This window comes from Entelurus aequoreus, linkage group LG08, assembly GCF_033978785.1.
Source record: "Entelurus aequoreus isolate RoL-2023_Sb linkage group LG08, RoL_Eaeq_v1.1, whole genome shotgun sequence".
In the NCBI taxonomy this organism is placed as follows: Eukaryota; Metazoa; Chordata; class Actinopteri; order Syngnathiformes; family Syngnathidae; genus Entelurus; species Entelurus aequoreus.
Window position 1 is genome coordinate 68,737,169 of NC_084738.1, and position 110,000 is coordinate 68,847,168.

At 35.4% G+C, this 110,000-nt stretch overlaps 1 protein-coding gene across 1 annotated transcript; it reads left to right on the forward strand.

Annotated features, from left to right (window-relative positions):
• The first annotated feature begins 11,133 nt into the window (after window positions 1-11,133).
• On the forward strand, window positions 11,134-86,733 carry LOC133656430 (neurotrypsin-like). The gene is made up of 14 exons (XM_062057508.1): window positions 11,134-11,211; window positions 30,086-30,128; window positions 43,446-43,688; window positions 49,659-49,797; window positions 49,870-50,048; window positions 58,660-58,807; window positions 58,884-59,062; window positions 63,601-63,742; window positions 63,820-64,040; window positions 67,212-67,353; window positions 67,434-67,697; window positions 74,595-74,720; window positions 74,805-75,070; window positions 86,318-86,733. The coding sequence occupies exons 1-14, from the start codon at window positions 11,137-11,139 to the stop codon at window positions 86,731-86,733; spliced, it is 2,583 nt and encodes an 860-aa protein (XP_061913492.1). The 5' UTR covers window positions 11,134-11,136.
• The last annotated feature ends 23,267 nt before the right edge of the window (window positions 86,734-110,000 follow it).

A 110,000-nucleotide genomic window follows, 5' to 3' on the forward strand; every position in this document is an offset into this window, starting at 1 on the left:
GGTGGTGAAATCTATCAAAACTAGGGTGGTCCCAAAAAGTTTTTTTGTTTTTTTTAATTGAATGTGTCGGTTTTTAAAGTGCTCTCCCTCTGGTCAACATATGAAATAACAAGTGTGTGTAAAAATTTGAAGTGGTCCCCCTCTGGTCAACATATGTAATAACAAGTGTGTGTCAGTAATTGAAATGCGCCCCCTTTGGCCAGAATAAAATAAAATAAAAATGTATATAGAGACATACTGTAATAAATAACTTGAAGTAAATAATGATTAAAATCCAATTACAAATTAAAAAAAATAAAAAAATTTTTTTACTAAAAGCAGTCTTTTTCTCACAATGTGTTGACTTTTTTCTTATAAAATTGAGAACAATTTCTCATAACCTTTATGTTTCTGTAATATTGCAATATTTTTCTTGCAAAAGTATGATTTTTTTATGTGAAATTATGACTTTTTAATGCAAAATGGTGACATTTGTCATATAAAATTCTGACTTTTATCACAATATTGCCAATTTTTTTGTTGTTCTTGTAAAATAGTGACTTTTTTAAAAAGAAAAACTATGACTTTTTTCATAATTTTGCCAAGTAAAATTCCGATTATTGCCAAAATATTAACATTTTCTTATAAAATTGTGACGTTTGTCGAGTAAAATTAAGACTCTTTTCATAAAATTGCCAAAATTCTAAGCTTTTCTTGTAAAATTGCGACTGTTATCGAGTACAATTCCAACTTTTATCATAATATTGCACAAATGTTCAGTTTTTCTTGTAAAATTTTGACTTGCGTTGAGTAAAACGACGACTTTTATTATCATACTGCCAACATTCTAAGTTTTTCTTGTGAAATTGTGACCTTTTTCTTGTGAAATTCCACCTCATTTTTCACAACAAGCATTTTTATATTTGCATAGTATGTATATATTATTAATGTTGTAAATACACATCTTTATATGTCTAGAAAGGGTGGCCCTAAAGAGGTAGGCATTATTCAGAGAGCTCAAGAAGGTAAGAAATACAAGAATGTGTGTGTGTGTGTGTGTGTGTGTGTGTGTGTGTGTGTGTGTGTGTGTGTGTGTGTGTGTGTGTGTGTGTGTGTGTGTGAGACTATAAACTCGGTGTACCCCCTCACAGATTGCCACTCATCCCCTCCCGCAGCGAGTGCGTCTCTCTTGCTGACATTAACCATAATGACTTGCCAGAAGATACAATTTGGTGTCCCGTTTCCATAGCAACCAACCAGCGGGGATTGGATGAGGAGGACGAGCATGAAACAGGATTGGAGAAAAGAGAAGGGGGTAAAAAAAAAACGCTTCGGGCGTGAGCTTCTGTGTGCGAACTGTAATTTGTTGTCATTTTCCTATGGTCTTATTGTACGTGAACATCCATATATGGAAGATGTGATGTGCATGCATGGGAGGCCGGTGTGTGTTGCCATGACAACCAACACACCAACCTCTGTTTTTTTTTGGGCATGACATGAAAGAATGAGACAAAGCCACTGGCGGAGGCAAACACACACCATGTGTACTCCACACTCACCCCGGCCTTTTCATTAGGAACACCTGCACACTGCAGATGCATGACTTTACATTCATTTTGTTGTTACTTTTTATTTGGGTCCTAGGTATCTATTTTTGAGGAGCAGACTACAAACTGCAACCAAAATATTGCTTACTCAATTAAACCATAACTTTATCTTCTTTACAAAGGCAGATTTCGTGATATTATTGATATCAGGAGTATCGCATCAACAGTTACACCCGGGTGTCTACTTTGTTCAAAACTAGGTTAAGCCTACGAAACGACGAAAAACAGACACGCTCAAAAAAGTGTTGTAAGTAAGTCATATGTTTTTGTTTTTTTAAATGTTCAATACTTTAAATGTTTCAACAGCTTTAGACGTATCCATAGATATAACGTTTTTATGTATTTGTAATGTTTTTTTTTATGGTTTATGCTCTTTTCGTAAAAAAACCTTTTTTTATTATGGGGAAAAGTGTTATAAAGTGTTATAAGTAAGTCCTGTATACATTCATATACTGTATATATATATATATATATATATATATATATATATATATATATATATATATATATATATATATATATATATATATATATATATATATATATATATATATATATATATATATATATATATATATATATATATATATATATATATCTTTAACTTTCAATGCTTTAAAATTAGAGATGTCCGATAATATCGGCAGGCCGATATTATCGGCCGATAAATGCGTTAAAATGTAATATCGGAAATTATCGGTATCGTTTTTTTTATTATCTGTATCGTTTTTAAAAAAAAATAAATATTTTTTTATTTTTATTAAATCAACATAAAAAACACAAGATACACTTACAATTAGTGCATCAACCCAAAAAACCTCCCTCCCCCATTTACACTCATTCACACAAAAGGGTTGTTTCTTTCTGTTATCAATATTCTGTTTCCTACATTATATATCAATATATATAAATACAGTCTGCAAGGGATACAGTCCGTAAGCACACATGATTGTGCGTGCTGCTGGTCCACTAATAGTACTAACCTTTAACAGTTAATTTGACTCATTTTCATTCATTACTAGTTTCTATGTAACTGTTTTTATGTTGTTTTACTTTCTTTTTTATTCAAGAAAATGTTTTTAATTTATTTATCTTATTTTATTATTATTTTTAAAAAAGTACCTTATCTTCACCATACCTGGTTGTCCAAATTAGGCATAATAATGTGTTAATTTCACGACTGCATATATCGGTTGATATCGGTATCGGTTGATATCGGTATCGGTAATTAAAGAGTTGGACAATATCGGAATATCGGATATCGGCAAAAAGCCATTATCGGACATCCCTATTTAAAATTTCAATGCTTTAAAATGTTCAACAGCTTCAGACATATTCATAGATATAAAGTTTTAATATATTTGTAATGTTTTTTTTGTTTGTTTTTTATTATAGGGGGAAACAGAAAATATACAATATTTACAGAAACGAGTTGCAAAGTGGAATATTTTAGCTAAGGTAATTACAGCCCTAAATAGGTCAATCATTCATAACAACACTGATTTTGATGCATTATTATTTTTGGAACAATGACAGTTTTTTCCAAAAACTTACACAACCTTGGTTGAAAAAAAAGAAGTTCTATCTACATTTATATACTGTATATATATATATTGTTAAACTTTCAACTCTTTACATTTTTCAACAGCTTCTAATGTTTTTTATTTATTTTTTTACAAAAAAAACTATTTTTATTATGGGGAAAAAAAACCGCAAAATATGCAGTATTTCCAGAAACAAGTTGCAAAGTGGAATATTGTAGATAAGGTAATTACAGCTTTTAATAGGTCAATCATTCATAACAACACAGATTTTGATGCATTATTATTTTTGGAACAATGACAGTTTTTTCCAAAAACTCACACTCCTTGGTTGAAAAATGGACATGCTCAAAAAAGTGTTGTATATAATTTCTACCTAAATTTAAAGTTTTAATACATCTGTAATGTTTTTTAAAAACTTTTATGCACTTTTTGTAAAAAAAAAACAAAAATCATTTTTATAAAAGTATGGGGAAAAACAGAAGATATGCAATATTTCCAGAAACAAGTTGCAAAGTGGAATATTTTAACTAAGGTAATTACAGCCTTAAATAGGTCAATCATTCATAACAACACTGATTTTGATGCATTATTATTTTTGGTACAATGACAGTTTTTTTCAAAAACTCACACTATCACTCCTTGGTTGAAAAAAAAAAGAAGTTATCTCTACATATATATATATATATATATATATATATATATATATATATATATATATATATATATATATATATATATATATATATATATATATAGTTAAACATTCAACGCTTTACATTTTTCAACAACTTCTAATGTTTTTTTGGTTAGTTTTTGTTGTTGTTTTTTTTTTTTTACAAAAAAACCAACAATTTTTGTTATGGGGAAAAACCCAAAATATGCAATGTTTCCAGAAATGAGTTGCAAAGTGGAATATTTTAACTAAGGTAATTACAGCCTTAAATAGGTCAATCATTCATAACAACACTGATTTTGATGCATTATTATTTTTGGTACAATGACAGTTTTTTTTCAAAAACTCCCACTTTCACTCCTTGGTTGAAAAAAAAAGAAGTTATATCTACATTTATATATATATATATATATATATATATATATATATATATATATATATATATATATATATATATATATATATATATATATATATATATATATATATACTACTGTTCAAAAGTTTGGGGTCACCCAAACAATTTTGTGGAATAGCCTTCATTTCTAAGAACAAGAATAGACTGTCGCGTTTCAGATGAAAGTTCTCTTTTTCTGGCCATTTTGAGCGTTTAATTGACCCCACAAATGTGATGCTCCAGAAACTCAATCTGCTCAAAGGAAGGTCAGTTTTGTAGCTTCTGTAACGAGCTAAACTGTTTTCAGATGTGTGAACATGATTGCACAAGGGTTTTCTAATCATCAATTAGCCTTCTGAGCCAATGAGCAAACACATTGTACCATTAGAACACTGGAGTGATAGTTGCTGGAAATGGGCCTCTATACACTTATGTAGATATTGCACCAAAAACCAGACATTTGCAGCTAGAATAGTCATTTACCACATTAGCAATGTATAGAGTGTACTTCTTTAAAGTTAAGACTAGTTTAAAGTCATCTTCATTGAAAAATAAGGACATTTTAATGTGACCCCAAACTTTTGAACGGTAGTGTATTTATATATATATATATATATATATATATATATATATATATATATATATATATATATATATATATATATATATATATATATATATATATATATATATATATATATATATATATATATATACAGTTAAACTTTCAACGCTTCACATTTTTCAACAGCTTCTAACGTTTTTTTGTTTTTTTTACAAAAAAAACAATTTTTATTATGGGGAAAAACACAAAATATGCAATATTTCCAGGAATGAGTTGCAAAGTGGAATATTGTAGATAAGGTAATTACAGCTTTTAATAGGTCAAACATTCATTCATTTGGGACTCCTCCCAGTAGCTCCACCCACTCGGCAGATGACTTTATGAATTTCTTTAATAAGAAAATTGAACTCATTAGAAAGGAGATTAAAGACAACGCATCCCAGCTACAACTGGGCTCTATTGAGACAGATACCAATGTATACACGACGGATATTGCCTGACAAAATAGTCTCTCTCTTTTTGATGAAATAACATTAGAGGAACTCCTACAGCGTGTAAATGGGATAAAACAAACAACATGTTTACTTCACCCACTTCCTGGGAAACTTATCAAGGAACTGTTTGTAATATTAGGACGATCAGTGCTTTCGATACCGTCGATCACCCACATCTGCGGTCCCCTCCAAGGTTTCTCATTGTCCCATTGGGTTGAGTTTTCCCTTGCCCTGATGTGTGATCTGAGCCGAGGATGTCGTTGTGGCATGTGCAGCCCTTTGAGACACTCGTGATTTAGGGCTATATAAGTAAATGTTGATTGATTGATTGATTCATAACAACACTGATTTTGATGCATTATTATTTTTAGGGCTCAGTGTATAGCAAAGGATGTTCTCCTATTTGGAATAACTTAACAAAAACTGCTATTTTAAAGAAATACTTTTTCAAAACTACATGGCCAAATTACAGTCCTCCAACCATTAAATTGTACTTATTTGTTGAGAATGGAAAACATGAAAATGCAAAAGAAAACATCAGTTTTTAGTGAAGGCAGACTCAAGGGTGTAACGTGTGCATAACACTGTGCCAAGTAAAACAGTGTAACAGAATAAACAAACACAATAAAGATAAATAAATAGCAGAAATGAGGAGAGTAAATGTTTCATGATGGAATAAAGCAAAGCTAAGATGGCCAGAGAGAGCAAGAAGAGACAAAACAAGATTTGGGTCAAAGATAGCAAGCTGTTATCAAATAAAAGAAAGAAAAAGACAGATAGCGTTGGCAGGCAAGTCCTAAAAAAAGGAAATCATTTTCCCCCAGTAATCTTCCAGCCTGGAGCGTGTGCGGGTAAAACTAAAGCGTGTGTGAAGTGGATAAGTTGAGTTAATCTGCGACTCACGGCTTGAAGGCATGGCGGCGTGCAGGAGGAGAGATAAAGAGCAGGGAGAAGTCATCTCCGGAAAACAAAGAACTCCATCCAGTTTGCGTGTAGGCCGTACCTGAACGCAGCACGGGATCATGGTCGCCTTGCAAGACCAGCGTGATGGTGTGAAGTCACCTGGAAAGACGAGAAAAAGGACATTTTCCTGCTCCTTCACATCATCGGATGGAAATGTTTCCATGAAAACAGAAGAGGCGGAAATGCTGCTGACAAGTACGAAAAGGCTGCACTTTCATCGTTTCCCACCGCTTCAATCGGCATCAAACGTGGCGGACAACTTGTGTTTACTTCCAGAACACAAAAAAGTTCACTTATTTTATTTCTCATTTTGGTCAATAAACGTGTTGACGAATGAAAGTAAATTGAGGGACACAACAAACAGCATATCATCACTGCACCAGATGTAGTAGTGACGGGTACAAATAGGTGAGTGTGTGGCACACTCATTAGATGTATGTATTGACACCGCACTGATACTGTGTCGGTGTTTCATAATGGTCATCTGCCATCTGATGGATTAAAATTAGGGATGTCCAATAATGGCTTATTTGCTGATATCCGATATTGTCCAACTCTTAATTACCGATATCAACTGATACTGATATAAACCGATACCGATATATACAGTCGTGGAATTAACACATTATTATGCCTAATTTGGACAATCAGGTATGGTGAAGATAAGGTCCTTTTTAAAAAAAAATAAAAAAATAAGATAACTAAATTAAAAACATTTTCTTGAATTAAAAAGAAAGTAAAACAATATAAAAACAGAAACTAGTAATTAATGAAAATGAGTAAAATCAACTGTTAAAGGTTAGTACTATTTACGGACTGTATCCCTTGTAGACTGTATTGATATATATTGATATATAATGTAGGAACCAGAATATTAATAACAGAAAGAAACAACCCTTTTGTGTGAATGAGTGTAAATGGGGGAGGGAGGTTTTTTGGGGTTGGTGCACTAATTGTAAGTGTGTCTTGTGTTTTTTTATGTTGATTTAATAAAAAAATTAAAAAACCATACCAATAAAAAACAACAACGATATCGATAATTTCCGATATTACATTTATCTCTAATTAAAATAGTCAAAAAATGCCAATGGACTCAAAAAACACTCCAAAGTAAGTAAACCTACTCAGTGGCCTAGTGGTTAGAGTGGTTCTGAGTTCAAACCCCGGCCGAGTCATACCAAAGACTATAAAAATGGGACCCATTACCTCCCTGCTTGGCAATCAGCATCAAGGGTTGGAATTAGGGATGTCCGATAATGGCTTTTTGCCGATATCCGATATTCCGATATTGTCCAACTCTTTAATTACCGATACCGATATCAACCGATACATGCAGTCGTGGAATTAACACATTATTATGCCTAATTTGGACAACCATGTATGGTGAAGATAAGGTACTTTTTCAAAAAAATAAAATAAAATAAGATAACTAAATTAAAAACATTTTCTTGAATTAAAAAGAAAGTAAAACAATATAAAAACAGTTACATAGAAACTAGTAATGAATGAAAATGAGTAGAATTAACTGTTAAAGGTTAGTACTATTAGTGGAACAGCAGCACGCACAATCATGTGTGCTTACGGACTGTATCCCTTGCAGACTGTATTGATATATATTGATAGGAACCAGAATATTGATAACAGAAAGAAATGGGGGGAGGGAGGTTTTTTGGGTTGGTGCACTAATTGTAAGTGTATCTTGTGTTTTTTATGTGGATTTAAAAAACAAACAAACAAAAAAAACGATACAGATAATAAAAAAACCGATACCGATAATTTCCGATATTACATTTTAACGCATTTATTGGCCAATTATATCGGCAGGCCGATATTATCGGACATCCCTAGTTGGAATTGGGGGTTAAATCACCAAAAATGATTCCCGGGCGCGGCCACTGCTGCTGTTCACTGCTGCTGCCCACTGCTCCCCTCACCACCCAGGGGGGTGATCAAGGGTGATGGGTCAAATGCAGAGAATAATTTCGCCACACCTAGTGTGTGTGTGATAGAGATGTCCGATAATGGCTTTTTTGCCGATATCCGATATTGTCCAACTCTTAATTACCGATTCCGATATCAACCGATACCGATATATACAGTCGTGGAATTAACACATTATTGTGCCTAATTTTGTTGTGATGCCCCGCTGGATGCATTAAACAATGTAACAAGGTTTTCCAAAATAAATCAACTCAAGTTACGGGAAAAAATGCCAACATGGCACTGCCATATTTATTATTGAAGTCAATACTATACTTTGACTTTCACCAAGTGCATTATTTTATTTATTTTTTAAACATGCCTCAAAACAACAGCTACAAAAACAATGAAGGCACACAGCTTCAGTCCAGAGAATATTAGAGCATACTTGCCAACCTTGAGACCTCCGAATATTGTAGCGTTCCGGAAGAGTTAGTGCTGCAAGGGGTTCTGGGTATTTGTTCTGTTGTGTTTATGTTGTGTTACGGTGCGGATGTTCTCCCACAGTGTGGCGCATATTTGTAACCGTGTTAAAGTTGTTTATACGGCCAGCCTCAGTGTGACCTGTATGGCTGTTGACCAAGTATGCCTTGCATTCACTTGTGCGTGTGTGCGAAAATCCGTAGATATTATGTGACTTAAAGGCAGTGCCTTTAAGGGTTATTGGCGCTCTGTACTTCTCCCTACGTCCGTGTACACAGGGGTGTTTTTGTCATGTCTGTGTGATCATGTTTTGTTTTAGTCATGTTCGGTTTTGTTTTTGGACACTTTGTGCACTTTTGTTTGTTTTGTCCCCATAGCAACCCATTAGTTTTTCACCTGTCATGTCACGCACCTGTTTCACGTTTTGAGTCACGCACCTGTTTTCACTGATCATGTCACTGCTATTTAAGCCGGTCTGTTTCTGTTGTTCGTCCTGGTGACATCATCTATCCCAGGGGTCACCAACCTTTTTGAAAGCAAGAGCTACTTTTTGGGTACTGATTAATGCGAAGGGCTACCAGTTTGATACACACTTAAATAAATTGCCAGAAATAGCCAATTTGCTCAATTTACCTTTGACTCTATGTTTCTATTAATAATTAATGATGTTTACACTTAATTGAACGGTTTAAAAGAGGAGAAAACACGAAAAAAAATGACAATTAAATTTTGAAACATAGTTTATCTTCAATTTCGACTCTTTAAAATTCAAAATTCAACCGAAAAAAAGAAGAGAAAAAGTAGCTAATTCGAATCTTTTTGAAAAAATTAAAAAAATAATTTATGGAACATCATTAGTAATTTTTCCTGATTAAGATTAATTTTAGAATTTTGATGTTTTAAATAGGTTAAAATCCAATCTGCACTTTGTTAGAATATATAACAAATTGGACCAAGCTATATTTCTAACAAAGACGAATCATTATTTCTTCTAGATTTTCCAGAACAAAAATTTTAAAAGAAATTCAAAAGACTTTGAAATAAGATTTACATTTGATTCTACAGATTTTCTACATTTGCCAGAATAATTGTTTTGAATTTTAATCATTATACGTTTGAGGAAATATTTCACAAATATTCTTCGTCAAAAAAACACAAGCTAAAATGAAGAATTAAATTAAAATGTATTTATTCTTTACAATAAAAAAAAAATTACTTGAACATTGATTTAAATTGTCAGGAAAGAAGAGGAAGGAATTTAAAAGGTAAAAAGGTATATGTGTTTAAAAATCCGAAAATAATTTTTAAGGTTGTATTTTTTCTCTAAAATTGTCTTTCTGAAAGTTATAACAAGCAAAGTAAAAAAATTAATGAATTTATCTAAACAAGTGAAGACCAAGTCTTTAAAATATTTTCTTGGATTTTCAAATTCTATTTGAGTTTTGTCTCTCTTAGAATTAAAAATGTCGAGCAAAGCGAGACCAGCTTGCTAGTAAATAAATACAATTTTAAAAAAAGAGGCAGCTCACTGGTAAGTGCTGCTATTTGAGCTATTTTTAGAACAGGCCAGCGGGCTACTCATCTGGTCCTTACGGGCTACCTGGTGCCCGCGGGCACTGCGTTGGTGACCCCTGATCTATCCTATCCATCAATACTACCTCTGCTACCCATGAGATTCCTGTTTATTATAGTTCATGCTTCATGCCATGCCACAGTAAGTGTTTTTGTTTCGTGTTCATAGTTAATTGCCTTTGTGCTAGTCTTTTGTTTTCATTAGTCAAGTTTGTTCTCCGCCATTGTGCGCGCCTTTTGTTTGCTTCCTTTTTTTGTAGTTTGTTAGTGTTATAAATAAATATGTACTTACATTCACGCCTTGCCCGCGCCAACTTTCCTTTGCACCATGGGAAAACAAACCACGCCAAAGTCTAAGTATTGACAGTTTTAAAAAGCCATAAATTTTACTCTGTGAAACCGATACCGATAATTTTGAAACCGATAGCGATAATATCGAGTATTACATTTTAAAGCATTTATCGGCCGATAATATCGGCAGTCTATTATCGGACATCCCTAGTGTGTGACAATCATTAATACTTTAACTTTAACTTGAATGTTCTTCACGAGTGTATGTAAACTTTTGACCACAACTGTATTTATGACAGTTAAAAAAAGTGAGGTGTTTAAAATTTGACATGAATTTGCATACAGAGAGCAAAAAAGAGAGAAGGACATTTTTCTGCAGAGCTCAACATATTTCCTGCAAGGGTGCGCATGCATGTGCGTGTGTGCGCGCGCCCGCGTGTTCTCCATCCCATTTTTTTTTTTTTTACTGCCGCACCCTGCGCTCTACCTCCCTAAACGCCACCCTCCTCCTCCTCCTCAGCATCATCATCATCGTCATCATCCTCCTCCTCCTCCTCCAGCAGGGGGCGTGCTGGGGCGCGCGGCCACGGGAGCGAAGGAGCGGCTACGCGCTCTGACGGACACACGCAGCTGCAGGGCGGGTAAAAGATGGCTCTCAGTGGCCGGCGGCTGTTGTGCTTGATCGGGGGAGCCTGCCTCTGGCTGCCGGTGTGCTGCGGCCAGGTAAGACCACCCTCTATCCCCCTATGTTGTATTTGATACTACATGCATAGTTTGGGCACAGTGGAGTGGGGATGAGGATGAGGGGGGACGCAGGGGGAGGATGATGGTGCCTTTTCTTCCACGCGTGTGAGTGATGGATTTCATTGATGGTGTCCACAAATCAATGCAGGGAGAGTGAAGCTTTGTTGTTATGCATCTACTAGCAGAACTATGTGCTTTATGGCTAAATGCACTCCATTGTTATAGTGTCCATTGTCTTATATTATTCATATTGTCTCATTTTTTACTTAATATTATGTCCTATAGTTTTACCCATACTGGGGTATCTATTACATTGTTTATTATAAACACATGCTGCTATTTTTTTTCAAGACTTTAAAACATTTTTTGTTATCATCATGCAAACAAAATTTTTTATGTTTATATGCATTTTTGATGTCTTCATTTTAATGCATGTTGCTTATGTACATTGTTCATGTCTTTATTTTCTTCTATTTTGTGCACATACTGTTTTCTTCTAGTGGTCTGTAGTGTTCTTATGCACATTATATTTAATATATTATGCATTATATATTATATATATTATATATTATGCATATCTTATGCACAATATATAATATATATATTTTTCTATGTCTTTATTTTCTTCTATTTTGTGCACATACTGTTTTCTTCTAGTGGTATGTAGTGCTCTTATGCACATTATATTTGATATATTATGCATTATATATTATATATTATGCATATTATATTACGCATATCTTATCAATCAATCAATCAATGTTCACAATATATTTTTTCTATGTCTTTATTTTGTGCACATACTGTTTTCTTCTAGTGGTCTGTAGTGCTCTTATGCACATTATATTTTATATATTATATATTATGCATATTATATTATGCATATCTTATGCACAATATATTTTATATATTTTTTCTATGTCTTTATTTTCTTCTATTTCGTGCACACATAGTTTTCTTCTGGTGGTCTGTAGTGCTCTTATGCACATTATATTTTATATATTATGCATTATATATTTTATTACATATTATTCATATGACATTATGCATATCTTATGCACAATATATTTTATATATTTTTTCTGTGTCTTTATTTTCATCTATTTTGTGCACATACTGTTTTCTTCTAGTGGTCTGTAGTGCTCTTATGCACATTATATTTTATATATTATGCATTATATATTATATATATTACATATTATGCATATTATATTATGCATATCTTATGCACAATATATTTTATATATTTTTTCTATGTCTTTATTTTCTTCTATTTTGTGCACATACTGTTTTCTTCTAGTGGTCTGTAGTGCTCTTATGCACATTACATTTTATATATTATGCATTATATATTATATGTTATATATATTATGCATATTATATTATGCACAATACATTTTATATATTTTTTCTATTTCTTTATTTTCTTCTATTTTGTGCACATACTGTTTTCTTCTAGTGGTCTGTAGTGCTCTTATGCACATTATATTTGATATATTATGCATTATATATTATATATATTACATATTATGCATATTATATTATGCATATCTTATGCACAATATATTTTATATATTTTTTCTATGTCTTTATTTTCTTCTATTTTGTGCACATACTGTTTTCTTCTAGTGGTCTGTAGTGTTCTTGTGCACATTATATTTTATACATTATGTATTATATATTATATGTATTATATATTATGCATATTATATTCTGCATATCTTATGCACAATATATTTAATATTTTTTTTCTATGTTTTTATTTTCTTCTATTTTGTGCACATACTGTTTTCTTCTAGTGGTCTGTAATGCTGTTATGCACATTATATTTTATATATTATGCATCATATATTATATACAGTATATTATGCATATCTTATGCACAATATATTTTATATATTTTTTATATAATATATTTTCCCCAGTGTTTAAAATATTTCATCTTCACTATTGAATTAAAAGCCCCTTGAGTCAATTAAACACGCCTCTTGTCCAATTAAAGTGACACGGTAACGATCTTGAATCCGTTCAGCCTTCTTCCTCCCCTTCAGTGTGATATCATGCGAGGTGTGCGCCTATGTGCGCCCTGAGGGTGAAACCTGCACGCCGCTGCAGTCCGACACAGTCCGGCTGTCACGTTCAGCGATCCCAAAAGCTCCAAATTCTTATCGCCGGTTTTGACCTTTTGACTTTACCCTCAAAAAATGATGAAGGAACCAATTCATCATTAAAGCTGTGTTTTTCAACCTTTTTTTTGAGCCAAGGCGCATTTTTTTTTCATTGAAAAAATCCGGAGGCACACCACCAGCAGAAATCATTAAAAAATGAAACTCAGTAGACAATAAAAAGTCGATATGACTTTAAACCATAACCAAGCATGTATCAATATAGCTCTTGTCTCAAAGTAGGTGTACTGTCACCACCTGTCACATCACCCCTGTGACTTATTTTGAGTTTTTTGCTGTTTTCCTGTGTGTAGTGTTTTAGTTCTTGTCTCGCGCTCCTATTTCGGTGGCTTTTCCTGTTTTGTTGGTGTTTTCCTGTGGCAGTTTCATGTCTTCCTTTGAGCGATATTCCCCACATCTACTTTGTTTTTGCAATCAAGAATATTTAAGTTGTTGCTATCCTTCTTTGTGGGGACATTGTTGATTGTCATGTCATGTTCGGATGTACTTCGTGGATGCCGCCTTTGCTCCGCAGTAAGTCTTTGCTGTCGTCCAGCATTCTGTTTCTGTTTACTTTGCAGCCAGTTCGGTTTTAGTTTTGTTCTGCACAGAGATGTCCTGCTGATGAATGCTTTAAAATGTAATAACGGAAATTATCGGTATCGGTTTCAACCTCCCGATTTTCCCGGGAGACTCCCGAAATTCAGTGCCCCTCCCGAAAATCTCCCGGGGCAACCATTCTCCCGATTTCCACCCGGACAACATTATTGGGGGCATGCCTTAAAGGCCCTGCCATTAGCATCCTCTACAACCTGTCGTCACTTCCGCTTTTCCTCCATACAAACAGCGTGCCGGCCCTGTCACATAATATATGCGGCTTTTATACACACATAAGTAGGGATGATACTCGAAACCGGTTTTCCCGGTTGTTTGATAAGAAAAGAACCGAGTCCTCGGACTCGAATCCCTTTTTGAGAACCGGTACCCGTTATCGAGACCACTATAGTAAAGGAAAAGAGTTGATTCTTTATTCGAATCCCGTCACGACCAGAAATGCTCCGTGGGACATCACAAGAATTGACGTCACGTAGCTCAGTCATTAGGCGCAGATAGCGAAAGCAGGAAAACAATGGACGGGAAAAAGCGCTCCAAGGTGTAATAAAGTTCAAAACAAAAGCTATCATCCATCAAATAACTTTACTGAGAGATTTGAGCAGGGTACAAACACATGACGAACACTTTTACGACCAACCGGAAACAGCAACCAGGCTAGCAACGCACCTCGTTTACGGCAGCTGTCGCAACGTTCTTAAAGCAACCGCAGCACATACATTTATATACAACACATCTCCCTTTTTTAACTTTTGTTTTTCTTTCCTTGTAAACAAAACAAAATCACACTGTAGATGTGTTGTCTGTCTAATTATAAATAATGCAGACGAGGCGTGTTGGCTGAGTTCTTGACGTTTACTTTCACAGCGTGGCAACATGCAACACTTTTCGGGGCTACCGCGCATGCTCGTAACTCCCGTTGCATGCTGGGTAGTGTAGTTGTTATATTCTCTCGCTCATAACATTTTTCCCCCTATAAAGAAATAATGTTAACTCAATAAAGTGTATTTCTTTTTTTAGCTTTAACTTTTCATTTTTTAGCATTGTAACCACATTTGCAAAGAACTTTTCTCTTCATAGAATTTTCTTTCAATAAAGAAATAAAGTGCAAAAATGTCAAAGCATCATAACAAACAGTTATGTCAAATAGCAGCAGAAGTGCACTTTTTGGAGAGCTGTATTATTTTCAGTTTTGTGCCCAAGGGACTGATTTTATTTAACACTATATTATTATTTATACACCTATAGTGATCACAGAGACAGGTTGTTTTTGTGTTACTGTATATATTTGTTTTAATGAAAAATCCCACTTAATATACTTTGGGTAACAACAGTCAATATTTATTTATTTTATTCAATTTAATTTTTTTAGGTGGGTAACAGTCAATATTTATTTATTTATTCGATTTTATTTTTTTATTATATAATAAAAGTGAGCTTTTGTTAAACCAAATATTGTGTGTGTTTTTTCCATATACAACAACCTATCTGGACTCGATAAGAGAATCGATAAGGAATCGGTTCGATAAGAGGATTCGATAATAGGCTCGAACTCGATAATTCCTTATCAAACATCATCCCTACACATAAGTGAATGCAATGCATACTTGATCAACAGCCATACAGGTCACACTGAGGGTAGGCGTATAAACAACTTTAACACTGTTACAAATATGCGCCACACTGTGAACCCACACCAAACAAGAATGACAAACACATTTCGGGAGAACATCCGCACCGTAACACAACATAAACACAACACAACAAATACCCAGAACCCCTTGCAGCACTAACTCTTCCGGGACGCTACAATATACACCCCCCGCTACCCCCAACCCTGCCCACCTTAACCTCCTCATGCTCTCTCAGGGAGAGCATGTCCCAAATTCCAAGCTGCTGTATTGAGGCATGTTAAAAAAAAAAGATGCACTTTGTGACTTCAATAATAAATATGGCAGTGCCATGTTGGCATTTTTTTTTCCATAACTTGAGTTGATTTATTTTGGAAAACCTTGTTACATTGTTTAATGCATCCAGCCGGGGCATCACAACAAAATTAGGCATAATAATGTCTTAATTCCACGACTGTATATATCGGTATCGGTTGATATCGGAATCGGTAATTAAGAGTTGGACAATATCAGAATATCGGATATCGGCAAAAAAGCCATTATCGGACATCTCTAATTACTGGTTTGCAAAAAATATTTTTAACCCAAATAGGTGAAAGTACATAATATCCCACGGCACACCAGATTGTATCTCACAGTGGTTGAAAAACACTGCTTTAGTGTGACATCATGCGAGGTGTGCTCCTATGTGCGCCCTCAGGGTGAAACCTGCACGCCGCTGCAGTCCGACACAGTCCGGCTGTCACGTTCAGCGAATCCCAAAAGCTCCAGATTCTTATCGTCGGGTTTTAACCTTGTGACTTTACCCTCAGAAAAAATGATCAGAGAATCAATTAATCATTAAACAACATTCATTTTTCACGCTGTAGCTCGTGTATTACAACTCTGTGTGTGTGTGTGTGTTTAATCATTAGTGCAGAACATTGGGGGGTAAATGGGGGGTGGGTGGGTGAGCAGGAATTTAATTAGTCTTAGTGAAATAGCACACTGCAGAGGAACTCCAGCATCCCCCCCCCCCCCCCATCAATTCAGCTCGGAGAAAAACACCCCAAAATATGTTCATGCTAATGCATTGTTAGAGTGCAGGTCTAAACAGGCATCGCTCTAAAGCGGTGTTTCTTAACCATTGTTGCAGCAGTACTCACTTGTAACACACTTTTAATTTTTTAATTTAATTTTTTATTTTTATTGACATCCAGCATCAGACATTCCTATCCATTACATCATATTCACATAAATCATATATCTATTGTCTGCCCTAAATGTCAAAATATTTTTGTTTATATCCCATCCATACACCCCCCCCCAAAAAGAAAGAAACAACAAAAAAAACTAAGTAATATCTACAAATACATCGATTAAATAAACAGAAAAAAAAGAAAAAAGAAGGAAATAATAATACATTAATAATAATAATAATCAGAAATAAAATAAAATATAAACAGATACACATATATATATATATATATATATATATATATATATATATATATATATATATATATATATATATATATATATATATATATATATATATATATATATATATACATTCACACACACATACATACATATAAATATATATATACATACATACATATACACATATAGGGAGTAATATAATATAAAATGGAGAAGATAACTGCCTTTATTAATTATAAATTGGAGAAATTTACTTCATACTGGGAAAATTGGGTCAATTATGTCACGCCCCATAAACCTGACTTTAATTTTTCGAATTAGCGATTGTACTGTCAAAAAAAAGAAAAGAAAAAAAAAAGAAATAAAAAAGGGATTACTCCCTATATGTGTAATACACTTTTTCACTATGGTTATGGCTTGAGTTTATTTCCAACAATTACAACATGATTCATCACAGTTTCCAGTTTTTATTTTTAACATGTTCGAAAAGGAGCAGAAGGAAGCCGAGTTTATTTAATCCCACCCCTTTTCCATTACGTAGAAAATGCTAACACTTTTGTTCACTTCCTGTTCTCAATTTATTCACAATATATTCCGTAAATAATAACACAACAATAATAATAATAAATAGTGAAGTAAGTTGAATTTCATATAGTGAGATGGATAAGATTATCAATAAGTTCAGAATGTTTATCATGATTCTTTTTCTTTGTACTTTCTAAACACTTTTGAGTTTAAACAGTTTCTTAAACTCAATCATATTACTACATTGTTTATTTCCTTACTTAATCCATTCCATAATTTACCTCCACATACAGACAAGAACTAAAGCACTACACACAGGAAAACACCAACAAACTCAAAATAAGGAGTTTCATTTTTTTATTTTTTTTTGGTGTTTGTATGCAAAAAAAACAAAAAACAAAAAAAAATTAAAAAATACTATGTATATATATACATATATATATATATATATATATATATATATATATATATATATATATATATATATATATATATATATATATATATATATTTTTTTTTTTTTTTGCATACAAACACCAAAAAAAATAAAAAAAATATTAAATTTTATATATATATATATATATATATATATATATATATATATATATATATATATATATATATATATATATATATATATATATATATATAAAAAAAATATATATATATATATATTTTTTTTTTTAAATTTTGTAAATATTTTTTTTATTTTATTTATTTTTTTTGGTGTTTGTATGCAAAAAAAATAAAAAATAAAATAAAATAAAAATATATATATATATATATATTTTTTTATTTTTTTATTTTTTTTTGGTGTTTGTATTAAAAAAAAAAAAAAAAAAGTATATATACATATATATTCTGCTGGTGGTGTGCCTCCAGATTTTTTTAATGAAAAAAATGTGCCTTGCCTCAAAAAAGGTTGAAAAACACTGATCTATGCAACATTTTGAGCAAAGAACCACCATCACATGTTATGTAGACCACAAAGAAGTCTTTTACATTTAGAAAAAAACAAACATAATATGACTCCCTTAATGCGCCTTATAATCCAGTGCGCCTTGTGTATGAAAATAGACCTTAATAGACCCGCTCATCGGCAGTGCGCCTTATATTCCGGTGCGCCCTATGGTCCGGAAAATACGGTAATTCCTCTGCGCATTTATTTCCATTTCCATAGCAACGCACTTCCGACTTCCGGCAACAAATGTGTGTTCTCATCATGGCAGACTTGGTAGTAAACAACAAAGACAGCTCATTTTGGACAAATGAGGATTCACCACCTTATCTTTTTGAACCTGAATATACGGAGGATGAACTGTCGCTTATAGAAGCCAGCACGAAGGAAGGGTGAGACGTCGGAGCAGACGGAAACCGGGAGAGTGAGGCGAAAGTGACTTTGGCGCTGTAAACGTGGAACTTTGGCTCAAGCTATTTCGACATAAATGGAGTGCTTGCCCAAATCAACCGGAAAAAAAACGTCACCCGGCCAGCTGGACTAAACACACAACTGTCCGTCGAATAAGTCGTTATAATATCGATCATGATACACGCAGCACGTCGTGATTGTTAGTACAACTACAGTACATACGCTGTCTGGCTCGCTGTGTACAAACAAAACATGAAATGTTGGCTAATAATTTACAGATACTGTAATATGATTATTCATGTTCATAATATAATAATAATAATAATGGATTAGATTTTATATCGCACTTTTCTATTATTAGACACTCAAAGCGCTTCACAGAGAAGTGGGAACCCATCATTCATTCACACCTGGTGGTGGTAAGCAACATTTGTAGCCACAGCTGCCCTGGGGTAGACTGACGGAAGCGAGACTGCCAGTTTGCGTCCTCCGACCACCACCTATCATTCATTCACCAGTGTGAGCGGCACCGGGGGCAAGGGTGAAGTGTCCTGCCCAAGGACACAACGGCAGTGATTTGGATGTCAAGAGGCGGGGAGCGAACCTGCAGCCCTCAGGTTTCTGGCACGGCCGCTCTACCCACTACGCCAGACCTGGGCATTGTACGGCCCGCGGGCCGCATCCGGCCCTTTGCGCATCCCTGTCCGGCCCGCGTGAGGCCAATCATAAATTACAAAATAAATTTTAAAAAGTATCTATGTCGAGTGTGCAATACAACGGTGCTGCTTTTGTTTTGAAAAGCGTTATTTGTATTACTTCCGTGTGGACGTATGCGCGTGTGCGATTGTGAGTGAATTGAACGGCGCAATTACAAATTACAAAATAAAGTTTAAAAAACATCTATGTCGTGCGCGCAATACAACTGTGCTGCTTTTATTTTGAAATGTGTTATTTATGCCGTATGTCCGGGGGGAACCTGTGAGGGAAGGTGCATAGAGACAAGTGATGAGACGCTAAAAAAAGAAAAGTTGATGAGGATTGGCGTGTTTCCAACAAGAGATGGACTGCCAAGTATTTCTTTACATAAATTAATGGTAAAGCCGTGTGCTTAATGTGTGGTACACAGGTTGCTGTGTTTAAATATCATTTTAATCGCCACTACACGATGAAACACGAGGGAAAATACCGGAATGTGTCTGATGAAGCGCGCGCAAGGGAGGCTGATCTGTGATGGTAAAACTGCAAACCCAACAAGGACTTTGTGCCATATTTCACACCCCCAGAGATGCAGCTGTCAGGACAAGTTTCGTCATTTCTCACAAAAGCGCCAGAAAAAGTAAGGCATTTTCTGACGGAGAGTTTATTAAGGAGTGCTTATTGGACTTTGTTGCGCTGATAATGCCCGGAGACATGGATTGTTTTTCGCTAACTTTGGATGAGAGCTCTGATGCAGTCAATTAAAGAGACAACCACAGGTAATGACTTGTTCACAGAGGTAAATGCGTGTTGGGACAAGCTGGCAGGTGTGACAATCCAATCCACTTTATTTATATAGCACATTTAAACAACAAAATGTTTCCAAAGTGCTGCAAAATAATATTACAAACAATATTCAAATATTATCCTTAGCTCCACCAATGACTGAATAAAAAGAAAAAAAAATTACATATAAAACCAATATAAAAAACAATATCAAATAAATATGATTAAAAACTATTTTTTAACAACAGATGGTTGTCCAAATCTGATGGGGAAAAATGTTGGATAATGCAGGATAAAGTAACCATCAAAAGCAATCTGCTTTTGTATAAAGTTAAGTTAGGTTAAATTAAATTATTATTATTATTATTAATTATTATTATTATTATCATCATTATTATTTATCTTACGGTATATCAAAAATAATATTGAGCAAAATTTAATTGAAATATTGTCGTGTGGCCCTCCAGCAGTGCTCGGGTTGCTTATGCGGCCCCCGGTGAAAATTAATTGCCCACCCCTGCACTACGCCATACCGCCCCCATATACAAACATACGTACATACATACATACGTATGTATGTATGTATGTATGTATGTATGTATGTATATATGTGTATATATATATATATATATATATATATGTATGTGTATATGTATATATATATATACATATATATGTATGTGTATGTATGTGTATGTATATGTATAAATTACTAAAAATAAAATACATAATAGACAATATATATTATACGGATAAAAAACATTGTTTCTTTCTACAATAAAAACTTATTTGAAACAGGTTTTTAATATATATATTATTGGTGTTCAAAACCATCTATTTTCCAATCAATCGTAATTAATATTATTGAATTTATTATTTTTTTTATACAAAAAAATAAAAAATAATAATATATATATATATATAAACATTTTTTTTTTTTTTTGCATACAAACACCAAAAAAATAAAATAAAAATATTTATATATATATTGTATGTATAAAAAAATAAAATATAAATAAATAAATAAATATATATATATATATATATATATATATATATATATATATATATATATATATATATATATATATATATATATATATATATATATATATATGTATGTATATATAGTTTTTTTTTGGTGTTTGTATGCAAAAAATATATATATATATATACTGTGAATATATATATATATATATATATATATATATATATATATATATATATATATATATATATATATATATATATATATATATATATATATATATATATTTTTTTTTTTTATTAAAAAAAAAAATTCAATAATATTAATTGCGATTAATTGGAAAATAGATGGTTTTGAACACCAATAATATATATATTAAAAACCTTTTTCAAATAAGTTTTTATTGTAGAAAGAAACAATGTTTTCCATCCATCCATCCATCCATCTTCTTCCGCTTATCCGAGGTCGGGTCGCGGGGGCAGCAGCCTAAGCAGGGAAACCCAGACTTCCCTCTCCCCAGCCACTTCGTCCAGCTCTTCCCGGGGGATCCCGAGGCGTTCCCAGGCCAGCCGGGAGACATAGTCTTCCCAACGTGTCCTGGGTCCTCCCCGTGGCCTCCTACCGGTCGGACGTGCCCTAAACACCTCGGGTGGCATCCTGACCAGATGGCCAAACCACCTAAACTGGCTCCTCTCGATGTGGAGGAGCAGCGGCTTTACTTTGAGCTCCCCCCGGATGGCAGAGCTTCTCACCCTATCTCTAAGGGAGAGACCCGCCACCCAGCGGAAGAAACTCATTTCGGCCGCTTGTACCCGTGATCTTGTCCTTTCGGTCATAACCCAAAGCTCATGACCATAGGTGAGGATGGGAACGTAGATCGACCGGTAAATTGAGAGCTTTGCCTTCCGGCTCAGCTCCTTCTTCACCACCACGGATCGATACAGCGTCCGCATTACTGAAGACGCCGCACCGATCCGCCTGTCGATCTCACCATCCACTCTTCCCTCACTCGTGAACAAGACTCCTAGGTACTTGAACTCCTCCACTTGGGGCAGGGTCTCCTCCGCAACCCGGAGATGGCACTCCACCCTTTTCCGGGCGAGAACCATGGACTCGGACTTGGAGGTGCTGATTCTCATCCCAGTCGCTTCACACTCAGCTGCGAACCGATCCAGTGAGAGCTGAAGATCCTGGCCAGATGAAGCCATCATCATCTGCAAGATCCTGGCCAGATGAAGCCACATCATCTGCAAAAAGCAGAGACCTAATCCTGCAGCCACCAAACCAGATCCCCTCAACGCCTTGACTGCGCCTAGAAATTCTGTCCATAAAAGTTATGAACAGAATCGGTGACAAAGGGCAGCCTTGGCGGAGTCCAACCCTCACTGGAAACGTGTCTGACTTACTGCCGGCAATGCGGACCAAACTCTGGCACTGATCATACAGGGAGCGGACCGCCACAATCAGTTTTTTAATCAGTATAATATATATGGTCTATTATGTATTTTATTCTTAATAATTTATATATATATATATATATATATATATATATATATATATATATATATATATATATATATATATATATATATATATATATATATATATATGTATGTATGTTTATGTAAAAAAAAAAATTATTAAAAAAAATAAATTATAAAAAAAAAAAATTTTTTTTTATTTTTAATATATATATATATATATATACATATATATATATACATATATATATATACATATATATATATATATATATATATATATATATATATATATATATATATATATATATATATATATATATATATATATATATATATATATATATATATATATATATATATATATATATATATATTTTTTAATCGGTCCTGTGCAGCCACTCAGACAAATCAGGTTGTTGATGTAGATCAGGGGTCTCAAACATGCGGCCCGCGGGCCAATTGCGGCCCGCGAGACGTTATTGTGCGGCCCCCACCTTAATATGAACGTTTAATGTTAGTGCGGCCCGCGAGTTTTATATGAATGGCACTTGACAGCGCTGTGTGCGGAGCTGAAGCATTCTTGCCAACCCTCCCGATTTTCACCCGTCAGTTGACGACATCATTATTGAAGACACAAGGATTAGCGTCCACATTTTCTCCATACAAACAATGTGCCTGCACAGTCATATGTTATATGCGGCTTCAACAGACACACGTAAGTGACTGCAATGCATACTTAGTCAACAGTCATACATGTCACACTGAGGGTGGCCGTATAAAAAAAACTTTATCAATGTTACAAATATGCGCCACATTGTGAACCCACACCAAACAAGAATGACAAACACATTTTGGGAGAACATCCGCACCTAAACACAACATAAACACAACAGAACAAATACCCAGAATTCTATCAATCACGGTGTGGTATATGGCTCTCGAGGGCCGAACATTGATGTCACTTGCGTGATGCAAGCAGAGAAACGTTTTGCTGCTTTTCCACGAGACCCGCACGCGCTCTTCCTCCCTCCCTGCCTCCCTCGCTCGCTCTCTCGCGCGCTCTCTCTCTCTTGCTCTCTCGCTCTCTGTCACTCACTACAAAAGTGTGGTGCACTGGACCCCAGCGCTGATACTCCGACAGAGAGTCGCTGGGCGAATCGGACGTGTAACACGTTAGTCGTGATCGGGGCTAATTGTGCTACCGTAAATGTAAACTCCACAGCGAGCCAACCGGGTTGCACAATATGTGTATGTGTATATTGTTGCTGACTGGAGAAATGAAATTATTATTGTTAGAATAGAATAGAATAGAAAGTACTTTATTGATCCCTGGGGGAAATTCAGCACCACAGTTCGCTCACAATAGACAAGAATAACAATAAATAGTATAATATATATAGTATATTATATATATAATATATAAATAATATAAATATATTCTACATATACTACATATAATCTACATTTAAGTGCAGTCAAGGAACATATGCATTATACAGTCTGATGGCTGTCCGTATGAAGGACCTCCTGTGTCGTTCCGTGTTGCATTTTGGGAGTCTGAGCCTTCCACTGAACATGCTCATTCTCCCCGCAAGGTCCGAGTGTAGTGGGTGGGAGGTGTTGTCCATAATGGCTAGGAGTTTTGCTAGACTTCTCCTCTCTTGTTATTACTTATGACTTATTTATTTACTTAATTCTCATTTTGTTCATTTATATTTTGATTTTATTTTGTGTTGAAAATAAAAATAAAGACATTTAAAAATAATTTTTTTAAGAAATCTTTTCTTGCGACCCAGCCTCACCCAGACTCTGCATCCAGTGGCCCCCAGGCAAATTGAGTTTGAGACCCCTGATGTAGATGATCTATATCTGATGTACACATTTACTTATTCAATGTTTGGGTAGAATTGTTTTATTTTTTTTAAGTGATATATATGACCCCTATTTTTTTTTTTATAATTTATTTTTTTTAATAATTTTTTTTTTTACATAAACATACATACATATATATATATATATATATATATATATATATATATATATATATATATATATATATATATATATATATATATATATATATATATATATGTATATATATATATATATATATATATATGTATGTATATATATATATATATATATATATATATATATATATATATATATATATATATATATATATATATATATATATATATATATATATATATGTATGTTTATGTAAAAAAAAAAATTATTAAAAAAAATAAATTATAAAAAAAAAATATTATTTTATTTTTAATATATATATATATATATATATATATATATATATATATATATATTTATTTTTTTTAATCGGTCCTGTCCAGCCACTCAGACAAATCAGGTTGTTGATGTAGATGATCTATATCTGATGTACACATCTACTTATTCAATGTTTGGGTAGAATTTTTTTATTTTTTTTAAAGTGATATATATGACCCCTTTAGTGCGCCCTATAATCCGGTGTGCCTTTTGTATGAAAATAGACCCGCTCATCGGCAGTGCGCCTTATGGTCCGGAAAAAATGGTAACTGAATACTTTGATCCCCCATTCATCCATGTACACCTACAGTATGAATGGTGTGTGTGTGTGTGTGTGTGTGTGTGTGTGTGTGGAGCCAGCTGTGCCATCATCACAACAGATTAGCGTCCTAATTGAAGCGTGTGATTGATATGATTGCAGATATTAGCGCCTGTGTTCATGTGCCCAGGTCACATGTTCCTCGTCTGATGTTATTACGGGGGCATGGCTGCTACTGGATGTGTGTGTCAGCACTTTGAAGGAGAAACCTCTTGTATTTCTACGCCGCCGTCATCGCTTTTACCCTCGCACACGGTGTGTGTGTGTGTGTGTGTGTGTATGTGTGTACCTTTGGTGTCTTCCCCTTGTGGAGTGTGACCTGATTTCCAGAAAAGGAGACAAACAGCTGTCAAACATCCTCAGCCACCACTTTCTTGCTCACCCGCGATACACAAGTGACATCAGTTGTGGTTTTGACTCCTGAAAAACAAACATTCAGCATAAGTTCAAGTCAAAGTAAAATGATTGTCACACACACACACACACATTGGTGAGGTCACACACTGGCTCTCAGTCTCTGTTCTAATTCATCCCAAAGGTGTTCTATCGGGTTCAGGTCAGGACTCTGTGCAGGCCAGTCAAGTTCATCCACACCAGACTCTGTCATCCATGTCTTTATGGACCTTGCTTTGTGCACTGGTGCACAGTCATGTTATTAAGTTAAAGTTAAAGTAGCAATGATTGTCACACACACCAGGTGTGGTGAAATTATTCTCTGCATTTGACCCATCGCCCTTGATCACCCCCTGGGAATCATTTTACACATATTTGTTTCAGGTAAAATATGCCAGTTAGAATATGATAACAATTCCAAGTCATTACATGATAGCGAAACCGAGTCCAAACCATTCCACCCTCAACATGTTCCACCATCTTGGAAATTTAAACTACCTTTTTTCCCCAAGCTCAAAAAAATTCCAGGATTTTCCAGAATTCCTGGTTTTCCAAAGCCCTATGTCCACCCTTTTTTCTGGCGACCACTGCGTCCACATTTTTTCCCACGCATTTTAACCGTTCCACCGTCAAAACATTCCTCTTAATCAGGACAAAAAAACTAAGTTGTTTTTTGAACTGGAAAAATTCCCAAAATTCCAGGAATGACGTAATACCATTTCTCGATTCAACATACTACTTCAACATTTCTCGACCCATTTGAAAAATTCCAACGCCAACCATTTCAACTCATTCAGACCATTCAAGTTTTTTTTAGCATTTTCCAAAAAATTCCCGCTTTTCCTGAAGTTCCAACATTTTTGGGAAATTCCCATTGAAATCAATAGGACAATCTTCAAAGATCCACAACTCCCTCATTGTATCTGATTCAAACTGTTCCAACTTCCAAATATTCAGCCTGTTGGGGAATTGTGTGCTCTACTTCAAGAATTCAAAAAAAAAATTCCAGGATTTTCCAGAATTCCTGGTTTTCCAAAGCCAATTCCACCCTTTTTCCTGGCGACCACTGCGTCCGCATTTTTCCCAACGCATTTTAACCGTTCCACCGTCAAAACATTCCTCTTAATCGGGACAAAAAAACAGTTGATTTTTTAACTGGAAAAATTCCCGCTTTTCCCAAAATTCCAGGAATTACGTAATACCATTTCTCAATTCAACATACTACTTTAACATTTCTCGACCGATTTGAAAAATTCCAACGCCAACCATTTCAACTCATTCGGACCATTCAAGTTTTTTTTTTAGCATTTTCCAAAAAATTCCCGCTTTTCCTGAAATTCCAAAATTTTGGGGAAATTCCCATTCAAATCAATGGGACATTCTTCAAAGTTCCACAACTCCCTCATTTTTAATCTGATTCAAACTGTTCCAACTTCAAAATATTCAACCTGCTGGGGAATTGTGTGCTCTACTTCAACAATTCCACAAAAAATTCCAGGATTTCAGTTTAACGTCAGCATTGGAGCATTCACACACAATTCCTCCAGGAATTGCCTCATCTAGTTACAGGAATATTTTTCTTATATCGCTGTAACAAATAATCTTATTATGAGACTTTATTGCATTTTTCCCTGTGTATTGTTTTTAATTGATATTTATTTTTATGTTTTATATTTATGATATTGTTGTTGCTTTAATGCAGGGGGAGCCCAACATTTTTCAACTGAAAAATCAAATCATGCAAAATCCCTTTTGATATTTTTCATTTTATAGATTTTTTTTTATACCTTTAGGACTCCCCTCATGTTTGGTCTTGGGGACACTAAAGGGTTTCAATCATAAAATGTAATAATAAAATAAGTCACTTACTAATAATTTTCATTTGTTATTCAATGCTTGAATTATTGGATCAGCTTCAGGTCTATCTGTCCAGATCATCATTTTTTTCAACCCTGTTTTTTATGGCAAAAACACACAGTATTTTTTCAATAATTTATTTTTAAATTGGAATCTTTAATGTGAAGTATTTAGAGACTTAAATAGGTCAGTAATTCATAACAGTTAAAAAAAAAAAAAAAAGTCCCGCTACAATTCTTCGGGAACCAAAAAGGGTCCCACAGATAAAAGTGTTAAAAATAAGTTATACATCTATATACTGTATATATTTCAACACTTAAATCTCTAGATCAACTTCAGATCTATCTGTTGATTAAAAGTTTGCATCATTTTTTAAAATATTTATTTCTTTGTTTGTTTTATGCCTTTTTGGCGATATTTCTCCCCCTCAAAAGTATTTCAAAGTGGATAATTTATTGTGAAGTAATTGGAGCCTTGAAAAGGTCACTAATCTATAACAACATTTATTTTGATTCATTATTATTTTTTGAGCAATGACAGCTTTAAAGAAAAAAAAAAAGCAGCCATCTTTCTGTTTTTAAAATCAGAATTACAACTTTTTCTCATTACATTTGACCTATTTGCTCTTTTATTCCACTTTATGTTGTTTTCCTTTTTTTAATAGTATTTTTTGAATGTCATTAAAAAAAAAAAAGGTGCGGAACGCACTTTGGACACCACTTTGGACAAAAATGCATGTTTTTACGTTTTTTTTATGGTGTCCTTGAGTGCCCCGAAAGGTGGCTGCATTTTTTAAAAATCTTAATAGTTATGATAATAATAATAGTTTATTTATTATTGAAAACAGGTTTAAAGTGGCCTGGACAAGACACCACATTGTTCCTTTGGGGGCAACTGTGAGTCACCAGCATTAAAATAGATTTTTTTTAAATGGGTAAAAAAAAAAAATTAAATATGAAAAAATTTGGCAAAGCACTGTGCAAAAGTGCACATAACTAAATGTGTGTTAGTGCATTGAAACACTAACATTTTGATACGATAAACTGTTTATTTAAAAAAATAAATAAAAAAGGTCAAAGACTTGCCTTTTTTGATCAGGCTTTTTACTGATCATGATCCTCTTAGGGTTTTTATTTTTTATTTTTATTATTATTATTCTGTTATGTTATATTTTATTTATTGCTATTATTACTACTATTATTCTGTCAATTTTCCATAATTATTTACATTTTATTTTTACATAATTTTTTAATATATTTTAAAGTGTTTTTTAGATGGCGTTAATAATAGTTATTCTCCAGTGTGGACGCCTCAAAGGTGGCGTTTTTCCTAAATCCTTAGTGCCATGCCATGTTTTGATATTGTCTTTTTTAAATTTTAATTTTTTTTGTTGTTATTGTCAATAGTGCTTTGTGTGTGTGTTTTCTTCTTTTGTGTGTGTGTGTAGTACTTCATGTTAGTACTTGCCTCTGTATGAAAAGTGCTATATAAATAAATAGAGGTGCACAAAAAAAAAAAAATTCACATCCGAATCGTGATTTTTATTTAACTGTTTCTAAATTGCATCAAAATTTTCAAAAATGTATTAAAAAAAAATATATATTAATTATTATAATTTTTTTTGGGGTAAGAATCAATTTTGAAAATGACATTTTGGGCCACCTGCATGCAACCAGAAGTAGCTTTTCTAACCTATAACCCAGGGGTAGGGAACCTATGGCTCTAGAGCCAGATGTGGCTCTTTTGATGACGGCATCTGGCTCTCAGATAAATCTCAGCTGACATTGCTTAACACGATAAGTAATGAATAATTCCGCTGGTAATCACAGTGTTAAAAATAACCACTACAAAGCCATCAGCAAAACCATGCAGCACCAGAAGTCGCATTAACGGTAAGAAGTATTTTATTTATTATTGGTTACCTTCAGAATAACAATGTTATTAAAAAGAATGAGACTTATTTTACTCAAAAAATGTTGGTCTTACTTAAAAATGCACGCATTTAGTTGTATTCGGTGTTAAAAAAAATATTATAGGGCTCTCATGGAAATACATTTTTAAATATTTGGCTTTCATGGCTCTCTCAGCCAAAAAGGTTCCCGACCCCTGCTATAACCTGTTTGAAAAAAAAAAAGGATTATAATTATTATACCACATAATCCATTGCGAGAATCGGCTTGAATTGAGTATTGATTCCGAATCGAATCGTCATCCTAGGAATGGGAATCGCACCAAATCATTAAGCGCCAAAAATTCACACCCTGATGAATAAAGTTTGATTTAATGATTGATTTTTTTTGTGTGTGTGCGTGCGCAGGTGGTGGCGGACGACAGTTACCTAAACGAGGTGCAGAACTCAGGTAGGCATCCCATAATGCTCTCCGCTCACCCAGCAACACCACCATGCCGCCATTACTCCTCACTTGCATCTTTTGTTTTCCTACATTCCCTTTCTACATACTATCATTTTAATTCACTCTTATTTTCTTGTCTTGAAATGTCAATGATAAATATTGTCAGTGTCAACGTGTAAAAGATCTCGTGAGAGAGACTTGTCACTAATAAACACAGAGAAGGGGTATATGGAATTAAATAAACTCGGCTTCTTCCTGCTCCTTTTCCCATGTTGACATGTGCAAATGTGACTTCATGTAACTTATAATAATGTCAGAAATAAATAAACCATACCATTGTTTTGATGCAAAAGAGCCTTTTCTTCTTTCTTTCTTTCTTCTTGTGCTTCACTCATACGCCCGCATTCCATTTCTCTGTTCCGGCTCCTTCCCTTGAAGAAGAGATAAAGGGGGGCAATGATGGGGGTGGGGCGCTCATAAATCAAGGATTTTCCACTCAGGTTGTTTCCACCATTGAGCACCTGCACTCATTAATGCATGCATGCTGCAGCTGTTAGCATCACATGCTCACACCTTGCTATGCCATTTGTTTATTTATTTTTAAAATGTGTGTGGGTTTGTACAGTGTAAGTTGATAAAAAAAAAAAAAAAAATACCCACCCAGACTCCCCTCCCCTTCTTCACAGAGCAAGTGTAAACCGTGTCTAATATTCTTTGTGGCGGGGAAATGGATTATACGAACAGGGAGGCTGAGTGTTCCCATAGCGATGATGAGCAGAGTGCTGTTGTCGTGGCAATGATGGGGGGGGGGGGGGGTGTTGGCAGTGTGCGTGTGTGTGTGTGTGTGTGTGTGTGTGTGTGTGTGTGTGTGCGTGCGTGCAGAGTTTCATCTCTGGCGGGATGGGGGAGGTGGAAGACAAATTAATTGGTATTGCTCGAACTATACATTACTTATGAATGTGAAATTTTTACGATTTTTTTTTTTTTTCCAGTGTTGTGAAATAATTTTAAACATATTGTTTTGTTTTATGGTTGGTAATATTTTTTTGGACTATTTAAAAAAAAAAAAGGTAATATTTCTGTAAATCAATCATTCAGAGTTTGATTTAGCATAGTGTATTAGAAAAATAATAATTATAATATAATAACAATATAATAATAATGATGGTAATAATAATAATTATTATTATTATCATAATTTTTTATTATTATTATTATTATAATAAAAATAATTATTACTATTACTATTATTACCAGAGAACAAACTGATAACCTTGATTTATCGGGGTTTGGAACTGGACATTTGCATGAAAGGCAGCCGCGTCAACCATTACACCACCGGGACAAATAAATGAATTAAAAAAAACATAGAATAAAAAAATACAATTTAAAATACAATATATTAAAAAAATACACTGAACAAAAATATAAACACAACACTTTTGTTTTCAAAACTTGCTTTATACACAAAATACCTATTCCTCTAAAAAATATTGTTCACAAATGTGTCTAAATCTGTGTTAGTGAGCATTTCTTCTTTGCCAAGATAATCAATCAATCAATCAATCAATGTTTACTTATATAGCCCTAAATCACTAGTGTCTCAAAGGGCTGCACAAGCCACAACGACATCCTCGGCTCAGATCCCACATCAGGGCAAGGAAAAACTCAACCCAATGGGACAATGAGAAACCTTGGAGAGGACCACAGATGTGGGGACAACAAACGCGAGTGCGTTTTATTGATGGCATTTGGAATGCGCACACAGATACCGTGACGAGATCCTGAGCCCCATCGTTGTGCCATCATGTTGTACCATCGCCTCATGTTGCAGACCCCCAAGACACCCAACAAAGCAAAACTGCACATTTCAGAGTGGCCTTTTATAGTGGGCAGCCTAAGGCACACCTGTGCAATAATCATGCTGTTTAATCAGCATCTTGATATGCCACACCTTGTGAGGGAGGATGGATTATCTCGGCAAAGAAGAAATGCTCACTAACACAGATTTAGACACATTTGTGAACAATACTTGAGAGGAATAGGTCTTTTGTGTATAAAGCAGGTTTTGAAAACAAAAGTGTTGCGTTTATATTTTTGTTTAGTGTATGTACATACGTATGTACACTACCGTTCAAAAGTTTGGGGTCACCCAAACAATTTTGTGGAATAGCCTTCATTTCTAAGAACAAGAATAGACTGTCGAGTTTCAGGTGAAAGTTCTCTTTTTCTGGCCATTTTGAGCGTTTAATTGACCCCACAAATGTGATGCTCCAAAAACTCAATCTGCTCAAAGGAAGGTCAGTTTTGTAGCTTCTGTAACGAGCTAAACTGTTTTCAGATGTGTGAACATGATTGCACAAGGGTTTTCTAATCATCAATTAGCCTTCTGAGCCAATGAGCAAACACATTGTACCATTAGAACACTGGAGTGATAGTTGCTGGAAATGGGCTTCTATACGCCTATGTAGATATTGCACCAAAAACCAGACATTTGCAGCTAGAATAGTCATTTACCACGTTAGCAATGTATAGAGTGTATTTCTTTAAAGTTAAGACTAGTTTAAAGTTATCTTCATTGAAAAGTACAGTGCTTTTCCTTAAAAAATAAGGACATTTCAATGTGACCCCAAACTTTTGAACGGTAGTGTATGTATGTTTGTATATACATATACATGTGTATGTACATATATACGTATATGTATGTATGTCCATACGTACGTATGCATGTACAAAACCGGTGGAGTTGGCACGTTGTGTAAATGGTAAATAAAAACAGAATACAATGATTTGCAAATCCTTTTCAACTTATAGTCAATTGAATGGACTGCAAAGACAAGATACTTAATGTGCGAACTGAGAAACGTAATTTTTTTTTTGCAAATAATCATTAACTTAGAACTTAATGGCAGCAACACATTGCAAAAAAGTTGTCACAGGTGCATTTTTACCACTGTGTTACATGGCCTTTCCTTTTAACAACCCTCAGTAAACGTTTGGGAACTGAGGAGACACATTTTTGAAGCTTTTCGGGCGGAATTCTTTCCCATTCTTGCTTGATGTACAGCTTAAGTTGTTCAACAGTCTACGTTGTGGTATTTTAGGCTTCATAGTGCACCACACATTTTCAATGGGAGACAGGTCTGGACTACAGGCAGGCCAGTCTAGTACCCGCACTCTTTTACTACGAAGCCACGCTCTTGTAACACGTGGCTTGGCATCGTAATGCTGAAATAAGCAGGGGCGTCCATGGTAACGTTGCTTGGATGGCAACATATGTTGCTCCAAAACCTGTATGTACCTTTCAGCATTAATGGTGCCTTCACAGATGTGTAAGTTACCCATGTCTTGGGCACTAATACACCCCCATACCATCACACATGCTGGCTTTTACACTTTGCGCCTAGAACAATCCGGATGGTTCTTTTCCTCTTTTGTCCGGAGGACACGACGTCCACAGTTTCCAAAAACAATTGGAAATGTGGACTCGTCAGACCACAGAACACTTTTCCACTTTGCATCAGTCCATCTTAGACGAGCTCGGGGCCCAGCGAAGCCGGCTGCGTTTCTGGGTGTTGTTGATAAATGGCTTTGGCTTTGCATACTAGAGTTTTAACTTGCACTTGCAGATGTAGCGACCAACTGTAGTTACTAACAGTGGTTTTCTGAAGTGTTCCTAAGCCCATGTGGTGATATCCTTTACACACTGATGTCGCTTTTTGATGCAGTGCCGCCTGAGGGATCCAAGGTCACGGGCATTCACGTGCAGTGGTTTCTCCAGATTCTCTGAACCTTTTGATGATATTACGGACCGTAGATGGTGAGATCCCTAAATTCCTTGCAATAGCTGGTTGAGAAATGTTGTTCTTATACAATTTGTAGGGATGTCCGATAATGGCTTTTTGCCGATATCCGATATTCCGATATTGTCCAACTCTTTGATACCGATATCAACCGATACCGATATCAACCGATATATAGAGTCGTGGAATTAACACATTATTATGTCTAATTTGGACAACCAGGTATGGTGAAGATAAGGTACTTTAAAAAAATAAAATAAAAATAAAATAAGATAAATAAATTAAAAACATTTTCTTGAATAAAAAAGAAAGTAAAACAATATAAAAACAGTTACATAGAAACTAGTAATTAATGAAAATGAGTAACATTAACTGTTAAAGGTTAGTACTATTAGTGGACCAGCAGCACGCACAATCATGTGTGCTTACGGACTGTATCCCTTGCAGACTGTATTGATATATATTGATATATAATGTAGGAACCAGAATATTAATAACAGAAAGAAACAACCCTTTTGTGTGAATGAGGAGGGAGGTTTTTTGGGTTGGTGCATTAATTGTAAGTGTATCTTGTGTTTTTTATGTTGATTTAATAAAAAAACAAAAAAAAACAAAAACAAAAAACGATACCGATAATAAAAAAACCGATACCGATAATTTCCGATATTACATTTTAACGCATTTATCGACCGATACTATCGGCCGATATTATCGGACATCCCTAAAAATTTGCTCACGCATTTGTTGACAAAGTGGTGACCCTCGCCCCGTCCTTGTTTGTGAATGACTGAGCATTTCACGGAAGCTGCTTTTATACCCAATCACGGCACCCACCTGTTCCCAATTAGCCCGTTCACCTGTGGGATGTTCCAAATAAGTGTTCGACGAGCGTTCCTCAACTTTCTCAGTCTTTTTTGCCACTCGTGCCAGCTTTTTTTGAAACGTGTCGCAGGCATGAAATTCCAAATGAGCTAGTATTTGCAAAAAATAACAAAGTCTACCAGTTGGGACGTTAAATATCTTGTCTTTGCAGTCTGTTCAATTGAATATAAGTTGAAAAGGATTAGCAAATCATTGTATTCTGCTTTTATTTACCATTTACACAACGTGACAACTTCACTGCTTTTGGGTTTTGTAGAATCATGTGTTCCTTTTCCTATTTCTGAATTTTCATTGAATTCTCATCAAAATCTGCCCATAGCTTTTTGAGCTATGTGGCCAACTAACTAACTAACTAACTAACTAACTAACTAACTAACTAACTAACTAACTAACTAACTAACTAACTAACTAACTAACTAACTAACTAACTAACAGACCACAACAAATAGATAAGCTTATGGTGGAAGTAATAAAGAGCGTTTAGCTTCTGCTTTGTGTAACTGACTAGTACAAGTATTCAAATGTGACATCAAATATGCAAGAGGAGTCCATTTTTAACATTGGACGGGGGTCACTTAAAAGTCCCCCACTTTGTTATGGCGTGCATGAATTATTCACGACGTACACGAAGACAGCGGAGTGATATGAAAACAGTCCTAATGGGCGACTCTTGTAGCAGCTGCTGTACGAGCTAAATCTAATCACGCTCTCTTGTCTGCACTACAACAACAAATAGCAGCCATTCTTCCCTTTCTCTGCACTTTGTATTGTTTATTGATCCAGGATGGATGCTCGCCTACTTTCTGCTCTTCCTCTTATCTCCCCACAAAGTGAGTTTGAGTGTGTGTGTGTGTGTGCGCTTGTATTTCTACCCTTCTTGAGACATCAACAAGGAAAAGTAGCTTCCATATGAGGAGGTGTGAACAAGTGATGACATAAATCATGGTCCCAATACAGAAAACCATTGCATCTAATAGAGAATGTCTCATTTGCACCCCTGGTGGTGAAATCTATCAAAATGAGGGTGGTCTCAAAAAGGAGGTATTTTTAAAATTCGGTTTTAAACTTGCCCCCCCCACTCTGGACAACATATGAAATAACAAGTGTGTGTAAGAAATGGAAATGCGCCCCCTTTGGCCAAAATTAATAAAAACAATACAATAAATATGTATATAGAGACATACTGTAATAATTTGAAGTAGATAAAAAAACTAAAAAATCTAAAAAAAATTAACTAAAAGCAGTCTTTTTCTCACAATGTGACGACTTTTTTCTTAAAAAATTGGGAACAATTTCTCATATTCTTTCTGTTTCTGTAATATTGCAATATTTTCTCGTAAAATTATTACTTTCTAATGCAAAATGGTGACATTCGTCATGTAAAATTCTGACTTGTATCACGATATTGCCATTTTTTTTTGTTGTTCTTGTAAAATAGTGACATTTTTCGAGTAAAATTATGACTTTTGTCATCATTTTGCCAAGTAAAATTCCGATTATTATTACAATATTGCCAAAATTTGATAGTTTTCTTATAACATTGTGACTTTTGTCGAGTAAAATTACGACTCTTTTCATAAAATTGTAAGAAATGGAAATGCGCCCCCTTTGGCCAAAATTAATTAAAAAAATAAAATAAATGTGTAAATAGAGACATACTGTAATAACTTGAAGTAAATTAAAAAAAAGAAAAACATCCAAAAAATAATAATAAATGAACTAAAAGCAGTCTTTTTCTCACAATGTGTCGACTTTTTTCTTTAAAAATTGGGAACAATTTCTCATATTCTTTCTGCTTCTGTAATATTGCAATATTTTCTCGTAAATTTACAACTTTTTTAATGTAAAATTATTGCTTTTTAACGCAAAATGGTGACATTTGTCATGAAAAATTCTGACTTGTATCACAATATTGCCAATTTTTGTTTTTGTAAAATAGTGACATTTTTTGAGTAAAATTATGACTTTTGTCATAGTACAATTCCAATTAGTATTAAATGTGTATATAGAGACATACTGTAATAACCTGAAGTAAATAAAAAAACTAAAAAATCAATTTTTTTTCACTAAAAGCAGTCTTTTTCTCACAATGTGCTGACTAATTTCTTATAAAATTGGGAACAATTTTTCATCTTAATTTCCCCTCGGGGATTAATAAAGTATTTCTGATTCTGATATTCTTTCTGTTTCTGTAATATTGCAATATCTTCTCGTAATATTATTAATTTTTTATGTAAAATTATTACTTTCTAATGCAAAATGGTGACATTTGTCATATAAAATTCTTACTTTTATCACAATATTGCCATTTTTTTTTTTTTTGTAAAATAGTGAAATTTTTATAGTAAAATATGACTTTGGTCATAATTTTGCCAAGTAAAATTCTGATTGTTATTACAATATTGCCAAAACTTTTAAGTTTCCTTATAAAATTGTAACTTTTGTGGAGTAAAATTACGACTTTTTTCATAAAATTGCCAAAATCTTAAAATGATTACTTTTTCATGTAAAATTATCACTTTTTAATGCAAAATGGTGACATTTGTCATATAAAATTCTGACTTTTATTACAATATTGCCAATTTTTATGTAAATAAAAAAACAAAAAAAACATTTTTTTTTACTAAAAGCAGTCTTTTTCTCACAATGTGTCGACTTTTTTCTCAAAAAATTGGGAACAATTTCTCATATCCTTTCTGCTTCTGTAATATTGCAATATTTTCTCGTAAAATTATTACTTTTTTCTATGTAAAATTCAAACTTTGTAACGCAAAATGGTGACATTTGTCATGTAAAATTCTGACTTGTATCACGATATTGCCAATTTTTTAGTTTTCTTGTAAAATAGTGACATTTTTTGAGGAAACGTATGACTTTGGTCATAATTTTGCCAAGTGAAATTCCGATTATTATTACAATGTTGCCAACATTTGAAAGTTTTCTTATAATATTGTGACTTTTGTCGAGTAAAATTACGACTTTTTTCATAAAATTGCCAAAATCTTAAAAGTATTACTTTTTCATGTAAAATGATCACTTTTTAATGCAAAATGGTGACATTTGTCATATAAAATTCGGACTTGTATCACGATATTGCCAATTTTTTTGGTTATTTTGTAAAATAGTGAAATCTTTTGAGTAAAATTATGACTTTGGTCATAATTTTGCCAAGTAAAATTCGGATTATTATTACAATACGGCCAAAATTTGCAAGTTTTCTTATAAAATTGTGACTTTTGTTGAGTAAAATTACGACTCTTTTCATAATTGCAAAATGGTAAGCTTTTCTTGTAAAATTGCGACTGTTATTGAGTACAACTTTTATCATAATATTGCACAAATGTTTCGTTTTTTTCTTGTAAAATTTTTACTTGCGTTGAGTAAAATTACGACTTTGATTATAATACTATCAAAATTCCGAGTTTTTCTTGTGAAATTGTGACCTTTTTCTTGTGAAATTCCAACTCATTTTTCACAACAAGCTTTTTTATATTTGCATAGTATGTATATATTATTAATGTTGTAAATACACATCTTTATATATCTAGAAAGGGTGGTCTTAAAGAGGTAGGCATTTTTATCAGGTCTCAAGAAGGTGACAAATACAAGAATGTGTGTGTGTGTGTGTGTTCTTGTATTTCTACCCTTCTTGAGACATACATAAGGAAAAGTAGCTTCCATATGAGGAGGTGTGATCAAGTGAGGACATAAATCATGGTCCCAATACGGAAAACCATTGCATCTAATAGAGAATGTCTCATTTGCACCCCTGGTGGTGAAATCTATCAAAATGAGGGTGGTCCCAAAAAGGAGGGATTTTTCAAATTGACTGTGTGTCGCTTTAAAAGTGCTCCCCCTCTGGTCACCATATGAAATAACAAGTGTGTGTAAGAAATTGAAATGCGCCCCCTTTGGCCAAAATTAATAAAAACAATACAATAAATATCTATATAGAGACATACTGTAATAATTTGAAGTAAATAAAAAAACAAAAAAAATCTAAAAAAATTAACTAAAAGCAGTCTTTTTCTCACAATGTGTCGACTTTTTTTCTTATAAAATTGGGAACAATTTCTCATATTCTTTCTGTTTCTGTAATATTGCAATATTTTCTCGTAAAATTATTACTTTCTAATGCAAAATGGTGACATTCGTCATGTAAAATTCTGACTTGTATCACGATATTGCCATTTTTTTTTGTTGTTCTTGTAAAATAGTGACATTTTTCGAGTAAAATTATGACTTTTGTCATAACTTTGCCAAGTAAAATTCTGATTATTATTACAATATTGCCAAAATGTGAAAGTTTTCTTATAACATTGTGACTTTTGTCGAGTAAAATTACGACTCCTTTCATAAAATTGCCAAAATGTAAAATTGCGACTGTTATTGAGTAAAGTTCCAACTTTTATCATAATACTGCACAAATGTTCAGTATTTCTTGTAAAATTTTGACTTGCGTTGAGTAAAATTACGACTTTTATTATAATACTGCCAACATTCACAGTTTTTCTTGTGAAATTGTGACCTTTTTCTTGTGAAATCCCAACTCATTTTTCACAACAAGCTTTTTTATATTTGCATAGTATGTATATATTATTAATGTTGTAAATACACATCTTTATATATCTAGAAAGGGTGGTGCTATAGAAGTAGGCATTTTTCAGAGGTCTCAAGAAGGTAAGAAATACAAGAATGTGTGTGTGTGTATGTGTGTGTGTGTGTGTGTGTGTGTGCGTGCGTGCGTGCGTGCGTGTGTGTGTGTGTGTGTGTGTGTGTGCGTGTCAAAGCGATAAGACGGCTGCCATTAATCACCGTTTGGTTTAGCAGCTTGCACAGACAAATCTCCGGAAGGTTAAAGCAGGGGTGTCCAAACTTTTTCCAGGGAGGGCCGCATAAATCAAATGGAAGGGTGAAACATTTTGTACATTAAAGATACTAAAGCCAGTACAGTGTAGGTCAATCAATATATGCTAAACCAGGGCTTCTTTACCTTTTTGAGCTCGAGGCCCAACATTTCCACTACAGAGGGCCCCGGGGCCCACTCAAACATTAACACTGAATTAGTAATCCTACTCTTGATTTTATTCATATTCAATAGTTATATCTAACCTACTACAACATTGTTAAATGACATGAAAGTATGTGTTCATCACAAACACATAAACACTGCCCAGCAAGCACAAGACATTGATACAACGTTGATTATACACACCGTATTTTCCGGACCATGGGGCGCACCGGACTAAAAGGCGCATTAAAGGGGTTATATTATGATTTTTTTTACAAATGGAAAACACATTTAAAGTTTTGGTGTTGTTTTACTGCCATGATATTGCAGTCTACACATATCTCTTATGTGTGACTGCCATCTGCTGGTCACACTTATCATTACAAGATTGTACCAAATAAAATTGCTTCGAGGTCAGTAAGCACAACCGGAATTATGCCGTAAATTCTGTACGGCATACATTAGCTTATTTTACGGACTATAAGGTGCACTGTCGATTTTTTAGAAAATTAAAGGATTTTAAGTGCGCCTCATAGTCCGAAAAATACGCTACATGTCCTTTAAAAGTGACTTTGAAACAACGTTGCAAAATAGTTGTATCTGTAAATTGAGACAACTTTGGTGTTATGTTGGATCCACTTTGTTGGTTGGGAAATGACCAAATTTCAATGGTCAAAACAACGTCAAGACCTGACATTAAATAAACGTCGTCAAAAAGCATGTTGTTTCAACGTTGTATTTGTGTTGCAGAATATTGGCTGATAATAATAAAATAATAATAAAATAATAAAAATAACAAAATATTTGACACTGAGGAGTACGCCTGCAAAATTAGCAAAAAAGCTAACATGCTAATATTAACGTGCTAACAGGTATCATTCGTCAAGTAACAACATTTTTGACGTTGAGGTGTATACCTACAAAATTTGCAAAAAAGCTAACATGCTAATATTAACGTGCTAACAGGTATCATTCGTCAAGTAACAAAATATTTGACGCTAAAGTGTATACCTGCAAAATTTGCAAAAAAGCAAGCATGCTAATATTAACACGCTAACAGGTATCATTTGTCGGGTAACAAAATATTTGACGCTGAGGTGTATATCTGAGAAAATTAGCAAAAAAGCTAACATGCTAATATTAACGTGCTAACAGGTATCATTCGTCAAGTAACAAAATGTTTGACGCTGAGGTGTATACCTGCGAAAATTAGCAAAAAAGCTACCATGCTAATATTAACGTGCTCACAGGTATCATTCGTCAAGTAACAAAATATTTGACGCTGAGGTGTATACCTGCAAAAAAGCTAACATGCTAATATTAACGCGCTAACAGGTATCATTCGTCAAGTAACAAAATATTTGACGTAAAGTGTATACCTGCAAAATTAGCAAAAAAGATAACATGCTAATATTAACGTGCTAACAGATATCATTTGTCCAGTAACAAAATATTTGACGCTGAGGTGTATACCTGCAAAATTAGCAAAAAAGCTAACATGCTAATATTAACGTGCTAACAGGTATCATTCGTCAAGTAACAAAATGTTTGACGCTGAGGTGTATACCTGCAAAATTTGCAAAAAAGCTAACATGCTAATATTAACGTGCTAACAGGTATCATTCGTCAAGTAACAAAATGTTTGACGCTGAGGTGTATACCTGCAAAATTTGCAAAAAAAGCTAATATGCTAATATTAACGTGCTAACAGGTATCATTCATCAAGTAACAAAATATTTGACGCTGAGGTGTATACCTGCAAAATTTGCAAAAAAGCTAACATGCTATTATTAATGTGCTAACAGATATAATTCGTCAAGTAACAAAATGTTTGACGCTGAAGTGTATACCTGAAAAATTTGCAAAAAAAGCTAACATGCTAATATTAATGTGCTCACAAGTATCATTCGTCAAGTAACAAAATATTTGACGCTGAGGTTTATGCCTGCAAAATTAGCAAAAAAGCCACCATGCTAATATTAACGTGCTAACAGATATAATTTGTCAAGTAACAAAATATTTCACGCTGAGGTGTATACCTGCAAAATTAGCAAAAAAGCCACCATGCTAATATTAACGTGTTAACAGATATAATTTGTCAAGTAACAAAATATTTGACGCTGAGGTGTATACCCGCAAAATTTGCAAAAAAGCTAACATGCTAATATTAACGTGCTAACAGATATCATTCGTCAAGTAACAAAATGTTTGACGCTGAAGTGTATACCTGCAAAATTTGCAAAAAAGCGAGCATGCTAATATTAACATGCTAACAGGTATCATTTGTCAAGTAACAAAATATTTGACGCTGAGGTGTATATCTGCGAAAATTAGCAAAAAAGCTAACATGCTAATATTAACGTGCTAACAGGTATCATTCGTCAAGTAACAAAATATTTGACGTAAAGTGTATACCTGCAAAATTAGCAAAAAAGATAACATGCTAAAATAACGTGCTAACAGGTATCATTCGTCAAGTAACAAAATTTTTGACGCTGAGGTGTATACCCGCAAAATTTGCAAAAAAGCTAACATGCTAATATTAACGTGCTAACAGATATCATTCGTCAAGTAACAAAATATTTGACGCTGAGGTTTATGCCTGCAAAATTAGCAAAAAAGCCACCATGCTAAAATTAACGTGCTAACAGATATAATTTGTCAAGTAACAAAATATTTCACGCTGAGGTGTATACCTGCAAAATTAGCAAAAAAGCCAGCATGCTAATATTAACGTGCTAACAGGTATCATCGTCAAGTAACAAAATATTTGACGCTGAGGTGTATACCTGCAAAATTAGCAAAAAAGCTAACATGCTAATATTAATGTGCTAACAGGTATAATTTGTCAAGTAACAAAATATTTGACGCTGAGGTTTATGCCTGCAAAATTAGCAAAAAAGCCACCATGCTAAAATTAACGTGCTAACAGATATCATTTGTCAAGTAACAAAATATTTCACGCTGAGGTGTATACCTGCAAAATTTGCAAAAAAGCTAACATGCTAATATTAATGTGCTAACAGGTATAATTTGTCAAGTAACAAAATATTTGATGTTAAGGTGTATGCCTGCAAAATTAGCAAAAAAGCTAACATGCTAATATTAACATGCTAACAGGTATCATTCGTCAAGTAACAGAATATTTGACGCAGTATACCTGCAAAATTAGCAAAAAAAAGCTAGCAAGCTAATATTAGAATATAATAATATTAGAATAAAACAACTATAGCTGCAATCTTGGAGATGATTGGTTGAGAGTTTGTCAAGGAGGGTTTTAACTTGATGTTTGAGGTCCATTAAAAATCAACAGAGGTCTTGCACTGTGCCAGGCAGGAGGAAAAAACTCAGTTGAGCCACGGAAGCAGTAAGAGCAGACAATAAAACTTTTATGCGTCGCTGTTACGAGCTCACTTGGGAGGAATTTAGAAAATAAAACCAGCATCTATTTGCTTTTATGGTCTTCAGTCTGAGCGGCTCTGCTCGTCTTGATGCCCTAATTTCTCATCACATCCGCCTCACGCTGTGTCGCTCTTCATGGGGGATTACTCGGGAGTGTCAGTTCTTTATGTCTTTTTCAAAGTCCTTTTTTCTAAAGTCATCCAACTATGTTCCGTCCCCTGCCAGTCCCCCTGTCCTGCTCCGAGGGCTTCACCGAGCTGGGCTACTACAATGGCACCGTGTCCCAGACGGACTCGGGCGTGCCGTGCCTCAAGTGGACCGAGTTCCCGGACTACGTGGTGCAGTACCCGGGCCGGGGGCTGGGAGACCACAGCTACTGCCGGAACCCGGATCGCGAGTCCAACCCGTGGTGCTTCTTTCGGCAGAACTCGGGGGCCATCGGCTGGGCCTACTGCGACTGCCACCAGGGTAGGAGCACCAAGGGGGGGAGACGGTTTGCTTCGAGTCTTATCAGGACTCGCCAGATCACTTCTAATTACATCCCCAGATGGAAAAGCGATTTAATTTGCCCGTGTGAAACCCACTAATAAGCCGTCCGGAACCACAGCCCACATGCTGACTGATGCGCTCCAAATCCACAGTTTTGCAGACTTCAAAGTTGTTTTTCCAATCGTCCTGATAAAATCAAAAGCAACAGAAAGGGGAATGTTTTTCACCTTCAAAGTACACCATATTGCCAAAAGTATTTGGCCACCCATCCAAATGATGAGAACCAGGTGTCCTAATCACTTGGCCCGGTGTATCAAATCAAGCACTTAGGCATGGAGACTGTTTCTGTGAAAGAATGGGCCGCTCTCAGTGATTTCCAGCGTGGATGCCACCCGTGCAACAAGTCCAGTCGTGAAATGTCCTCGCTCCTAAACATTCTAAAGTCAACTTTATTATAAGAAAAGTGAAGAGTTTGGGAACAACAGCAACTCAGCCACCAAGTGGTAGGCCACGTAAACTGACCGAGAGGGGTCAGCGGAGGCTGTAGCGCATAGTGCAGTGTTTCCCTCACATTCATTTATTTGTGGCGGCCCGCCACGAAATAATTACGTCCGCCACAAATAAAAATAAAAAATAAAAAAAAAATATATTTTTTTTTTGTCCTGTCTAGCTTCTCAGGCAAATCATATAGTTGATGTAGATGCCCATATAGGCTGTTCAGATTTACTTTACAAAAGAGAAGTGTAGGATACTTCTCTTGTTGCCTTATTTGTATTTGACCACTACTGTTTTCTGTTTATTTGTCACTGACTGTGGCAGGACACCTCTGCCTCTGTTTCACTTTATGTTGCTGGTAAATAATATGGGTGTAGTAGTAGGCTAAAGTTAAATTATTTAGTATGCGCTAATTAAAGGGGCAGAGCTTTAAGAGACATTTTAGCTTTTATATTTTATAAGATATATTTTTTGTAAGAACCACAATTAATAAACATATTTCAGTGAATAACTTATTGTTCAAATCTGTATATAAATATGTACATAAAGTGTTGTAATTATATTGTAAAATGAATGGATGGACGTTTAAAACAAAACTGTTATTATTAATTAGTAAGTATACATTTTTTGAGCCTTTTTAGAGAAAATCATATCATTGTAGTAAATTATGCAAATTACTCAATGTCATGGTGGCCACGCCCATAGCCACGCCCCCACCGCCACAGGCATCTTGGCAGTTTATGGGAAACACTGTAGTGCAAAGACTTTCTGCACAGTCGGTCGCTACAGAGGTCCAAACTTCATGTGACCTTCCAATTAGCCCACGTGCAGTACGCAGAGAGCTTCATGGCATGGGTTTCCATGGCCGAGCAGCTGCATCTAAGTTGCCTTCTCTGGAGTAATGAATCACACTTTTCCATCTGGCAATCTGATGGACCAGTCTGGCTTTGGAGGTTGCCAGGGGAACAGTACATTTGGTGAAATTTGGTGGAGGAGGAATTATGGTTTGGGGTTGTTTTTCAGGAGTTGGGCTTGGCCCCTTAGTTCCAGTGAAAGGAACTTTGAATGCTCCAGCATACCAAAACATTTTGGACAATTCCATGCTCCCAACCATGTGGGCCCCTTCCTCTTCCAACATGACTGTGCACCAGTGCACAAAGCAAGGTCCATAAAGACATGGATGACAGAGTCTGGTGTGGATGAACTTGACTGGCCTGCACAGAGTCCTGACCTGAACCCGATAGAACACCTTTGGGTTGAATTTAGAACGGAGACTCATAGCCAGGCCTTCCCGACCAACATCAGTGTGTGACCTCACCAATGCGCTTTTGGAAGAACGGTGGAAAATTCCTATAAACACACTCTGCAACCTTGTGGACAGCCTTCCCGGAAGAGTTGAAGCTGTAATAGCTGCAAAAGGTGGACCCACGTCATATTGAACCCCATGGGCTAGGAATGGGATGGCACTTCAAGTTCATATGTGAGTAAAGGCAGGTGGCCAAATACTTTTGGCAATATAGTGTATGATGTCGCTCCACCTTTTGAAGCCATTACAGCTTCAACTCTTCTGCGAAGGCGGAGTGTGTTTGTAGGAATTTCCCACCATTCTTCCAAAAGCGCATTGGTGAGGTCACACACTGATGTTGGCTCTCAGTCTCTGTTCTAAATTCACCCCAAAGGTGTTCTATCGGGTTCAGGTCAGGACTCTGTGCAGGCCAGTCAAGTTCATCCACACCAGACTCTGTCATCCATGTCTTTATGGACCTTGCTTTGTGCAGTTATGTTATCAAGTTAAAGTACCAATGATTGTCACACACACACTAGGTGTGGTGAAATTTGTCCTCTGCATTTGACCCGTCCCCTTGTTCACCCTCTTGGAGGTGAGGGGAGCAGTGAGCAGCAGCGGTGGCTGCGCCCGGGAATCATTTTTAGTGATTTAACCCCCCAATTCCAACCCTTGATGCTGAGTGCCAAGCAGGGAGGTAATGGGTCCCATTTTTATAGTCTTTGGTATGACTCGGCCGGGGGTTTGAACTCACGACCTACCGATTGGGAGCATGGACTTGTCCAAAATGTTTTGGTATCCAGGAGCATTCAAAGTTGCTTTCACTGGAACTAAGGGGCCAACCCCAGTTTACGTGGCCTACCACTTGGTGGCTGAGTTGCTGTTGTTCCCAAACTCTTCCATTTTCTTATAGTAAAGCCGACAGTTGACTTTGGAACATTTAGGAGGGAGGAAATTTCACGACTGGATTTGTTGCACAGGTGGCATCCTGTGACAGTTCCACGCTGGAAATCACTGAGAGCGGTCCAAATGTTTGTAGAAACAGTCTCCATGCCTAAGTGCTTGATTTGATACACCGGGCCAAGTAGTTAGGACACCTGATTCTCATCATTTGGATGGGTGGCCAAATACTTTTGGCAATATAGTGCATCTTTCAATGCGGCTAAGAGAGGATTAAGCGTGTCTGCTGCCCTCAAGTGGTTGAATTAGGCAATTAACAACTTAATTTCTCTTTACAAAGCAGTTTGTTACTTTTTCTTTGCTCTACAATCCTCATAAAAATATATAAAAAGTAATATTAAAAACAACAAACACCATTTTGATGAAGGCCGACTGGGAACTGCACTTTTTTTTTTTTTGTCTATCATTCACAATCCTTATGTCAGACAAGAACAGATGTTTTTTTTTTTTTTTTAATGCATTCTAAATCGTAAATAAATGTTAGTAAAAGTCAGCTGACATATGGAGGTAATGGGATTCTCTCTATTAAGCCTATAAAGCACAGGTGTCAAACTCAAGGCCTGGGGGGCCAGTTGTGGCCCGCCACTTCATTTTATTTGGCCCCTCGAAAGCCTGGAAATAATATGTATCGATAAAGTACTGTAACTTTTCTTACTTGCTCCGAGTCATGTTGCTTACGGCCACTAGGGGGCGATACCGTGATATTCTACGATGTTTCCCATGTGGGTTTAAAAGTTCCGCTTGTGAAAATACAGTGTTTTAATATTCAGTGTGTCAAAATTCAGTGCAAAAAAAATTCAGCGTAAAAAATTATGTGCAGAAATATTTGTTGTTTCAAAAGTCAAGACTCACTTCTGGTGAATTTAGGTATAAAAAAATAAAATGTAAAAAAAATTAAGTTCACAAAATTCAAATGCAAAAAATCAGTTACATGAGTTTAGTGTCAAAAAACAACAACTTTTTATGATAATATACAAATGAACCTTCATACCTAGCAGTGTTACCTCTTTACCTTTTTTGATTAAACTTAATTTAGGTATAAAAAAATAAAATCTAACTTTTAAACATAAAAAAAGTGTATAATTATCGGCTCATTTTAAAATGTTGCAATAAAACATTTGATTTTATTATCAGAAAACAATTCATATTTATTATCACACAAAAGTACCTAAAATTGGACCTGGTATCGTCATTTTTTTTTGGTTCATTTGTCGCTTTCAAACAGGCTGCAAGAGGGTTCCCTTTTTTGCATTGGCGGCATTTCATTAATTTTTTTGGTAGCGGAACAAAGTAAGCGAAGTGAACCCTCCTGTCAGTTATCCACTCGATTTGTCTCTGTGGGCGGCGGCGGAGACGCAAGCATGTATACACACACGGATAAGTTGAGCCTCATAACATGTAAGACAACATTTTAGAAAGACCCCCAAAATATAATCTTGTGTTCCTTTTCCTATTTCTGAATTTTCATTGAATTTTCATCATTTTTACAGACTCAATTTTAAAACACCAATTTTGATTCAAGGAAATTGTCAGCATGATTTGAGGTTAAAAAAAATAAAAAAAATCAAGTTCACAAAATTCAAATGCAAAAAATCAGTTACATAAGTTCAGTGTCAAAAAAAAGCTTTTTATGATAATATACAAATTAACCTTCATACCTAGCAGTGTTCCCTCTTTACCTTTTTTGATAAAACTCAATTTAGGTATAAAAAAATAAAATCAAAATTTTTAAACATAAAAAAGTGTATAATTATCAGCTCATTTTAAAATGTTGCAATAAAACATTTGATTTTATTATCAGAAAATAATTAATATTTATTAACACACAAAAGTACCTACAATTGGTAAAATTAAGTTCACAAAATTCAAATTGCAAAAAATCAATTACATAAGTTCAGTGTAAAAAAAAAAAGCTTTTTATGATAATATAAAAATTAACCTTCATACCTTTCACTTGATCTTTTTTGATTAAACTAAATTTAAATATAATAAAATAAAATCTAACTTTTTTACTTGAAAAAAGTGTATTTTTATACTGTAAAAGTATACTGTGCACTAAGAAAACGTGAATAAACACAATTGTTAATAAAAAAAAGATAATATTGCAACTTTTTTTAGGGGGCGATACCGTGAGAGTATACGATGTTTCCAATGTGTTTTTAAAAGTTCCGCATGTGAAAATACAATGTTTTAAAATTCTGTGTGTAAAAATTCAGTGCAAAAAAAATTCAGTGCAGAAATATTTGTTGCTTCAAAAGTCAAGACTCACTTCTGGTAAACTAAGCACCTCATTGGCTGCTTCGGAGACAGGATCGATCGCTTCAAATGGATGGATGGATGGATTTGATGTTAAAAAATAAAAACAATAAAAAAATGTATTAATTAATTCAAATGCAAAAAATCAATTACATAAATTCTGTGTCAATAAAAAGCTTTCATGATAATATAAAAATGAACCTTCATACCTAGTAGCGTTTCACTTTACCTTTTTTGATGAAACTAAATTCAACCTCTAAATTTAGTGGCCACATGCGTGGACAGCACCTTTTAGCTCTTATTTCCAAAATTGTGCACACTTCTGAATTGGGGTCTTACGGCCACTTATGTGGACACCTATACTGCCATCTGGTGGTGTCAGAAGAGTACAACATACAATGGAATTTGGAGAAAAAAAAGTGTACAAATAAGAATTAGCATGTCATTAAACATGAAGTACACGTTTGTGTACTTATGGACTAAGTACATCATATCAAAAGATGATTCTTAGTTTTTATTCTATTTAGGGTCCAATAAGCCCAAATAGCAAAGATAAATAAAAAAAAGCATTTAAACAAACAGCTTGGGCCTTAAGAGGTTGTATAATAAAATAAAATCTAACTTTTTTACATTAAAAAAGTGTATTTTTATACTGTAAAAGTATACTGTGCACTAAGAAAACGTAAATAAACACGATTGCTATTAAAAAAGTGATAATTTCGCAACTTTTTTAACAATGAAAATGAGGTGGCACTTCAAAATGTCCACAGATGATCATAGCACTTACTGGAAGTTAATTCATTTTGCTCCGAGTCATGTTGCTTACGGCCACCAGGGGGCGATACCGTGAGATTCTACGATGTTTCCAATGATTAATCAGCGTTTATTGGCTTTTACATGATAGCACCTTACACCTACCAGGCTAACTTACCTTCTGGTTTTCTGACCTTCAGGCGCGGCTCGGCTGGTGGGCGGCTCGTCGTCCAGCAGCGGGCGGGTGGAAGTCTACCTGAACGGCCAGTGGGGGGCGGTGTGCGACTCTCACTGGTCCGACAGAGACGCCAGCGTCATCTGCAGGCAGCTGGGGTTGAGGTAGGCGGAGCCACTGCTGGCGTACGCGATGCGATTGGATGTTCTCACCGGGGTTGGGTGTCTCCCGGACAGCGACATCGGCACGGCGCTGCAGCACTCCCAGTTCGGCTCGGGCTCCGGCCTCTACCACTTTGAGCGCCTGGGTTGCCGTGGCGACGAGAAGAGCCTGAGCGCGTGCAAGAGCAAGACATTTGTCACGGGAGACTGTAACCATGGAAACGAGGCGACGGTGCTCTGCGCGCCTCCCGAAGGTCAGCAACGTTCTCCACTCACCTGAGACCGACACACAATTATGTGAAGGAAAATGTTCATAGAAGACTTGAAATTGTCGTAAAAATTCCGAAAATGGAAAGTTGCTATTGGTGTTTACGAAAATGTTGTCGATGTCTACGAAATAACGTCTGTACTTCAAAATACTTTATTCGATAGTTACGCAAAAACATGAAAATTAGGCGCATTGAAGGCTAAATTATCTTCACTAAATCACGTATGTTAGGATCATTACGAATTCTTACTTCAGTGGCGGGCCGTGCGTTTCCCACCTAGGCCTCCGGTGATGTCCGGGGCCGGGGGGCGGGGTTAAGGGGGGGGGAGTACATTTATAGCTAGAATTCACTGAAATTTAAGTATTTCTTTATATATATATATATATATATATATATATATATATATATATATATATATATATATATATATATATATATATATATATATATATATATATATATATATATATATAAAATAAATACTTGACTTTCAGAGAATTCTAGCTATATATATATATATATATATATATATATATATATATATATATATATATATATATATATATATATATATATATATATATATATATATATATATATATGTATATATAGCTAGAATTCACTGAAATTTAAGTATTTCTTATATATATATATTAGGGCTGCAACTAACGATTAATTTGATAACCGATTAATCTGTCGATTATTACTTCGATTAATCGATTAATAATCGGATAAAAGAGACAAACTACATTTCTGTCCTTTCCAGTATTTTATTGAAAAAACCCAGCATACTGGCACCATACTTATTTTGATTATTGTTTCTCAGCTGTTTGTACATGTTGCAGTTTATAAATAAAGGTTTATTTTTTAAAAAAATAAATAAATAAATAAAATAAAAAAAATGTTTAAAAAAAGCCTCTGCGCATGCGCATAGCATAGATCCAACGAATCGATGACTAAATTAATTGGCAACTATTTTTATAATCGATTTTAATCGATTAGTTGTTGCAGCCCTAATATATATATATATACAGTATAAAACTATTCTGATTCTGATATATATATAAAATAAATACTTGACTTTCAGTGAATTCTAGCTATATATATATATATATTTAAAAAAAAAATTATATATATATATATATACATATAAATAAAATAAATACTTGAATTTCAGTGTTCATTTATTTACACATATACACACACATAACACTCCTCTACTCATTGTTGTATTTGAAAGTACAATGCTTTGCAGCCAGCAGCACAGCCTTTGAAGGAGCATAGGTATGGGCAGTGTAATATTCTGGGTTGGAGTCCATAACCAGGCGAGGTGACAAAGTTACGTCTCTTTACTTCATACTTCAGAACCGACTCCCACACTTGCCGTCTGGGTGCGCAATAAAACGTAAACCTTTGGCCAACCAAAAAGTAACCACAGAACACTAGTGTTCTGTGGTTACTTTTTGGTTGGCCAAGCGGACGTGACGACAGGCTGTCCTCACTCAGGTCCGCACGGACCTGGAGGGGGCGTGCCTTAAGTCCGGCTGGAAATCTGGAGAAATTCGGGAGAATGGTTGTCCCGGGAGATTTTTGGGAGAGGCACTGAAATTCGGGAGTCTCCCGGAAAATTCAGAAGGGTTGGCATGTATGGTCTGGAGTTGAACAATTTTACAAATATTCAAAAAAAAAAATATATATATATATATATATATATATATATATATATATATATATATATATATATATATATACATACATACACATACATATCATACTTGCCAACCCTCCCGAATTTTCCGGGAGACTCCCGAATTTCAGTGCCTCTCCCAAAAATCTCCCGGGACAACCATTCTCCCGAATTTCTCCCGAATTCCAGCCGGACAACAGGCACGCCCCCTCCAGGTCCATGCGGACCTGAGTGAGGACAACCTGTCGTCACGTTCGCTTTTCCTCCATATAAACAGCGTGCCGGCCCAGTCACATCATAACATTTGATTGATTGATTGACTGAGACTTTTATTAGTAGGTTGCACAGTGAAGTACATATTCCGTACAATTGACCACTAAATGGTAACACCCGAATAAGTTTTTCAACTTGTTTAAGTCGGGGTCAACTTAAATTGATTCATGATAGAGATATATACTATCAGATATATACTATCGTCATAATACAGTCATCACACAAGATAATCACATTGAATTATTTACAATCCGGGGTGTGGAGGGGGTAGGTTCGGTTGTTATCATCAGTCATCAACAATTGAGAACAGAGAAATGGATATTGGAACAGTGTAGGTCTGACCTGGTAGGTAGAGACAGAGAGACAGACAGAGAGAGAGAGAGAGAGAGAGAGAGAGAGAGAGAGAGAGAGAGAGAGAGAGAGAGAGAGAGAGAGAGAGAGAGAGAGCGAGAGAGAGCTCAGAAGGCATAAGAAAATGTATCTGCATTTGATTGTTTACATTTGATTATTAACAATCCGGGGAGGGTGTTAGTTTAGGGTTGTAGCTGCCTGGAGGTGAACTTTTATTGCGGTTTTGAAGGAGGATAGAGATGCCCTTTCTTTTACACCTGTTGGTAGCGCATTCCACATTGATGTGGCATAGAAAGAGAATGAGTGAAGACCTTTGTTAGATCGGAATCTGGGTTTAACGTGGTTAGTGGAGCTCCCCCCGGTGTTGTGGTTATGGCGGTCATTTACGTTAAGGAAGTAGTTTGACATGTACTTCGGTATCAGGGAGGTGTAGCGGATGTTATCTACGGCTTTTGGAGAGTGCACAACTGCGCACACAACAAGAAGGAGACGAAGCAGAAGAACGAAGAAGAGACAGTCATGGCGACGACGAGTGACAGAGAATAGAACGAGGATGGACAATTCAACCATAAAGTCACTCCTCTCCTATGAATTAAATGTCACAGATGCTGCCCATACCTATGCTCCTTCAAAGGCTGTGCTGCTGGCTGCAAAGCATTGCACTTTCAAATACAACAATGAGTAGAGGAGTGTTATGTGTGTGTATATGTGTAAATAAATGAACACTGAAATTCAAGTATTTCTTTTATTTATATATATATATATATATATATATATATATATATATATATATATATATATATATATATATATATATATATATATATATATATATATATATATATATATATATATATATATATATAATATGTGACCCATGCTGGCAAAATGAGTCGGAATACGCACAGGCTAATTTTGACCTACAGGCAAATAAGTGAATTTTTTTTATCTTGGTTGAAATTGAGATTTTCACAAAAATGAGTCCATAAAGCCACAATCTAGCGATCCCAATCATCGAAATAGCAAGAAAACATCTTAAATCACCTTTATTTGAAGGTTTTGTACGAGTTATGTCTTCAGAAATTAGTCCTTTGTGTTAAAATTCCTTGAGAAAATCAAGTGTTTTCAACGCTCACTCGCGGCAATAAGGGGGAATCCCCCTAGCCATATTTGGTATCATTGTGACGCCAAGTTTACGTACTTTCTAAAAATGAGCATGGAATTCCCGATGACGCCATTCTGAACCAATATAATTCGAGTTTTTAAACCTGTCCCGACGTAAACAAATCCGGCTTGTTGCTAAGCGGTCACTGTGAGGCGTACCCTCATTGGTTGAATCACCCCGCGCGGTGCATTGCGGTATCATGGCAGCGCCCTGATGAAAAACAACACACAGTAATTCGAGCGGAATATTTGGTGAAAAAAGGTGATTTTCGAACATTTAATTATTATTTTTGTGGATAAGTTAGACCGTTTTACATTCCGTAATGGATTTAGAAGGTGGAGAGGGTACACAGGCGGTTGCAAGTGCGCTAAATTCACTGCAGTCGGCGAATCTTCTTAGTGCTGCTGGTCAGGAATATTACGGACAGCTGACCAGCTGACAAACTGACCAGTGAACAAAAAAACTGTGACATAACAGTGTTGACATTTTTGTACATAACCGTTTTCAATAGAGTTGAATATATATTTTTCCTTTAGACATGGGATTTGACTTTAATTGTACCAATTTTGGTGTTTGCTACAAGGACTTTTAAGGTATGGTTGCTATGGAGTTTTGTTTTGGAACATTCTGTTCTGGAACAGTAAACTTTAAGCTGGTTTTTCTCAAAACGGACCCTCAAACTTGGTCGACTTCAATCGGATGTAACTCGGTCATTTTCTGTCCAATTCCAACAAACCATATATCATTTTGAAGGTAGATGGAGAATGTGTAAATAACAATAACTCAGTTTTTAAAATGTCCTCATTGTGACTCATTTTGCCAGCACAGGTCACATATATATATATATATATATAGCTAGAATTCACTGAAAGTCAAGAATTTCTAGCTATAAATATACTCCTCCGCCCTTAACCCCGCCCCCCGGCCCCGCCCACCACAACACCCCCCATCTCCCGAATTCGGAGGTCTGAAGGTTGGCAAGTATGATACATATAAATACACAAAAACCCTTTTTACTGTTTTTATCTACCTTTGAATCATGTTTTTAATCACTGTTTAATAATCTATGGATTGTATTTATCTCTTATGTCATTTTATCATTACTTGTACTCAACCTACTGTCCTATGTGCGACTGTACATCTGCCTTATGATCAATACAACACTCAAAAGTTCGTTTAGCATGTCCTTGTAAACATAAATGGCATTGTAACACCCTATTATCAAGTATTTCTGAGGATTTATGTCGTGAACTTACCCTTAAACTAAAGCTAACTGTATTTTGCTTCGTCACCGTGGTTACCGTCGGTACCAACGTCCGCCATCTTAGAAAATAACCGTGAATGTGACTCGTTTTTAACTCATAAAATTAAAAAAACAGACCTTAGCTTAACATTGCTTACTCTAAAAGGTGCAGAATAAATTATACATTATAAATTATATATAAACCAGCTTACCTGCAAAACAATTAAAACAGCATTACAACCGGAGCTTGATGCATCTGCTTTTTCTCATATCACGTACTGACAGACTTCTTCTACAGTGCCAGCTACTGATACCAAAGGCACCAAGCGCCCTCTGCTGGTGTAACTAAATATCGCATGATGCATAGAAATACATAGTAAACCTTGACATCACAAAAAATGAGTCTATAAACAGTATTTAAATCGAGTTTTCTGACCTTGAAGAGTTTAAACTTTCTTCAAGGAATATGTAAACTTGTGCATAAGTCACATTAAAGGCTAAAGGAACATTTTTTCCCCGCTGTTTATTGAAATTACTTCAATTAGGATCATTACGAATTCTTACTTGATTTGGATGTTACGTAAACACAACTGCGTATTTACGGAAAAAATTGTTCGGTTAAACTTTCTTTAATGATTACGCAAACATGTGCGTAAAGCACGTTGAAGGCTAAATTGTCTTTGCTGTTTACGAAATCACGTCTATTAGGTTCATTTAGGACTGATTTGGATATTTACGAAAACCATTGTTTCGTTAAACTGGAAAAGAAGAAGAAGTTGAAGTAGTTTAATAAATAGATGAATTTTGGTGTAGAAAACCACGTTAAATCATTAATTAATAGTGATGTTAACGGAAATGGAAGTTAGGTTAGTAAACCAGCGCAAATGGTCTTCATAGATCACGAAAATGTACGTTATGTTTACGAAAAAACATTTGTATATTTGACAACACAATGGTTTGGTTCAACTCTTAGATTGTTAGGAAAACACATAAGTTAGGTACTGTGACAGCAACATTGAGCTCCTAGTTGATTTTGACGTTTCAATAAATCGTACGTTTGGTTAATTGAGGAGTCCAAATGATTACAAAAGGGATTACGAAAACATACATGACGTTCACTCTTTGATGTTTACGATATCATATTTGTATATTTACGAAAAACAAAATTTGTTAGGTTCGACTTTAAATGGTCTTCATAGATTACGAAAAGGTACGCTCGGTTTATCGGAGAAATCATTACAAAAACGCATGTTAGGTTGACTGGAAATTGGTCTTTGATAATTAGGAAAATGTACTAGGGGTGCACAAAAAGTGTATCATGATTTTTATTCATCCCAAATTTAAAATAATTCATTATTTTGAATTTTATATATTTTTCTAAGAATCCATTTTTAATGATACGTTTTTAGGTCATCTCCATGCAACCAGAAAAAACTTTTTTCTAACTTGCAACCTGTTTTGAAAAAGTTTCATTATAATTACTACACCAAATAATACAATGACTCGACAATCGTGTTTAATCAAGAATCTATTCTGAATCGAATTGCCACCCCAGGAATCGGAATCAGATCGAATCGTTAAGTGCCCAAAGATTCACACCTCTAAAATGTACTCTGTGTTTATCGAATATTAAGTGATTAGGCTAAGTTTATTTGAATAAGGTTTATTCGCTGTTTACAAAAAATGCTAAATGTGTTAGCACAAAAACGGTAACTGAAGACACCCCAGGAATCGGAATCGGATCAAATCGTTAGATGCCCAGAGATTCACACCTCTAAAATGTGCTCTGTGTTCATCGAATCTTAAATGATTAGGCTTAGTTGATTTAAACAAGGTTTATTCTCTGTTTACGAAAAATGCTACATGTTGTTAGCACAAAAACGTTCACTAAAGACACCCCAGGAATCGGAATCGGATCGAATCGTTAGATGCCCAAAGATTCATACCTCTAAAATGTACCGTGTCCATCGAATATTAAATGATTAGGCTTAGTTTATTTAAACAAGGTTTATTCTCTGTTTACGAAAAATGCTACATGTTGTTAGCACAAAAACGTTCACTAAAGACACCTCAGGAATCGGAATCGGAATCGGATCGAATCGTTAGATGCCCAAAGATTCATACCTCTAAAATGTACCGTGTCCATCGAATATTAATCGATTAGGTTAAGTTAATTTGAATAAGGTTTATTCGCTGTTTACAAAAAATGCTAAATGTGTTAGCACAAAAACGGTAACTGAAGACACCCCAGGAATCGGAATCGGATCAAATCGTTAGATGCCCAGAGATTCACACCTCTAAAATGTGCTCTGTGTTCATCGAATCTTAAATGATTAGGCTTAGTTGATTTAAACAAGGTTTATTCTCTGTTTACGAAAAATGCTACATGTTGTTAGCACAAAAACGTTCACTAAAGACACCCCGGGAATCGGAATCGGATCGAATCGTTAGATGCCCAAAGATTCATACCTCTAAAATGTACCGTGTCCATCGAATATTAAATGATTAGGCTTAGTTTATTTAAACAAGGTTTATTCTCTGTTTACGAAAAATGCTACATGTTGTTAGCACGAAAAGGTTCACTGAAGACACCCCAGGAATCGGAATCTGATGGAATCGTTAGATGCCCAAAGATTCACACCCCTAAAATATACTCTGTGTCTATCGAATATTAAACGATTAGGCTAAGTTAATTTAAATAAGGTTTATTCGTTGTTTACAAAGAATGCTACATGCTGTTAGCACAAAAACGTTCACTGAAGACACCCCAGGATTCGGAATTGGATGGAATCGTTAGATGCCCAAAAGCTTCACACCTCTAAAATGTACTCTGTGTTCATCGAATATTAAACGATTAAGCCAAGTTTATTTGATAAGGTTTATGCGCTATTTACGAAAAATGCTACATGATATGTGTTAGCACAAAAACGTTCACTGAAAACCCCCCAGGAATCGGAATCGGATCGAATCGTTAGATGCCCAAAGATTCACACCCCTAAAATGTACTCTGTGTTCATCGAATATTAAATGATTAAGCTAAGTTTATTTGCTGTTTACAAAAAATAGTAAATGTGTTATCACAAAAACGGTAACTGAAGACACCCCAGGAATCGGAATCGCAACCGGATCGAATCCTTAGATGCCCAAAGATTTACACCTCTAAAATGTACTCTGTGTTCATGGAATATTAAATGATTAAGCTAAGTTTATTTGAATAAGGTTTATTCAATGTTTACAAAAAATGCTAAATTTGTTAGCACAAAAATGGTAACTGAAGACACCCCAGCAATCGGAATCGGAACCGGATCGAATCCTTAGATGCCCAAAGATTCACACCCCTAAAATATACTCTGTGTTCACCGGATATTAAACGATTAGGCTAAGTTTCTTTGAATAAGGTTTATTCGCTGTTTACAAAAAATGCTACATATGTGTTAGCACAAAAAAACGTTCACTGAAGACACCCCAGGAATCGGAATCTGATGGAATCGTTAGATGCCCAAAGATTCACACCTCTAAAATATACTCTGTGTTCATCGAATATTAAACTATTAGACTAAGTTCATTTAAATAAGGTTTATTCGTTGTTTACAAAGAATGCTACATGTCGTTAGCACAACAATGTTCACTGAAGACGTAAACGTACGCAAGGTTTAATGGAGAAAATGTGTATTAAGTTATTTGAAGATCAAATATTCTGATTCACCAAAGACCCTTCATTTTCTTTCGGGTTTTTAGTTGCAGACTGTAGGTTGCCTTTGCTGTTTGTTTGTTTGTTTCTCAGCTCTAATTTGTGTGTCAAAGTATGAGAAAAAGGTCACAATCCTAAAATGTGACATAAAAAGAAGGCGACATGTGACATTTGGCCCCCGGTCAGGCAGCGGACCTCCACTGCGACTGGTCGGAGGCGAGGAAGACTTCGAGGGTCGCGTGGAGGTCTTCCACAGCGGGAGGTGGGGCTCCGTGTGCGACGACCAATGGGACGACAGAGACGCGGAGGTGGTGTGCAGACAGCTGGGCTACAGGTAGAGACCACACGCTAATATTGTCCAAAGAAATGAAGCCAAAATAGAATGAAATGTGTATGTGTGTGTGTGGCAGTGGTGTGGCCAAGGCCTGGTCTTGGGCCCACTTTGGTCAGGGTGCTGGTCCCATTATGCTGGACGCTGTGCGCTGCACAGGAAACGAGCTGTTCCTGGATCAGTGTCCCCACGGCGACTGGGAGCAGCACAACTGTGACCACATGGAGGACGCCGGCGTCTCTTGCAGCCCATACACAGGCACAGCACACACACACACACACACACACACACACACACACACACACACACACACACACGCGCACACACACACACACACACACACACACACACACACACACACACACACACACACACACACACACACACACACACACACACACATGTATTTCTGGCCTTCTTGAGACCTCTGAAAAATGCCTACCTCTTTAGAACCAGCCTTTCTAGATATATAAAGATGTGTATTTACAACATTAATAATATATACATACTATGCAAATATAAAAAAAACTTGTTGTGAAAAATGAGTTGGAATTTCACAAGAAAAAGGTCACAATTTCACAAGAAAAACGTAGAATTTTGGCAGTGTTATAATAAAAGTTGTAATTTTACTCAACGCAAGTCCAAATTTTACAAGAAAAACTGAACATTTGTGCCATATTATGATAAAAGTTGGAATTTTACAAGAAAAGCTTAGAATGTTGGCAATTTTACGAAAAGAGTCGTAATTTTACTCGACAAAAGTCACAATTTTATAAGAAAACTGTAACATTTTGGCAATATTATTATCCATCCATCCATTTTCAACCGCTTGTCATTTTACTAAAAAAATTTCACTATTTTACAAGAACAACAAAAAAATTGGCAATATTGGGATACAAGTCAGAATTTTACATGACAAATGTCACCATTTTGCATTAGAAAGTAATAATTTGACATGGAAAAGTAATACTTTTAAGAGAAAATATTGCAATGTTACAGAAACAGAAAGAATATGAGAAATTGTCCCCAATTTTATAAGAAAAAAGTCGACACATTGTGAGAAAAAGACTGCTTTTAGTTAATTTCTTTTTGTTTTTTGTTTGTAATTGGTTTTTAATCTTCATTATTTACTTCAAGTTATTACAGTAGGTCTCTATATATATATATATATATATATATATATATTTTTTTTTTAAATGAATTTTGGCCAAAGGGGGCGCATTTCAATTTCTTACACACACTTGTTATTACATATGTTGACCAGAGGGGGGACGCATTTAAAACCCATCCATCCATCCATTTTCTACCGCTTGTCCCTTTTGGGGTCGCGGGGGGTGCTGGAGCCTATCTCAACTGCACATGGGCGGAAGGCGGGGTACACCCTGGACAAGTCGCCACCTCATCACAGGGCCAACACAGATAGACAGACTGAATTTGAAAAATCCCTCCTTTTTGGGACCACCCTCATTTTGATAGATTTCACCACCAGGGGTGCAAATGAGACATTCTCTATTAGATGCAATGGTTTTCTGTATTGGGACCATGATTTATGTCATCACTTGTTCACACCTCCTCATATGGAAGCTACTTTTCCTTGTGGATGTCTCAAGAAGGGCAGAAATACAAGAACAAACACACACACACACACACACACACACACACACACACACACACACACACACACACACACACACACACACACACACACACACACACACATGTATTTCTGGCCTTCTTGAGACCTCTGAAAAATGCCTACCTCTTTAGGACCACCCTTTCTAGATATATAAAGATGTTTATTTACAACATTAATAATATATACATACTATGCAAATATAAAAAAAACTTGTTGTGAAAAATGAGTTGGAATTTCACAAGAAAAAGGTCACAATTTCACAAGAAAAACTTAGAATTTTGGCAGTGTTATAATAAAAGTCGTCATTTTACTCAACGCAAGTCCACATTTTTACAAGAAAAACGGAACATTTGTGCGATATTATGATAAAAGTTGGAATTTTACTCAATAGCAATTTTACAAGAAAAGCTTAAAATTTTAGCAATTTTACGAAAACAGTCGTAATTTCACTCGGCAAAAGTCACAATTTTATTAAAAAAAACTGTAAAATGTTGGCAATATTATAATAATAATTGGAATTTTTTTCTGCAAAATTATGACTAAAAGTCATAATTTTACTTAAAAAAAAAGTCACTATTTTACAAGAACAACAAAACAAAAAAATGACTGTTTGGATACAAGTCAGAATTTTGTATGACAAATGTCACTATTTTGCATTAAAAAGTGATCATTTTACATGAAAAAGTAATAATTTTAAGAGAAAATATTGCAACATTACAGAAACAGTAATAATATGAGAATTTGTTCCTAATTTTAAAAGAAAAATGTCGACACATTGTGAGAAAAAGGCTGCTTTTAGTTAATTATTTAAAAATAATGTTTTTGTTTGTAATTGGTTTTTAATATTAATTATTTACTTCAAGTTATTACAGTATATCTCTATATACATTTTTTTTTTTTAATGAATTTTGGCCAAAGGGGGCGCATTTCAATTTCTTACACACACTTGTTATTTCATATGTTGACCAGAGGAGGAGCACTTTTAAAACCGAATTTGAAAAACCCCTCCTTTTTGGGACCACCCTCATTTTGATAGATTTCACCACCAGGGGTGCTAATGAGACATTCTCTATTAGATGCAATGGTTTTCTGTATTGGGACCATGATTTATGTCATCACTTGTTCACACCTCCTCATATGGAAGCTACTTTTCCTTGTTGATGTCTCAAGAAGGGCAGAAATACAAGAACACACATACACACACACACACACACACACACACACACACACACACACACACTTACAATTTCTATTTATATCTTCTGCACATCAATAAATCATGAACAAGCAGAAACAGCTGCCTTGATGGAAGTAACTCCCGCAACACAATCCCACACATGGAATACGAGCCAGTACGACGGCCTCTAGAGAAGAATAACTCATAAAAGTATCTAAATCAGGAGGTGTCCATAGTTCGGCCCCCAGATCATTTTTTAACGGTCTGCGGCACTTTCTAAAACACAGGTGTCAAAGTCAAGGGGGGCCAGAACAAACAACATTGTTTTGATTCTTTTTTTTTTTTAAACAAGGACGGGTTTTTTTTATTAAAAAAATACACTAAAGGTCTTCGGGATCCAAAAGGGCCCCACTCAAAAAAGTGCTAGGAATAAGTCATTCATTTTTTTAAATAAATTTACTTCTTATTAACTTACATTTTTGTTTTGTTTTATGCTCTTTTTCAAAGAAAACCTTAGTTTTATATGGCAAAATATGCAACATTTTCCCCAAAACATATTTCAAAGTGTAATATTTGATGTAAAATAATTGAATAGATCAATATTATTAAAACAATCCAAGTTGTTTCATTTTTTGTGTTAAGAAAGCGATCATTTCAACATTTTATCGTTGAAATACACTTTTATTCCACTTTTTTGTGGAGTTTTTTTTAGATAGTATTTTTAGAACAGAGGTGTCAAAGTGGTTTTCACTGAGGGCCACATCGCAGTTATGTTTGGCCCCAGAGGGCCACATCTAACAGTGAATACTATTATTAGTCGATTATTTAGTCGATTTTTTTTCAACTAAATTGTAAAAAAAATATGGTAAGTTGCAATAATTTCACCTCAAAATGTAGTGTAAATGGAAAAACAGTACTGCTAAAATACATTAATAATAATAAAACTCATGACACCAAAATAGAATTAAAAAATCGATGTAGTGTAATAATAAATGTTTAAATGGACACATTAAATAAATATTTTGTTGATAAAAAACTATATACATTAAAATATATATATATATATATATATATATATATATATATATATATATATATATATATATATATATATATATATATATATATATATATATATATATATATATATATTTTTATATATATATATATGTATATATATATATATATGTTTTTTTTTTTTTAATATATTTATATATATATATATATGTATATATATATATATACATATATATATATATAAATATATATATGTGTATACATATATATATATGTATATATATATATTAATATATATATATATTTTAATATACATATAATATATTTATATATTTTAATGTATATGTATATATATATATATATATATATATATATATATATATATATATATATATATATATATATATATATATATATATATATATTTAATGTATATATATATTTTCATATATATATATATATATATATACAGTATATATGTATATATATACATATTTTTTTAATGTATGTATATATATATAATGTTGTTATGAATTATTGACCTATGTCTCCATACTTCTCATCAAATATTCCACTTTGAAATTTGTGACGGGCAGAGGAAATATTGCATATTTTGTGATTTTGCCATAAAAAAAACGGGGTTTCACTGACAAAAAGGGCATAAAACATAACAAAAAAAAATCTAACTTTATATGGAAGGATAGTATTGAATGTGAAAATAAAATATTAACATATAACTACACAGGATCCACAGGAGCATAAACAAATTAATCCATGTATTGTTTGGGTTTTAAAATGTAAAAATAAAAAAGTGGCCCCTGCACGCTTTAACTTTTCAGTGTGCGGCCCTTAGTGGAAAAAGTTTAGACACTCCTGATCTGAATATTAATAATGATAAGACTCACAACACCAAAATAGAATCAAAAATGGATGTAGTGTAATAATAAATGGATGTCATGTTTTCAGACGGCGTGGTGCGCCTGGTAGGTGGAGACAGTCCCTGGGAAGGCAGAGTGGAGGTGCTCCACAGCGGGGACTGGGGGACCGTGTGTGATGACCACTGGACCCAGCAGCATGCCCAGGTGGTGTGTGGACAGCTGGGCTACAGGTATGCAGGAGATGCAGGACCATAGACCCAGGCACATTAAGAAAAGGAGAAACAAGGGACTTTACCTCCTCCCCCAGGGGTCATGCAGAGGTGGTGTCAGGCGGGACGTTCGGCGAAGGTGCGGGTCTGATCCTGCTGGATGACGTCCACTGCGACGGCTCGGAGACCTCCCTGCTGGACTGCCGCCACGGCATCTGGGGTCGCACCGACTGCTCCCATGGCGAGGACGTGGGCGTGCGCTGCAGAGGACGCAGCAGCACGGACACCAACGAAGTTCCCGCCATCGCTCTTTCTACAGGTGAGGAGGCCAAGAGCTCACTATCAGTGACATACACTTTTTAATCATACAACTATTATATATATTTTTCCCATCAAAAACTGAATTTTTAAAAATATACATGATTTAAAAAATAGGGTAAACAGACTAACCACTATTAACACACATTGTTAAATTAATAAATACCATTCTGACATAATCAAATAACAACAAAACAAAAATGGCAATTATAAAATATTTCAAACATTAAACAAATAATTATTGATTAAAAAAACTAAAATATGTTAAAAAAAAAAGTAATATACAGTATTTATATACATATAATAGAAGTTAATGGAAGTTGTATGTAATCATATATATATATATATATATATTTACAGTAATATACAGTATATATAATATTAAATATACATTACTGTAAATATATATACAATTTTTGATAAATTACTGTATATATCTTACTATATATATGTATATATATATATATATATACATATTATATATTTTTTCATAATTGATTTTAAATGTATGTAATTTAAAAAATAGAATAACATATTTACCATTATTAACACACATTGTTAAATTAATGAATACCGTTCTGTCATAATCAAATAACAAAACAAAAATGGCATTGACAAAATATTTCAAACATGAAATAAATAATTTTTGATTAAAAAAAAACTAAAATATATAAAATATGTAAGAATTTGTAAAAATATATGTATATACATATACGTAATAGAAGTTTAAAGAAGTTGTATGTAATAATATATCTATACATATTTACAGTAATATACAGTATATATCATATAAAATATACATTACTGTAAATATATATCTTTTTTGATAAATTACTGTATATATATATTACTCATAAATATATATATATATATATATTTTTTTTTTTTCATAAATTATTTTTTTTTAATATAATTTAAAAAATAGAATAACAGATTTAAGATTAACACACATTATTAAATTAATGAATACCATTCTGTCATAATCAAATAACAACAAAACAAAAATGGCATTGATAAAATATATCAAACATTGAATAACTAATTTTTGATAAAAAACAAAAATATGTGAAATATGTAAGAATGTTTTAAAATATATGTATATACATATAATAGAAGTTTATATACGTTGTATGTAATAATATACATATATATTTACAGTAATATACATTATATATAATATAAAATACACATTACTGTAAATATATATAATTTTAGATAAATTACTATATATATATATATATATATATATATATATATATATATATATATATATATATATATATATATATATATATACATTACATATTTTTTCATATATTTAAAAAAATATATATATAATTAAAAATATGTAATAACAGATTTACCATTATTAACACACTTAATTAATTAATCAATTAATGAATACCATTCTGTCATAATCAAATAACAACAAAACAAAAATGGCAATTATAAAATATTTCAAACATTAAATAACATTTTTATAAAAAAACTACAATATGTAAAATATGTAAGAACATTTCTGAATAGATGTATATACATATAATACCGGTAGAAGTTTATAGAAGTTGTATGTAATAATGTATACATATATATTTACAGTAATATACAGTATATATAATATCAAATATAAATTACTGTAAGTATATATAATTTTTGATAAATTACTGTATATATATTACTCTATATATACATATTATATATTTTTTCATAAATATATATATTTTTTTAATATAATTAAAAAAATAGAATAACAGATTTACCATTTGTAACACACATTGTTAAATTAATAAATACCATTCTGTCATAATCAAATAACAACAAAACAAAAATGGCATTTACAAAATATTTCAAACATTAAATAATTTTTGATTAAAAACTAAAATATGTCAAATATGTAAGACAAAATGGATGGATGGAATTAAAAAAATAGATATTATATATATATATAAATGATAATGAATGATAAATGGGTTATACTTGTATAGCGCTTTTCTACCTTCAAGGTACTCAAAGCGCTTTGACAGTATTTCCACATTTGCCCATTCACACACTGATGGCGGGAGCTGCCATGCAAGGCGCTAACCAGCAGCCAACAGAGGCAAAGGGTGAAGTGTCTTGCCCAAGGACACAACGGACGTGACTAGGAAGGTAGAAGGTGGGAATTGAACCCCAGTAACCAGCAACACTCCGATTGCTGGCACAGCCACTCTACCAACTTCGCCACGCCGTCCCTATATATATATATATATATATATATATATATATATATATATATATATATATATATATATATATATATATATATATATATATATATATATATATATATATATATATATATATATATAATAGAAGTATACCTATGTCATTAATAAATGAATGACTACCAAAAACTTAAATATTTAACACATTAAATAAATATTTTGTTGAAAAAAACGATATATATTAAAATATATAAATAAATATGCTACTGTAAATTTTATATATACATATATATATATATATATATATATATATATATATATATATATATATATTACTGTAAATATGTTTTTTGATAAATCACTGCATCTATATTAGAGTATATAAATGTTTTTATTGCATATTTTCATCACAATTTTATTACATAAAACTTTAATTACACAACTTCTACATATATTTATATCCATCCATTTTCTACCGCTTGTCCCTCTCAGGGTCAGGGGGTGGTGCTGGAGCCTATCCCAGCTGCACTCGGGGCGGTATATATATATATATATATATATATATATATATATATATATATATATATATATATATATATATATATATATATATATATATATATATATATAGGTACATATTTTATTACATAATTTTCTTAATCAATACATTATTTAAAATTCTAAATATTTTATAATTGCCATTTTTGTTTTAGTTTTATTTTTTTAATATATATATCTACAAAATATTTTAATACTGTGCATAAAAGAAAAAACTATGCAAAACTAAAAATATTTGATATTGATTTAAAAAATAATTATTACAAAATGACTGCAAAAACATATAGAAATATTTGATTCTACAAAATGGAGCATGACTATCTTAGTAAAAATCATGTTGTTTGTGTTGTGTGTCAAGTGACTGCTGATGACTTGCATCTCCTCACCTGGTATTTATCGTGCCGTGTCAGGTCCACTGGTGCGTCTGGCGGGTGGCAGCAGCAGGAAGGAGGGGCGTGTGGAGGTGTATCTCCATGGCGACTGGGGCGTCATTTGTGACTCCGGATGGAACGACCTCAATGCAGCCGTGGTGTGCAGGCAGCTGGGACACAGGTGACTGCGGACACATTGCAGGCCCACGTAGAACTTAGGACAAACCTTCACGACCTCTAAAACCCCCTCCTCTCCCACAGTGCCGGAGCGGTGGCAGCCGGGGGCTTCGGGCAAGGCAAAGGCCCGGTGCACCTGGACCAGGTGAGGTGCACGGGCAAGGAGGAGTTCCTGGGCGAGTGTCCCTCCCTGGGCCAAAGCATCATGGGCTGCAGACGCAGGCAGGCGGCGGGGGTCAGGTGTGACGTCGCGGCGCCGCAAGCGGTGTCGGCGGTTCAAGTCCCGCGCCAGGAGCTGAGCTGCGGCCTGAGGAAGCTGCAGGGGGAAGGGGGACGAAATATGCTCAGGTAGGACATCGCATTAGGTACTGACATGGACTTGTTTCTTCAGCATTGTCCACACGTTTAAGTCCGGGCTTCGGGAAGGCCATTCTAAAACCTTCATTCTAGCCTGATTTAGCCAGTCCTTTACCACTTTTGACGTGTGTCAGGTTCAAACACTGATGACGTCTATTAAACAAGACAAGAAGCAAGGAATTAAACAGAAACAGAATTCAATTTAGCTCATTGAGGAGAAACGTCTGGGCTGTGCTCTTTGTCAGTCTTCCACCGCGCTCTGACGAAAGGTTGCACGCCTCCTCTTTTATTTGGACTTTCCCTGATTACATGGCAACAGTTTCGAAAGGGACGTGGGTCGTAAACAGCCGCTGTCTTTGGTCACAAAACAGTTTAAAGAAAAAGGTGCCTGGAGGGGGGGTCAGGTCCTGCTTCCTCTCTGCTTTGTAGATCTCGGGTCAGGACAAAATCTTCCTGTGGATTACAATAGATCAATTCCCACATTCTCCAACCCATTCAAACCATTCCACCGTTAACACATTCCACAATTGTGGAAATTCAAAATACCCTTTTTCCAAGTTCAAAAAAATTCCAGATTTTCCCGAAATTCCCTAATACCATTTACTACTTCAACATTTTCTCCCCGATTTAAACAATTCCAACACCAACCAATTCAGCTCATTTAAGACATTCATGCTCCTAATCATTTTTTTAAAATCCAGCTTTTCCCAAAATTCCCAAATTTCCAGGAAGTTCCCATTGAAATGAATAGGGCATTTTTTCAAAGTTGCACAATTCCCACATTTTTCAACCTATTCAAACCATTCCACCTTCAACACATTACACAATCCTGAAAATTCAAACTTCCTCTTTTTTCCAAGTTAAAAAAAATTCCAGCATTTTCCAGACTTCCTGGTTTTCCAGAGTCCTATTTCCACCCTTTTTTTCTGGTGACTACCCCTTCCACATTTTTCAACGCATTTCAACCTTTCCACCGTCAAAACATTCCTCTTAATCAGGACAAAAAACCAAGTTGTTTTTTGAACTGGAAAAATTCCCGCTTTTCCCTAAATTCCAAGAATTCCCTAATACCATTCCTCAATTCAACATATTACTACTTCAACATTTCTCGGCCGATTTGGAAAATTTCAACACTAACCATTTCAACTCATTCAGACCATTCAAGTTTTTTACCATTTTTCAAAAAAAATTCCCGAAATTCTCAATTTTTTGGGAAATTCCCATTGAAATGAATTGGCCATTCTTCAAACTTCCACAATTCCCACATTCTTCAACCCATTCAAACCATTCCACCTTTAACAAATTCCACAATTCTGGAAATTTAAACTACCCTTTTTCCAAGTTCAAAAAAATTCCAGATTTTCCCGAAATTCCCTAATACCATTTACTACTTCAACATTTCCTGCCCGATTTAAACAATTCCAACACCAACCAATTCAGCTCATTTAAGACATTCATGCTCCTAATCATTTTCCAAAAAATCCCGCTTTTCCGAAAATTCCCAAATTTCCAGGAAGTCCCCATTGAAATGAATGGGACATTTTTTCAAAGTTGCACAATTCCCACATTTTTCAACCTATTCAAACCATTCCACCATCCTGAAAATTTAAACTTCCTCTTTTTTCCAAGTTCAAAAAAATTCCAGCATTTTCCAGACTTCCTGGTTTTCCAGAGCCCTATTTCCACCCTTTTTTTCCTCGCGACTACCCCTTCCACATTTTTCAACGCATTTCAACCTTTCCACCATCAAAACATTCCTTTTAGTCAGGACAAAAAACGAAGTTGTTTTTTTAACTCGAAAAATTCCCGCTTTTCCCTAAATTCCAGGAATTCTGTAATACAATTTCTCAATTCAATGTTACAAATTCAACATTTCTTGACCAATTTGGAAAATTTCAACACTAACCATTTCAACTCATTCAGACCATTCCAGTTGATCACCGTTTTCAAAAAAATTCCCGCTTTTCCCAAAATTCCCTAATTCCCTAAACATTTTCTGCCCGATTTAAACAATTCCAACACCAACCAATTCAGCTCATTCAGGACATTCATGCTCCTAATCATTTTCCAAAAAATCCCCCTTTTCCGAAAATTCCCAAATTTCCAGGAAGTCCCCATTGAAATGAATGGGACATTTTTTCAAAGTTGCACAATTCCCACATTTTTCAACCTATTCAAACCATTCCACCATCCTGAAAATTTAAACTTCCTCTTTTTTCCAAGTTCAAAAAAATTCCAGCATTTTCCAGACTTCCTGGTTTTCCAGAGCCCTATTTCCACCCTTTTTTTCCTCGCGACTACCCCTTCCACATTTTTCAACGCATTTCAACCTTTCCACCATCAAAACATTCCTTTTAGTCAGGACAAAAAACGAAGTTGTTTTTTTAACTCGAAAAATTCCCGCTTTTCCCTAAATTCCAGGAATTCTGTAATACAATTTCTCAATTCAATGTTACAAATTCAACATTTCTTGACCAATTTGGAAAATTTCAACACTAACCATTTCAACTCATTCAGACCATTCCAGTTGATCACCGTTTTCAAAAAAATTCCCGCTTTTCCCAAAATTCCCTAATTCCCTAAACATTTTCTGCCCGATTTAAACAATTCCAACACCAACCAATTCAGCTCATTCAGGACATTCATGCTCCTAATCATTTTCCAAAAAATCCCGCTTTTCCGAAAATTCCCAAATTTCCAGGAAGTCCCCATTGAAATGAATGGGACATTTTTTCAAAGTTGCACAATTCCCACATTTTTCAACCTATTCAAACCATTCCACCATCCTGAAAATTTAAACTTCCTCTTTTTTCCAAGTTCAAAAAAATTCCAGCATTTTCCAGACTTCCTGGTTTTCCAGAGCCCTATTTCCACCCTTTTTTTCCTCGCGACTACCCCTTCCACATTTTTCAACGCATTTCAACCTTTCCACCATCAAAACATTCCTTTTAGTCAGGACAAAAAACGAAGTTGTTTTTTTAACTCGAAAAATTCCCGCTTTTCCCTAAATTCCAGGAATTCTGTAATACAATTTCTCAATTCAATGTTACAAATTCAACATTTCTTGACCAATTTGGAAAATTTCAACACTAACCATTTCAACTCATTCAGACCATTCCAGTTGATCACCGTTTTCAAAAAAATTCCCGCTTTTCCCAAAATTCCCTAATTCCCTAAACATTTTCTGCCCGATTTAAACAATTCCAACACCAACCAATTCAGCTCATTCAGGACATTCATGCTCCTAATCATTTTCCAAAAAATCCCGCTTTTCCGAAAATTCCCAAATTTCCAGGAAGTTCCCATTGAAATGAATGGGGCATTTTTTCAAAGTTGCACAATTCCCACATTTTTCAACCTATTCAAACCATTCCACCTTCAACACATTACACAATCCTGGAAATTCAAACTTCCTCTTTTTTCCAAGTTCCAAAAAATTCCAGCATTTTCCAGAATTCCTGGTTTTCCAGAGCCTTATTCCACCCTTTTTTTCTGGCGACTACTCCCTCCACATTTGTCAACCCACTTCAACCGTTCCACCAACAAAACATTCCTCTTAATCAGGACAAAAAACGAAGTTGTTTTTTGAACTGGAAAAATTCCTGCTTTTCCCGAAATTCCAGGAATTCCGCAATACAATTTCTCAATTCAACATGTTACTACTTCAACATTTTCTTGACCAATTTGGAAAATTTCAACACCAACCATTTCAACTCATTCAGACCATTCAAGTTGATTACCATTTTCAAAAAAATTCCCGCTTTTCCCAAAATTCCCTAATACCATTTACTACTTCAACATTTCTTGCCCGTTTTAAACAATTCCAACACCAACCAATTCAGCTCATTCAGGACATTCATGCTCCTAATAATTTTCCAAAAAATCCCGCTTTTCCGAAAATTCCCAAATTTCCAGGAAGTCCCCATTGAAATGAATGGGACATTTTTTCAAAGTTGCACAATTCCCACATTTTTCAACCTATTCAAACCATTCCACCTTCAACACATTCCACCATCCTGAAAATGTAAACTTCCTCTTTTTTCCAAGTTCAAAAAAATTCCAGCATTTTCCAGACTTCCTGGTTTTCCAGAGCCCTATTTCCACCCTTTTTTTCTGGTGACTACCCCTTCCACATTTTTCAACGAATTTCAACCTTTCCACCGTCAAAACATTCCTCTTAATCAGGACAAAAAACGAAGTTGTTTTTTGAACTGGAAAAATTCCCGCTTTTCCCGAAATTCGAAGAATTCCCTAATACCATTTCTCAATTCAACATGTTACTACTTCAACATTTCTCGACCGATTTGGAAAATTTCAACACTAACCATTTCAACTCATTAAGACCATTCAAGTTTTTTTTACCATTTTTAAAAAAAAAATTCCCGAAATTCGCAATTTTTTGGGAAATTCCCATTGAAATGAATTGGCCATTCTTCAAACTTCCACAATTCCCACATTCTCCAACCCATTCAAACCATTCCACCTTTAACACATTCCACAATTCTGGAAATTTAAACTATCCTTTTTCCAAGTTCAAAAAAATTCCAGATTTTCCCGAAATTCCCTAATATCATTTACTACTTCAACATTTCCTGCCCGATTTAAACAATTCCAACACCAACCAATTCAGCTCATTCAGGACATTCATGCTCCTAATCATTTTCCAAAAAATCCCGCTTTTCCGAAAAGTCCCAAATTTCCAGGAAGTCCCCATTGAAATGAATGGGACATTTTTTCAAAGTTGCACAATTCCCACATTTTTCAACCTATTCAAACCATTCCACCTTCAACACATTCCACCATCCTGAAAATTCAAACTTCCTCTTTTTTCCAAGTTCAAAAAAATTCCATCATTTTCCAGACTTCCTGGTTTTCCAGAGCCCTATTTCCACCCTTTTTTTCTGGTGACTACCCCTTCCACATTTTTCAACGCATTTCAACCTTTCCACCGTCAAAACATTCCTTTTAATCAGGACAAAAAACAAAGTTGTTTTTTGAACTGGAAAAATTCCCGCTTTTCCCGAAATTCCAAAAATTCCCTAATACCATTTCTCAATTCAACATGTTACTACTTCAACATTTCTCGGCCGATTTGGAAAATTTCAACACTAACCATTTCAACTCATTCAGACCATTCAAGTTGATTACCATTTTCAAAAAAATTCCCGCTTTTCCCAAAATTCCCTAATACCATTTACTACTTCAACATTTCTTGCCCGATTTAAACAATTCCAACACCAACCAATTCAGCTCATTCAGGACATTCATGCTCTTTTATAATATTTTTTTTTAAAATCCTGCTTTTCCCCAAATTCCCAAATTTACAGGAAGTCCCCAATGAAATGAATGGGACATTTTTTCAAAGTTGCACAATTCCCACATTTTTTAACCTATTCAAACCATTCCACATTCAACACATTCCACCATCCAGAAAGTTCCTCTTTTTTCCAAGTTCAAAAAAATTCCAGCATTTTCCAGACTTCCTGGTTTTCCAGAGCTCTATTTCCACCCTTTTTTTCTCGCGACTACCCCTTCCACATTTTTCAACGCATTTCAACCTTTCCACCATCAAAACATTCCTTTTAATCAGGACAAAAAACAAAGTTGTTTTTTTAACTCGAAAAATTCCCGCTTTTCCCAAAATTCCAGAAATTCTGTAATACAATTTCTCAATTCAATGTTACAACTTCAACATTTCTTGACCAATTTGGAAAATTTCAACACTAACCATTTCAACTCATTCAGACCATTCCAGTTGATCACCGTTTTCAAAAAAATTCCCGCTTTTCCCAAAATTCCCTAATACCATTTACTACTTCAACATTTTCTCCCTGATTTAAACAATTCCAACACCAACCAATTCAGCTCATTTAAGACATTCATGCTCCTAATCATTTTTTTAAAATCCAGCTTTTCCCAAAATTCCCAAATTTCCAGGAAGTCCCCATTGAAATGAATGGGACATTTTTTCAAAGTTGCACAATTCCCACATTTTTTAACCTATTCAAACCATTCCACCTTCAACACATTCCACCATCCAGAAAGTTCCTCTTTTTTCCAAGTTCAAAAAAATTCCAGCATTTTCCAGACTTCCTGGTTTTCCAGAGCCCTATTTCCACCCTTTTTTTCCTCGCGACTACCCCTTCGAAATTTTTCAACGCATTTCAACCTTTCCACCATCAAAACATTCCTTTTAGTCAGGACAATAAACGAAGTTGTTTTTTTAACTCGAAAAATTCCCGCTTTTCCCTAAATTCCAGAAATTCTGTAATACAATTTCTCAATTCAATGTTACAACTTCAACATTTCTTGACCAATTTGGAAAATTTCAACACTAACCATTTCAACTCATTCAGACCATTCCAGTTGATCACCGTTTTCAAAAAAATTCCCGCTTTTCCCAAAATTCCCTAATACCATTTACTACTTCAACATTTTCTCCCTGATTTAAACAATTCCAACACCAACCAATTCAGATCATTTAAGACATTCATGCTCCTAATCATTTTCAAAAAAATCCCGCTTTTCCCAAAATTCCCAAATTTCCAGGAAGTCCCCATTGAAATGAATGGGACATTTTTTCAAAGTTGCACAATCCCCACATTTTTCAACCTTTTCAAACCATTCCAACGTCAACACATTCCACCACCCTGGACATTCAAACTAACACTTTCCCAAGTTCCAAACCAAATTCCGTTTTTCCTGGAAATTCTAACTCTTCAACATTCAAACTATTCCAACATTCATACTACATTCTGTCAGCATTTCAGTTCAACTTCAGAATTTGGAGCATTCACACACAATTTGGGGGCCACACAAATTGAAGCCAGATTGAGTTAGACACCTGTGTGCTAGAAGGAGTATAAACATGATGCTGACCCCTCATAGGACGGCGTGGCCCTGGCAGGTGTCCGTGTGGCTCCAGTCGCAGAGTGGTGATGGCGGGGGTCCTCTCTGTAGCGCCACCCTGATAAGCGCCTGCTGGGCGCTGACGTCCGCCACCTGCTTCAGCAGGTAAAACACACCTTAGTGCAAGAAGTAAGACCCTATTACTGTAACCGGGAGCCCCGTTTCATCACATAATCCTTCTCGCCGTAGGTTCGGGAGCGAGCCGTCCAGGTACTTGCTGCGCATGGGGGCCTCGGAGCAGACCGTCAGCCCCGAGCAGGTGGTGGTCCACAGGAAGTTCAAAGGTCAGAGCGGCGGCCATGACCTGGCTCTGCTGAAGCTGCCCAGCGCTAAGGGCCACTGTTTGGCCTTTGACCCCGACGTCAACGCCGCCTGCCTCCCCGCGGTCGACTCGGCACCCGCCGGCGCGCCCTCGTCCTGCGTCGTTATGGTTACCACCGGCTGGAGCGGAGCAGGTGCGTATTGATCCTCCTCGAGCCGTGGTGCTACCACTTTATTAAATTGGTCAATAATTCATAACATTATTATTTTGGGGTCCAAAAAAAGTCCCACTAAAATGATTGGGGATCATAAAAGGCCTCACTCATAAAAATAAGTTATATATAATTTTTTTTTTAATTAAATGCTTCAATAAGTAGATCAACTTAAGGTCTATCTGTCGATATAAAGTTGTTGTTTTTTATGATGTTTGGCCTCTTTGTCAATGGTAAGATCACAAACAATGCAATATTGTCAAAGTCTAATATTTGATGTGAAGTAATTAGAGCCATAAATAGGTCAATAATTCACAACAAAATTGCTTTGAAATCATTATTTGTTTTTGAGCAAAGACAGATTTTACAAAAAAAGTCTCACTAAAGCTCTCAGGGACCCAAAAGGGTCCCACTCATAAAAATTTAAAAAACAAGTAATTTTTTTTCCCTTTCTACGCTTAAATCCCTGGATCGCCTTCCAATCTAGTCGTCAATTATACGTTTTTATTGTGCGTTTTGTTTGTTTGTTTTATGCCCTTTTTGTCAAAGACAACTTGTTTTTTGTATGGCAAACACACAAAATATGCAAATATTTTACCCATATGCAAATATTTTACCCAAAAACACAAAATATGCCAATAGTATGCAAATATTTTACCCAAAAACACACAAAATATGCAAATATTTTACCCATATGCAAATATTTTACCCAAAAACTAAAAATGTGCCAATATTATGCAAATATTTTACCCAAAAACACACAAAATATGCAAATATTTTACCCAAAAACACACAAAATATGTAAATATTTTACCCAAAAACATCAACTTCAGGTCGGTGTGTCGATATGAAGTTTTTATTTATTTATATTGTATCCCGTTTTTGTCAAAAACCCTGTTTTTTATGGCAAGAACACAAAATATGCAACATTTTCCCACAAAATATTGTCAAAGTGGAATATTTGATGTGAAGTAACTGGAGCCTTAATAGGGACCCTCATAAAAATTAAAAAAAATAAGTAAGTTTTTTCTTTCTACGCTTAAATCTCTGGATCAACTTCCAATCTAGTCGTCAATTATACCTTTTTATTGTGCGTTTTATGCTCTTTTTGTCAAAGACAACTTTTTTTTTGTATGGCAAACACACAAAATATGCAATATTCTCCCCACAAAATATTGTCAAAGTGTAATATTTGATGTGAAGTAATTAGAGCCATAAATAGGTCAATAATTCACAACAAAATTGCTTTGAAATCATTATTTGTTTTTGTGCAAAGACAGATTTAAAAAAAAAAGTCTCACTAAAGCTCTCAGGGACCCAAAAGGGTCCCACTCATAAAAATTTAAAAAACAAGTAATTTTTTTTCCTTTTTACGCTTAAATCCCTGTATCGACTTCCAATCTAGTCGTCAATTATACGATTTTATTGTGCGTTTTTTTGTTTGTTTTATGCCCTTTTTGTCAAAGACAACTTGTTTTTTATATGGCAAACACACAAAATATGCAAATATTTTACCCATATGCAAATATTTTACCCAAAAACACAAAATATGCCCATATTATGCAAATATTTCACCCAAAAACACACAAAATATGCAAATATTTTACCCATATGCAAATATTTTACCCAAAAACTAAACATGTGCCAATATTATGCAAATATTTTACCCAAAAACACACAAAATATGCAAATATTTTACCCAAAAACACAAAATATGCAACTATTTTACCCCAAAACACACAAAATATGCAAATATTTTACCCAAAAACATCAACTTCAGATCGATATGTCGATATGACGTTTTATTTATTTATATTGTATCCCGTTTTTGTCAAAAACCCTGTTTTTTATGGCAAGAACACAAATTACGCAACATTTTCCCACAAAATATTGTCAAAGTGGAATATTTGATGTGAAGTAATTGGAGCCCTAAATAGGTCAATAATTCACGATAAAATTGCTTTCAAATCATTATTTGTTTTTGTGCAAATATAGCTTTTACAAAAAAAGGTCTCAGTAAAGCTCTCAGGGACCCTTTTGGGTCCCACTCATAAAATGTTTTAAAATAAGTTCTTTTTTTCTTTCTATGCTTAAATCTCTGGATCAACTTCCGATCTAGTCGTCAATTATACCTTTTTATTGTGCCTTTTATGCTCTTTTTTGTCAAAGACAGCTTGTTTTTATATGGCAAACACAGAAAATATGCAATATTCTCCCCACAAAATATTGTCAAAGTGGAATATTTGATGTGAAGTAATTGGAGCCCTAAATAGGTCAATAATTCATAACAACATTGCTTTTAAATCATTATTTGTTTTTGAGCAAAGACAGCTTTTACAAAAAATGTCTCACTGAAGCTCTCAGGGACCCAAAAGGGTCCTACTCATAAAAATTTAAAAAATAAGTAATTTTTTTTTTCTTTCTACGCTTAAATCCCTGGATCAATTTCCGATCTAGTCGTCAATTATACGTTTTTATTGTACGTTTTATGCTCTTTTTGTCAAAGACAACTTGTTTTTTTATATGGCAAAATATATTGTATTTTGTATTTTGGTATGTGGGCTTGTATTAAGCCTCAGGGAGTTGAACGCCCCTGCCTTACATAGTTCCGGGTCACCCTTGGGCAAGGTGTAGTACCCGAATGCCCCCCCCATCAGGGTTACGATACCCCCCATGAACTATACTATAAGAGGATGCGTTACCCGGCCCGGAGGAAGCCCGGGGCCCTCCTCCGGAGCTAGGCCCGGAGGTAGGGCTCGTCAGCGAGCGCCTGGTGGCCGGGCTTGCCACGGAGCCCGGCCGGGCACAGCCCGAAGAAGCTACGTGGACACACCATCTTCTCTGCCACGTGGGCCCACCACCCGCGGTCGGAACCAGTGGGGTCGGGTGCGCTGCCAAGTGGATGGCAGTGAAAGTGGAGGCTCCAGACGGACCAATTCGGGGCAGCAGAGGCTGACTTTCGGGACGTGGAACGTCTCTACGCTGGTGGGGAAGGAGCCTGAGCTGGTGCGAGAGGTGGAGCGCTACCGGTTGGATCTGGTGGGGCTTACCTCTACGCATAGCAAGGGCTCTGAAACCACACTCCTGGACAAGGGATGGACCTTGTTCACTTCTGGAGTTGCTCAGGGCGTGAGGGCACAGGCGGGTGTGGGGATACTCACGAGTCCCCGGCTGAGTGCCTGTACGTTGGAGTTCACCCCAGTGGACAAGAGGGTCGCCTCCCTTCGCCTTAGGGTTGGAGGGGGGAAAACTCTGACTGTTGTTTGTGCATACGCACCAAACAGGAGTTCAGAGTATTCAGCCTTCTTGGATACCTTGCATGGGGTCCTGTATGGGGCACCGGCAGGGGATTCCATAGTCTTGCTGGGGGACTTCAACGCGCACGTGGGCAATGACAGTGATACTTGGACTGGCGTGATTGGGAGGAACGGTCTCCCTGATCTGAACCTGAGTGGTGGATTGTTATTGGACTTCTGTGCTAGTCACGGACTTGCGATAACAAACACCATGTTCAAGCATAAGGATGCTCATAGGTGTACCTGGTACCAGAGCACCCTAGGCCAAAGATCAATGATCGATTTTGTAATCGTATCAGCTGATCTGAGACCGTATGTTTTGGACACTCGGGTGAAGAGAGGGGCTGAACTGTCAACTGATCACCATCTGGTGGTGAGTTGGGTTAGATGGCGGGGGAAACCTCTGGACAGACCTGGCAAACCCAAGCGTGTAGTGCGGGTGAACTGGGAACGTTTGGAGGAGTCCTCTGTCCGGAAGGACTTCAACTCCCACCTCCGGCGGGACTTCTCTGCCATCCCTGTGGAGGTTGGGGACATTGAACAGGAATGGGCAGTGTTCAAAGCCTCTATTGCTAAAGCTGCAGCTGCGAGCTGTGGCCAGAAGGTCTTAGGTGCCTCAAGGGGCGGTAACCCTCGAACACCCTGGTGGACAGTGGTGGTCAGGGAAGCCGTCCGACTGAAGAAGGAGTCCTACCGGGGTATGTTATCCCGGGGGACTCCGGAGGCAGTTGCAAGGTACCGACGGGCCCGAAGGGCAGCGGCCGTGGCTGTGGACGAGGCTAAGCAGAGGGTGTGGGAGCAGTTCGGGGAATCCATGGAGAAGGACTATCGGGCGGCACCAAAGCTGTTCTGGAAGACCATACGGCACCTCAGGAGGGGGAAGCAGGGAACCATCCAAGCTGTGTACGGCAAGGATGGGACTTTGCTGACTTCAAGTGAGGAAGTCGTAGGGCGTTGGAAAGAGCACTTTGAGGAACTCCTGAACCCAAATACATCAGACACACCCTCCCTGATAGGAGCAGGGCCTGAGGATGATGGGGGATCGACGTCGATCTCTCGGGGTGAAGTCACTGAGGTAGTTAGACAACTCCACAGTGGCAAAGCTCCGGGGGTTGACGAGATCCGTCCAGAAATGCTGAAGGCTCTGGGTGTTGATGGGCTGTCTTGGTTGATACGCCTTTTCAACATTGCGTGGAAGTCTGGGACAGTGCCGAGGGAGTGGCAGACTGGGGTGGTGGTTCCCCTTTTCAAAAAGGGGGACCAGAGGGTGTGTGCTAATTACAGGGGTATCACACTACTCAGCCTCCCTGGGAAAGTTTACGCCAAGGTACTGGAAAGGAGGGTCCGGCCGATAGTCGAACCTCAGATTCAAGAGGAGCAATGTGGATTCCGTCCTGGTCGTGGAACAACTGACCAACTCTTTACGCTTGCGGGAATCCTGGAGAGGGCCTGGGAGTATGCCTATCCAGTCTACATGTGTTTTGTGGATTTGGAGAAGGCGTATGACCGCGTCCCTCGGGAGATCTTGTGGGAGGTGCTGAGGGAGTACGGAGTGAGGGGAACCCTGCTGAGGGCCATCCAATCTCTGTACAACCAAAGCGAGAGTTGTGTCCGGGTGCTTGGATGTAAGTCGGATCCGTTTCCAGTGGGGGTTGGTCTCCGCCAGGGCTGCGCTCTGTCACCTATCCTGTTTGTGATTTTCATGGACAGGATTTCTAGGCGGAGTCGTGGCCATGGCGGAGAGGGTATACGTCTCGGGGGGCTAAAGGTTGCGTCACTGCTGTTTGCAGATGATGTGGTCCTGATGGCACCTTCGGTTCGTGACCTTCAGCTCTCACTGGATCGGTTCGCAGCCGAGTGTTCAGCGGCTGGAATGAGGATCAGCATCTCCAAATCTGAGGCCATGGTTCTCAGCAGGAAACCGATGGTTTGTACAGTCCGGGTAGGGGACAGGACTCTGTCCCAGGTGGAGGAGTTTAAGTATCTCGGGGTCTTGTTCACGAGTGAGGGAAAGATGGAGAAGGAAATCAGCCGGAGAATCGGAGCAGCTGGGGCAGTATTGCAGTCTCTCTGCCGCACTGTTGTGACGAAACGGGAGCTGAGTCAGAAGGCAAAGCTCTCGGTCTACCGAGCTATCTACATTCCTACTCTCACCTATGGTCATGAAGTGTGGGTAATGACCGAAAGAATAAGATCGCGGATACAAGCGGCCGAAATGAGTTTCCTCAGAGGGGTGGCTGGCATCTCCCTTAGAGATAGGGTGAGAAGTGCAGTCACCCGAGAGAGACTCGGAGTAGAGCCGCTGCTCCTTCGCTTGGAAAGGAGCCAGCTTAGGTGGTTCGGGCATCTCGTGCGGATGCCTCACGAGCGTCTCCCTAGGGAGGTCCTTGTTGCACGTCCCACTGGGAGGAGGCCCCCCGGCAGGCCAAGGACCAGATGGGGGGATTACATCTCCTCTCTGGCCTGGGAACGCTTCGGGATTCCCCAGGAGGAAGTCGCAAATGTTGCTCTGGAGAGGGAAGTCTGGGGGTCTTTGCTGGAGCTGCTGTCCCCGCGACCCGATTCCGGATAAGCGGTTGAAGATGGATGGATGGATTTTGTAAAATATTGTAATAGTGAAATATTTGATGCGAAGTAAATAGGTCAATAATTCATAACAACATTGCTTTTGATTCATTATTTGTTTTTGTGCAAAGACAGATTTTACAAAAAAGGTCTCACTAAAGCTCTCAGGGACCCAAAAGGGTCCCACTCATAAAAATGTTAAAAATAAGTCCTACATTATTTTTTTACTACGCTTAAATCTCTGGATCAACTTCATGTCCATATGAAGTTTATTTATTTATATTTTATCCCTTTTTTGTAAAAAACCCTGTTCTTTATGGCAAGAACACAAAATACGCAACATTTTCCCACAAAATATTGTCAAAGTGGAATATTTGATGTGAAGTAATTAGAGCCCTAAATAGGTCAATAATTCATAACAACATTGCTTTTAAATCATTATTTGTTTTTGAGCAAAGACAGCTTTTACAAAAAAGGTCTCACTAAAGCTCTCAGGGACCCAAAAGGGTCCCACTCATAAAAATGTTAAAAATAATTCCTACATTTTTTCTTCCTGCGCTTAAATCTCTGGATCAACTTCCAATTTAGTCGTCAATTATACGTTTTTATTGTGCGTTTTATGCTCTTTTTGTCAAAGACAACTTGTTTTTTTATATGGCAAACACACAAAACATGCAAACATTTTACCCAAAAACATTTCAAACTTCAACCTATATGCTCTTCCATTCTATTTTTTTTATAATATTATTTTAAAATGTGACACGGGCCGTGAGACAATTAGCTGCAGGCCCCAAATGGGCCCCTGGCCGCACGTTGGACACCCCTGTTCTAAAGCAATGGTTCTCCAACATTTACTTAGAATATGCAGATTGTGGCGTATTAAAAATAGCCAATTGTTGGTGAACATGTTTATATATGCAAGGTTATTTTACAAAACCAGTGAAGTTGGCACGTTGCGTAAATCATACAGATTCTGGCTTTTCAACTTTGCGCCTAGAACAATCCGGATGGTTCTTTTCCTCTTTGTTCCGGAGGACACCACGTCCACAGTTTCCAAAAAACAATTGGAAATGTGGACTCGTCAGACCACAGAACACTTTTCCACTTTGCATCAGTCCATCTTAGACGAGCTCGGGGCCCAGAGAAGCCGGCGGCGTTTCTGGGTGTTGTTGATAAATGGCTTTGGCTTTGCATAGGAGAGTTTTAACATGCACTTACAGATGTAGCGACCGACTGTTACTGTTACTGACAGTGGTTTTCTGAAGTGGTCCTGAGCCCATGTGGTGATATCCTTTACAAACTGATGTCGGTTTGATGCAGTACCGCCTGAGGGATGGAAAGTCCGTAATATCATGGCTTACGTGCAGTGATTTCTCCAGATTCTCTGAACCTTTTGATGACATAACGGACCGTAGATGGTGAAATCCCTAAATTCCTTGCAATAGCTGGTTGAGAAATGTTGTTCTTAGACAATTTGCTCACGCATTTGTTGACAAAGTGGTGACCCTCGCCCCGTCCTTGTTCATGGTAGCTACTTTTATACCCAATCATGGCACCCGCCTGTTCCCAATTAGCCTGTCCACCTGTGGGATGTTCCAAATAAGTCTTTGACGAGCATTCCTCGACTTTCTCAGTCTTTTTTGCCACTCGTGCCGGCTTTTTGGAAACATGTCGCGGGCATCAAATTCCAAATGAGCTAATATTTGCAAAAAAACAACAAAGTTTACCAGTTGGAGCGTTAAATATCTTGTCTTTGCAGTCTATTCAACTGAATATAGGTTGAAAAGGATTAGCAAATCATTTTTATTTACCATTTACACGACTTCACTGGTTTTGGGGTTTGTACATTTAAGCTCCATTGGGTACCACTAGATCGGGGGTCGGCAACCCGCGGCTCTTTAGCGCCGCCCTAGTGGCTCTCTGGAGATTTTTCAAAAATGTATGAAGAATGGAAAAAGAAGAGGGGGAAAAAAAATCTATTTTTTTGTTTTAGAATGTTTTCTGTAGGAGGACAAACATGACATAAACCTCGCTAATTGTTATAAATCACACTGTTTATATTAAACATGCTTCACTGATTCGAGTATTTGGCGAGCGCCGTTTTGTCCTACTAATTTTGGCGGTCCTTGAACTCGCCGTATGGTTTGTTTGCATGTATAACGTTCTCCGACTTTCTAGGACGTGTTTTATGCCACTTTTTCTGTCTCATTTTGTCCACCACACTTTTAACATTGGGCATGAGTGCACAAAGGTGAGTTTTGTTGATGTTATTGACTTGTGTGGAGTGCTAATCAGACATATTTGGTCACTGCGTGACTGCAAGCTAATCGATGCTAACATGCTATTTGGGCTAGCTATATGTACATATTGCATCATTATGCCTCATTTGTAGCTATATTTGAGGTCATTTAGTTTCCTTTAAGTCCTCTTAATTACATTTATATCTCATGACACATGTAATATGGCTTTTAATTTTTTGCGGCTCCAGACAGATTTGTTTTTGTATTTTTGGTCCAATATGGCTCTTTCAACATTTTGGGTTGCCGACCCCTGCACTAGATCGCGGGTTGCTGCGGTTCTTTAGCGCCGCCCTAGTGGCTCTCTGGAGATTTTTCAAAAATGTATGAAGAATGGAAAAAGAAGAGGGGGAAAAAAAAATCAATTTTTTTGTTTTAGAATGTTTTCTGTAGGAGGACAAACATGACATAAACCTCGCTAATTGTTATAAATCACACTGTTTATATTAAACATGCTTCACTGATTCGAGTATTTGGCGAGCGCCGTTTTGTCCTACTAATTTTGGCGGTCCTTGAACTCGCCGTATAGTTTGTTTCCATGTATAACGTTCTCCGACTTTCTAGGACGTGTTTTATGCCACTTTTTCTATCTCATTTTGTCCACCACACTTTTAACGTTGGGCATGAGTGCACAAAGGTGAGTTTTGTTGATGTTATTGACTTGTGTGGAGTGCTAATCAGACATATTTGGTCACTGCGTGACTGCAAGCTAATCGATGCTAACATGCTATTTAGGCTAGCTATATGTACATATTGCATATGCCTCATTTGTAGCTATATTTAGTTTCCTTTAAGTCCTCTTAATTACATTTATATCTCATGACACATGTAATATGGCTTTTAATTTTTTGCGGCTCCAGACAGATTTGTTTTTTTTAATTTTTGGTCCAATATGGCTCTTTCAACATTTTGGGTTGCCGACCCCTGCACTAGATCGCGGGTTGCTGCGGCTCTTTAGCGCCGCCCTAGTGGCTCTCTGGAGATTTTTCAAAAATGTATGAAGAATGGAAAAAGATGAGGGGAAAAAAAATCAATTTTTTTGTTTTATAATGTTTTCTGTAGGAGGACAAACATGACATAAACCTCGCTAGTTGTTATAAATCACACTGTTTATATTAAACATGCTTCACTGATTCGAGTATTTGGCGAGCGCCGTTTTGTCCTACTAATTTTGGCGGTCCTTGAACTCGCCGTATGGTTTGTTTGCATGTATAACGTTCTCCGACTTTCTAGGACGTGTTTTATGCCACTTTTTCTATCTCATTTTGTCCACCACACTTTTAACGTTGGGCATGAGTGCACAAAGGTGAGTTTTGTTGATGTTATTGACTTGTGTGGAGTGCTAATCAGACATATTTGGTCACTGCGTGACTGCAAGCTAATCGATGCTAACATGCTATTTAGGCTAGCTATATGTACATATTGCATATGCCTCATTTGTAGCTATATTTGAGGTCATTTAGTTTCCTTTAAGTCCTCTTAATTACATTTATATCTCATGACACATGTAATATGGCTTTTAATTTTTTGCAGCTCCAGACAGATTTGTTTTTGTATTTTTGGTCCAATATGGCTCTTTCAACATTTTGGGTTGCCGACCCCTGCACTAGATCGCGGGTTGATGCGGCTCTTTAGCGCCGCCCTAGTGGCTCTCTGGAGATTTTTCAAAAATGTATGAAGAATGGAAAAAGATGAGGGGAAAAAAATCAATTTTTTTGTTTTAGAATGTTTCTGTAGGAGGACAAACATGACATAAACCTCGCTAATTGTTATAAATCACACTGTTTATATTAAACATGCTTCACTGATTTGAGTATTTGGCGAGCGCCGTTTTGTCCTACTAATTTTGGCGGTCCTTGAACTCGCCGTATGGTTTGTTTGCATGTATAACGTTCTCCGACTTTCTAGGACGTGTTTTATGCCACTTTTTCTGTCTCATTTTGTCCACCACACTTTTAACGTTGGGCATGAGTGCACAAAGGTGAGTTTTGTTGATGTTATTGACTTGTGTGGAGTGCTAATCAGACATATTTGGTCACTGCGTGACTGCGAGCTAATCGATGCTAACATGCTATTTAGGCTAGCTATATGTACATATTGCATCATTATGCCTCATTTGTAGCTATATTTGAGGTCATTTAGTTTCCTTTAAGTCCTCTTAATTACATTTATATCTCATGACACATGTAATAGGGCTTTTAATTTTTTGCGGCTCCAGACAGATTTGTTTTTGTATTTTTGGTCCAATATGGCTCTTTCAACATTTTGGGTTTCCGACCCCTGCACTAGATCGCGGGTTGCTGCGGCTCTTTAGCGCCGCCCTGGTGGCTCTCTGGGGATTTTTCAAAAATGTATGAAGAATGGAAAAAGATGAGGGAAAAAAAAAAATCAATTTTTTTGTTTTAGAATGTTTTCTGTAGGAGGACAAACATGACATAAACCTCGCTAATTGTTATAAATCACACTGTTTATATTAAACATGCTTCACTGATTCGAGTATTTGGCGAGCGCCGTTTTGTCCTACTAATTTTGGCGGTCCTTGAACTCGCCGTATAGTTTGTTTGCATGTATAACGTTCTCCGACTTTCTAGGACGTGTTTTATGCCACTTCTTTTTCTATCTCATTTTGTCCACCACACTTTTAACGTTGGGCATGAGTGCACAAAGGTGAGTTTTGTTGATGTTATTGACTTGTGTGGAGTGCTAATCAGACATATTTGGTCACTGCGTGACTGCAAGCTAATCGATGCTAACATGCTATTTAGGCTAGCTATATGTACATATTGCGTATGCCTCATTTGTAGCTATATTTGAGGTCATTTAGTTTCCTTTAAGTCCTCTTAATTACATTTATATCTCATGACACATGTAATATGGCTTTTAATTTTTTGCGGCTCCAGACAAATTTGTTTTTGTATTTTTGGTCCAATATGGCTCTTTCAACATTTTGGGTTGCCGACCCCTGCACTAGATGGAGCCCGCCAAACAGCACTAGTGGTACTTGGTACCTCAGTTTGAGCTTAAAGATGATGATGATGATGATGATGATGATGATGATGTTTGCGTCCTAGACTCCGTGCTGGCCTCCTGGGTGCCCCTCATGTCGTCATGGCAATGCAAGAAGCGCCACGGCGACAGCTTCTCCAGCCACGCCACCCTCTGCGCCGGCAGCCCCCCGGACACCAGCCTCCTCCACGGCGACGGTTGCCGGGGCAACTCCGGAGGCGGGCTGCTGTGTCAAGGTGAGTTGGGTCGATGGGTACTGGAGGGGGTCGTCGCCGGCGGTTACGACTGCGCCGACCCCTCCTCGCCGGCGCTCTACACACGAGTCGGACGCCTCCGGGGCTGGATCGACGAGGTCACCGACGGCCAGAGCGGCCGACGAGGGGTCGCGTCCAGGTCGGAAACGAACGACATCGTCGTCGGCGGCGTCAGACGACAACACCGACGCCACGCGGCGGACACCCAAGCGCAGATGGCGGCTTGAGCGCCCGTGCCATGTGACCGCCTAGGGGGGGAAACAAATTCCAATCTGAACTCACCTCCGCCGATTGGCCAGGTGGCTGTGTGTGGGCGGAGCTCGCTGTGTTGCCCGGACGACGGCCCCGAAAAATGGCGCAGCATGTGCTTTTACTTTGAAAAGAAAACAATCGCTAGTGTGTGCAGCTGGTCAACATGCAAGAAGACGTTTTATTCCGACTAAAAAGAAGAGAAAGAAGGACTTTTTTTTTTTTGCTGCATCTTCATGATTTCAAGCCATGACTAAGCTACTTAAATAAGGAGCGAACAAATGTTAATACTTCTCATCTTTATCAATGATTATTCATCAATAATACAATGCACTAAACAATAACACTCACTAAGGTATTTATCTGACAATAACACTCAGTAAGGTATTTATCTGACAATAACACTCAGTAAGATATTTATCTAACAATAACAGTCGGTAAGATATTTATCTGACAATCTGACAGTAAGGCATTTATCTGACAATAACACTCAATAAGGTATTTATCCGACAATAACACTCAGTAAGGTATTGATCTGACAATAACACTCAGTAAGGTATTTATCTTACAATAACACTCGGTAAGATATTTATCCTACAATAACACTCAGTAAGGTATTTATCTGACAATAACACTCAGTAAGGTATTTATCTGACAATAACACTCGGTAAGGTATTTATCTGACAATCTGACAGTAAGGTATTTATCTGACAATAACACTCAGTAAGGTATTGATCTGACAATCTGACAGTAAGGTATTTATCTGACAATAACACTCAGTAAGGTATATATCTGACAATCTGACAGTAAGGTATTTATCTGACAATAACACTCAGTAAGGTATTTATCTGACAATAACACTCGGTAAGGTATTTATCTGACAATAACACTCGGTAAGGTATTTATCTGACAATCTGACAGTAAGGTATTTATCTGACAGTAAGGTATTTATCTGACGATCTGACAGTAAGGTATTTATCTTACAATAACACTCGGTTAGGTATTTATCTGACAATAACACTCAGTAAGATATTTATCCTACAATAACACTCAGTAAGGTATTTATCTGACAATCTGACAGTAAGGTATTTATCTGACAATAACACTCAGTAAGGTATTTATCTGACAATCTGACAGTAAGGTATTTATCTGACAATAACACTCAGTAAGGTATTTATCTGACAATAACACTCGGTAAGGTATTTATCTGACAGTAAGGTATTTATCTGACAGTAAGGTATTTATCTGACAATAACACTCAGTAAGGTATTTATCCGACAATAACACTCGGTAAAGTATTTATCCGACAATAACACTCGGTAAGGTATTTATCCGACAATAACACTCAGTAAGGTATTTATCTTACAATAACACTCGGTAAGATATTTATCTGACAATAACACTCTGTAAGGTATTTATCTGACAATAACACTCAGTAAGGTATTTATCTGACAATCTGACAGTAAGGTATTTGTCTGACAATAACACTCAGTAAGGTATTTATCTGACAATAAGGTATTTATCTGACAATAACACTCGGTAAGGTATTTATCTGACAATCTGACAGTAAGGTATTTATCTGACAATAACACTCAGTAAGGTATTTATCTGACAATAACACTCGGTAAGGTATGTATCTGACAATAACACTCAGTAAGGTATTTATCTGACAATAACATTCAGTAAGGTATTTTTCTGACAATAACACTCGGTAAGGTATTTATCTGACAATCTGACAGTAAGGTATTTATCTGACAAAAACACTCAGTAAGGTATTGATCTGACAATAACACTCAGTAAGGTATTTATCTTACAATAACACTCAGTAAGGTATTTATCTGACAATAAGACTCAGTAAGGTATTTATCTGACAATAACACTCGGTAAGGTATTTATCTGACAATCTGACAGTAAGGTATTTATCTGACAATAACACTCAGTAAGGTATTTATCTGACAATCTGACAGTAAGGTATTTATCTGACAATAACACTCAGTAAGGTATTTATCTGACAGTAAGGTATTTATCTGACAATAACACTCAGTAAGGTATTTATCTGACAGTAAGGTATTTATCTGACAATAACACTCAGTAAGGTATTTATCTGACAATTACACTCAGTAAGGTATTTATCCTACAATAACACTCAGTAAGGTATTTATCTGACAATAACACTCAGTAAGGTATTTATCTGACAATAACACTCTGTAAGGTATTTATCTGACAATCTGACAGTAAGGTATTTATCTGACAATAACACTCAGTAAGGTATTTATCTGACAATCTGACAGTAAGGTATTTATCTGACAATAACACTCAGTAAGGTATTTATCTGACAATTACACTCAGTAAGGTATTTATCTTACAATAACACTCTGTAAGATATTTATCCGACAATAACACTCGGTAAGGTATTTATCTGACAATAACACTCAGTAAGGTATTTATCTGACAATCTGACAGTAAGGTATTTATCTGACCATAACACTCAGTAAGGTATTTATCTGACAATTACACTCAGTAAGGTATTTATCTTACAATAACACTCTGTAAGATATTTATCCGACAATAACACTCGGTAAGGTATTTATCTGACAATAACACTCAGTAAGGTATTTATCTGACAATCTGACAGTAAGGTATTTATCTGACAATAACACTCAGTAAGGTATTTATCTGACAATTACACTCAGTAAGGTATTTATCTTACAATAACACTCAGTAAGATATTTATCCGACAATAACACTCAGTAAGGTATTTATCTGACAATAACACTCAGTAAGGTATTTATCTGACAATCTGACAGTAAGGTATTTATCTGACAATAACACTCAGTAAGGTATTTATCTGACGATTACACTCAGTAAGGTATTTATCTTACAATAACACTCTGTAAGGTATTTATCTGACAATAACACTCAGTAAGGTATTTATCTGACAATCTGACAGTAAGGTATTTATCTTACAATAACACTCTGTAAGATATTTATCCGACAATAACACTCGGTAAGGTATTTATCTGACAATAACACCCAGTAAGGTATTCATCCTACAATAAGTGTGTATGTTCCACTAGTTTAGATCATCATCATGTTGCAAATGACCTCATTTACTACATTTGATGTTGAAAATGGCGTCCAAACTATAGAAGCCTGTTTCCGCCACTGGAAAAAATACCCCAATAATATCTCAGATTTATGAGAGAGAGAGAAATTCATAATTATGAGATATGAAAATAATCGAGATAAAAAGTGGAAATGATGTGCAGTTTGTGTCTCACAGTTTTGACTTTTTATTTCATAATTATGGCTTTTGATGTCATTTCGACTTTCTTCTGTCATTATTTCGACCGTTTATCTCAGAATTATGAATTTTTATTGAATAATTATGACTTTTTATTGAATAATTATGACTTTTGATATCTGAGAATTCTGAAATGTTATCTAATAATGACTTTTTATTTCATAATTATGACTATTTCATAATTCCGGCTTTTTATCTAATGATTATGGCTTTATATATATTTGAGAGGCTTTACTCCATAATCAGAACTTTTAATGTTATATTATAACTTTCTCATATTTTCGACTTTTTATTTTATAATTATGGCTTTTGATGTCATCAGTTCGACTATCTCATTTATTTTTATTTTTATTTTTTATTTCATAATTCAGGCCTTTTATCTCATGATTATGGCTTTTTTTTTGGGGGGGGGGGGCTCTTTATTCCATAAATAGAAATTTTTCTGTTATATTATAACTTTATCTCGTATTTTTTACTTTTTATTTTACAATTATGATTTTTGATGTCATCATTTCGACTTTATCTCATTAATTTGACTTTTATCTCAGAATTCTGATTTTTTTATCTAATAATTGTGACTTTTTAATTCATAATTATGACTATTTCATCATCCTGACTTTTGATCTCATGATTCTGGCTTAATTCAAATTTTGGGGGGCTTTTTATTCCATAATTAGAAATGTTATGTTATAATTATAACTATCTCATATTTTCGATTTTTTTAATCTCATTAGTTAGGACTTTAATTTTGATTTACCACATATTTATGACTTATCTCATAATTTCGACTTTCTCATTACTTTGACTTTTTAACTTTAACTTTTTGACTTTATCTCATTAATTCGACTTTAAATCTTGGAATTCTGAATTTTTATCTAATTATGACTTTTTATTTCATAATTATGACTTTGTTTCATAATTCAGGCTTTTTATCTCATCATCTTGACTTTTTATCTCACGCCTTTATTTACATTTGAGGGGCTTTACTCCATAATTAGAACTTTTAATGTTATATTAAAACTTTATTTCATATTTTCGACATTTTATTTTATAATTATGACTTTTGATGTCATCATTTCGACTTTATCTCATTAATTTGACTTTTATCTCAGAATTTAGATTTTTTTTAATCTAATTGACTTTTTATTTCATAATTATGACTTTATCTCATCATCCTGACTTTTTATCTCATGATTATGGCTTTTTTTAATTTTTATTTTGGGGGGGCTTTCTATTGCATAATTAGAACTTTATCTCATATTTTCGACTTTTTATTTCATAATTAGGAATTTTGATCTCATCATTTCGACATTCTATCTGTCTTTCGATTTTTTATCACAGAATTCTGATTTTTTAAACTAATAATTATGACTTTTTATTGCATAATTATGACTTTTGATGTCATTTCGACTTCATCTCATTAATTCGACTTTTTATCTCAGAATTCTGATTTTTTTAATCTCATGATTATGGTTTTATTTAAATTTTGGGGGTCTTTTTATTCCATAATTAGAACTTATGTTGTAATTATAACTTTCTCATATTTTCGACTTTTTATTTTATAATTATGATTTTACTTCATAATTCAGGTTTTTTTCATCTCACAATCCTGACTTTTTTATCTCATGATTATGGCTTTATATACATTTTGGGGGTCTTTTTTATTCCATAATTAGAATTTATGTTGTAATTTTAACTTTATCTCATATTTTTGACTTTTTATTTCATAATTAGAACTTTTGATCTCATCATTTTGACTTGATCTCATTACTTCGACTTATCTCAGAATTCTGAATTTGTATCTAATAATTATGACTTTTTATTTCATAATTATGACTATTTCATAATTCAGGCTTTTTATCTCATGATTATGGCTTTATTGACATTTGGGGGGGCTTTTTATTCCATAATTAGAACTTTTTATGTTATAATTATAACCTTATCTCATAATTAGGACTTTATTTCATCATTTGGACTCATCACATAATTATGACTGATTTCATATTTTCGACTTTTTATTTCATATTTTCGATCTTTTATCCCATTTACTTGTACTGCTCACAATTTCGACTTTTTAATCTCTCAATGTTGACCTTATCTCATCAATTCGACTTTTGAAAAATCTCGTCATTTAAACTATAATGATGACTTACCATTAGGGTAACTTTTTAGCGACGTAAGCGGGCTTCCATACCAAACAAGGGCAGTCACACTAATAAAGATTTTAAAAAAAAAACATTTATTAAAAGAATATTTGGGAATAAAAATGCTAGCCTGTACTCGAACAATCCTTCATGCAGTACTAAAACATGTGAAATAAAACACTGACGCGGTCATGAAATGTACAGAATGTGACGTTAGAAGCCATTACAAGTGATATTAGAGTAGAAGTGTAGTGCTGTAATGTTTACTTTCCGCCACCAGATGGTGTCCTTCTTTCCTTCCTTGTTGATGATTTGATGAGGCGGGAAAAGTTGTCTGACATTTGTGTTTTGTTCCGTTGTGATGTTTGTTGTTGTTGTTGTTGTCGTACCTGCTTCTGCTCGTCTACATTAAGCCATTAAAAGAGGATTCAAGCTTCTAGCAGCACGCCATCTTGCCTTCTTCACTCAAACACGGCCGACGTGACGTCACCACTTAAGTCAGCTTGTTGCTTCTCTCGCTTTCACTTTCACTTTCACTACCAATTAGGAGTCCAGCAGTTAGTTGACTTTTACTTTCAGCTTACAGAGGCGGTTAGTTAGTTAGATGTGTCACTTCCATCATTCCATAACTCTTAGTGGCCATCTTTAGTCTCCATGCAAGACCCCTATTCATTTTGAGAAGCGTCTGATCTGATGCAAAAAACTATACATTTTGAAAGGTAGGTCAAAATCTCATCTCTTTACACGTTTGTTACCTAGGAACCTATTTATTTTGACCAACATGTGACACACTACATCAGTCATGTCGTCGGGCTTTACTAGTTTGTTTTTAGTTCTTCACATTTTGGGGGTTTTTACTGGTCAAGTAAAAAAAAAAAGCTGGATCTCTATTCATTTTGAGAAGCATCTGACCTGATGTAAAAAAAAAAAAAAAAAAATTCTAAAAGAGGCTTTTTAGCTGCTTTAGTTGACTTAGTTTTTATCTGAGCCAAGCAAAAAAAAAAACTATTTATTTTAATGGTAACTACAGTAACAAGAACCATATTGTTTTCATATTATATTTTTTCTCTACTCTTAAGACTACGTATTTATTTCCTATTTAGAAGTATTTTTGGCGATCAAAGAAAGAACTCTATACATTTTGAAAGGTAGGTCAAAATGAGAAACCTATTTATTTTGACCAACATGTGACACACTACGTCAGTCATGTCGTCGGGCTTTACTAGTTTGTTTTTAGTTCTTCACATTTTAGGGGTTTTTTACAGGTCAAGTAAAAAAAAAAGAAGCTTGATCTCTATTCATTTTGAGAAGTATCTGCTACAAATCAATTCTACACAAGTTTTTTAAAGCTGCCATATTTATTTATCCCAAATTTTGGGGAATTTTTTTTCTCAGCCAAACATGAACCCTTTTGATTTTAATGGCATCTACAGCTAAAAGTGCACATGTTCTAGTACAAATGCTTTCTTGTAGTCTCTCTGCAGCTTAAAATGAAGTTTGTCACATTTCTCTGATTTAAAGCAAGAACCCTATTGTTTTTTTTTGTCCGGAATGTAGACAATATCAATTGGGTTAATGTTTTGACTCTTTTAATCTTAATATTATATATATTATTATATAAAGTATTTTTGTGTTCAAACAATGAACTCTATACATTTTGAAAGGTAGGACAAAATGTAATTTCTTTACATGTTTGTTACCTAAAACCTATTAATTTTGACCAACATGTGACACACAATGTCAGTCATGTCGTCGGGCTTTACTAGTTTGTTTTTAGCTCTTCACATTTTGTTTTTTTTTTACAGGTCAAGTAAAAAAAAGCTGGATCTCTATTCATTTTGAGAAGAATCTGCTACAAATCAATTCTACACAAGTTTTTTTTAGCTGCCATATTTATTTATCCCCCAGTTTTTTTTCTCAGCCAAACAAGAACCCTTTTTTATTTAATGGTTTCTACAGTAGCAAGAACACTATTGATTTTAATTGGTATTTATAGCTAGAAGTGCACATGTTCTAGTACAAATGCTTTCTTGTAGTCTCTTTGCAGCTTAAAATGAAGTTTGTCACATTTCTCTGATTTAAAGCAAGAACACTATTGTTTTTTCTGTCCGGAATGTAGACAAGATCAATTGGGTTAATGTTTTGACCCTTTTAATCTTCATGTTTTATATATTCTCTACTCTTAGACTATGTATTTACTTCCTTATTAAAAGTATTTTTTGTGTTCAAAGAAAGTATTCTATACATTTTCAAAGGTAGGTCAAAATGTAATTTCTTTACATGTTTGTTACCTAGAAACCTATTTATTTTGACCAACATGTGACACACTACGTCAGTCATGTCGTCGGGCTTTACTAGTTTGTTTTTAGTTTTTCACATTTTAGGGTTTTTTTACAGGTCAAGTAAAAAAAGAAGAAGCTTGATCTCTATTCATTTTGAGAAGTGTCTGCTACCAATCAATTCTACACAAGTTTTTCAAAGCTGCCATATTTATTTATCCCAAATTTTGGGGAATTTTTTTTCTCAGCCAAACAAGAACCCTTTTGATTTTAATGGTTTTGACAAGAACACTATCAATTTTAATTGGTATTCATAGCTAGAAGTGCACATGTTCTAGTACAAATGCTTTTTTTTTAGTCTCTTTGCAGCTTAAAATGGAGTTTGTCACATTTCTCTGAATTAAAGCAAGAACCCTATTGTTTTTTTTGTCCGGAATGTAGACAAGATCAATTGGGTTAATGTTTTGACTTTTTTAATCTTCATATTATATATATTCTGTACTCTTAGACTATGTATTTATTTCCTATTTAGAAGTGTTTTTGGCATTCAAAGAAAGAACTCTATACATTTTGAAAGGTAGGTCAAAATGTCATTTCTTTACATGTTTGTTACCTAGAAACCTATTTATTTTTGACCAACATGTGACACACGTCAGTCATGTCGTCGGGCTTTACTAGTTTGTTTTTAGCTCTTCACATTTTGGGGGTTTTTACAGGTCAAGTAAAAAAAAGCTGGATCTCTATTCATTTTGAGAAGCGTCTGATCTGATGTAAAAAAAAAAAAAAAAAAAAATTCTAAAACAAGCTTTTTAGCTGCTTTAGTTGACCTAGTTTTCATCTGAGCCAAGCAAAAAAACCCTATTGATTTTAATGGTAACTATAGTAACAAGAACCATATTGTTTTCATATTATATATATTCTCTACTCTTAGACTATGTATTTACTTCCTTATTAGAAGTATTTTTTTTGCTTTCAGAGAAAGTACTCTATACATTTTGAAAGGTAGGTCAAAATGTCATTTCTTTACACGTTTGTTACTGGTCTGTTAGAGCAAGAAACCTATTTATTTTGACCAACATGTGACACACAATGTCAGGCTTTACTAGTTTGTTTTTGGTTTTTCACATTTTGGGGGGTTTTACAGGTCAAGTAAAAAAACAAACAAACAAGCAAGATCTCTATTAATTTTTATGCAAATCAATTCTACACAAGTTTTTTTTAGCTGCTTTAGTTGCCACATTTACAGTTCTGATTTAAAAAAAAAAAAAGCAAGATCCCTATTCATTTTGAGAAGTGTGACCTGATGCAAACAAATAAATTATACTACGGCTTCTATTAGCTGCTTTCATGGACATAGTCTTTAGCCGAACAAGAACCCTTTTGATTTTAGTGGTAACTACAGTAGCAAGAATGCTATCAATTTTAATGGTACCTATAGCTGGAAGTACAAATGCTTTATTTTAGTTTGTTATAGCAAGAAGCCTATTTATTTAGACTAGCATGTGACACACAATGTCAGTCATGTCGGTCTTTACTAGTTTGTTTTTAGCTCTTCACTTTTGGCCAATTATTACAGTTTAAGTAAAAAAAAAAAGCAAGATCCCTACTTATTTTGGTGGCATCTATAAAATGGCGAGATCATTGAATGTATTCATCACGACTGATTTTCATCCAACTTTAGCTTACTTTCAGAACTAGAACCCTATTGATTTTAGTGGCAACTACAGTGGCAATAATGCTATTGATTTTAGTGGTACCTATAGCTGGAAGTACAAATGCTTTCTTTTAGTCTGTTATAGCAAGAAGCCTATTTATTTTTGACCAGCATGTGACACACCGTCAGTCTTTACTAGTTTGTTTTTAGCGCTTTGCATTTTGGCCAATTATTAGTTCAAGTAAAAAACAAGAACCCTACTTATTTTGGTGGCATCTATAAAATGGCGACATCCTTGAATATTTTCATCGTCCTTAAAAAAACCGACTGATTTTCATCCAACTTTAGCTTACTTTCAGAACTAGAACCCTATTGATTTTAGTGGTAACTACAGTGGCAAGAATGCTATTGATTTTAGTGGTACCTATAGCTGGAAGTTCAAATGCTTTCTTTTAGTCTGTTATAGAGAGAAGCCTATTTATTTTGACTACCATGTGACACACCGTCAGTCTTTACTAGTTTGTTTTTAGCGCTTTGTATTTTGGCCGATTATTAGTTCAAGTAAAAAACAAGAACCCTACTTATTTTGGTGGCATCTATTAAATGGCGGCAGTGGTCACATCCTTGAATATTTTCATCATCCTTAAAAAAATTACTAATTTTCATCCAACTTTATAGCTTACTTTCAGAACTAGAACCCTATTGATTTTAGTGGCAACTACAGTGGCAAGAATGCTATTGATTTTAATGGTACTTATAGCTGGATGTACACATGCTTTCTTTTAGTCTGTTATAGAGAGAAGCCTATTTATTTTGAGCAGCATGTGACACACCGTCAGTCTTTACTAGTTTGTTTTTAGCTCTTTGCATTTTGGCTGATTATTACAGTTCAAGTAAAAACAAAAAAAAACAAAAACAAGAACCCTACTTATTTTGCTGGCATCTATTAAATGGCGGCAGTGGTCACATCCTTGAATATTTTCATCATCCTTAAAAAAACGACTGATTTTCATCCAACTTTAGCTTACTTTCAGAACAAGAACCCTATTGATTTTAGTGGTAACTACAGTGGCAAAAATGCTATTGATTTTAATGGTACCTACAGCTGGAAGTACAAATGCTTTCTTTTAGTCTGTCATAGCGAGAAGCCTATTTATTTTGACTACCATGTGACACACCGTCAGTCTTTACTAGTTTGTTTTTAGCGCTTTGTATTTTGGCCGATTATTAGTTGAAGTAAAAAACAAGAACCCTACTTATTTTGGTGGCATCTATTAAATGGCGGCAGTGGTCACATCCTTGAATATTTTCATCATCCTTAAAAAAATTACTAATTTTCATCCAACTTTATAGCTTACTTTCAGAACTAGAACCCTATTGATTTTAGTGGCAACTACAGTGGCAAGAATGCTATTGATTTTAATGGTACTTATAGCTGGATGTACACATGCTTTCTTTTAGTCTGTTATAGAGAGAAGCCTATTTATTTTGAGCAGCATGTGACACACCGTCAGTCTTTACTAGTTTGTTTTTAGCTCTTTGCATTTTGGCTGATTATTACAGTTCAAGTAAAAACAAAAAAAAACAAAAACAAGAACCCTACTTATTTTGCTGGCATCTATTAAATGGCGGCAGTGGTCACATCCTTGAATATTTTCATCATCCTTAAAAAAACGACTGATTTTCATCCAACTTTAGCTTACTTTCAGAACAAGAACCCTATTGATTTTAGTGGTAACTACAGTGGCAAAAATGCTATTGATTTTAATGGTACCTACAGCTGGAAGTACAAATGCTTTTTAGTCTGTCATAGCGAGAAGCCTATTTATTTTGACTAGCATGTGACACACTGTCAGTCATGTCGGTCTTTACTAGTTTTTAGCTCGTCACATTTTACAGTTCTGGTAAAAAAAAAGAAAAAGAAAAAGCAAGATCCCTATTAATTTTGAGAAGTGTTATCTTATGCAAACAAATAAATGATACTCTGGTTTGTATTAGCTGCTTTCGTTGACGTATTCATTATCCTCAATCGTTTCCTAAGCCAACAAGAACCCTATTGATTTTAGTGGTAACTACAGTAGCTAAAGTGCTATTGATTTTAATGGTACCTATAGCTGGAAGTACAAATGCTTTCTTTTAGTCTGTTATAGCAAGAAGCCTATTTATTTTTCACCAGCATGTGACACACCGTCAGTCTTTACTAGTTTGTTTTTAGCGCTTCGCATTTTGGCCGATTATTACAGTTGAAGTAAAAAATAAAAAGCAAGATCCCTACTTATTTTGGGGGCATCTATAAAATGGCGACATCATTGAATGTTTTCATCACTACTGGTTTTCATCCAACTTTAGCTTACGTTCAGAACAAGAACCCTATTGCTTTTAGTGGCAACTACAGTGGCAGGAATGCTATTGATTTTAATTGTACCTATAGCTGGAAGTACAAATGCTTTCTTTTAGTCTGTTATATCGAGAAGCCTATTTATTTTGAGCAGCATGTGACACACTGTCAGTCTTTACTAGTTTGTTTTTAGCGCTTTGCATTTTGGCTGATTATTAGTTCAAGTAAAAAACAAGAACCCTACTTATTTTGGTGGCATCTATAAAATGGCGGCAGTGGTCACATCCTTGAATATTTTCATCATCCTTAAAAAAATGACTGATTTTCATCCAACTTTAGCTTAATTTCAGAACAAGAACCCTATTGATTTTAGTGGTAACTACAGTAGCAATAATGCTACTGATTTTAGTGGTACCTATAGCTGGAAGTACAAATGCTTTCTTTTAGTCTGTCATAGCGAGAAGCCTATTTATTTTGACTAGCATGTGACACACCGTCAGTCTTTACTAGTTTGTTTTTAGCTCTTCACGATTATTAGTTTAAGTAAAAAAAAATAAAAAAGCAAGATCCCTACTTATTTTGGTGGCATCTATAAAATGGCGACATCATTGAATATTTTCATCACTACTGATTTTCATCCAACTTTAGCTTACTTTCAGAACAAGAACCCTATTGATTTTAGTGGCAACTACAGTGGCAAGAATACTATTGATTTTAATGGTACTCATAGCTGGAAGTACAAATGCTTTCTTTTAGTCTGTTATAGCGAGAAGCCTATTTATTTTGACTAGCATGTGACACACCGTCAGTCTTTACTAGTTTGTTTTTAGCTCTTCACGATTATTAGTTTAAGTAAAAAATAAAAAAGCAAGATCCCTACTTATTTTGGTGGCATCTATAAAATGGCGACATCATTGAATGTATTCATCACTACTGATTTTCATTCAACTTTAGCTTACTTTCAGAACTAGAACCCTATTGATTTTAGTGGTAACTACAGTAGCAATAATGCTATTGATTTTAATGGTACTCATAGCTGGAAGTACAAATGCTTTCTTTTAGTCTGTTATAGCGAGAAGCCTATTTATTTTGACTAGCATGTGACACACCGTCAGTCTTTACTAGTTTGTTTTTAGCTCTTTATGATTAATACAGTTTAAGTAAAAAATTAAAAAAAAAAAGCAAGATCCCTACTTATTTTGGTGGCATCATTGAATGTATTCATCATCCTTAAAAAAACCGACAGATATTTTCACCCAACTTTAGCTTACTTTCAGAACAAGAACCCTATTGATTTTAGTGGCAACTACAGTGGCAAGAATGCTATTGATTTTAATGGTACCTATAGCTGGATGTACAAATGCTTTCTTTTAGTCTGTTATAGCGAGAAGCCTATTTATTTTGACTAGCATGTGACACACCGTCAGTCTTTACTAGTTTGTTTTTAGCTCTTCACGATTATTAGTTTAAGTAAAAAATAAAAATAAAAAAGCAAGATCCCTACTTATTTTGGTGGCATCTATAAAATGGCGACATCATTGAATGTATTTCATCATCCTTAAAAAAAACGACTGATTTTCATCCAACTTTAGCTTACTTTCAAGAACTAGAACCCTATTGATTTTAGTGGTAACTACAGTGGCAAGAATGCTATTGATTTTAGTGGTACCTATAGCTGGAAGTACAAATACTTTCTTTTAGTCTGTTATAGCGAGAAGCCTATTTATTTTGACTAGCATGTGACACACCGTCAGTCTTTACTAGTTTGTTTTTAGCTCTTCACGATTACAGTTTAAGTAAAAAATAAATAAAAAAGCAAGATCCCTACTTATTTTGGTGGCATCTATAAAATGGCGACATCATTGAATGTATTCATCACTACTGATTTTCATCCAACTTGAGCTTACTTTCAGAACTAGAACCCTATTGATTTTAGTGGTAACTACAGTAGCAATAATGCTATTGATTTTAATGGTACTCATAGCTGGAAGTACAAATGCTTTCTTTTAGTCTGTTATAGCGAGAAGCCTATTTATTTTGACTAGCATGTGACACACCGTCAGTCTTTACTAGTTTGTTTTTAGCTCTTTACGATTATTACAGTTTAAGTAAAAAATAAATTAAAAAAAAGCAAGATCCCTACTTATTTTGGTGGCATCTATAAAATGGCGACATCATTGAATGTATTCATCACTACTGATTTTCATCCAACTTTAGCTTACTTTCAGAACAAGAACCCTATTGATTTTAGTGGTAACTACAGTGGCAAGAATGCTATTGATTTTAATGGTACCTACAACTGGAAGTACAAATGATTTATTTTAGTCTGTCATATCGAGAAGCCTATTTATTTTGACTAGCATGTGACACACCGTCAGTCTTTACTAGTTTACTTTTAGCTCTTCACATTTTGGCCGATTATTACAGTTGAAGTTAAAACAAAAACAAAAAAAGCAAGATCCCTACTTATTTTGGTGGCATTTATAAAATGGCGACATCATTTAATGTTTTCATCACTACTGATTTTCATCCAACTTTAGCTTACTTTCAGAACAAGAACCCTATTGATTTTAGTGGTAACTACAGTGGCAAGAATGCTATTGATTTTAGTGGTACTTATAGCTGGAAGTACAAATGCTTTATTTTAGTCTGTTATAGCGAGAAGCCTATTTATTTTGACTAGCATGTGACACACCGTCAGTCTTTACTAGTTTGTTTTTAGCTCTTCACGATTATTAGTTTAAGTAAAAAATAAAAATAAAAAAGCAAGATCCCTACTTATTTTGGTGGCATATATAAAATGGCGACATCATTGAATGTATTTCATCATCCTTAAAAAAAACGACTGATTTTCATCCAACTTTAGCTTACTTTCAGAACAAGAACCCTATTGATTTTAGTGGTAACTACAGTGGCAAGAATGCTATTGATTTTAGTGGTACCTATAGCTGGAAGTACAAATGCTTTCTTTTAGTCTGTTATAGCGAGAAGCCTATTTATTTTGACTAGCATGTGACACACCGTCAGTCTTTACTAGTTTGTTTTTAGCTCTTCAGATTTTGGCCGATTATTACAGTTTAAGTGAAAAATAAATAAAAAAGCAAGATCTCTACTTATTTTGGTGGCATCTATAAAATGGTGACATCATTGAATGTTTTCATCACTACTGATTTTCATCCAACTTTAGCTTACTTTCAGAACAAGAACCCTATTGATTTTAGTGGTAACTACAGTGGCAAGAATGCTATTGATTTTATGGTACCTATAGCTGGAAGTACAAATGCTTTCTTTTAGTCTGTCATAGCGAGAAGCCTATTTATTTTGACTAGCATGTGACACACTGTCAGTCTTTACTAGTTTGTTTTTAGCTCTTCACATTTTGGCCGATTATTACAGTTGAAGTTAAAACAAAAAGGGCAAGATCCCTACTTATTTTGGTGGCATCTATAAAATGGCGACATCCTTGAATATTTTCATCATCCTTAAAAAAAAAAGACAGATTTTCATCCAACTTTAGCTTACTTTCAGAACAAGAACCCTATTGATTTTAGTGGTAACTACAGTAGCAATAATGCTATTGATTTTAATGGTACTCATAGCTGGAAGTACAAATGCTTTCTTTTAGTCTGTTATAGCGAGAAGCCTATTTATTTTGACTAGCATGTGACGCACCGTCAGTCTTTACTAGTTTGTTTTTAGCTCTTCACGATTATTACAGTTTAAGTAAAAACAAATAAAAAAGCAAGAACCCTACTTATTTTGGTGGCATCTATAAAATGGCGACATCCTTGAATATTTTCATCATCCTTAAAAAAATGGCTGATTTTCATCCAACTTGAGGTTAATTTCAGAACTAGAACCCTATTTTGATTTTAGTGGTAACTACTGTAGCAATAATGCTATTGATTTTTGTGGTACCTATAGCTGGAAGTACAAATGCTTTATTTTAGTCTGTTATAGAGAGAAGCCTATTTATTTTGACTAGCATGTGACACACTGTCAGTCTTTACTAGTTTGTTTTTAGCTCTTCACGATTATTACAGTTTAAGTAAAAAATAAAAATAAAAAAGCAAGATCCCTACTTATTTTGGTGGCATCTATAAAATGGCGACATCATTGAATGTTTTCATCACTACTGATTTTCATCCAACTTTAGCTTACTTTCAGAACTAGAACCTTATTGATTTTAGTGGCAACTACAGTGGCAGGAATGCTATTGCTTTTAGTGGTACCTATAGCTGGAAGTACAAATGCTTTCTTTTAGTCTGTTATAGCAAGAAGCCTATTTATTTTGACTAGCATGTGACACACTGTCAGTCTTTACTAGTTTGTTTTTAGCTCTTCACGATTATTACAGTTGAAGTAAAAAAAAAAAAAAGGCAAGATCCCTACTTATTTTGGTGGCATCTATAAAATGGCGACATCATTGAATGTTTTCATCACTACTGATTTTCATCCAACTTTAGCTTACTTTCAGAACAAGAACCCTATTGATTTTAGTGGCAACTACAGTGGCAGGAATGCTATTGCTTTTAATGGTACCTATAGCTGGAAGTACAAATGCTTTCTTTTAGTCTGTTATAGAGAGAAGCCTATTTATTTTGACTAGCATGTGACACACTGTCAGTCTTTACTAGTTTGTTTTTAGCTCTTCACATTTTGGCCGATTATTACAGTTGAAGTTAAAACAAAAAGGGCAAGATCCCTACTTATTTTGGTGGCATCTATAAAATGGCGACATCCTTGAATATTTTCATCATCCTTAAAAAAAAAAGACAGATTTTCATCCAACTTTAGCTTACTTTCAGAACAAGAACCCTATTGATTTTAGTGGTAACTACAGTAGCAAGAATGCTATTGATTTTAATGGTACCTAGTACAAATGATTTATTTTAGTCTGTCATATCGAGAAGCCTATTTATTTTGACTAGCATGTGACACACAATGTCAGTCTTTACTAGTTTGTTTTTAGCTCTTCACGATTATTAGTTTAAGTAAAAAAAATTAAAAAAAAGCAAGATCCCTACTTATTTTGGTGGCATCTATAAAATGGTGACATCATTGAATGTTTTCATCACTACTGATTTTCATCCAACTTTAGCTTACTTTCAATAACTAGAACCCTATTGATTTTAGTGGCAACTACAGTAGCAATAATGCTATTGATTTTATGGTACCTATAGCTGGAAGTACAAATGCTTTCTTTTAGTCTGTTATAGCGAGAAGCCTATTTATTTTGACTAGCATGTGACACACCGTCAGTCTTTACTAGTTTGTTTTTAGCTCTTCACGATTATTAGTTTAAGTAAAAAATAAAAATAAAAAAGCAAGATCCCTACTTATTTTGGTGGCATCTATAAAATGGCGACATAATTGAATGTATTCATTATCCTTAAAAAAACAAAAAACAGACTGATTTTCATCCAACTTTAGCTTACTTTCAGAACAAGAACCATATTGATTTTTACACTAAGTTGTCAGGGCAAGACCTCGGATGATTTTGAATCACTCTCCACACAATTTCCTCCTCCCAGGCAGGTTCTGGCACAAACCTCGGCGAGTCGACTCCCTGCAGGCGTTCAGAGCGAGGGGGGGGGGTGGGGTGGGGGGGGGTCACGGCGAGCTCGCTAACTAGAGCGCTTCCTTCCCGAGTGGTGGACTTTTGAGAAAGCTAACCAAGGACTCATTAATCAAACGGAGACTCGGGGCCAGGGGGAGCTGTCCTACATCCCGTGGACTCGTGCACGCCGTCTTAAAAGAAGCGTGCGTGTCGTCCAATCAGGCGGCGGCGTTAGTCGACGCCGCGGCTAAAATAAAAGACAGGAAGTGCTGAGCGATGGACAAATTGTCGGTGGTTGTGTATTGGTGGCGCGGGGGTTATGCGGGGATTAGTTTGGACTTAGCGGCGTGACACACCACACCGACGTCATCACCGTTTTAAAGGGTAGCTGGCGGAAAACGCTGGAATTGTTGAGCGGCGGAATACTCGGAAGTTTACACACACTTGTAAAGGATATCACGTCATGGCTGTCTGGAGTTTCCAATAACGGAGGAAAGTTCTGAAGCAAAAATGTCACTGTTTGGCCACAACACCCAGCAATGTGTGTGGAGGAGAAAAGGGGAGGCCTTTAATCCCAGGAACACAATTCCTACCGTCAAGCATGGTGGTTGGTAGTATTATGCTCTGGGCCTGTTTTGCCGCCAATGGAACTGCTGCTTTACAGAGAGTAAATGGGACAATGAAAAAAGGACGAAATTCTTCAGGACAAGCTAAAATCATCAGCCCGGAGGTTGGTAAGTACTGGGCGCAGTTGGGTGTTCCAATAGGACAATGACCCCAAACACACCTTGTCAGAAGAATTGTATCTAAGTTATCACAAAACGTGTTTCAATGAGTTCCCGGCGAGAAGACAAAAGCTGTCTTTGATCTACCAATCAGAAAAAACTCCACTGTGTAGGATGGGAAGCGACATGAAGGTGTCGGTTTCTTTGATGTATTGTAATCCACAGGAAGTTCATTTAGCCTACTAATGGTTGATTTATATAGGCTAGTAAGGTTGAGTTTTGTAGTTTTGGGATGGAACAATCCATGTAACACCGTCACAGGCGATGTCACGCTAACATCACGTGACACCTCCGATGAAGGCTGCAGAAGCAAGATAGCCGAAAACTGTACCTTACTAGCCTATATAAATCAACCGTTTTTTAAAATAGATTTCGTCTTGACTCGAGATCTACAAGGCGCCTTTTTCTTTGAACCGTTTTGCGACCGAAGGCAGCGGCTGTTTACGACCCCCGGTCCCTTGTAGAAACAGCCGTCGCCATGTAATCGGGGAGAGTCCAACTGAAAGAGGAGGCGTGCAATCTTTCGTCAGAGCGCGGTGGAAGACTGTGCAAAGAGTGCAGCCCAGACTTTTCTCCTCAATGAGCTAAATTGAATTCTGTCACAGTTTAATTCCTTGCTTCTTGTCCTGTTTAATAGACGTCATCAGTGTTTGAACCTGACGCACGTCAAAAGTGGCTTGCACTAGGACACAACGGACGTGACTAGGATGGTAGAAGGTGGGGATTGAACCCCAGCACGGCCACTCTACCAACTTCGCCATGCCGTCCCCAAAAACATACATATACACATACATACATATATACACATATATGTGTGTATATATATATATATATATATGCTGTATATATATATTAGGGCAGGGGTCGGCAACCCAAAATGTTGAAAGAGCCATATTGGACCAAAAATACAAAAACAAATCTGTCTGGAGCCGCAAAAAATTAAAAGCCATATTACATGTGTCATGAGATATAAATGTAATTAAGAGGACTTAAAGGAAACTAAATGAGCTCAAATATAGCTACAAATGAGGCATATGCAATATGTACATATAGCTAGCCTAAATAGCATGTTAGCATCGATTAGCTTGCAGTCACGCAGTGACCAAATATGTCTGATTAGCACTCCACACAAGTCAATAACATCAACAAAACTCACCTTTGTGCACTCATGCCCGACGTTAAAAGTGTGGTGGACAAAATGAGATACAAAAATAAGTGTCATAAAACACGTCCTAGAAAGTCGGAGAAAGTTATACATGGAAACAAACCATACGGCGAGTTCAAGGACCGCCAAAATTAGTAGGACAAAACGGCGCTCGCCAAATACTCGAATCAGTGAAGCATGTTTAATATAAACAGTGTGATTTATAACAATTAGCGAGGTTTATGTCATGTTTGTCCTCCTACAGAAAACATTCTAAAACAAAAAATTTGATTTTTTTCCCCTCATCTTTTTCCATTCTTCATACATTTTTGAAAAATCTCCAGAGAGCCACTAGGGCGGCGCTAAAGAGCCGCAGCAACCCGCGATCTAGTGCAGGGGTCGGCAACCCAAAATGTTGAAAGAGCCATATTGGACCAAAAATACAAAAACAAATCTGTCTGGAGCCGCAAAAAATTAAAAGCCATTTTACATGTGTCATGAGATATAAATGTAATTAAGAGGACTTAAAGGAAACTAAATGACCTCAAATATAGCTACAAATGAGGCATAATGATGCAATATGTACATATAGCTAGCCTAAATAGCATGTTAGCATCGATTAGCTTGCAGTCACGCAGTGACCAAATATGTCTGATTAGCACTCCACACAAGTCAATAACATCAACAAAACTCACCTTTGTGCACTCACGCACGACGTTAAAAGTGTGGTGGACAAAATGAGATAGAAAAAGTGTCATAAAACACGTCCTAGAAAGTCGGAGAAATGTATACGTGGAAACAAACTATACGGTGAGTTCAAGGACCGCCAAAATAAGTAGGAAAAAACGGCGCTCGCCAAATACTCGAATGAGTGAAGCATATTTAATATAAACAGTGTGATTTATAACAATTAGGGAGGTTTGTGTCATGTTTGTCCTCCTACAGAAACCATATTAAAACAAAAAAATACATTTTTTCCCCTCATCTTTTTCCATTCTTCATACATTTTTGAAAAATCTCCAGAGAGCCACTAGGGCGGCGCTAAAGAGCCGCATGCGGCTCTAGAGCCGCGGGTTGCCGACCCCCGTATTAGGGCTTCAACAACTAATCGATTAAATCGATTAAAATCGATTATAAAAATAGTTGCCGATTAATTTAGTCATCGATTCGTTGGATCTATGCTATGCGCATGCGCAGAGGCTTTAAAAAAAAAAAAAAAAAAAAAAAATCTTTATTTATAAACTGCAACATGTACAAACAGCTGAGAAACAATAATCAAAATAAGTATGGTGCCAGTATGCTGTTTTTTTTCAATAAAATACTGGAAAGGATAGAAATGTAGTTTGTCTCTTTTATCCGATTATTAATCGAAGTAATAATCGACAGATTAATCGATTACCAAATTAATCGTTAGTTGCAGCCCTAATATATATATATATATATATATATATATATATATATATATATATATAGGAAAAAAATATATATATATATGTATATATATTTTTGTATATATATATATATATTTTTTTCCTTTTCTAAAATCTGTCCAGTCCAGCCACTTTATAAATGTTTGGGTATAATTCTATCAAACAGAACCAAATTTCAAGAGTTTAAATTAATCAGAGCTGTCATCTATTTTACAGAGGAACGTAGTAAATCACAACTTGCACCCCAAATGTTATGAAAAAGAATCGTTACCCTCTAGAATCGCGTGGAGCCCCGAAGACTGACAGTGGGGGTGGCGTGGAATGTCTTCTTCCTCCTAGAGGGGGCGCCACAGGAAACAATGGAGAAGCGCGACATTAATCATGTGGAGTGCGCCGTCCAGAGGTCAGAGGTCGAGCAGGAACATCCACACGCTGGGCCGCCATTGGACGAAGGAAGGCCATGAATAGAAGCCGCTATAAAAAGCCACTGAGGAGTGCTGAAATAGTACTTTCTGCAGAATAAAACTATGATGAAGACCAACTACCACTCAAACACTTTATAGTCGTCAAGTCATGGTTGTATTTCATTGTACATCATGATCATCATGCAAAAAAACTCCAGCGTCCGCACGAAGGCTGGTGGTGGTGGTGGTGGTGGGAGTGGGTGGTAGAAAGCGCAGCCCAATAATCATACCATTACAACGCAGGGAGAAAACATGGAGGGCCTCATACCAAGCTACGGCTCCTGAATCCTTTTTTTTGTTGTTTTTTTCCACTTTAAATTTTGTTTTTGTCTTTTTTTAAATTAAAAAAAAAAAAAAAAAGTCGTCATGTCACCTACTCAACATTGGAGACTCGAAAGATGCAAGTATCATAATATCAACAACACCCCCTCTTCATTCAGGTAGGTACATGGTCCGCAACTCAAACATGCATAATAACAATCCCATTTATGCTCCCTTTTCCTTTTAAAACCACCAGGGGGCGGACTCCAGCTCGCCATAATTCAACGCCCGGTCCGCTTTCTGCCTCCCGTGCAAAAGCGAAACTAAAAAATAAAAAAAAACAAAAAAAAACACAGACAAATATAAAGGGACATGGGGGGAATTTTTTTTTTTTAATTATTTTTTATTTTTTTTAGACATGTATCTCGTGCGCACGAGAAACTTTTTATAAAGTTATAAAAAAGTAATAATTTTTTTTTTAGACATGTATCTCGTGCGCACGCATGTATCTCGTGTGCACGAGATACATGTCTAAAAAAACAAAAAAAAAAAAAAACTTTTTTTCTTTTTTATAACTTTATAAATCGTTTCTCGTGCACACGAGATACATGTCTAAAAAAAAATAAAAATAAATACATTTATTTTTTTTATAACTTTGTAAAAAGTTTCTCCTATCTCGTGCGCAGGAGAAACTGTCTAAAAATATATATATATATTTTTTTAGACATGTATCTCATGCGCACGAGAAACTATCTCGTGTGCAAAAGAAACTTTTTATAAAGTTATAAAAAATAAAAATAAATTTTTTTTTAGACATGTATCTCGTGCGCACGAGATACATGTCTAAAAAAAAAGAAAAAAAAGTTTTTTGTTTTTTTTATAACTTTATAAAACGTTTCTCGTGCACACAAGATACATGCCTAAAAAAAAAAAAGAAAAAAAAAAGTTTTTTTTCTTTTTTATAACTTTATAAAACGTTTCTCGTGCACACAAGATACATATCTAAAAAAATAATATATATATTTATTTTTTTTAGACATTATCTCGTGCACACGAGAAAGTTTCTCGTGTACACGAGATACATGTCTAAAAAAACCAAAAAAAAAACAATTATAACATTTTTATTTTTATAACTTTATAAAAAGTTTCTCGTGCACACAAGATACATGTCTAAAAAAAAAAAGAAAAAAAACTTTTTTTTCTTTTTTTTAGACATGTATAACTTTATAAAACGTTTCTCGTGCACACAAGATACATATCTAAAAAAATAATATATATATATATTTTTTTTAGACATTATCTCGTGCACACGAGAAAGTTTCTCGTGCACACGAGATACGTGTCTAAATTTTTTTTTTTTAATTTTTAGACATGTATCTCGTGCGCACGGGAACGTTTCTCGTGCACACGAGATACATGTCTAAAAAACCCCCAAAAAAACGCAATTATAACATTTTTATTTTTATAACTTTATAAAAAGTTTCTCGTGCACACAAGATACATGTCTAAAAAAAAAAGGAAAAAAAAGAATTTTTTTTTTCTTTTTTATAACTTTATAAAACGTTTCTCGTGCGCACGAGATACATGTCTAAAAAAAATATATATATATATATTTATTTTTTTTAGACATTATCTCGTGCGCACGAGAAAGTTTCTTGTGCACACGAGATACATGTCTAAAAAAACAAAAAAAACCGCAATTATAACATTTTTATTTTTATAACTTTATAAAAAGTTTCTCGTGCGCACGAGATACATGTCTAAAAAATAAATATATATATATATTTTTTCTTTTTTATAACTTTATAAAACGTTTCTCGTGCGCACGAGATACATGTCTAAAAAAAAATATATATATATATATATATATATTTTTTTTTTA

What these genes read in the sequence shown, in the direction of transcription:
- LOC133656430 (XM_062057508.1), top strand. Translation starts at nt 11,137, where the DNA reads ATGGCTCTCAGTGGCCGGCGGCTGTTGTGCTTGATCGGGGGAGCCTGC. An exon ending in TGTGGACAGCTGGGCTACAG is followed by an intron (nt 63,743 to 63,819) that starts GTATGCAGGAGA and finishes CTCCTCCCCCAG; the next exon opens with GGGTCATGCAGAGGTGGTGT. An exon ending in CGCCATCGCTCTTTCTACAG is followed by an intron (nt 64,041 to 67,211) that starts GTGAGGAGGCCA and finishes GTGCCGTGTCAG; the next exon opens with GTCCACTGGTGCGTCTGGCG.